The sequence below is a fragment of the Chelonoidis abingdonii genome, chromosome 8 (assembly GCF_003597395.2).
Source record: "Chelonoidis abingdonii isolate Lonesome George chromosome 8, CheloAbing_2.0, whole genome shotgun sequence".
In the NCBI taxonomy this organism is placed as follows: domain Eukaryota; kingdom Metazoa; phylum Chordata; order Testudines; family Testudinidae; genus Chelonoidis; species Chelonoidis abingdonii.
Genome location: NC_133776.1, coordinates 56,267,699 through 56,411,238, shown reverse-complemented (window position 1 = coordinate 56,411,238; position 143,540 = coordinate 56,267,699). Strand labels below are relative to the sequence as shown.

Genomic DNA, 143,540 nt, shown 5'->3' with positions numbered 1-143,540 from the left:
AAATTAAGGACCCATGCCACTGTGAGCGTCCTCAAAAAAACCTAAACCAAAAAACATTGGATGTTAGTTTCTCTGAGGAATGGGGTTTAATCCACCAAATACCTTTCTACTATAGTTCACAGCACAAGAGAGAGTAGTATGTTATGGATATATTTATTATATTTTCCTTCCTTTAAGGTTCCCTGGAGTTTTGACATCTTGTCTCTTCAGATCTCCAACTCAGTGAGTTCAGCTGCCTTTCTTCATCAGTTTCTGGCCAATGGCTACTTTCAACTTGCTTAAAATCATGAAAATAAATTGGGGAGATTAAATGGCAGTTTACTGATCACTGGAGGAATATGCAAGTGTATAGAAATTAATCACCCAGTAGTTAAAGTACAGTTGGGCCAGGGGATGGAGTAGAAGGAAAAGGCAGTTGACAACTGAAATCCCTCACCTCCCTCCCTGTCCAACAGCTGGGCTCTTTTTAAAATTGTTATTTGCCTAAAAATGAACTGGGAGCAAGCTGCAGGCTCCCAGTTCAGCTTACATTATGCTAAAAATCTAGTGTGGAGCATCATTGCCAGACTGGATAAGAGGCAGATTTTCTTTTCATACCTCCATCACTAAAAAGCATGGATGGCTTCTTTTCAAAGTATAATTGTTGCTTCCCTGCCAAACCAGACTGCTTGAGAGGTGGGTGGGCAGCTTTTAACATAACAAAGCTGAATTAAAAGCTGGTTCAGGACTCCGAATTCAGATTTTTAATGCAAGGTGGCCAGTATAAGAGATAGTCCCACTCCTTGCAACTGAGCGAAAAGAGAAAATAAAAAGGCGCTTTTATGGCTTTTGGTTGCCTTGCAGCTAAAGTCAAAATTTAATTAAGAATGGGGTTTGGAAACAGAAGTTTCCCTCCATCCATTCAATGTAAAGTGTGTACAGAATTATTTAGGGAAATCATAACAGTGAATGATGTCAAAAAGGACCAACTATCCAATCAGAAAATGGCTTTGAACAATCAGTATCCCCTCACCCCCACCAACCAAACAAAAACAATTTCACACAAGAGTTAGTGGAACTGCCAAGGCCCCCATTCTCATGTACATAAAGGGACATCAGGGGACAGCCACAGAAACTTGCAGCCTTAATCAATTTAGTGGACAAGGAATAACCCATGGACAAATGCTAGATACTAAGTCTTGGTGTTCTTAAACCTCAAATTCTTCAGACATTCACCAGTTGGGAAGGTGCAAACAGATTCATGCACACAAGTGTTAGAGTTAATCATTTCAATTAGCCCTTGGAAGCCCAGGAAAGCATTTAGAACTAAATGATACAGACTTCCACTACACCTCTCCCTACACAGCCACGTCTGAATTGTGTATTTTGTGGTTCAGAGGAGCCTTCATTTTAGAAGCACCATTTTCCCTTCACCCACAACCACCAGTGCACTCCCTTTCTCTCTGATTGTTGCAGTTCTCTTTCTCAGGTCAGTATAGTGGAGGAATAGTCTCCTTTGAGAACAACGTGGCAATGATCAGTTATCATTTTAGAGAGTCTCAACATGTCACCTCCGATGTGACTCAACTACTGGACAGGGAATGGAGAGCAGAACTCAAAAAGTGGTAGCACTGAGTGCTTTTAGTCAAATCATCCATTTATAAAGCATTATATAAATATACTTATAAATATTTATACACCTGTATAATAACTCTCAGTTTTAAGGGCAAAGGACAGTTAGCTTGCAAAGACCCATAAGGAATAAACTGGGTCATCGCCATGATTTCCCATGTAACATCCTTTAATGTAGGAATGCAGCCTGGAGTGAAATTAAAGGCAAAGTATCTTGAAAAGTTTTATCCCACATTATATTCCTAGCCATCCACTTGGAAATAGTTATTGCCAGCATTAATTCCTTTCTTCGACACTGATGCCAGGAGATAAGATTTCCTAACACAATGAAGCCCACTGACATTGGGTGGGGGGGTCACTAATCTTTCACACTATACAAACTGCCAGTTTTGTCAGATTCTCAAGTTAACCCTGTATTTTTATGTCCAACGTGAAGCAACTTGTTTTCCTCCATAAATGCAGAATATGCTAACAAACTATCAGTTACAAAAGAACATCCTGAATCAGTACTAGTGTCTGTAAAAGGATGAGTTAGCAATTAAATGCTTTTGCCTCACTGCAGTCTTCTGTAAATCTTGAACACGGTTGTGCTCAGATTCAGGTAAAGTATCTAGAGACACAGGAGAGTACATAGTGCAAGAAACTACTTGGCTGCACTGCACATTGCATTGTATATTTGGTTAACTGATTCCTTAGTCATGATGTATGTATGGCTTACACTGACAGTTTTTATAGCTTTGAGATATATAAAGCCCAAATCATATTGACACAAGTTAGTTACTGTTGCTTTACACAACTCATAATACTTTTGTTACAGATACAGAGAGTTCACGTCACCCTGATGATGTGAGCCAATAAAATGACCATTCTAACTTAGTGGAATGTCCATCAATGACAGGTTTTTTATATATAATTTATAATAAAAGGAACCTCAGCACTAGAACCTACTTTTCTTATCTTATAGCCTGACTGCTTTGTGAAACCCTATTGCCCCAAGAAAGTGAAATACCTAGGAAACAAAGAATCAAATTAGTTTTTAAGTTGTATGATGGCAAAAGTTTTACAGAAAGTTTGAGATTCTTACAATACCCCACCACCAATAAAGTCCTGACAACAAAGAGGCCATATTTTGGAACAGGAGAAAAGATTCTGGAGGAGTAAGTTCTAACTATGAAAACGGGAGGTTTCAGCTCCAGACCAAGCATCCAATTCCCATATCAGGCATGCTAAATATGTGCCAAATCCCCTGGCAGGTCAACCCTCACTTAAAACAAGAGGTCACCTCATCAGCAGGAAAACAGGGAAAAATATGCATGTGTAATCTATCAAGCTTCCCCAGCCTGAACTGCTAAACATAGCTCACACCATATCCTTCCAGCACTTCAGTATTCTGCAAAGGACATGACAAGGGATCCTCACAAGGCTGTAAGGTTAATGGAGACCTTTTGTGTAGAAAACCAAAACCAAGAAAAACTACTGCAAATTACAATTTCTCTGTGTAGGAAGACAACTCGGTGCCTAGCCACATGGTATTTCTCAATAAAAATAAAATATATTAACAAAATAGATTTTTTTTTTTTTTTTTAGGGGTAGCAGTGAGAAATATCTGTTTGTTATGGCCATCCCTAACCCCAGCATGTTGGATGCACACACAACCCTTTTATTTTTAGAAAGGGATGTGCAGTTGTAGGAGGCATGTTCCTCCACAATTAGAGCATGATTTTTCCAAGCCCAAAGCTGGGAAAGCTCACATCTTAGCATTTTCGTTTGGTCACAAAACTAGGAGGAAGAGGGAGATGTGGCAAATGCCTGCCTGCCTGATTTCAGCTCTGTGATCCCATGAGCCCAGCTGCATACTTAGTACGTTGGTATCACAGGCAAAGAGGTGGAGGGGAGGGAGGCTGGGAGAGCTCAGGCCATGGTGCTAATTCCTTTCCTGCACAAAGACAGTCTCTTGAGGGCACAGGCCAGCCTCCTGCAATGTGATGTCATAGTCCAGGTGAGAAAGCTTCCTTCGAGGGAAGTTGGTGAGAAGTTCAAAACGTTCATTAGGGTATCCTTTTGACTGGACATGCTTCACGAGAGCCTGAAGAAAAAGGCAGAAAAAAGTATTGATTTGTATCAAGTACAGAGACAACATTTTCTTTGAAATATTAAAAGTTTGAGATCATGGACGAAAGGGCATCGAGTGAGAAGTTAGGTAATAAAGGAGTTGTATTATGTACACATTTCTATAGCTTCCATGACTGCAATACTGGACATTATTAAGCCAAATGGTCCCTAGCTAATGAACACTTTAACAGAAGAGAAATAGATATTACCATATTAATGCAAGCAAACTGAATTTTGGACTACACATTAAGACAAAATGGCACCTGCAAGAGAATCTTAAAATATCCAAAGGTAGAAGCCCCTTAGTTGTTTATTGGTAGTCAATACTAGAAAAAGAGTTAAATGATCCTGTGAACTAAGTGACTTTTCTATGTTACTTGAATAGGACCATATTGAGTTCATCATATTTTACCTACAATTTAATCTTTTTCTTCCTCTCAAAATATATATTTCTTTGTAAACTTCCCTCATTAGCTCCTTTGCTTCTCTCCCCAGAATGGCAACATTGGTTTGTTTGTTTTTTGAGGAGGAAAAGCGGGGAAAAAATGTGTGAGGAAGAAGAGATATCCAGCTCAACCAGTCAAACAGCAACAATGTGTCAGGAAGGGTGGATGAATGCCCATGTCAGGAGAGGAGGGGAAAGGGAACACCGTGTGTAGAACCACCGTGTAGAAAAGTGGACTGTGGAGAGAAAGGAATACAGGGGATAGTTAAAAGGGGTGCAAGAGGGAAGCAACAACATAGCAAACAGAAAAGGGGCAGGGGAAAAGGATAATAGGAAAGCAAATGCCACTTTTCAAGAACAGAAGAGGAAAAAGGGAAATTCTTCTACATCCTCTTATTTAAAAATCAGTTAAGTTTGCTGCTCACATCTCCCTGAACATTTTAAGGCCAGCCCTGTCCGTACACCTCAAGCCACTTGGTAAGCAATAGACATTTTCTAGACAACAAAATCTGACAACCATAGAAAAAAAGCAGTGCTGCGTTCCTGCATAGAACAATGTTACCTGCAGAGTATGAAACTTAGCTATTTATTGTACATTATTGTCCTCAAAACAGGCATCCACAGGAAATGCTACTATGAAACAATGTTAACACAGTTTTCTTTGCCTGTTTGAACCCAAAAGAGTGAAAGAAGGAAAGACATGGAAAATGAGAAGACAAGTATAAGTCAATCCTTTACGTGGAGCCAACACAACATATGCTTCTGGTCCACTCCCCCTGCCCTCCCCAATCTATCTAGGAAAGAGAGAAGTATTGAGAGTGCAAGCATATTCTGTGAACAATGGTGTGTAATGAAGCAATATCCAGACTGGTGAAAAATTAAAGGCTGAATAGTCTGAGTTTTCAATACATTCAATGTTAGTGTAATGGCAACTGCCATTAATTACTGTCTCCATTTTAACTTCAAAATGCAATTTTTCCTCATAAACAATTCTTATGACTGTTTTGGACAACACTAACAAACCACGGAGGGTAAAAAACAATTCAGCATGGAAATAGCCATCATGGAGAACTGTCTTTGGAACTTGGCTCTGATTTGACTGAAAGCGCTTGACAACTGCATAAGGATCAGCACATTTTGCAGTACATACTAAGTGTGCCACTACGTAAGGCTGCCCATGTGCACAGCCAACTGTATAGTAAAACGTACTGAACTGGGGGAGGGGGGGGTAAGTGCTGAACTCAGGCTAGAGGAATTTCTAGCCTATGAAAGCAATATCTGGGGTTTTAAGCTTCAAGCAAGTGCAGCTTGCCCCGTAAGAGCCTGCAACTGGCTTAAAATATTAATTTAGCGTAAGGATTCACTACTTCTTTAGTACACTAAGCTTAGATTGTGTTTTTGTTTATTTGCTAGGTAATCTGCTTTGATCTGTTTGGTATCCCATATAATCACTTAAAATCTATCTTTCTGTAGTTAACAAATGTGGTTTGTGATAAAGCAAAAACTGTGTGGGAGTTATAACTTGGAGAAGAAAGCTGTTGTACATTTCCTCTCCACACTTAGGGAGGGGGCGACTTTCATGAGCTTATGCTGTACAGATCTCTGGCCAGCGCAAGGCAGTATAATTTTGGGTTTACACTCCAAAGGGTGGTGTGCTTTTGAGCAGCTGGGCAGTTCCTTAGCTGTAACCTCCCCATGCAGAGCTGATCACAGCAGCCTGCAAGTACTGCAGCTGCGTGTGTCCCTACCTATGTATATGCTGGTGAAAGAGCAAGCTTGGAGAGCTTGGCAACTTATCACAGCAGCACAGTGTGATAGAAAGCCCAGGGTGATGGGTCGGGGGGCTCAGTGGTACCTCAATTGGAGGGGGAATGCGCCACAGGTGTAAGTGACAATAGCCTTCAGAAAGTTCAAAGGACCTTAGCCAAGGTGGTAGAATTTGTTTTGTAACTATATATTTTATTCTAATCAGGGAAAGTTAGTCTGTGATGAATACCGGAATTCATATGCACAAAAGGTATATTTAAGGCCGTACATGCAAAAGAAGGTTCCTTACCTGTACTGTAACTGTCCTTTGAGATGTGGATGCAGACATATATTGCACTCCCTTCGGCCCAGTCACCTTCCTATGCCTATATAAGGGTGGCACCAACCTCACCCTCATCAGATCTCTCCCACTGGAATCCAAGGCTAAAGACTCCAATGCAGAAAGGATGGACAGTAGGTCGTGGAATACACATCTGTACTCACATCTCAACAAACAACCGTTACAAAACAGGTAAGTAGCTGTTTTTTATTTCTTTGAGTGGTTGCAAATGTGTATTCGACTCAGGTGATTTACAAGCAGTAACTGAAGGAGTTGGGGCTCAGCATCTACCTAAACAATGACAACAGGACTGCCTTTCCAAAGTTTGCATCTGATCTAGACGCAGTCATAATAGCTGCACTGAAGACCAGGTAGCTGCTCTGCACACGTCCAATGTAGAAATGCTGAGGAATGTGACTGAAGCCGCTTGGGCCCTTGTCAAATGAGCTACCAGTTTTTGTGGAGGAATAGACTGAGCTGCTCCATATGCTGCCGTAATGTAAGAAGTAATCCATCTGCAGATTGTCTGCAAAGAAACCACCTGACCCTTCACCCAATCCGCATAAGACATAAAGAGCCAAGGTGAACAGTGAAATGGTTTAGTTCTTTCCAAACAGAATGCCAAACAATCTCACATCCAATGTACCAAGGTGCTGTTCTTCTGTATTCAAGAGCTGTTTAGGAAAGACTACAGGCCAGTACGTAGTTTGTTAAGGTGAAATTGAAATCACTTTAGACAAAACATTTCTTACATGTCCTTAGGGCCAACTTATTCTTGAAAAACTGTATGTACAGAGGTCCTGACATGAGAAAACCTGTCTTTTGTCAAAGTAGGGACAGAGAACAGGTTGCCAAGAGCTCAGATGGACGTCCTGTGAGGTCAGCCAGCACCAAAATTATGGTCTCACAATAGTGCTGTTTATCAAGAAGGAAGAGATCACCACCACCACCACTTAAAAAAAAAAAAAAATTAAAAAAAAATCTAGCCACAAGGCAGTTATCCAAAGGAAGTCAATTTTGTCTTGTCAGGTGGAACACCGAGATAGCCACTAAGTGGACCCCTGAATGAATTTAGACAGACCTGAAGACTTAAAATGCAACAGATAATCCAAGGAGTCATGAATGAGTGCTGGTCTTGGCCAGATTCCTTGAGCTAGAGACCAAATTGTAAAACCCTTCTACTTGGCCAAATATGTACTCCTAGCAGAGAGCTTTCTACTGCACTGCTTCTGAGCATTATTCTTCCTCCTCGTCTATGTGTTATGCAATGGGATGTAGGTGGTCCAGCCTAGTAGTCATAGCATGAGTCATGGTTAGTGGGCGGAGCAGATGTCCAGGGTGGGGAATGAAGCCAAGGGTCAGCACCAGAGTCAACTTCCAATAATCAGAGCCAAGAGGCAAGCCAGAGTCAATGTCACAAGTCAGAGGCTGGGGTTGGAGCAAGGACTGGTAACTGATTGGAAGCGAGGCAGGAACTGGAGAAGACACAAGGATCAAGCACAGAACAGGAGCATGGTGGGAACAGATTTGAAGAGAGAGGTAGGAGCCGGGAGCAGAGCAGGAATCAGGAACAGGGTTAGGTGAAAGAGACTGGCACAAGCAGGGTCCAACACAGGCATAACAGGAAATCACCTTATTGCTCAGACAGACTTCCTGTGCCTCCTTTGGCCTGAAATAGTGTGGTTGGACCAACTGGTGGAGCTGGGTGATCCTCCAATTAGGGCTCCCATGAGTAGTGTCTTGTCTGAGGCTATAGTCCTACTAGCTTCTCGGATCACCAGGTTTTGACAAACATTGGGTGGAGGCCAGGATGCAGCAGTCATCTTGGTTCAAGATCTGGGACACCACACATGCAGCATACATGCCAAGAGATGCAGACTGATCAGCACTGGATGCCAAATCTGTCTGACTGGGATATTGTGTTAGAAGGTTTGGGGAGGAGGTGAAAAGGTCTGGAAGGTTGAACAGAAAAAAAGGTCCAAGAACCAACACTCATCACACCAGTTTGGCTAAGACAGTATCAATGTGACATAATCCAACTTCAGTTTGAAGATAAACTGGGAAATTAGCAGGAATAGGGGGAAAGCATACATCATCTCCAGTCCCCAACCCACATGGAAGGCATTGGTTAAAGAGCTCAGACTGAGCCCTGCTCCAGACCAAAACTGACTGCATTTCTTTTCGTCTTTTGTTGCAAAACAGGTCAATTGCTAAATACCACAATCTCTGAACACCTTGTTCTTCAGAGACCATTCATGATTGTTGAAGAAAACTCTGCTGAGGTCATTGGCTAACTGATTCTGAGCATGGGGTAAGTGTGCCACTGTGGGGTTAATCATAGAATATTAGGGTTGGAAGGGACCTCATGTCACGGAGTCCCCGGGCGATGCTCTGGAACTGCTCCCCACTAAGCCAGTCAGGACTTTGGGGAGCCTCCTCTCCCTTGGAGCAGACTTGTTCAGGGCAAGAAGCTCACACGTCTTCACCTCCTGGGTCTCTCCTTGGAGCATTCAGCATCCTCTGCCCCTGGGCCTTCCCACAGCGAGGGGCCCCCACCCCCCCCAAGGCGGGGGCCTGGGGAAGCCACAGGGTTCTGCACCCCCACTTTGCATCAGACGTGACTCTTAGCAGCAAAACGAGATTTATCGATGGACAGGACAGGGTCTAAAACAAGAGTTGTAGATCCAGCGAAACCAGACCCCTCGGCTGAGGTCCATCTGGCGGGCAGTGCAGCCAGACCTAGGGTGGTCTGCACTTCACTCTCGTTCCCTAAGCAGCTCCAGACTAACCCTCCCTCCAGGCCCCTCCCTCTGCTCAGACTCCTGTTCCCGGGCCAGGTCACCTGATCCCTGTCTCCAACACCTTCAAGTTGGCACCTTTGCAGAGGAGGGGCCAGGCCATCGTTGCTAGAGACAGGTGCCAGGCATTTGGAGCACTGGCCCTTTTGCTCTGCAGCAATCACACACCCATCCACCACCTAGATACTTAAGAACTTGCCTAGGGGACACTGATGGCACCAACACAGTATTCAGAGCACATTAAGACAGTCCCAGTTCATCACCTCTCTCCCCCCTTTCGAGACCGAAATGAGCCAGGTCACTTCAGCCAGTGGACCTGGGGAAGTTCGAACCACCAACGTTCCCAGGGATCCCACAGCATCTCTCCGATTCCTCGGGTGTGAGTTATTACCAGGCCCTTCCAGTTTTGTTGCCCTCTCTTTTGTTGATGTGCGCTTTGATGAGCACTTGTAGGCCGACATTGTGGGAGGTTTATGCGGCCTTGTACCCTTTTTGCCCCCAATCTCCTGGGGTTTAACTGGGACAGAGGTCTTCTCCAGCGCTTCTGGGCTGCGCTTCGGGCTCTCTGTGGTTAAGAGCCCCATCTTGCTCATAGAAGGCAATTAGTTTAGTCAGGCATAACTTGCCCTTGGTGAATCCATGCTGACTGTTCCTGATCACTTTCCTTCCCTCTAAGTGCTTCAGAATTGATTCCTTGTGGACCTGCTCCATGATTTTTCCAGGGACTGAGGTGAGGCTCACTGGCCTATAGTTCCCCAGATCCTCCTCCTTCCCTTTTTTAAAAAGATGGGCACTACCATTAGCCTTTTTCCAGTCATCCGGGACCTCCCCCAAATCGCCATGAGTTTTCAAAGATAGTGGCCTACGGCTGTGCAATAACAGCTGCCAACTCCTTTAGCGCCCTCAGATGCAGCACATTCGGCCCCATGGATTTGTGCTCATCCAGCTTTTCTAAATACTCCCAAACCACTTCTTTCTCCACAGAGGGCTGGTCACCTCCTCTCCATGCTGTGCCGCCGAGCGCAGTAGTCTGGGAGCTGACCTTGTTCGTGAAGACAGAGGCAAAAAAAGCATCGAGTACATTAGCTTTTTCCACATCCTGTGTCACTAGATTGCCTCCCTCATTTCCCTTGACTTTCTTCTTGTTGCTAACATACCTGAAGAAACCCTTCTTATTACTCGTAAGATTTCTTGCTAGCTGCAACTCCAAGTGTTATTTGGCCTTATGGATTTCACTCTTGCATGCCTGAGCAATTTTTATATACTGCTCCCTGGTCATTTGTCCAATCTTCCACTTCTTGTAAGCTTCTTTTTTGGTGTTTAAGGTCAGCAAGGATTTCACTGTTAAGCCAAGCTGGTCGCCTGCCATATTTACAATTCTTTCTACACATTGAGATGGTTTGTTCCTGCAACCTCAATAAGAATTCTTTGAAATACAGCCAGCTCTCCTGGACTCCTTTCCTCCTCATGTTATTCTCCCAGGGGATCCTGCCCATCAGTTCTCTGAGGGAATCAAAATCTGCTTTTCTTAAGTCCAGAATCCGTATTCTGCTGCTCTCCTTTCTTCCTTGTGTCAGGTTCCTGAACTCGACCATCTCATGGTCACTGCTTCCCAGGTTCCCATCCACTTTTGCTTCCCCTACTAATTCTTCATGGTTTGTGAGCAGCAGGTCAAGGAAAGTTCTGCTCCTAATTGGTTCCTCCAGCACTTGCACCAGGAAATTGTCCCCTACACTTAACAAAAGCTTCCTGGATTGTCTGTGCACCACTGTATTGCTCTCCCGGCAGATATCAGGGTGATTAAAGTCTCCCATGAGAACCAGGGCCTGTAATCTAGTAACTTCTGTTAGTTGCTGGAAGCAAGTCTTGTCCACCTCATCCCCCTGGTCTGGTGGTCTATAGGAGACTCCCACCACAACAACATCACCGTTGTTGCTCACCACTTCTAAACTTAATCCAGAGACTCAAGTTTTTCTGCAGTTTCATAATCGGAGCTCTGAGCAGTCATACTGCTCTCTTACATACAATGCAACTCCCCCACCTTTTCTGCCCTGCCTGTCCTTCCTGAACAGTTTATATCCATCCATGACAGTACTCCAGTCATGTGAGTTATCCCACCAGGTCTCTGTTATTCCAATCACATCATAGTTCCTTGACTGTGCCAGGACTTCCAGTTCTCCCTGCTTGTTTCCCACGCTTAAGATAACTCGCTAATCATCCCGCATTCTCAGTATGAGACAGGTGTCCTCTATTCTCGTGCTCTCCTGCTCCTGCTTCCTCCTGGTATTCCATTTCCTCACTTACCTCAGAGCTTTGGTCTCCTTCCCCAGTGAACCTAGTTTAAAGCCCTCCTCACTAGGTTAGCCAGCCGGCTTGCGAAGATGCTCTTCTCTCTCTTCGTTAGGTGGAGCCCGTCTGTGCCTAGCACTCCTTCTGCTTGGAACACCATCCCATGGTCAAAGAATCCAAAGCCTTCTCTCCAACACCAGCTGCGTAGCCATTCGTTGACTTTCACGATTCGACGGTCTCTATCCAGGCCTTTTCCTTGCACAGGGAAGATGGACCAAACCACCACTTGCGCCTCAAACTCCTTTACCCTTCTTTCCAGAGCCACGTAGTCTGCAGTGATCCGCTCCAGGTCATTCTCGGCAGTATCATTGGTGTCCACATGGAAAAGCAGGAAAGGGTAATGCTCCAAAGGCATGATGAGTCTCGGCAGTCTCTGTCACATCTTGAATCCTAGCTCCTGACAAGCAGCAGACCCTTCAGTTTTCCCTCCTTGATGAAAGGTGGCAAAAAGAATTCACTTCCTGGCAAAGCTGGTTGAAGTGAGTTTCCCCTGCTTGTTCACATAATACATAGTGGTAGTATTACTGGTAAGTATGTGAACAGCTGTGCACGTGATCTCAGTCCGAAAGACCTGGCATTCACTTTAAATGGCTCAAAGTTCCAAAACGTTGATATGAAGAGAAGCTTCCTGTTTGGGCCCCAAACCCTAAACTTTTAATGTCCCTAGATGTGCTCCCCAACCCATTGTGGATACATCAGTGACTGTAGTCCTGGTTGGAGAAGGGTGGGCGAAAGGAACACCCTGGCAAACATTGATCTGATTTCTCCACAACTCTAGGGAGTCCAGGATCTTTGGTAGCATCCTTACGAAGCTGTCAACTGACAATTCAGGAGATATCCTTTTCAAGCCTGGTTGAAATTAGTCTGACAATGCAATTTCGTGTGCTGAACTATGGAAGTTCACACTGCCATATAGCCTAGCAATCTCAGGCATACGCGGATTCTAGCTGACGGGTGAGGCTGGAGGCACAGATGGATGACAAGTTATCTGAAATCTCTCAATCATCAGGAAAGCCTTCAAACTCGTACAGTCAAGCAAGGCCTCAATAAACTCTATTGTTTGTGCTGACATTAATGTTGACTTCCCTTTGTTCAAAATCAGACCTAGCTGATCAAAAAGATGATGGGTGAACTGGACATGGCAGAGGAGTCATGTGTTGGCCTATCCTCAAGCCTCAAAGGAAGCACTGTGAATTGATGATGACGACCTGCCAGTACAAATCTCAAAACTTCCTATGGGCTGGGAAAATTGTCACATGGAAGCAGGCAGCCTGAAGATTGGATATCAATTACCTGGTATATTGCTCTCAATGTAGGAAGGGATTGTAGCTAGGGTTACCATGCAGAATCTCATTAGTTTGTTGAGACTTGGAAGATTGAATCGATCTCACCCCTCCCTTGGATCTGAGGATCAGGAAATAGAATTCCTCCTGCCGATGCTGAAGGAGGAACTTCCTCTATAGCTCCCAAAGCACACAAAGTCTGGACTTTGAGTGATGTCCCTGAAAAGGGATGGGGTAGGGAGGTAGGAATGGGAAATGAACATAAGTTGGATGGCATAACCTGATCCCCCAGTGTGTAGGACTCAGTAGTTGTTTCCCAAGGACTGCAGAAGTGAGACAGCCTGTCCCTGAATTCAAGGGATATGGTGAGACTGTTATAACTGGAATGCCACTCTCGATATGCAAGTCCAATAGGCTCCTTGCCTGAAACTAGCAGAGAGCGGGCTGACTGATTAAAATTGGACCCAGTGGGTTTTGTCCTCTGTGATTTATGTCCCTTTCTGGTGTCAAGTATCAGAGGGGTAGCCGTGTTAGTCTGGATCTGCAAAAAGCAACAAAGTCCTGTGGCACCTTTAAGACTAACAGATGTATTGGAACATAAGCTTTCATGGGTGAATATCCACTTTGTCAGATGCACATCTGACGAAGTGGGTATTGACCCACAAAAGCTTATGCTCCAATACATCTGTTAGTCTTAAAGGTGCCACAGGACTCTCTCTTGCTTTTTACATCCCTTTCTAGGGAACTCTTGCTGCCTAAGTTCTGGGGAATTGTTGGAGGCATTGCTATGAATGATATTGCTGGTGACTTCCATAATGACATTTCTTTGTGGCCAGGGTACAAATCTCCCAATGACTGCAAAGTAGCACAAGAATCCTTAAATGAATGTAAAGTCTTACCAGTTTGAGAAAATGGACCTCTATGCTGTGTTGGACATCAGGAGCTATACCATAATTTTGCAGCCATGAGGTATCATTACAGCTGAGGCCAAAGCCTGGACAAAGGGTCTACTACATTCAGTGCCAACTGCAAAGAAGTCTTTGCCACCAAACAGCCTTGGGCAATGAATGCCTTCAATTCTTCCGTGGAGGATTCTGGCAACTCCTCTCTAAACTTGGACATAGTGTTGCAATTTTCTAAGTCATATCCTGTAATGAAGTTGAATACATTTTTTCTCCCCATCACATCTAACCTTTTATAGACTGTCATCTTTTGGTGTGGATTTATACCTCCTCTGACGCAGTCTTTCGTTTACCACCATCACAACAATGGAATTACGGGCTGGATATGAGGGAAAAAAACCACTCAAAACCCTACCTGGGGGGACATACCACCTTTTACCAGTACACTTCACAGTAGATGTTAAGGATGCTGAGGTAGTCCACAGACTTTGTAGGTTCCAAGACTGACTCTTCCTATAAATGAAACATTCTTCCTGGAGCTGAGGAATGAATATCCACTGACTTATGCGTTTTCACCTTAAACTCAGTCTGAATATCTGTCAAAGCCATTTGTCTCAATAGATCTTGATAGGATTTAAAATCCTCAGGAACTGGAGATGAAGAATCTGGCACTGCAATGTCATCTGATAACAAGCAAGAGGACACTAGCAGAACCAGTGAAATCTCTATGGCAGCACGTGTCTGTAACAAGGGCTCAAGCTGAATCAACTCAGAGGGAGCCTCTCAGTCAGTGACTGTTTCACAAACAGCTCAGACAGGGAGATTACCAGGGGACAGGCAACCCTGTCCTGGACTGAGCCGTGGATCAGAACCTCACAGACTGAGGAACCTCCCAAGGGTTCCAAGGAGGCCACTGTGGATTGGGGTATGGCATTGGTGGCCATTAGAAACTAGGCCAAGAGCCTTTATCCATAGTGCAGGAGAGGTACCCTAGGATGTCTCATCAAGCTTTGAGAGCAGCAATACGAAGGTGAAGGAGAGGGAGACGTCTCCAAACTTGATCTTGAAGAACTTTCCAAGTAGTCTGAAGGTAATGGAGGAGCAATTCTAGGCGGAGCCAGTCACATCCAAAGCCCAATATACAGGCATCATTGGAACCAATAACAGCACATAAGCCGGCACTTCCAAGTAGTGATGGGGGATTGCACTCATACTCAGTGCATAAACAGATGTTGGTGCTGAAGTCAAAGCTGGTACCGGACCTCCAGATATAGACAGCACTGTAATCGTTGTCAGTACCAAAGACAGTATGGGTGCCAGTTAACCCCTCTGTACTGAGAAGGAAGCAGACAAACTCTGCCCTTGGGATATGATGGGGAATGGACAATGGTACAGGCAACAATGAGAAGTCTGCAGCCAGTCTGGGTGATGCTCAAGACACCGAAAAGGAAGCTATCATAGTTGACTGTTCCTGAGTAAGGGGAGAGTCAGGAACAGAAAGGCACAGCAAGTCCACAGCTGCCTAATAAGTCGCCAGCGTGGAAACGGTCTGTGCCAACACCACTGTCCTCAGTAATGGTTTTTATGGCAGCTGTGACTGTGGCTGAAGAGACCCAATCAAGAGAATGTTTGCTGCATCTGACACATTTAAAGGTGGTGTTTCAACCCTTTGGGCTCTGCTTTCTGCGAGCTCTTTTCTCCTCTGCTAAGTCGAACTGCTTTTTCTCATAGCTTTGGAGACCTTTGTTAAGCTTGTTTCTAAAGGCTGCAGTCACGAGCGTGATCTTCGCAGTTATCCACAGTCATGTCCATTTCTTTGAGGCTTCGCTTGTACACATCGTTGAAATGCAATTTTGGGCTTCCTTTGGGTCTTTTTCCAGCTGCCAGTTTGCTGTAGAGATTATCCTTTGGAATGCGCCCATCATTCATTTGGCACATATGCCCAAGCCAGCAACGGTGTCTCTGTTTGAAGAGTGTTTGCAGGCTGGGGGTATACTGGCCCACTTGAGCACTTCAATGTTGGTGACTCTGTCCCTCCAGGAAATTCCAAAAATTCAATGAAGGCAACATACATGAAAACTGTTGAGCCTCTTTTCCTGATGAGAGTATAAGGTCCATGCCTTGCTCCCATACTAAAAAAAAAGTGTACCAGCTAAATGATGCATGATAAATAGCAATCTTCCTTCAATTCTTCCTAGAGTTGAGCAAACACTCTGAAGTTTTGTACTTTTACAAAAAAAAAAAAAATCAGAGAATTCCAGAAAGGGCTTTTATATCCACTCAGTTTGCAGGGTCACTGCTGGTCATACCCCACTTCATGAGCAAGCCTGGTTGCTAGTAGTATAATAGTGCTTTTAACATAATAAGCCTTCAAACTTGGGAGAGTTATGCTATTGCTACCAGATGAACGCTTCCTACTATAGTAAACAGTTCAGAGGAACAGTGCAGAAAAGCATCAGGAACTGTTGACAAAAAATTCCCATGTTAGGGGGGGATCTCACTATGGGGAAAGTTCTATTATCTATGTCCAGAGGGGAGCTGTGGAAATATGGACTCAAAATTAGAGAAGAGGACCCAAGAATCAGGAGTTTTGTATTTTATTCTTGTCTATCACAAAGGGCAAGTCACTTAATTTCTCTCAACTTCTCTCAGGTTTGCTCATTATAAAATAAAGAATACCTAAAACGCTGGAATGAGATGAGACAAAGTTTGTAAAATGCTTAAGTTGCTAAGATGAAAAGGTATTTAATTAGAAAGGGTTACCATATAAAAGAAGCAGGCAGCATTAGGACCAGGGAAAACCCTGGGGAGCTTATATAGGGACTGGAAGTGGCTGTGAGAACGAAGAACCACCAGCAGTGTCTGCATGTGGTACTTCTAGAGGGATTCTGCACTACTGTGCATGCGCAAAATGTATGTCCCCCACAGATTTCTTTGCTTCCCCACAGAAAAATGACTTTGCCAGGGAAGCCACAACAGTGGTCCTGCAGTATGTTTCAAGGGGCTCAGCTAGCTGCCAGAGAGGTAAGTCACTGTGGGGCAAGAGGCAGTACTGTGGAAGACCCGGCTGGTGGCTCCTACTCTCTGCCGGGCTCAACTACTAACTCCGGCTGGGCTGGGGAGGACTGGACTTCTTCATCCCTTGCATGACATCTGGGGACAGGTCAGACCCACCCCCAGATTGATCCCACAGCTGGAAGAAAGCTCTGCAAACTCCCTCGCCCCCTTTCTTCCTGCAACCATCGCTCCTCTGCTGCAGGGATCCCTGTAGAAGATGCTGCTTCCCCAACCCCTGTGTATCCAGTTGCCCTCATATGCAGACCCTCCAGCCAAACCTCACCCCTCCATCCACTCAGAACTCCCTCACCCCCGATGAGCCCCATTCCCCCTGCACCTGGACCACCCAGACAAGTCACCCACACCTAGATCCCCACCCCACCAAGCCCCAACCAGCTGCATCTGGACCCCCTACTGAGCCCCCCTAAGACCCAGCGCCGCCTCCAACACCCATACCCCCCTGCTGAGCTCTATGCCCCCTGAGCCCCAACCACTTTCACCTGGACATCCCTGCAGAGCCCCATTACCATTGCACCAAGAATCCCTCAACAAGCCCCTGTGCATCCAGATGCCCCTTGCACCCAGACCCCCACTGAGCTGCCTGCACTCAGATTGCCCCACACAGAACCCTCTTAACCCACACCTGGATCCCCCCACCCCACCCCACCCAGCCCCTCCATACTTGGATCCTCTCTTGTTGAGCTTGCCTGCCCACACCTGGTGAACCTGTCACAGAGGGGCAGGACTCTGGGGTGTTTCTGGGGCACACCCGGTCTTTACACTATGTCAGGGTTGGGTGCAGCCTCACTGCTAAGTCCATGTCCCAAGGGGAGCCGCACAGTGATCTCCCACCTCTGTACTGCCAGTGCCCTGTGCTCCCCAATACCATGCTGGAGCCACCACATTTATTTTTTTATCAAATTGCAGAACTTTAAAATATCGTGCACATAATTTTTTCTGGCACAGAATGCCCTCAGGAGTAATGTGGGAAGATAGTTATATAGCAAGCAAGAAGCCTCATAGTCTGACAGAACAAGCCCCTGCATGGTAATACATTTTGAAGCATCAGAACAAATCCAGCCTAATGAAATACCTTTAAAGTTCCTAAGCTAATTATCACAAAACCGCATTGACTACACATAGAAGCTATTTGACACATGCAAAAGCTGAGTATATGAAACACAAAAGTCACAAGGGAGAGACTTCAAATTAAAAAAACAGGGGTCCAGTTTTTATTAAAATGTTCAGTTTGCTTCTGTCTAATGTTCACATTTAATATTTTTGTATCAATTGCCACACTATCTCTTGGGGAGATAGCTCAGTGGTTTTAGATTTGGAGATTGGTCCTGCTTTGAGCAGGGGGTTGGACTAGATGATCTCCTGAGGTCCCTTCCAACCCTAATAATCCATGATTCTATATGTATAGCAATTACTTTCATATTTGGTTAAATCTAACTTCATAGTGCCATCACAAAAAAGTATTACCTAGTTTCAGCTCTCTTCCATTCAAACAATGATCTCCAATTAGCTTCACTTACCAGAAGTTTAGCTTGTTCAGGCAGTGAAATTTGTTCCCTCTTTCCATCTGGATACCTTAGCATCAGCTGTGCCTTTGGTCCTAGTGTAAAGTAAGTTGTTACAGGTTAACAACAGGGCATCTGAATCGAGCTTTTTTGTATATTTAAATGGTGTACTTCACTCTATGGGAGAAGAGGATTAGTGTGGAAATTAACACACACCAAAAAAAAAGTCTTAAAGGTGAGCTGCAAAGCTTGGTCCATGAAAACGAACTTCTGTTGCATGTATTTTTTTTAATCAAAATCCCTGTTTTCATTTTTTTTTTAAAAAAAAAAAGTTAAAACCAGTGACTGATATCGTCCTTCCCTACCATCTCCACAGAGAAACCACAGCAAAGGGAATTAAGGTGCAGCTCTCTGCTGACATCTTTGCTATTTGCATGCCAAACCGATGTGAATACCGTTCCCCTCTCTTTAGTGCACTCTCTACTTGTACGCTGCTGCACCGTCTCGTGGAAAATGCTGCACTCCTACTGCCAACCAGCAGAGAATGCTGGGGGGGGTGGAGGAACTTTTGAGGTCCATCTACACAAGGAAAATGTGCACCAATACAACCACAGGAGTGCAGATTTGCTGCATAACTGCAAAATGGACTTACATTTGTGCAGCATACCTCACTGGTGCGAGCCTCACTACACACATCTACATTACCCAGATGCCAATTTCTCTAATACAGATGGGCCCGCAGAACAATAGAAATTCAGATTACAGTTCAGTGATTAACAGGTTCTTGGGGTTTGCAACCTCATTTCATGCTGCTGAAAGTAGAGGGATGTATCCAAATGGTAAACTTTAAGTAAGGATAAAGACAGAAAAGATGTTCTTAAAATTAGGACTTAAACATGCTTGATAATATAAAAAGGCTGTTGCAAAGCTTTTTAAAAAAAATTAAGTTACGATTAAAGGGGAAAAGCTCACCATTCACATCCAATCCCTCCACTGCACTGTCAGGCTTGTCAGCTGATTCTTCCAATATCCCAGCATCAATGCAGGACACTACTCGATGGTTTGATGTTATTCCAGGCTCAGTCCTTGTGGGGGGCTCAGGTGGAGGCCTACGGCTCTCCTCTTTCCTACACCCTAAGTCCTTGTGTGGAGACTTTCTAGACTTGGCAGGATTCTCGGAATCATCATCATCATCAGAGCCACAAACAGAAATAAATTCCTCACTTCCAGAGAAAAGCTCAGATTCAGACTCCTCATCTGATCGGCTGTCCTGTTTGACCTGGGAAGAATCAAAATGCGTCTCCTGCAGGGATGCCCTGATGGCAGCTTCCATCTGACTATCCTCACTAGCATCAATGAGGCTCTCCTGTGTGATATAGCCATAACACAGAAAAACAAAATAAAAATAAAAATAATAAAACACTAAGCAAAAATATTTAAAACAGGAATTACAGGACTTTAACAAATGGTTCTCAGGTGACACTTGACAGGCATGTAATGATTAAATGGTGTGGCCACCAGCTGTTCTACAATTTTAAAGCCCGTAAGTATTTCTTCTTTTTGAGAAATACGTAAATTCTCCACAGTTGACATCTCCCCCTTCTCCACTCCACTATATTCTCTGAAGCAATGCTGATCATGGAGTACTGTCTATTTCAATCATTTCCAAACCTTTATAATTTGGAGGATCACCTGCACTCTTTCAACTGTCCAGTCTTGATTTCCATATGGCAGCTACAGTATTTGTCTGCATGGAAAAGTACTAAAAGGTCTATAATAAAGAGGCAAGTTGTAATAAGCTCCCTTTAATATGGTGGTTCCAAACTTTTCATGTAGCACTCTCCCTTATCCCTGCTACCTCCCACCCTGCAGGAGGCACAGTTGGGAGCTGCGGCCAGGGCTCCAGAGGAGAGAGAGGTGGGGCAGTAAGGGGGCCGAGGATGGGGCCAGAGCTGCAGCTGGGCTGGCAAGCAGTGGCTGGTGGCCCAGGGTGGGTCTGCAGTTGCACACAGGGTTGCAGCCAGGGGGCAGGTATTGCTCCCTCCCCAGCTCCTGTGGAGGCTGACCGAACGTGCCCCCTCCCAAGAACATTCCTCTGCACCCCTTAAGGAGCTGTGCCCCACAGTGTGGGGACCACGCTTTTAATGTGATCTGCGCAGCTGCTGGATGAACCTCTCCCAGGGCACAGCAGTTGACAGTTCTAGTCCCAAATTTTCTTTAGTTGATGACCTAGTCTTTCCAGATCACTCAGTAATTTGGTTCTGTCCTCTGTTTGCAACCTCTTCAATTTGTTTTTTTGCAAACTTTATCACGGCTTAGTTTATATTGAAGAATCACTCAAAAGACACATACAAAGCTACTGCACAAGTTACAGCAAGGTGCTTGGGTTTTAGTTTAGTTGCTCACAAAAAAGACTTCTGGAAACTGTAAGAATCCAGGTCTGGGGTACAATTAGCAGGAAAAACAATTGCGTAAAGAGCGACAGAAGTGTCATCGTTTTGAAAGAGGCAATTCTATTGAGATTAATCTAAATAGGAAATTATGCATTGTACACTTTTCATGGATTAACTCCAGTACTGAAATTTGTAGTAGTTTACTCAAAGTCATTTTGCATGACATTAAAATCACAATGAGTATTTTTAAACAGCTTCTTTTTAGGATTATTGTATTCTAGAAACCTGTACAAGTGAACCAGGTGGCGGGAGAACAAGCACTAGTGCCAAGTACCTGTACTATCCTCTCACCTTTATTTTGAGTCCGGCCTTCCAAGACACCAATCCTACCACTTAGTTCTTATTGTATTTGATTTGGAGGTGTGGGGTCGAGAGATTAAGGATACCACAGATGGTTGAAAACCCAACTACAGAGAAGAATTCCCCACCACCATAACAACAAACAAACATTTAAGTATAGTGCACCCTTTCTAATATTTACACCTCATAATTCACATCCAACAAACTTCTCATTTCTACCCAGTAATTTTAACAGCAAACTGCTGTAGTGAAAGCTCACATTACTATGGCCATTACATTTGTAACAAATACTACAGATTATGTAGTAGCAAAAAAACTAAACAAAACTATTGATCAAAAAGGAGAGAAAGTACTTTCTCTGATGCATTATCTGCATGTTTTGTGCTTTTACACACTTGTTAGTTCACACACATCTATTTGTATTTCCCATGCAGTGAGATGAGAGGTTCTACTGGACCAGACACAAATGTGCTGAGTTTTCCTCTTTCCCTCCCCCTACCCACAAGGCCTTATACTCACAGAGCGGGAACATTTTTGGGGAGGGCTGGTAGAATGTCCATCCAGTTGACCATGCTCACCAAGGAAACCAGTCACTTGGTCCAAAAAAGAAGTTACATCCAGTTGGTGCCACTCCACTAATTTCTGGCCTATGAAACACATAGGAACATTGGACCTCATTTCACTAAGGGCCCTCTCAAGAGACTTTTGCTTAGCTATTAGGAGCATAAAACAAATTTAACTTAAAAGCACATAATGCTTATTAGATTTTATAAAGGTCCATTTTTGTTTTGCAAAACTGATGAGGTGGTGAGGAGGCAAGGGTGGATTAATGTTCATGATTTGGCCACAAAGTATTACCAATTTTGTTTTCCAAATGGACAGATAAAGCTAGCAAGCTAAACTGAAATCAAGTGTCACTACACAAAATTTGTGCCGAACTTGGATTTTTATTTATTTAGTTCTTTTGTTAGATTCTTAGTCCACATAATCTTTAACGGCTTCAGTGCCTCTCAAAAAATGTTGCAAAGTAATTTACATGTTTTAACCCATATTAACTAGCACTGCCAAAAACAAGCAGAACTCAACATTCTAGATTACAATCAGCAGTCTGTCTGAAGATCATATGTATTATCCTTTATTTTACCTGTCCTGGGGTCCAGAATGGAGACATAAGGGAAATCTGCCAGTTTATAGAACTGTATGTATCTCTGTCCTTCCTCACTGTCATGGTATACCTACAGAACACCACATTTGAAAAAAAAGTTAATACCTCAAAACTGAACAAAATGTGTCTATTTTACCATACACTCTACACTTTGTATGTACACAATTCCCATTAACTTGTCCAAACATTAGTACGTGGATTTTGTTAGTGTAAAAAGGTCATAGACCCAAAAAGGCTAGTTTTGAACACATGGCTTTTAAAATTGTTTTAATATACACTCATTTCGGTAATCTGAGATTAAATCCACAATTCAATCTTTCTTGGCAGTTCTTAGAGAGCACTAGGTTTTGTTTTGTTTATAAACTACAAGAGACTTGTTTTTGTTGCCCCACTCCCATCAATTTCTATCTTCAACTTATCTCTATTAGCCTCTCACCTGCCAAAAAATGAAATGCTCCCGGATAATGTTCTTCACAGCCTCGTTGCTCCAGACGTCACGGTTGAGACACTGACATGCGAAATCCTGCACATTCTGGATGTTAATCATGAGCCATTTATTCTGCATCTGACCACACTCTTTGGCCTTCAATCAGAAAGAAAGAATACATTATTTAAAAACAAAAGGCTAGACAGAAACAACGCCAGCAATGATGGGTTCAACATGTGCACCAGGCTTCACCAAAACCTCTTTACAGTAGAAAGGATGATCAGAACTAGCAAAAGTCATCCTCAAACACCTGACAAACAGAGAGCAGGGCTAGAAGACCTACTTAAACTGCAGTTCAAGTTGCCTAAATGTATTATTTAAAAAAATAAAAAATTAAAAAAAAACAAAAAAATTACACTTTGGTTAACTGAGTTCAACAAGCCAAGCCCAGGAGGATAGGGAGAGGAAGCAGCTTGAGAAGCAAAAGACTGAAAATGGAAGAAAAAAATCTGAATTAACCATTTGTTTAGAGAAAACAGAGTGAAGTGAGTCACATCTGATAGCAGAGGAAAGACCTGGTTACTCAAAAGGAAAACTTGTGGACCCTTTTTCTGTGTAAGTAGGCTAAAGTTACTGACTGGGGACTTGTATTTATACAACAGCCCTTTTTCCCCCACTATTCATTTTTTCTAGATTTTATGTTGTTAAACTTAATTTTGGTGTGACTGCCAAATCAGGAGTCATTTTCTGATGCTCATTCAGACTGCAAGTGGCGGGGGGAGAAGAGGGGGGGGGGAACGGGAGGGTTTGAAGTTGCAGGAAGAGATCTTACTGGTTTGAGTCACAAAGCTGGCATTGTCTGATTGGTTGGTTGCAAGTTAATGGTAGGAGTTTGATCAAGAATGTAATTCTGATCGCTGAATTGCCAAACCTGTTGAAAAAGAGAGGGCTTTATCAAAAGTAGGAATGCTCTTATCTCCAGGATAGATTGGAAATAGTGATGAACTTTCCTAAAAAAAATAAAAATAAAAAAAATTTACTTACATGAGTTTGCACTAACTGCATTACTCACGGGGGGGGGGGGGGGGGAACGACACAGCAAATTCAAAGGTTTAGGGTATTTCACCAGATTTTACTGTCTTCTTCAGAACCTAAGCTTAACTTTTAGAATGAAGTTTGTCTTGTCTACCCACTCATGTCAGTGAATTGTAAATTTAAAACCTCAGTATTACCATTCCAATGCTAATACTTCATTTAATTGGCAATTCAGTTATGGCCTGTATGTGTCAAGCAAAGCTGGTTCAAGTTTACTTACTGTACACAGGACCTCACATTAAACACCTAGGTAATAAGATTTCTGCATGGCCAGATGACAGACCAATTGCGGCCTAATTTTCCATTCACTTGATAGGACATCATACAGGAATTAGGTGCACATAGGATATGCCAGTACTCTTGCATATTCGCATAAGCAGCACTTCAGTACTTATCTTTAAAGTGCTTCTCATTCATTAGTTAATCCTTACAACACTCCTTGGGCACCTATTTAACAGAAGGGGAATCCAAGTAAGTGGCCTGATTTTTCAATATGCTCACCAGCTCCAAAGGAGGCAAGCCTTTTATTTAAGTACCTAAATATAGATCTAGATGTCTAATTTTTGGAATAATGACTTGCCCAAGGCTCAGGAGGAAATCTATATCAGAATGTATATTTAGACCCGAGAGCCCTGGTCCAGTCCTGTGCTCTGACCCCCAACTCTACTGGATTACAGGGACACTGACTAAGAATTCCATTCTGTCTGCACAGTTTCTCTCCTACTCTTGTTACACATGCCTAAATTACTATTTAAAAAAAAAAGACTCAGAGTGGAAAAAGTCTTATTTTTCTACTTTTATATGTATTTGCCAGTATTTTGTCTAGTCAGTTTCGCTCCCCTTCCACCCAAATAGAGTCACATACCCCTTTAAAGTTTCTGAACAAGAAAAACCCATACAATATATTGACAAAAACAAGTCCACAGAGATTGATTGGGGGGTAGGTGGGGAAGAGGGGGAGTGCTTCAGGGCAGGTGTAATGCCAGAATTACTTTAAACTCATTTTTAGAGCTGATCAGATTTCATACTGTGTCCTTTCAAGTAGTAAGACTCTTTCCACTACCTTTATTTATAATAAAAATTGAGTTTACAGCATTAAACAAACACTGGACTCCCAGAAATGACTTGCAGTACCTGAATTTTCTACAAAAATGTGACTTGGTTCAATAGCAGTCACAATTTACTTTGATAAGATGACGAATATTTCTGAATGACTCCTTTTGTATTACTGAACTAACTAGAACTAATATCCAGTTTATTTATTGGAACCCCACTGTGCCAGGTGCTATATAAACACACAGACTGTCTGTTTCAAAGAGCTTGCAGTTTAGACACACAAGGGAAAGGAAATAGAGGCACAGACTTGTCCAAGCTCACAGCAAGTCAGTGGTAGAGCCAGAAACAGAATCCCCAGTCCCTGATCCCTGTCTGGGGATCTATCTACTGGACCATGCTGCCTGTCCAATATATGAGAAAATGTGACACAAAAAACAAACAAACTTTGCACATTTTAAAAGACAGCATCTTCTCAGAGTTCACTTGCTCGTATGTGGTAGAATAAAACAGCAGTCTGCACTGGTTGGTCCAAACAGCTGGTCATATTTGGTGTTCCATTTATACCACACAGCCCTATAGCTGTATATTTTTTGGTGTTAGAAACAGAAATTCATAAGTATTTTACTAATTAAGTTACACCAATACAAACTCACTGACTAATAGGATTGTACAAGATTAAAGGACAGCCTAATTTGGCCATCAAAACCTTTGTTACATGTGAGGATAAACAAACCCAAACTTGATTTAAAGCAAAACTGATACTTGGAAGACATCTTTTTAACCTGAAAACTAACAGTATTTGTTATGGACACAGAGACAACATTGAGCTCTACAACATAATTTTTATTACGCTTTTCAAAGAAGCAGCACACTCTTAAGGTTCAAATAAACGTTTTACTCGTTAAAAGTTTAGAACCAGGTGCCACATGGCTAGTTACTTACAATGGACCTGAATCCTGACTACCAAATTCCATGCTATGCAAGCTTGATGTGTATCCCGAGTAGATACTGCTAATTACACCTACAATGCTTGCAGGTGTGGTGAAGAGGACAGGCCTGTGACATACAAAAGTGTTCTTTTGGGAGTAGGATGAAACCAAGTGTTCACTTATAATCTTCTCAAGAGCTATCCAGCAAGAACTTAACACTCCTTTTAACCATGACTAAGCCCTCCTCTTATTATTTCCAATCCACTGATCTATCCCTGAATCGCATCCCAATTCCCATCTTCACACTCTTCATGCATATTTCCCTCGTATTCAAGTACTCTACAGTAACTCCTATCATAAAGTGCCTCATTTCACCTCTCCTCTATTTCATTACCCTAATCAGATCTATGTACAAAGACACTATTTAGTATCGCAGTGGTTTAGTGCATGGGCTCAACTCCATTTTAACTTTTTGTTCCATACTGAAGTCTACATTAAGGAAAATGATTAGTTGCAAGGCTGAATATGGTAGAGAATGTATGAGCCAATGCCAGTGAGAATGTAGGAGCAATCTCAGTTCTGCCTCCTTGTGCATATGGCATGCAATGACAGACTAATTACTTGCTCACATACTGTTTCTCAAAACAACACACTTTCTACAGTTTCAGAGACACTTTAGTGTTTAAACATGCAATCTTAATGCTTTCCACACAGGCTTATGGTGTGTGTGGAATTTCCTAGTTATTTAAAAAGAAAGGTGGGGGTAGTTTCAAGCTGTTTAAGACTAACATATCGTTGTTAGTAGTACCTTCTGTGCCATGGACCTCTGGAGATCTGCAAGAATGAATCCCCCTCCCGTTTACTGAGGAGCTCTTTTCCACAAACATGAGGAGCTGCAGAGAGCCCTCTCCTGCAAACCTTTAGGTGTTAGTGTGCAGCAGCTCCCCCTATTACTTTGTCTACAACAATCGTTCTCACCTTTCCAGACTACTTTTCAGGAATCTGATTGGTCTTGCATACCCCAAGTTTCACCTCACTTAAAAACGACTTCCTTACAAAAGCAGACTAAAATACAGAAGTGTCACAGCACACTATTGTTGAAAAATTGTTTACCTTCTCATTTTTATATAATTATAAAATAAATCAATTGGAATATAAATATTGTACTTCATTTTAGTGTACAGCATACAGAGCAGTATGAACAAGTTATTGTGTGTATGAAATTTTAGTTTGCACTAACTTCTCTAGTGCTTTTTATGTAGGCTGTGGTAAAACTAAGCAAAAATCTAGATGAGTTAATTACCCCCTGGAAGACCTCTGCATACCCCCAGAGGTATGCATACCACTGACTGAGAACCATTGGTCTACAGGACTAAATCAGGGCTCTTACAGAATCCTTGCCTCAACCTGTGTACACTTTCACAGTACAGCCAAGTTAGCCACATGCAGATAGCAATAAACCCTACGTAAAGCGTACTGATCACAAGAAGAATGGGTCATAACTTGACCAAAGACAAATCAATACTCACTGGAACATTCAAGGGCATTTTTCCCTCAACAAAAGCTACTGCCAATGCCAAAATTGAATTTTCTATCCATAACCGTTTAGATCACGGGTGGGGGAATGGCTGCTGCAAAAAGTTGCAAATTTTTAAATTGTATTTATTTATTTTTAATAGTTGGAAAAGCTTACTCCCCCCACACCCCGTTTAAAAATGACAACTGGTCATGACAGAAAACCTCAAAAAAAACACATTAAGAAGAACATAAGTTAACTTAAGTTGCAGATGAAAACTAGAAAATTTCAGCCCAAAGAGATGAGCTACAAAAATCTGAATGATTGAAAATAAGGGATTGAACAGAAATGCTCATGCAACCTTAACTAGAATGGATACTGCCACTCCTGCCATCGTGTGTGTAAATATCACAGATGTGAGTAGCCCTATCTACAAAATAAGCTGTAGCCCCTCCCCTGAGGAATTTAGAATCTAATACAGGAACAAATGATCTAAATATTTATTTAAATAAAATAATACCAAGATATGAGGGAATAAGCAGTCTGAAACATTTGTTCTTAGATATTTCTGGAGGCAAAAACTTTAGCTTATGACCATTAGAACTGTCACACTAGGTTTACTAAATTTCATAAATGTATCATCTAGTTAGGTACACAGAGGGGGGTTAGCTAGTTGTGCCTGAGTTGTAGTTAGCTAGAAGTGAGTTTTGAGGATGGTCTAGAAAACTGTGTGGTTACCAGGTATACAAGAGGGAGGAGGCTGTCCCAGGCATAGGAGTAGCATAAAAGAGCAAAGATGACAAAAGAACATGGAATGAGGATAGCAGTTAACTGATGGACAGGAGAGTGTTTTGGGGATGGTGGGAAAATAAATTCCTCTAGGAGCCCTAGTCATGGATCAGCTGTACAAACAGAACAAAAAAAAGATGGTCCCTGCCCCAATAAGCTTACCATCTAGTCTTTGCCACACTACAATTAAGTTGTTAGGACATCAGGGGGAGATGCCAGATGCAGTCACAATTGTAAAACTGAACAAAGAGGCAGAGGTCACAAGTGAGTGGACATGTAGACTTGGAAGCAGTTAGAGACCTGTCCTTGTGCTACCTCATCCCCTCTCAAGGGTTCAGTGCATCCAGGGAGAAGAGAAGAGCACTGAGGAACATTGGTGATCAAATAGTGATCTGTGAGACAGGCGAACCAGACAATTACAATGCTCTGGAATTCCTCACAGAGGGAATAGCAAGGACAATATTGATGATGATCATACTACTTGATCTGTGGAATAATATTGCCCTCACCACCATGCTTCTTTGCAGAAAGATCGTGCTTCTGCACAGAAATCCTGTACCCAGAGCACCTGTACAGAAAATCTTTAGCCACAGCACCTTTCCTGAATTTAAATAACTAGGATTCTTCCATCCTAGTTAGCTTCACTCATGCACTGAAATCTTTCACCAGTGACATCTGCTCAACTTCACATTTGAAAAAGAAAAAGAAAAAAAAAAGGGGGGGGGGGAAGAGTGGGCCAGGGAAGAGAACAGTGGATAACAAGCCCACCCTTTTTAGAAATCAGTCACTATTTGCTAAGATCAGTCCTATACAACACATAAAATTACTACCTCATGCAAGCGCTAGTCTGCTTCTAAATATTGGCAGCTATTTGTTTTCTTGTAATTTATTGTACGATCACGCTATAAATCAATTTGGACATGCATGCTGATGTAGGGCTTACAAGCTATGCTCAGTTAACACATAGGTAGTCTTACTGAAAGACAGAAACCTACCGTTTCAAAGCTGCCTTTGTGCATCAGATCAATGGGAGGCCTGAAGAGGTCTGCAAGAGTAGTGAGTTTCTTATCTATTGCACCTCCATTCCGCAGCTCCTGCTCCTGTCGAACTATACAGCCCCGGGAGGAACAGGAGTTGAATTAGACAAAATACTCACAACAGTGCATTGTGCAGTCTTCATCTCTATTCCCTACATACAAATTCACCTGGTTGAAATCATTCTACAAAGGTTACAAAGTGCACAGGCCATGATTTATTTTGAAGACAAGATCCTAAAGTCGAGGTTCTAAACCCGTAACAAGGCAACTAAGTGCTCTGATTTTCTGAAGTGCTGAACACTGAACTCTCATTTAAATATATTTGTAAAATGTACACATTAGTGGGATCTGATTGTGAAAAAAAAAAAAAAAAAAAAAAAAATCAGGCAACTTATTCAGATGCCCAAATATGGATTTAGTAGTCTAAACTTAGGCTCCTGTTTTTCAAATATTGACCTACATCCAAAAATATTTCTAGTTTGATCTTTCACTTGTTCCCTCACCTTCACAAACATCAAAGGCCCCCTTTGACAGAATCAGGTATTTCTTCACATCCCCTTCATAGATAGACTTAGTTATTGCAACCTCTCATAGGTCAGAGGTTCTCAAACTCTTTCTATAGTCTATACCACACCTTGAAAAACAGTGTCCTGCGGATACCACCTCTCCCATTCATGGCCATGAGGCCACCTTGAATGCCCATCTGTGATCATATGAAACCTTTGGGGGGGAATTACAGCAACTGCTTACCTAAAATACTCTGTGCATTTGCTTTTTTATGCAGTTTAGCAGTTGGAAATGAGGAGCCAGGGCCATGGGGTCCGCCAACTCTCCACTGGACACAAGCAAGTGTGCAGTGGACCAGAGTATAGAAGCCTCCTGTACCTGTAAATATCACTATTTTGCAGCCCCTGGAAACATGTCTGCAAACATTAAAGGCCAGATTAGTGTCAGACTTTAACTATTAAGTTTCCAGCTTTCATTTAGGTGAAAAAAGCTTTTGGTGTATTTGTATATTTTTACTGAATGTTATTAAGTTAGACGAGAGATGAATGTGTAACTGGATCATATACTTTCAAGAGCTACAGCTGACATGGTGGAATGCTTCCAGATTGTCAGACATTTAGTACAGTGATATGAAAGAATTAAACAATGCCTGCAATATTAATCACTTTTAATAACACACACCATAGTAACAGACAAAAGGTCACATGTTCCATCTATCTGACCCATGCTGGTGATCATGGAGCTGTAGAGTTCACTTTTTATGCACCAATGTGGGCCATTCCACTTTGGATTGCTGTAAGGGTGTGTCAAAAAACAGTCTGGAATGTCTTCCTTTGTGGAAACAGAGTAAACAGAGTAATGGAACCCTAAATTCTACTGTATTGTTTAAATTACCACTTCCTAGTACATTACTAAACTTTAACAGACTCCTCAGTCTGTATGTCTTTTGTTCAAATAATTTAAAGCACGCTGTCTGAGCCCATGCGTTGGAATCAAAAAATGTGGTTGTGCAGTAGAGTATAGGTTATTCACAGAGAAGCCAATGACACTACCTTTAAATAGGTTGATTATTACTGAAGAGTCTGACTGGGACTCTGAGTGATGCCAGTAGAAGATTGTCAGCTTTTGTTCAGTGTTTGTACAGTGCCTTGCACAAAGGGGTCCTGGTCCATGACTAGGGCTCTTAGGCACTACGGTAATACAAATGATTAACAATAAAAAAGTTAAGGCTGCATTTGTCCCACCTGCCAAAGGAGTCATTTTTTGAAATTTTATGATTTAGAAGAGTTTCTCTATTACTTTTGTCATTTGTAGATTTTGCACATGGGTGGGCAGATGTAATGGTAAATGGCTAAACAAATTCACTGAGAACTTTCTGTGCTGCCAAGCAAAACCCAGGACTAATGTGAAGACTAACAAGAGCACACGCACAGCAACAGTGGCCACACAAAAGGCCAGATTAGTGAATGAGAGCTTTAATCCCCCCAGGATTCTTGGGTTCTCTCCCCACCACCAAGGGAAAAACATCCTTCTGAAGAATTAAACTGGGTTATCAAAGTCCATTCTGGTATGGCAAGTACTTTACTCATGTGTCCAGTACTGCCACAGAGAACACACAAGTTTGTGTGTTTTATTTTGTTTTATAAGATTGGAAGTATGCATCAGGGTCACAACAAGATCCAATAGTATCTGCCAAGATTCATATTTCCATGACTTGGCATTTTCGTCATAATCACCTCACAGCTATTTAAAACTGCCATGATTATAAAAGCAGTCCTCACTGTGAAACTAGTATCTGTGGGGAGACAGCTGTAGTTAATAGACAGACATCTTTAATTATAAAAGTAGTAATGGCACCACTACAATTAAAGATTAATAAAGCAGTTTTAGAATAGAATATTGCCTACTGCATAGGAAGTTCCAATCTCATTTAACGTTAAAAACTGTTTGATGACTGCAGCCAATGATCATGGCCAATAGTAGATAACTCTGTTCATTCCACACCACAAAGTTACACAACAAACTAGAAACCCTACCATAATGAACCACAGATACTTACTGGTTTCTGTTTGAAAATCCCGAAAACCATCAAATATTGAACGGGCAGGTCTGCGTCGTTTAGGAGCTTTAAAAAAATTAAAATAAAAAGATCTCAGATGTAATTTAAAAGCTATATTGTCAAAGAATTACTTTTGAATGATGGCATACCACAAAGTTGTGATGCAGAAAGACTGAAGACCCAAAGCATACATATAAAGAGGAGTAAGGTCACTGGGTAAGGGTGGGGGGAAATCAGAACAGACCCAAAGTAGCACCACATTTTACTTTAGGATATCCCCCCCAAGAACAAGTCTTTCCTCAAAGCAAATCCAGGTTACTGATGAAAGCAGGTAAAATACTAGGCCTCCCATCTCTGATATGCTTGTACATACCCATGTTGATTGCTTTTCTGCCATGCTGCCCAATATAGTATTCAGATTAAATAAGTCTTACCACACTGAACCCAAAACATAAAACAGGGACCCACTTTAGAAAATAACTATATGTCCTAGAGAAGTAATAATGGAAAATCCTCTAGGAAGGCAGCTACTCCCAGAGTTCTCCAATTTAGTTCTGTCAGGCCTCTCACTCACATCATCTTCTCGGCTGTTGGGCAGGGTGGGCAGTACTTGGACTCAAAAGGAGGAATCTTGCTATCACCCTATCCCCAGGTAAACCCAGCCTCAAGGAGCTCTATGCAGTTGCCTCTGAGCACAAAAGGAGGGGGAAGAGATACCGTTCCAATTCTCTGCTGGGCAATTAACTCTCAAAGACCTCTGTAATACCAGGATAAAGGGCTGGGCTGAAGTCACCTGGCATTACTATCTGTAGCTGCAGCTCCAAAGTACTCCTGATGGGGCCGAAAGACAAGACACCATAGAGCAATTTATTACAAATCTTTGTCTGCCTAGGAATGGTCATTTTTAAACAATTAAGACAGTATTTTCAAAATAATTCAGTTACAGGAGATGTTCAAAACACAAAGTACATGGAAAGAGGCCACCATACACCATAAAACCTGATTTTAAAAAAATCAATTTGCAGGGGGACTGACTGGTTGAATTAATGGGCATTGCCTACTCCTGAGGGAATTCTGCACCAAAAAATTAAAATTCTGCAAAATTCTGCATATTTTGTCAATAAACAAACATGACTGTTCCAGTATGGCAGTGGGGAGCACAGGCCACTGGCTGCATAGAGGTGCGAGATCACCCTGCAGCTCCCCCCACCCCCCACAAGAACTCGGCAGTGAAGCTGCACCTGACCCTGACACACCACGAGGGCCAGGCCTGCCCCAGAAACACCCTGGGGCCCTAACCTTCCACACCAATGCACCAAGACAGTAAGTGAGAGGGATAGAGTCTCACACACCCAGCCCTAGCCCTCAGTCTAGGTGTGGGGCAAGCAGGCTCAGCTTAGCAGGATCCAAGAATAGAGGTTCTTAGTGTGGAGGGATCCACATGTTGGGTGAGAGGGTTCTGTGTGGTGCAATCTGGGTGCAGGTATCTTCGGGGGGGGCAGGAAGGTGAGATTTTGAATGCTCAGGGGCTAGTTGGGGGGTTCCAGGTGCAAGGGAATGGGACTCTGCAAGGGGTTCAGGTGCAGACGACTGGGGCATGGGGGGGTCTAGATTTGGGAAGGATGGGGCTTGGCTGGGGGGGGCTAGGTGCTCGGGGGCTTGATGAGGTGGAGGTCCAGGTGCAGCTGGCTGGGGCTCAGTGGAGTGCAGGTCTAGGTGTGGGGGCTTCTCGGGGTGGTCCAGGTTAAAGGGGCCTCAGTAGAGGTTAGTCTAAGTACGGGGTGGGGGTCCGAATGCAGGGGGGAGGTTCTTGGTGAGGGACTAGGTGGCTGGGGGCTCTGAATGAATGGGGGAAAGGCATGGTGGGGTGGGGGTTCAGGTGTGGAGGGTGGTCTAGGTGCAGGGGAGAAGGGCTTGGTGGAGATCTGGATGCATGGGGTTGGGCAAGGTGTGGAGGAGCAGTTCCCCATACAGTGACCCCCTCGCCCTGTGGCTGAGGAGCAATGGGGGAGGAAGCAGGGTGGGCCTGGGAGAGTGCAGAGCTCCCCAGAGCCTGGGAGGTTTCTAGGGGTGGGTCTGATCTGGACCAGGCCACTCCATGCAGGGAAAAAGGTCCCATCATCCTCCCCCACACCCACCCAGGACGAGCAGCTAAGACTGGCGCAGGGTAAGAGCCACTGGCTGTGGAGTCTCTTCCACAGTGATTTACCTCTCTGCTGGCTGCTCCGGGCGCTCGAAACGATGTGCCCGCACTGCTGGGAAGAGGCGCATGACAGCTCGTGTGGCTTCCCTTTGCTTCCCCGTCATTTTCTGCGGGGAAGCAAAGAAATCTGCAGGGGACGTGAATTCTGCACACATGCAGTAGCGCACAATTCCCCCAGGAGTAATTTCCATCTCTAATAACTATGAAAAAAGGTATAATATTTTTGACCTCAAGTGATCTACTTTGTACATTATAATAAAAAATTTTCAGACTTAAGAGTTAAGTACTGAGCACCTATAAATCTCACACAAATCAACAGGTGCTACAAGTTCTCAGCATTTGTGAAAATCACCTGCCTGTAATTAGGTATTTATGTGTGGCTTTAGGAACCTGAAATTAAGCATGCAAGTCTGAAAACACTGTCCTATATTTTTGTGTTTCTTTGGAATGTAATTTAATAGTTGGCTATGAACTGGTGTTATCTTCCGTTTCAGATAATTTAAGTATCTCATTCTCAAGGCAGTTCCATGCAAAAAAAAACAAAACAAAAACAAAACAAAAAAAAAAACTAGACAACATTCAAATCCAAATATCCGTATACCTAGACTGAGTTCTCTAGGGCAAAGACTGTCCTGTAGAGTGCCTAGCGCAATAGGACCCTGAACCTTTATTGGGGTTGCCAGGGATGATCATAAATAGCCACCTCTTCTTAGAAGATCAATATTTTAATTAGCAGGAAAGTCATCTTCTCATTAGCCCTTCACTTCAAAATAAAGGGGGGGCGGAGGCAACATTTCAAAAGCAAAAAGATAATAAAGCAATCTTATATTTAAAGCAAACAGAAAATAAAAACTACAAAGTGCATTTCAAAACTTCAGTTTATTCTCCAAAGAGAGAAAATGAGAGTAAACTACAAACTGCAACAACAAATGGGAAAAGCTACTATTACCATCTAAAACAACTTCACACGGTATCCTTTGCACTGTGCCAACTGTCCAATTACTAGGGTTTTAGTGTATTACACAGCAATGCCCATTGCATATTGACTGCAGAACGCCCAGGAACCATCCCCGTTCTCAGAAGCCTCCTACTTTCTAAGCTTCCTCAATAATATTTCTTCAGCAGGTAGGTAGGTTCAGATGATTCAAGAAATTCAACACAAAGCAGAACTAAAATAATCAAATATTTTTCTTTAACATTTCATTAATAGTTTGTCTTTACCCTTCATATACTTCTGACTTCATTTCTAATCTTCCTATCTCCTTTGTAGCTCTAGCTCTCTTGAAGCTTCACCCATTCTTCTTCCCTTCATCACTAATCACTCTGTCCTGCAATACCAGCACTTTGAGCATCTCTAATGTGGGAGAAGTATCTTCAAGTTCTGTTCCTGGACCACTGTACTCAGCCAGAAAACAGAAGTATTTTAGCATAGCTTATGAGGCAGCACCCACTTTAAATGAAGCAAACTGCACTCCCAGTGGTGCATGATTTACTACCTATGTCTCATTTGAGAAACTGTACTTCCAACTGCATAGAGGTATTTCAAAGTGTGCAATCGCATCCTACGGCTACAGAGTTATATCAGAGTACAGCAGAAAGAAGTAGTGATGGGATTCAATTTCTCAGGCTTGGTTTAAACTCCAGACTTATGTTGGTATAACTACACCGCTCAGGGGTATAGAAAATCCACATCCTCTGAGCAATGCATTTATACTGACCGAACTCCTGGTATAAATGGCGCTGCGCTGACTGGGGATCGGGGGAGAGCTTCTCACATCAACATAGCCACTGCCTCTCCAGGAGGTGGAGTACCTAGAGTGGTGCAGCTGCACCATGTAGGCATGTGTAGACAACCCCTCAGTCAGTTACAATTTTTCTTTCGTCACTCACCCAGGCCAGTAGCAACATAAAACAAAACCACAAACAAATCTTACCTCCAAACAAGGGCTCCGGCTCTACCAAAATTTCCTGCTTTTGTGGAATTGGTGCTCGTACTTCATCCCTACCAGAGTAAGGGAAAAAAAAATCTGTTATTTACTGAGGGATGTGCTGGGCACTCTATAAACAAAGAATACCAGTTCCTGCCCAAGGATCTTGCAGTTTAAATGATACAGACAAAAGTACAGATGCATAATATCTAGGTGAAGTAAGGATGTTGTACAAATTTTTAATTATTTCATCATTTCAGGTGGCTCAAAGGGTCCATGCAGGAAGCAAATGTTTAAAAGATCTGAATTGAGAGAGGTTCTTTGACTCATACAGGTTCCGTGCATAAAGAGTGGCACAGAAGGGGTCACAGACTAGAGCCTACAACCCTACATAACGCAGAGAGAAATGCTTATTTGTTTTACCCAGTCTCTTCACAGTCTTCTAGGCACTGCGTCTGAAGTTTAGGAGATGGACTGGTTATCTCCTGAATGGAGCCAAGGTATCAAATTTATTCCAATAAAAACACTTACTGGGTTTAACTTATAGTGGTATAAAAGTCACTGATTCACAAAGAATCTGCACAGAAACAAGGCCTCCATACTGACAAATATAGATGTTTAGCTTCAGTACCTGTCAAAGGCAAATGGCAGAAAGGTACAGAATTTAGCATCCGCTAGGACTATTGGCACCATTCCAGCTGTTTTAACCTCAAGTACACCCTTTTCTGGCACTTTCACCTTTATAATTAACCTGAATTTAGACAGAAAGTTTAGTAAGACTGTTTCCAGGGTCAAAGTTATCTATTTATCCACAGAACAGGTAGAGCAAAGGAAGCAGAACTCCAAACTTCCCTACAATGCCCAAATGCAACTCACTCATGCCTTTCAGTGACCAACTCTACATATGAGCGGGAAATATGCTCCTCATAATTATTCACACCCTGGCCTTTCATGCACAACATGGGTGCCAATAAATGCCAAATGTTGCTGTGGATTTTATGGTAGGACACAAGCCCCCTAGGAACCAGACAGAGACCAAAACCCACTTCTTGAAGACCAAAGACCTAATTATCTTTTAGCCACAACTAATCCAATTTAGACCAAGTTCAAAGCAGTGACGGGGAGGTGAAAGTAACTGTCATTGCCACCACATACACATCTACCATGCAAGACGCAGCTTCTGTGTCCCCTGAAAGCAGCATTTAGCTAGCATGGCTTGTAACCAATATCCTGTTAGGTATGCAAATGTTATCCAAAACGTACAAATGACGAAATTGAGTCATAGTACAATTTTCAGGCCAGGGGACCATCTGTTTGCTATATGTTTGTACAACACCAACAAGGTGTTGGCCTCTAGGCACTATTTTAACACCAGCAGTGAGAACAGGTAATATTCCCAAGTCAAAACAAGAAACAAATCCCAAGTCTCTTAAAACTTAAGTGCAAGAGTATAATAAGAAAAGCCAAAGAGGAGTTTGAAGAACGGCTAGTCAAAAACTCCAAAGGTAATAACAAAATGTTTTTTAAAGTACATCAGAAGCAGGAAGCATGCTAAACAACCAGTGGGGCCCCTTGATGATCGAAATACAAAAGTAGCGCTTAAGGACAATAAAGTCCTTGCGGAGAAACTAAATGGATTCTTTGCTTCAGTCTTCACGGCTGAGGATGTTAGGGAGATTACCAAACCTGAGCTGACTTTTGTAGGTGACAAATCTGAGGAACTGTCACAGATTGAAGTGTCACTAGAGGAGGTTTTGGAAATAATTGATAAACTCAACATAATAGTCACGTGGACCAAGGGCATTCACCCAAAGTTCTGAAAGAACTGAATGTGAAGTTGCAGAACTATTAACTAAGTTTGTAACCAGTCCTTTAAATCGGCTTTGGTACCAATGACTGAAGCTAGCTAATGTAATTGCCAATATTAAAAGGGCTCAGAGGTGATCCGGCAATTACAGACGGTAAGTCTAACGTAACCGGGCAAATTAGTCGAAACATAGTTAAGAAGAAAATTGTCAGACACATAGAAAACAACTGTTGAGCAAAGCTCAACATGGTTTCTGTAAAGGGAAATCGTGTCTTACTCATCTATTAGAGTTTTGAAGGGTCAACAACATGTGGACAAGGGGATCCCGTGACATAGTGTACTTAGATTTCCGAAAGCCTTTGAAAAGGTCTCTCACCAAAGGCTCTTACGTAAATTAAGCTGTCATGGATAAAAGGGAAGCGCTCCTTTCATGGACTGAGAATGAAGAAGAACAGAGGAACAAAGGTAGAAATTAATGGTAAATTCTCAAATGGAGAGGGGTAACTAGTGGTGTTCCAGGGTCTCACTAGGACGCAATCCACTATCTAAATTATTCATAAATGATCTAGGAGAAAGGGGTAAACAGTGAGTGGCAAAGTTTGCAGATGATACTAAACTACTCAGATAGTTAAGACAAAGCAAGTCTTTGAAGAACTTCAAAGATCAACTAAAACTAAGTGATGGGCAACAAAGCAAATGAAATTAAATGTGGATAAATGTAAAGTAATGCACATTGGAAAAAATAACCCAACTATACAGGGGGCTAATTTACTACAACGAGTCGAAAAAGATCTTGGAGTCATCATGGATAGTTCTCTGAAGATGTCCACACAGTGTGCAGAGGCGGTCAAGAAAAGCAACAGTTGTTAGGAATCATTAAAAAAGAGGATAGAAAATAAGACTGAGAATATATTATTGCCCTTATATAAATCCATGGTACGCCACATCTTGAATACTGTGACAGATGTGGTGTCCTTACCTCAAAAAGATGTTCTAGCACTGAGAAATGTTCGAAAAGGGAAACTAAAATGATTAGGGGTTGAGAGGGTCCCATATAAGGAAAGATTAAAGAGGCTAGGTCTCTCAGCTTGGAAAAGAGGAGCTAAGGGGGATATGAAAAGAGGTAAATAAAACATGAGTGAGTGGAGAAAGTGGAAGGAAAAGTTATTTACTTACCATAATACAAGACTAGGGGTCACCAAATGACATTAATAGCAGCAGGTTAAAAAATAAAAGGAAGTCTCTCTTCACCAGCGACAGTGAAACTATGGGAACTCCTTACTAGGAGGTTGTGAAGGCGAGGACTATAACAGTGTTAAAAGGAATGGATAGTTCATGGTGGTTAAGTCATAAATGGCTATAGACAGGAATGGGTACAGAACGGTGTTCTAGCCTCTGTCATCAGAGGATGGAGATGGATGGCAGGAAGAGAGATCACACTGATCACTAGCTGTGATAAGTGATCACTAGCTCCATCTGGAGGCACTGGGATTGGCCACTGTCGGTAGACAGGATACTGGGCTAGATGGACCTTTAGTCTGACCTGGTACAGCCGTTCTTATGTTAAAACTCAGTCCTGTGTTTTAGCCACAAGACCATTACTACCAGATAAAAGTTGCTAGAATGGCCCTACCAGAGGAGGGAAAAGTGGACAAGATCATTAAACGACTACATAGTAACAGTGAAGTGACAGTAGGTTATGAGAGAAATGAACAATGCTACAGCAAAATGCCTTGATACCATAACTTTCCCACCTTTCCATTCTACCATTATTCAACACACGTTATTCATTCATATGGATACATTCACACAGGCACATACTCTGTATCTGGTCGGACAGTTGACACCGCTGCTGAACTGGTGCTGGGCTCCTCTGCTATGCCTCCACTATCCAGAAACATAGTGACAGCCATCTCTAGATTATTGTTGCATGCTTCAAGCATATGTTTCCCCACACTTTCACTGGCACCTATAATGTGAAAGACAAAAAAAGTCTCAGAAAATAGTATCAAGACTCTGATCAAAGAGGTCCTGGGAATAGCTGACAGACAAGATTGTTCTTTCAAAGAATTAGTAATTAGTAAGAATGCACAACATATATGGCTGTCACCTGCTTTGCACTTATAGTTTAGAAACCATTAGAAGAAACACTAATATACACATCTTGCCTAGGAGGGGGGAAAAAGGAGACGGAAATGTAGCTCTCCTTCAATCCTATCTGCTTCCTTAAAAAAGAAAAAAGTTCAGCAGTAGGTATTTAATTTTTTTTTTTTTTTTAAAACAGTTCTCAGACTTTTGCCCAGCACAAAATTCATAACATGAAGAAGATGCAATGATCCAGAAAGATGTTGGGTTATACACAAAATTAACTACCAACTTCTCGTCACTATGAAAAACTCAATATTAAATCAGCAATGAGTATAAATCGAGTCCACCCTGCGTTAATCATGGATTTCTATATAAAAGTGCATTCTTTGGTTGTTATAACCTTAAAACATATTCTTCACAACTCATAGATAGATGTGTACCTTCTAAAAATGAAACCTACACTACACATTTTTAAAGTGATTTCTTTTGAAAACTTTTCAGATTAGTTTTACAGTTATACCAGAAAATGAATGCTTGTTTGGTTATGTCATTTACCAAAGATAATTGAAGCAGACATTTATGAAGTCATTGGGAAGTGAACTATCTCCAATTCAACAGTAATCATTAATATTTGAAGGATTTTCTTGCCATGCTGTATTAGAAGGAGAACATCACCAGGCAGACATTTACATTGTTTTATTAAACTAAAATAACGTTATGTATTCTGGATTTTTTCTTCAACAGCAAATATGTAATATTTTAACAAAACAAGCATATGAATTTTTGAATGTAGTTAAACATTGAAGTTTTTTAAAGTCAGGTTTGTTTTTGTTAAAATTGTTTTTAACTAAAATAGTTAAATGAAATTTAAAAAAAATTAAATCAACTATGTCAGCCAGCTCAACATGAGAAACTTAAAATATTGGCTTCTGCAGCAAACTCAGTCGTCTTCATCTTCGTTTTTCTGTTTCTTCATAATCTGGAAATGAAAAACAAGCTTTCCGGCTTTTTCAAGTCCCAAACAATTTATCAATTTGGAATGAATTAGTTCAAAGGAAGAAAATATTCTCCTACACCAGCAGGAGCAGCTAATGCTGATAAAGGTGAGATTATCACTTCAACAGTCTCTGAATCCAAGTGCTTAAGTGAATTCCACCAGTTCACATCATCAGCAAACATATATTTCTTGAATGGTTCACCCTTAGTTCTGAAGTTTATGGTAGTTGTACATCCAACAATCATCCCTCCACAATGCCATGTCTTAGCCAACTCCTCTTCTTTAACAGTTAAGGCTTGACCCTGGTACCGAGTACTGAGAATATCTGCAAGAAAATGAGCTGTAGATAGTGCTTGTCCCATTCATTTTTTTAAGGCTTGTGATTTAACTTTGTCATTGCATATTTCTCTTTAAGATCTCACTCAGTTCTTTCCAAATTTCAACAGCATCAGCAATAGAACAGCTATTTCCCTGCATTTTGTTGAAGGCCACAAAAATAGACTTCAGGGTACTCAGCACGTGTTCAACATTTCTCTTAAGCCAATGTTGAGAACTTTGGTTGCGACCGTGCCACCTAACTTTTCATGATTTTATTCGCAAACTGTCATCAGATTAGGCCAGTTCTTGATATAGTGGCTCAAAACAGTCCACTACTGAGTTCCATCCCACATCTTGTGGGAGAGTTAACTTGGTTCCTCCCACTTTTTTCAGAGCAGCTGCTGCAAAGTGGTTGTTACGGAAGTATTTTGCAATTTCAACATTAGCCTTTATTTCTGGAACACTGAAGTCTTTGGCTAGGAGGTGCAACAAATGAGCACTGCTACCATATGTTATTAGATTGGGACTCTCTTCACTCTCTTCTAAATAATTTCTCCTCATCTTAGATACATTTGCAGCATTGTCCGTGACCAAGCTGCGTACTAGACATTTGAATTTTTTTTCTACAGTTTGTTATAGCTCTTACTGCTACTTCTAGTAAGTATTCTTCTGTATGTATATTTCCTGATGTATCAATAGTTTCTGTAAGGAAGACATTCCCTTCTTCTGTTGTCACACAAGCACACACAACAGGATCACCGTGGACATTGCTCCACCCATCAAGATTCAGGCTAACAATTTCACCCTCTAGACCTTTTGCACACTGCTCAATATTTTTCTCGTACACTTTATCCAGCACTTTGCCTGCAACATCTGCTCTGTTGGGTGGACTCTATCCTGGTCTTAATGACTGAACCACGTTAATGAAATGTGGATTCTCAATCATACAGAAAGGAGAGTTTGTTGCATAAACAAACCAGGCAAGGTTTTCATCAATTACCTTTTTTTGTAATCTGCTGGTTCTTATCACAAACTTATGTATGGTTGTTTCTCGATGATGGAAAAAAAAATTTCTTCTTTGCTACAGGTGATATACTGTGGCTATGTGACATACATGGTGTGACTGAAACGCTATCATTGGCAGATCACCATTATTTTCTATAGTTTCAGAGTTATCTTGAAGGTGGATAGTCTTCAGAATCCTGTATGTTGAGGATGGATTCTCCTAAAGAAAATAAGTCAATGAAGTTATTTAATTATTACCAGACTGCTAATTTAGTATTACTCATTGTATTCACTGACACTTAATATTACTTTAAAGGTGAAATTGTAAAAGGAAGATCTGTTTATTTCAGCTGTTTATTTTTTTAATCACAACTGCATCTAAAATGATAGTACCACAGTTGTTACTCTATATTTTTGCTCAAACATGAAAATTCAATAGTTCAGAAGGAAGACAGGCAGTCCTTAAGAAAGAAGTATGAAATAAAAAAGTTGACCAACCTGAAGATCCTGCATATTCAGACATGCTCCTTTCATCATCTTCAACGCAGCTTCCTCCTGAGAAGGAGCACTTCTCATGATGTTGTTTCATTCGCGCAACCAGGCCTTGCATTTCTTTGTTGCACTGTTTGCATTTTGCACACATGACAGTCTTACCCACAGGTACAGGAACTTCATTAAAATATTCCCAAACTGGGTCTCTTTTATGGCCTGCTGCCATTAGAGGTTTTCCCTACTAGTGAGAGAATGGTATGGTAGATCTCAAATCAATGAAGGCTACGCTCAGAAAGACCTCAAGACTTCTGGAATATGCTGCTCAGACAGTTTCACTTTTGTTTCTACTGACTGTTCTTCCTTCCTCACATTTACCTCCAGACTTCTTCTCCTTGTCCAGATCTATTCTGCCCCCCAATAATTTTCTATTCATTGAACTTTTTGAAATTTTGCACTTTTAGACAGACGTAAGGGATTGACTGTGTACACAAATTTGTAGAGGGACAATAGGGCTGAGGTCTGTTATTTCTCACCTCTATTTATTTATTTTAAAATATTTTTGCTGTTAACAAGCATGTTATCTCTGGAGACACAAATCCAGTTTGAGAACCGCAAAACTAAGCATCGCTTAGTATGTAGTAGTCTCTTCTAGACTGAGCACTGAGTCCCATTGGGTAGATAGAAAGATTAACCTAAATAATCTATACAGAAGCCCTTGGAACCTCATAAGATTGGGTCCCTAATCCATGAACTATTGGAACTCAATTACAAAACTTCTTAAACATTACATGAATCTATTGTCTCATACTATAAAATTAGAATTTATAATCCCTATTCTATGATGAGATATCTTTGAGTTATAATGTATCTATCTTTAGATCGGATTTTTCCTCAAAAAGCATTTTATCAAAAAAATACGATTTTTTTGGATTTAAAAAGAAAAAATTATTGATTTTTATCCACCCAGGGGTATAACAGTTTCAGCCACTGTATGATGGATATTTAGAGCAGAAAAATAAAGTAGGGAACTTGGCCTATCAACTGACCAAGACACAGAGTGAGCAAAAGAGAACTAGCAGATGCTCATTCCAGAGAAGACGAGCATAACAACTGGCAGAAAGAAGGAAGGTTTGTTTACATGTTGATACATGTCCATCTATTAAAACAGTTCCCAGTTTCAGTGTCTTACCGTATCCATTACTGTTCATGGATACGAGTAACAACATTGACTCGCAGTACCACCTTCTTCCCTACATCAAAAGACCTTTCCCCTCCAGGACGAGTAACCCAAAGTTAGTCATGCCATAGAGACACTCTCAACTGAGGAATTTATTTTCCCTAACAGTCTATCAGAGCACAAGTGTGAGTTCTCCATCCCACACAGGGACCGTGTTGTCATAGTCATGTTAGTCCTAGGATATTAGACAGATAAACTGAGTGAAGTAGTAGCTTTTATTGGACCAACTTCTGTTGGTGAAAGAGAAGTTTTCAAGATTACACAGAGCTCTTCTTCAGGTCACAGTAGATGAAGGCAGTTAGTGAGTTACAGAGGCAGAAATTCAGTGGAGTTAGCGTTGGAGGTAGCTTTTGTACTCATGATAAGTTTAATTTTCATTAGTTTAAGTGTCTAAATACCATAGCAATGAGGAAAACAAGATTATATTGTATAAAGTTAGAGTTGTAGTAAATTAAGCCACCTTGGCTTAAACCCATTTTATCTTAGTCACTCAACTTGTATTTGGCAACACTAGATTTCCCGGGAAGCTCTAGTCAGAACAGCCCAGCCAGCAAATGAAACACTGCAAGGGCTGGAAAATCTCTGGATAAAGCAGGGGTTCTCAGACTGGAGCTTGGGACCTCTCAGGGGGTCACGAGCTTATTACATGGGAGGTCACGAATTGTCAGCCTCCAGCCCAAACCCTGCTTTGCTTCTAGTATTTATAATGGTGTTAAATGTATTTTGAAAGTGTTTTAAATTTATAAAGGAGGTGCACTCAGAGGTCTGCTGTGTGAAAGGGTCACCAATACAAAAGTTTGAGAACCACTGGGATAAAGTGACTTTGAATGACCTATGCTATTATATTAAGTCACAAACAATGTCAGCTTGTCTGACAGAGTAACTTTCCAAAGACAATTTGCCAAGAGAAGTAGCAATAATCTTAATAGAAGTCAACTCTATTTTGAGGTCTTAATTAAAATGGTAAATAAATACAAAAGCAAACTAGTTATCAGAGATAACAAGGTAAAAGTATGGAAACAACATCTAATTTCTTTAAACTGTAATCACAATTTGTTATAAAAATGCCCACTACACTTTACTGCCATTATATCAGCAATGCTCAAACATTTTTACACTTTGAAATGACCACATCACCCTACAAATCCCATATAGAGTTATGTGCAAAGACATTGCCATTTTCAGGTCTCTGCTATTCAAAACCTATCACTGCTTGTAGAAGACAAAAGTTGTCTAGAACAGCATTTCTCAAGTGTGGCCACCGTAGATGCACGAGGCCACCAGGGGCTTTTCTTGCGGTCACAGCCTCCCCGGCTGTGATCAGGGGGGAAGAGGCAAAGTAGCAGCCCCTTCCCTCTCCTTGTTGCTCCTGGATGCATCGCCTTGGTGTTGGTTGCTGGGGGCCGGCTGCCAGCAGCGTTGGGCCCTCACCCTTCTGGAGACACCTGGGTAACAAGGTGGGAGGATCAGGCAGCCGGTGAGTTCCCCACCTTCCCAGGGGCGAATGGCTCAGGCTTCAGCCCCGGGGTGGTGGGGCAGCAGGCTCCAGCCGAGGGGCTTCAGGCTCCATCCGCAGGCTCCAGCTGTGCGGTGGCAAGCCCCTGACTCTGGTCGCGGGGCTTCAGGCTCTGGCCACGGGGCTTCAGGCTCCAGCCCAACACAGACTCCCCTGATCCCACATCCAGGGATTAATTTGTCCCTAGGCTTGGAAGGGCTAAATAAGGCTGCTGTGAAAAGTGATACTTGTATGTTTGTTAATATCACTTTTCACAGCAGACTTACTAGCTAGCAATAAATAAATTACAATGATTTGGACAAATAAATATGTACATATACATGTTTTTCCTAAAGACAGTTAAGTATTTTAAGAAAATGCGTGAGAGTGGCCAACAGCAAGAGTTGGTGGCCGCACTTTGATGCCACTAAAAAATTTGTCCTGAGAACCTCTGGTCTAGAACCAGTGTGTCTTATTAATTGTAGAACATTAGTGCAATGCTCTAAAACCAGCTTTACTTTCTTTACAAAATATTTAAGGTTGCATCTGCCTTTAAATGAGCACTGCAAACACTGAAATGTGAACCAAAACTCATCTAGTTTCACTGTAGCTCTTGTGTGTATTTTTTCCAGTTTCTTACAGCCACTCTTCTTGGTGAGCAACAACAAAAAGTCAGTCCCCTGTTTCCTACAGCAGAAATATACTAAATGACTTTCTCCTCATTCTTCATTAGTGGGGCCCAGCAGAGCCATAAAATATTGTACTCTCTCTGAGAGCATTAAAAATGATTGTTTGTGATTCACAAAGAACTGACTTACTAAGAATTTCCCAGGGTACAGGCGAACCTGTATCCCTGTCAGTTTACTAGCTACTTAACATCTCCAGTATTGTTAACCCAGATTTTGAGCCAATCACACCTGACTATTAAAAGTGATATAAGCTTGAATTTAATTAGCTATAACAAGAAACTTGGTGAGTGGAATAAACAGAACTAATAAATCGATTTTTGTAGTTTGACAGTCATATTTTCCTATCTTTTAAAACCCTTCCCTCCTCTGTTGTGGTGTGAAGACACACAAATAGAGGAAGCTATAATGAAATCGATTATGCACAAATTGTATCAAGTGCTCAAGATAAACCAAACAAAGAATTTTCATTGGGAGCAATCCAATGCCATTTGTAAGAACAGTGGGGAAATATATGCCGACAAACCCGATCATCATTTCAATGCACTAACAGATTACTTCCACAGATCATATTACACCAAATCTGCCCACTAATTACTCAAGCAAACAGAACTTCAGTTACACTGGTGGAAGCAGGAGGAGGAAGACTGATGCATCTTGTGGTCTCTGTTGAGTGCAAGGAGCACCTGTCCTGGCGATGAAGGAAAGAGAAGAGCATCTGACAGCACTGGAGCGTCACCCGTACAGCAGACAGTGATTCTCTGCCAGACCCCCAGCTCCTTGGCAGCCTGTTCCCTCACGCATGTTCGCCCGCCCACCGGCTCTGGGGCTCTGTACCGCAGACACAGGCCGGGCGGCTGCTCGGCTGTCCTATGGGATGCCTGAGCCCCCTTTCCTGGGCCCGGGACTTTGCCGGGTGAGCAGGGCCGGGGCCGTACCCCGAAGGTCACAGAGAACGGGGCAGCGCCTGGCCTAGCCTGCCTGGGGGAGGAGGGGGAACCCCACATCCCCTCAGCCGGGAGCCTCCGTGCCGCACCGATCCGCCGGGCACAGCGCGCGCGCCCCGGCCGGAAGCCGCCGCTGCCCCAGGCCGGTTCTGCCCGGAGCTGGACCAGAGCTGCGGGGCCCAGCCCACCGGTGCTGCCCCTGTACCGGCCCCCGATATTAGGGCTACAGGATGTGCACAGCCGCCCGCGGGGCCCCCGGCTTCCGTGCGTCTCACCCGTGATGGCGGTGAATTGCTGAATTAACCCTTTGAGCACCGAGGAGGCCGCAGAGCCCCCGTGCGCCGCCATCTTCCCGCCGCCACCACCGAACAACAACACACCAGCCACCTGCCCGGCTGCTGTGCGCAGGCGCATAGCCAGCCGCCCGCGCGAGCGCCCCTTCCCCTAGCTCGCCACCAGGGAGGCGCTTTCAATTTCAATGTCAAGCTTTATTGGGTGGCCGCTGCTGCTCCGCCCACTTCCCCGCCCCCCTCAAGGGCGGGACGCTACTGTCCCCTTCCCCCAGCGCTGGGCGGTGCCCAGGGCTAAAGTGAGGGCCCTAGCTCCGCCCCTTCCACCAAGGGCCGGGAACTGACAGCCCCTGCTGCTGCCATGTGCCTCTTTGGACCAGGCACTGAAAACTGCGGAGTTAGGCTGCTGCCCACATAAGATTAGCTAGAATATCAGGTGGTTTTTTTTAAAGAAATAAGATCTGGTTCTTTAAGTGTGCTAACAGGGGCTAAGCCCCTAGGGGCGTCTAGCTGGTGCAGGCATGTTCTTTGTGCAACCAGGCAGGCTAGAAAGTGCCTTTTTTTTTTTTGTCTCTTCTATTCACATGACTCCAAGAGCTGGGGCTTTATGAAAACCAGCATGTATCATGTGTCACACTGTATATTACTGAGAAGTGGTGGCATGGTTGCTGTAGGCTGGCCAGCTACACTAGAGCAACCCATGGGGGAGTCCATCATTATCCTTCTGTGAGCAGGTCGCTCACGCCATGCCCACGTTGAGTCTGTTGCTAGGAAGGCAGCAGTTGGGCTTCTACCACCCCCTTCTACCCCTCCCAGCTGCAGTGACAGCGGCAGGAGTCCAATGCCAGTGAGCATTCTATCAACACACCAGGCAGATGAATGGGGTAATTCAGACTTCTCAGATGCTTCTTGTAGCTGCAAGTAGATGTCACAGAGACCGCACTGTAATTAAATTTTAGCATCGCTGGAGGGGAAAAAATACCAAAGAAACCTACACCAGTAGCATTTTTTACCTTCAAAGAGAGGAACTACACAAAAATGAGGAAGCTAGTTAAACGGAAATTAAAAGGAACAGGCACAAGAATGAAATGCCTGCAAGCTGCGTGGAACAGACTTAAATGCCACAGTGGAGGTTTAAACTAATCGTATACTCCAAATAATAATAATAAAAAATAGGACCAAAAAAATTGCTCCCTGGCTAATCAGCAGACTAAAGAGGTAGTTAAAGGCAAACAGGTATCCTTTAAAAATTGGAAGTCAAATCCTGCTGTGGAAATTAGAAAGGAGCATAAACTTTGGCAAGTGTAAAAGAATAATTAGGCAGGTCAAAAAAGAATGTGAAGAGCAAATAGCAAAAGACACGAAAAAACAGCAACAAATAAAATAATTATCAAGTACATCAAAAGTGGGGAAGCCTACCAACTAATCTGGGTCCAGTGGATGATCAAGGTACTCAAGGACCACTCAAGGAAGACAATACAGTTGCAGAGAAGCTAAATGAATTCTTTGCATGAGTCTTCACTGCAGAGGATGTAAGGGAGATTCCCACACCTAAGTCATTCTTTTTAGGTGACAAATCTGAGGAACTGTCTTAGATTGAGGTGTCAATAGAGGAGATTTTGTAACAAATTGAGAAAAAGCAGGCCCACATGGTATTCACCCAAGAGTTCTGAAGGAACTCAAAAATGAAATTGCAGAACTACTCACTATAGTATGTAACCTATTGCTTAAATCAGCCTCTGTACGAGATGAGTCAAGGATAGCTAACGTAACACTGATTTTTAAAGAAGGTTCCAGAGACAATCCTGGCAGTGACAGGCCAGTAAACCTTAATTCAGTACCAGGCAAACTGGTTTAAGCTATAGTAAAGAACAGAATTATCAGACACATAGATGAACATAATATTATAGAGACGGATGGAAGAGACCTCAAGAGGTCATCTAGTACATGTCCCTGCGATGAGGAAGGACCAAGTTTACCTAGACCATCCCTGACAGATGTTTGTCTAACTTGTTCTTAAAAATTTCAAAGGATGGGGATTCCACAATTTTCCTAGCGCTGATGAGGAAGAGTCAACATGGGTTTTGTAAAGGGAAATTATACCTCACCAATCTATTAGAATTCTTTGAGGGGGTCAACAAGCATGTAGACAAAGGTGATCCAGTTGATATAGTGTACTTGGACTTTCAGAAAGCCTTTGTCATGATCACATACCAAAGGTTCTTAAGCAAAGTAAGTAGTCATGGGATAAGAGGGAAGGTCCCCTCATGACTCAGTAATTGGTTAAACGATAGGGAAACAAAAGATAGAAATTAAATGGTCAGTTTTACACAGTGAAAAGTAAATATGGGTTTCCCAGGATTTGTAGTTGGAACCTGTGCTGTTCAACATATTTCAAAATTATCGTAAAAGGGAATAAGCACTGAGGTGGCAAAGTTTGCAGATGATAAAATATTCAAGATAGTAAAGTCCAAAGCTGACTGCAATGAGTTACAAGGGATTTCCCAAAATGGGGTGAGTAAGCAAAAAATGGCGAGGAGCTTAAATGTTGATAAATGCAATGTAACACATATGAAAACATAATCCCAATATACAAGCAAAATGATGGATCAAAATTAGCTATAACACTCAAGAAAAGATCTTGGAGTCATTATGGATAGTTCTCTGAAAACATTCCACTCAAATGTGCAGCAGCTGTCAAAAAAAGCTACACATGTTAGCCATTAGGGAAACAGATACATATAATGCACCATATAAATCCATAGTACATCCACACGTTCTGCTTGCCTCATCTCAAAAAGATATTAGAATTGGAAAGTGCAGAAGGCACAAATGATAGGGATTAGAACAGCTTTCATATGAAGAGAGATTTAAAAGATAGATTGATATCTAGAAATGAAATATTAAGGGAGGATATGGTAGAGGTCTATAAATCATGAATGGGTGAGAAGTGAATAAGGGAGTGTTATCTAATTCTTCGCATAACACAAGAGGCCCCAGGATACCATGAAATTTAATGGCAGCAGGTTTAAAACAAACAATAAGGAGTACTTCTATACACAATGCACAGTCAACCTGTGGAACGCATTGTCAGGGGAGATTCTAGATTTGATTTTGAGATAGGAAGAACTGGTTGAGAATTGAAAGTAGAGCAACTTGGGTGAAGTGATTATGAAATGGTCGGTTCATGATTCTAAGAAATGGTCGGAGAGGACAGCACAATAAAGACAATGGTTTCAAGAGCAGACTTTGCAACTCAGGATGGTAGGTAAATCCATAGGAAGCAAGTCTAAGGGGAAAAAAACACTTGAGACCGTTGGCGTTTTCAAAGAAACATTTTAAGGGCACAAGAGCAAACTATCCACATAAGAACAGCCATACTGGCTCAGACCAAAGGTCCATCCAGCCCAGTATCCTGTCTACCGGCAGTGACCAATGTCAGGTGCCCAGAGGGAGTGAACTGAACAGGTAATTTTCAAGTGATTCTTCTCTGCCATCCCTCTCCACCCTCTGACAAAGGCTAGGGTCACCATTCCTTATCTATCCTGGCTAACAGCCATTAATGGACTTAACCTCCATTAATTTATCTAGTTCTCTCTTAAACCCTGTTATATCCTAGCCTTCACAACCTCTTCAGGCAGGTAGTTCCAAGGTGCTGAATGCTGTGTGAAATGACTTCTTTTTTGTTTTTAACCTGCTGCCCATTAATTTCTTTGGTGGCCCCAAGTTCTTAATTATTGAAACAAGTAAATAACTTTTCCTTATTCACTTTCTCCACACCATCATGATTTTATATTACCTCTATCATATCTCCCTTGGTCTCCTCTTTCCAAGCTGAAAAGGCCTATTAATCTTCTCATATGGGACCCGTTCCAAACCCCTAATCATTTTTAGTTGTCCTTCTCTGCACTATTACAATGCCAATGCATTTTTTTGTGAGGGACCAATCTGTACACAATATTCAAGATATGCCGTGTACCATGGATTTATATAACGGCAATAAGATATTCTCCGTTTTATTCTTCTGTCCCTTTTTAATGATCCTACAATCTGTTTGCTTTTTTGACTGCCGCTGCACACTGCTTGAACGTCTTCAGAGAACAATGACTCCAAGATCTCTTTCTGATGTTGTAGCTAAGTTAGCCATCATTATTGTTATGTATGTTGGGTTATTTTTTCCAATGTGCATTTCTTTACATTATCACATTAAATTTCATTTGCCATTTTGTTGCCAACACTTAGTTTGTGAGATGCTTTTTGAGTTCTTCAAAGACTGCTTTGAGGTCTTAACTATTCTTGACAGGTTAGTATACTCTGCAACTTTGCCACCTCACTGGTTTACCCTTCTCCAACATTTATGGATAGTTGAATAGGATTGGTCCTAGGATGACCCTTGGAACCACTGTTACCCCCTACCTATCTGAAAATTACCATTTTATTCTGTACCGTTTGATCTCTGTCTTTACCAGTTTCTCAGATTTATAAAAGGATCTTCCCCTTATCCCATGCAGTTTAATTAAGTAAGAGCCTTTGTGTGGGACTTTTGTCAAAGGCTTTCTGGAAATCTAAGTACACTATGTTCCCACGGGATCCCCCTTGTCCAATGTTTGTGACCCTTCAAAGGACTCTAATAGTGAGTTAGACACCGATTTCCTTTATAGACACCATGTTGACTATTGCTCAGTTTGTTTTTCTATGTGTCTGACAATATTTTATCTTAACTATTGTTTCAATACATTTGAATGGTACTGATGTTAAACTTAATGGTCTGTAATTGCCAGGATCACCTCTAGAGTCCTTTTTAAATCTTGGTGTTACATAGCTAACTTCCAGTCATTGGGTACAGAAGCTGATTTAAAGACAAGTTACAACCAATGTTTCACATTGGAGTTCTTTCACATCTGAGTGGAATGCCATCTGCGTCCCGGTGACTATTACTGTTAGTTATAATTGATTCCAAACTTCATTCTGGTGACACTTCAATCTGTGACATTCCTCAGATTTGTCACTACAAAGAGGCTCAGGTTTGGGAATCTCCCATACTCCTCCGCTGTGAAGATATGAAGCAGAGATTCTTTAGTTTCTCCGCATTACTTTATCATCTTTAAGTGCTTCTTTTGTATCTCGATCTTCCTCCCACCCCGCACGACTGTTCTGTCCTTCTGTATATTTTGTACACCGGAATGATTGTGTCCATTGATTGTCCCCACTCCACAGGTTTCTGTTGCCCTATTATATCAATATCCTCCCTTTAACATGAGCACTCTAGTTCACCCATTATTATATAGACTTCTAGCATTTGTGTACAAGCGCTTTAAAAACTTCTACTGTTTTGTCTGCCCTTTTCTGATGTGTCAGATTTCTTGTTTATGTGATGTTTCTTATCTGATCTTGCCTATACTTTATCCTCTTCCATCCTCTCCTCTTGACTAAACCTAGAAATTCTCTATCAATAGACTCTCCTCTAAGAAAGTCTCTGTCCGATCCATGTGCCTCTTGCAGCAATCGGCCTTCCCCCATCTCTTAGTTTAAAAACTGCTCTGCAACCTTTTTAAGGTTAAGTGCCAGCAGTCTGGATCCACTTTGGTTTAGGTGGAGCCCATCCTTTCTGTATAGGCTCCCCTTATCCCAAAAGTTTCCCCAGTTCCTAATAAATCTAAACCCCTCCTCTCTACACCATCGTCTCATCTACGCATTGAGATTGGGATGGGTTGCAAGTGTTTTGGAGGATAGGATTAAAATTCAAAATGATCTGAACAAACTGGAGAAACTGTCCTGAAGTAAATAGGATGAAATTCAATAAGGACAAATGCAAAGTACTCCATTTAGGAAGGAACAATCAATTGCATACATACAAAATGGGAAATGACTGCCTAGGAAGGAGTATTGCAGAAAGGGTTGTCGGGGTCATAGTGGATCACAAGCTAAATATGAGTCAACAGCGTAAGTCTGTTGCAAAAAAAAAAAAAGCAAACATTATGGGATGTGTTAGCAGGAGTATTGTAAGCGAGACACAAGTAGTAATTATTGTGCTCTACTCTGCGCTAATTAGGCCTCAGCTGGAGTATTTTGTCCAGTTCTGGGTGTCACATTTCAGGAAAGATGAGGACAAACTGCAGAAAATCCAGAGAAGAGCAACAAAAATTATTAAAGGTCTAGAAAATACGACCTATGAGGGAAGATTGAAAAAAGTTGGGTTTGTTTAGTCTGGAGAAGAGAAAACTGAAAGGGGACATGCCAGTTTTCAAATACATAAAAGGTTGTTACAAGGAGGGAGAAAAATTGTTGTTCTTAACCTCTGAGGATAGATAAGAAGCAATGGGCTTAAATTGCAGCAAGGGCGGGTTTAGGTTGGACATTAGGAAAAACTTCCTGTCAGAGTGGTTAAGCACTGGAATAAATTGCCTAGGGAGGTTATGGAATCTCCATCACTGGAGATTTTTAAGAGCAGGTTAGACAAACACCTGTCATGGATTGTCTAGATCAGACGTGGGCAAACTACGGTTCGCAGGACTGTCCTGCCTGGCCCCTGAGCTCCCAGGCAGGGAGCCTAGTCCCAAGCCCCTTCCCCGCTGTCCCCTTTCCCCTACAGCCACACCGCCGCACGGGCCACACTCTGGCCTGCCGCTCCTTCTGGGCAGTGTGGGGAGCGCAGTTGGCTTTGTCCGGGTGTCATGGTTGCCAGCTCCTTCTGCTGGTAAGGGGGTGAGGAGCACGGGTCCTGGGGGGCAGTTAGGGAGGAGGGGGTGGTTGGATGCAGTGGAGGTTCAGGGGTGGTGGTCAGGGAATGGGGAACAGGGAGGATTGGGGGGCCTGTCAGGGGGTGGGGATGTGGATAGAGGTTGGAAGGGCAGTCAGGGGACAGGGAGGGTTGGATAAGGGGGTGGGATCCTGGGGGGCAGTTAGAAGCAGGGGGTCTCAGGAGGGGATGGTCAGGGGATGAGGAACAGACGACGGTTGGATAGGGGGCAGGAGTCCCGGGGGGGCTGTCAGCGGGTGGGGGTGTGGATAGGGGTTTGGGCAGTCAGGGAACAGGGGGGTTGGATAGGCAGCGGGGGTCCCAGGATGGGGCGGCCAGGGACTAGGAGCACAGGGCAGTGGACAGGTTGGATGTTCTGAGAGGGGCAGTCGGGGGTAGGAAATGGGAGGAGGCAGATAGAGGACGGGGGCCAGGCTCTTTGGGGAGGCACAGTCTTCCCTAACTGGCCCTCCGTACAGTTGTGCAACTTCGATGTGGCCCTTGGGCCAAAAAGTTTGCCTGCACCAGTCTAGATAATACTTAGTCTTGCCTTGAGTGCAGGGGACTGGACTAGATGACCTCTCAAGGTCCCTTTCAGTTCTATGATTCTATGTTGTGAAGGCATAAAGTATAACTGGGTTCAAAAAAAGAATTAGATAACGTTAATGGAGGATAGGTCCATCAATGGCTATTAGCCAAGATGGTCAGGGGTGCAACCAGATACACTGAGTGTCTCTAAACCTTTGATTGACAGAAGCTGGGAGTGGATGACAATGGATGGATCACCTGATAGCTGCTGTGTTCTGTTCATTCCCTCTGAAACATGTGACATCAGCCATAATACTTAGTCCTACCTTGAATGCAGGGGACTGGACTAGATGACCTCTCGAGGTCCCTTCCAATTCTATGATAGTTGGAAGACAGCAGATTAGGCTTTATGAACCATTGGTCTGGCCCAGTACGGCCATTCTTATGTTGGTTACTCTCAAAACAGTTCACACCTCAGACCAGTTGCTCAAGGCTGCCTACAGACTCAGGCACACAGCATTACATACAGGATGTCCAGGTCATGGTTTGAAGTGTTTAAAATATTTTTTTAAACAACCATGAAATCTAAACCCATTATTAAGTTAAGCACTGGAATAAATTGCCTAGGGAGGTTGTGGAATCTCCATCATTGGAGATTTTTAAGAGCAGGTTAGACAAACACTTATCAGGAATGGTCTAGATAATCCTTAGTCCTGCCATGAGTGCAGGGGACTGGACTAAATGACCTCCTGAGGTCCCTTCCAGTCCTATGAGTCTATGATTTTTTTTTAAAATTAAACTTGAGATTCTATAATTAATCCGGTGATGAATCATAGAATATCAGGGTTGGAAGGGACCTCAGAAAATCATTTAGTCCAAACCCCTGCTCGAAGCAGGGCCAGTCCCCAACTAAATCATCCCAGCCAGGGCTTTATCAAGCCTAACCGTAAAAACTTCTAAAGGAGGAGATTCCACCACCTCCCTAGTAACCCATTCCAGTGCTTCACCACCCTCCTACTGAAAAAGTTTTTCCTAATCTCCAATCTAAACCTCTCCCATTGCAACTTGAGACCATTACTCCTTGTTCTGTCATCTGCTACCACTGAGAACAATCTAGATCCATCCTCTTTGGAACCCCCTTTCAGGTAGTTGAAAGCAGCTATCAAATTCCCCGTCATTCTTCTCTTCGGCAGACTAAACAATCCCAGCTCCCTTGGCCTCTCCTTATAAATCATGTGCTTCAGACCCCTAATCATTTTCAAAAAGAACAGAAGTACTTGTGGCACCTTAGAGACTAACAAATTTATTTGAGCATAAGCTTTCGTGGGCCACTTCTTTGGATGCATGGAATGGAACATGTATTGAGGAGATATATATACACATACAGAGAGCATGAATAGGTGGGAGTTGTGAGAGGCCAATTAAGTAAGGAAAAAACACTTTTGAAGTGATAATCAAGATAGCCCAGTACAGACAGTTTGATAAGAAGTGTCAGAATACTTACAAGGAGAGATAGATTCAATGTTTGTAATGGCTCAGCCATTCCCAGTCCCTATTTAAACCTAAGTTGATTGTATCAAGTTTGTATATCAATTCCAGCTCAGCAGTTTCTCGTTGGAGTCTGTTTTTGAAGCTTTTCTGTTGCAAAATTGCCACCCCGCGCAGTCTGTATTTTAGATGACGCCTTCGCTGGACTCTTTACCAATTTATCCAAATACCTTCTTGTAGTGTGAGGCGCCCAAAACTGAACACAGTACTCCAATGATGCGCTCCTACCAATGTAGAACGAGGAATATATCCTTCCCCGATCTGGCTGGCAATGTCCCTACTTATTTACAGTCCAGAATACCATTAGCTCTCTTGGCAACTTAGGCATACTTGACTCATATCTCAGGCTTCTCATCCACGTGTCGACCCTAGGTCTTTCTCTGGCAGAACTGCTCCTAGCTCATCTCAGTCCTAGTCTGAGCCGGTGATGATTCTTCCATCTAAGACTACAGAGTCAGGGACTCTGCACTTGTCTTTGTGTTGAACCTATAGATTCGCCGATTCCAGAATTTGTGCACTAAAAGGTCCTCTATTGTAGTCCCATATCTCCTACATCCAGCATACTACCAGCTCCTCTCATCCACTCTGCAAAACTTAGCTGGAGGGTGCAGTCCATGCCATCCATCCTCTAGAAAGATCGAAGAAGACTCCGAACAACAACTGGCCCAGACCAACCTTGGGCATCCGATTAACAGGCTGCAACTAGACATGAGGCCATTGAACTACCCGGAGCCTGATGATCTAGCCAAGCTTTCTATCCACCTTATAGTCCATTCTCGCCAAGCCCAATACTTAACTTGCAGCAAGAATACGTGGGAGACGTAATCAATAAGCTTCAGACTAAAATTCAGAATACAACACATCCACGGCTTTCCCTCATCCACAGGGCAGTTATCTCATTATAGAAGGCAATTAGGTTATTCAGGCATGACTTGCCCTTGGTGAATCCATGCTGACGGTTCTGATCATTTCCTCTCCTCTAAGTGCTTCAAAATTGATTCTTGGACCTGCTCCAGATATTTTACCAGGGACTGAGTTGAGGCTCACTGGCGCTAGTTGCCAATCTCCCTCCTCAACCCTTTTTTTAAAGATGGGCACACAATGAGCCTTTTCCACATCTGGGACCCCCATCCAATCACCATGAGTTTCAAAGATAATGCCAACTGGCTCTGGCAAACACAATCCACCAACTCCTTTAGCACTCTCAGATGCTGCCAGCACTGGCGCCATGACTGGGCTTGTCCAGCTTTCTCAAATAGTCCTGAATCATTCTTTCTCCACAGAGGGGTGGTACCCACTTCCCCATGCCGTACTGCCCAGTGCAGTATCTGGAGCTGACCTTGTTCCGGAAGACAGACAAAAAAGCATTGAGTCCATTAGCTTTTTCCACAGTCTCCATCACTCCAATTGCCTCCCTCACTCAGTATAAGGGCCCACACTATTCCTTGACCTTCTTCCATTGATAACATACTGAAGAAACCCTTCTGTACTTGTAACATGTTTGGTAGCTGCAACTCAAGTGTGATTTGGCCTTACTGATTTCACTCCTGCACGCACTGAGCAATATTTTATACTCTCCTCCGATCATTTGTCCAATCTTCCACTTCTTGTAACATTTTTTTGTGTTTAAGATCACTAGGATGCACTGTTAAGCCAAGCTGTCACCTGCCATATTTACTATTCTTTTCCACATTGGAAGTTATTCCGGCAACCTCAATAAAGGATTCTTTAAATAGAAGTCAGGAGAGCTGGCTGTTCTCCCTCTGTTATTCTCCCAGAGGCATGCCGCATCATTCCTGGACGGAGTCAAAGTCTGCTTTTCTGAAGTCCAGGCTGTATCTCTGCTGCTCTCCTTTCTTCCTCGTGTCAGGATCCTGAATCGACATCTCACTGCGCACTGCTCGTACCGGTTCCATCACACTTTTGCGCTTCCCCTACAATTCTTCCCTGGTTATGACAAGCAGCTCAAAGACCTGGCCCAAGTGTCCTTCCACACCACCAGGAAATTGTGCCCTATACTTAAAAAGTTCCTGGATTGTCTGTGCACCACTGTATTGCTCTCCCAGCAGATATTGGGGTGATTGAAGTCTCCCATGAGAACCAGGGCCTGTGATCTAGTAACTTCTGTTAGTTGCTGGAAGAAAGTCTCATCCACCCCATCCCTCTGGTCTGGTGGTCTATAGCAGACTCCTACCACAACATCACCATTGTTGCTCACACTTCTAAACTTAATCCAGAGACACTCAGGTTTTTCTGCAGTTTCATACCAGAGCTCTGAGCAGCCATACTGCTCTTACATACAATGCAACTCCTCCATCTTTTCTGCCCTGCCTGTCCTTTCTAAACAATTTATATCCATCCATGACAGTACTCCAGTCATGTGATTTATCCCACCACGTCTCTATTATTCCAATCACATCGTAATTCCTTGACTGTGCCAGGACTTCTAGTTCTCCCTGCTTGTTTCCCAGGATTCTTGAATTTGTGTATAGGCACTTAAGATAACTTGCTGATCATCCCTCTTTCTCAGTATGAGGCAGGAGTCCTCCCCTCTTGTGCTCTCCTGCTCATGCTTCCTCCCAGCATCCCGCTTCCCCACTTACTTCAGGGCTTTGGTTTCCTTCCCCGGTGAACCTAGTTTAAAGATCTCCTCACTAGGTTAGCCAGCCTGCCTGCGAAGATGCTCTTCTCTCTCTTCATTAGATGGGGCCTGTCTCTGCCTAGCACTCCTTCTTGGAACACCATCCCACGGTCAAAGAATCCAAAGCCTTCTCTCCAACACCACCTGCATAGCCATTCGTTGACATCCACGATTCAATGGTCTCTACCCAGGCCTTTTCCTTCCACAGGGACGATGGACGAGACCACCACTTGCGCCTCAAACTCCTTTATTTTTCTTCCTAGAGCCATGTAGTCTGCAGGTCATTCTTGGCAGTATCATTGGTGCCCACGTGGAGAAGCAGGAAGGGGTAATGATCCAAGGGCTTGATGCGTCTTGGCAGTCTCTCTGTCACATCGTGAATCCTAGCTCCTAGCAAGGAGCACACTTCTCAGTTTTCCTGGTCAGGATGGCAGATAGATGACTTAGGAGGGAGTACCCGACCACCACCACCTGCCTCCTTCTCTTGGAAGCAGTGGTTGTGGGACCCCCATCCTTAGGACATTGCATCTCATGCCTTCCAATCGGTGGAGTCTTCTTTTGCTCCCTTCCCTCAGAGGTATCATCTAGTCCACTATCTGCATTAGTACCTGTGGAGAGAACATGAAAATGGTTGCTCACCTGTATCTGCATTGCTGGCACATGGATGCTCCTTTTTCTTCTTCTGGAGGTCACATGCTGCCAAATTTCTTCACCGTCCTTGTGTCCCTGCTGCGCAGCCTGCGCTGATTCAGGATTCCAGGAACTAGGGCTTTAGGCAGGTACCTAGTGTGCTATGCTTCAGTGCAGATCTTGGAGGCCCCAGGCACACTAAAGGCCTCAAGCATACACCTGCCTCACCACATGTATCAATGGTGAGACTTGGGCTTTAGGGGGATATGCTCAGGACTTCCACACCTCAGCAGGCCTACACATTATAGTCAGGGCTACAAGGCACAGGCATTATGAATGCACTGTGTGCTGTAGGTGGCATAGGTGCTGAGAGGTACTGAGTTGGGAAGTGTTATGGGGCAGCAAGTGGTGCAGATGTTGTGGGTGAGGCAGGAGGTACCTGTGTGTGGGCCAAGCGATGCCATGAGTCAGAAGGAACTGAAACAAAACACTGCAGAAGGTATTAAGGCATACGTAGTTGGCCTTCAAATGGAGCTGAACTACCAGTGCTTCAAAGATATTTTAGAAGCTAGAGAAATTACGGCTGGTTCATGCTAGGGAGAGCAAGAATCCAGTCAACATTTTGTTTTTAGAGAAACATTTTAATGTAGGAAAGAGTTAACAGCTTTGGGCAAAGGTAAGATTAGTAAGAGTAAATACATATCTAATAGGTATAAAAATTGAAAGGAAAAATTAAGGGCTGGACTGGGATAGAATATAAATTAGGGTATTTGATAAAGAAAAATATAGTGAGTGAAAGCTTCTGCACAACGGTTGAGAAAGCAATAACCTGGGCAAAGTGGAGAAAGGTTTTGTTTTGGGTCTGGTGTTTTTTTGTTTTTAAATGTATCATCTCACTTATTGTCTTTGTTAGACTGAAAAGCTCTTCTGGGAAAGTACCATTTATTCATGTAATGCTCATACCATGCTGCTATTATTGTCATAAACATCAGAAGACAAAAAGTCATGCACAGGTTTTTGGCTTGTCCCACTGCTTATGCTTTCCAAAAATTATTTTAAAATGCTGTTTACACCGGGGGTTGTTTTTCAACCAGGGGTCCGGGGCCCCCTGGGGGGGGGGGTGCTGTGATCAGGTTTCAGGGGACCACCAGGCAGGGCCAGTGTTAGATTTGCTGGGACCCAGGGCAGAAAGCAGAAGTCCTACTATGTAAGGCTGAAGCCCAGAGCCCCCAGACCTGCCACCTGGGGCTGAAGCGTGAGCAACTTAATTTTGTGGGGGGACTCCTGCGGTATGGGGCCCCAGGGAACTGCCCTGGTTGCTACCCCCTAATGCTGGTCCTGGCTTTTATATGCAGAAAAACAGTTGTGGCACTGGCAGGCCATGGAGTTTTTGTAGCATGTTGGGGGTGCCTCAGAAAGAAGGCTGAGAACCCCTGGTTTACACCCAAAATTTAAACACAAGTATTTTTAGTCTTCTCTAGGGAAAAAATGGCCAAATAATTAATTCAAGTTATATAGTGATGAAAGCCATTTTAATTGATAGGGATAAATATTAGGGAGGGAGAGGAATTATTTAAGCTTAGTACCAATGTGGACACAAGAACAAAGGGATATAAACTGGACACTAGGAAGTTTAGAGTTGAAATATAGACGAGGGTTTCTAACCATTAGAGGAGTGAAATTCTGGAACAGACTTTCAAGAGGAGTAGTGGGGGCAAAAGACATATCTGGCTTTAAGACTAAGCTTGATAAGTTTGTGGAGGGGATGATATGATGGGATAGCCTAATTTTGGCAATTAATTTGGCAAATGATCTTTGATTATCAGCAGGTAAGTATGCCTAGTGATCTGTGATGGGATGTTATATGGGGTGGGATCTGAGTTACTACAGAGAATTTTTTCCTAGGTACTGGCTGGTGAGTCTTGCCCACATGCTCAGGGTTTAACTGATCGCCATATCTGGGGTCAGGAAGGAATTTTCCTCCAGGGCAGGCTGGCAGAAGCCCTGGAGGTTTTTCGCCTTCCTCTGCAGCATGGGGCATGGGTCACTTGCTGGAGGATTCTCTGCAGCTTGAGGTCTTCAAACCACAACTTGGGTACTTCAGTAACTCAGACATAGGTTAGGGGTTTGTTACAGGAGTGGGTGAGTGAGATTCTGTGGCCTGCATTGTACAGGAGGTCAGACTAGATGATCATAATGGTCTCTTCTGACCTTAAATTCTATGAGTCTATGATAGAAAGTCAGAAGAAACAGCAGCTGTATTGTGGCTTGGGAACGTCTCGCACTTAAACCATGAAAAGTGCTTGACCTTAAAGACTAAACTCAGAGCCAAAAACACACAGTTTTCAGTTTTTGTTTTGGAATTTTTCATTCTAAGTACACCCAAACTAACTGTTCAAACAATTGTACAGATCAAAATAGGATCCAAACATTTATTGTAATACTCATTTACTAAGAATGTGAATATACACAGAACAGCTTCATCAGTATTACTTTTACATTTAGGTTAACATTCGGCAAATCCAAACGAAACAAAATTGTTGATTTTTGTTTCCTCACAATGCAAACAAATAGTAAATGGAGTTTCAGAGAAGTAACGAGGAGGCAGCAATGTGGGCAAATGAGAACCCTTCATCTATCATTTGTAGCCTGCAATAACTTCTCCTCACAGGCCTGAGGTTTCTCGCATTCTAGACAAACAGCAATTCAGATTAATTATAAAGCTCTGATATTATTTGCTTATTTGAACAAAAATGTTTAACGTGTATCAAAAAAGCAAAGCAGGAGGAAAATGGTTACTGACATAAAGGGATGATATCCTACAAAGATGACAAAAAGAAAGGGTAGTCTTATAACCAGATAAATAAACTAACTCAGAACTGGGAATAAACCTAGTCCTTATTCACACTTGTTGATTCATTCATTATAATTTACTCCAAATTATAGTCTGTTTATCTTGACTTTTCCTCCCCCACTGCACCCTTTCTGGCCTGGTGATTTTGTATATTATATACTTTTAATGAAATTCAACATGTAGAAAAAGAAGTAATGCTAATTTAGCCAATATTTTCTACAGGAATCTAATTACAGAACTGAGAGAGGAAAAAAGTACAATAGACATGGTTAACTGTCATATCTTCACCAGCCAACACAAATCAAGCATGGTGAGGTTTGAGTCCAACCCTTCAACATAATGCACAGCAGCTGTGCTGATGGAAGCCTGTAGTGCTGTAGTCCTGCAGTGAGCAAATAATTAAAGATACAGATTCATTCTATATTTAGTTAACTAGATATTGACTAGAATTAACTAGAACTGATAAGGTCTGGGGGAAAGGAAGGCATTAGAGACTCCTTGGCTCAACAGCACTGTATAATTTTGAGTGCATCCATGCTCTAAAATGATCCTCCTTTAATACAATCAACTTAAAACTAGCTGTTTACAAGAAGCTTTATCTGATACAGGGAAAGATACTGCTTTATTTCCCATCCACCCCACTGTGCCTTCATAGTTCTATTGATCTTTTACTTTGAAACAGACCTCTTAAACATCTGAAGGATTGTCTTTTGCGTATTCTTGGTCAACAGTGATTGGATATCCTTTGAGTCACAGCTGTTGACACAGTTCAACACTTTTCCTCCTCTGACACTGGGCGATTTCATCTGGAGCTTGCTGGGAGGCTGCCAGTTCTCATTGTGGGAGCTTCTTCGTGGTTTCCGATGACTCATTTCAGCTCGGCTCTTGGGAGATGTCAAGTCACTTGCCATCTTATTACTACCTCTCCCAGTTGGAGATTCCTCCAGATATGGAGATGCTTTAGGACGCAGAAGGTACTCATCTGGAGAGCCTTTCTTTCGGTTTAATGTCTTTTGCTCCCTGTTTATCTCTCTCTGAAGTTGCAGAGCCAGGAGCCTGTCTTGCTCCTCTTGCTTACGCCTCTCATAAAGCTGCTTCTCCAAATCTATATGCATTTGCACACTAAGATCATTTACCTTCTCCTCTTGGTCTTCATAAGTTTCTGGAAAAGTTTTCCTCCTTTTATCTATCAAGCATGAATCAACTGCTGATTCAGTTGGAGATTCCTGAGATTTTCTTTTTGGTGTCTCCTTACTGTTCTGTAAGGCATTTTGTTTCTTTCCTTCAACTGAGCAGTTTGCAACCACTTCCATGAGATTATGGGATGCATCTCTGTTCTCTAATTTGCCAGACATCACAGAATCAACTGCTTCCCGAAGAGAAGAGCTAGTTTCTGCACATTTTTCAGAATCAATGTTTTCTGTACATGTAGAGTTATCGTTTTCAAAGGCACTTCTGGCTACCTCTCCACTGGAAGAAGAAAGTCCAGTATCAGGCCTTTCCTGTTTTGTGACATTGCAAAGTGCATTTGTAATTTTATCTACCTGATAGTTTGCTCCTGACAGACCTTCCCACTCAATGGGATGAGACCCCACTACAGGAGAGGTATTTAAATAAGTCAGACATGATTCTAAAAATGAATCCTTAACATTTCTGTCTTGAACAGTGGAGAGAGTTTGTGGAGACAGCGTTGGCATTTCCTCTCTATCCTTCTCTTGCCACATTAAGATGTCATCTTCAGTGCTATTATTTTCCTACAAAAAAGATAAGGCAACACTGAAAACAAACCGATCAAATACAGCTTGGCGAAAAGTTAATATTCCATAAACTTTTACTTCTGTTCAGAAATGTTTATTGTCCTCTGATAAGTTTTTTATATAAATAGAAAATTTGATAAAATAAAAAGCAAGTTTCATTTCTGTTGGCCGCATTAGCTCTGAAAACTAGAGGGTATTAAGTTGGATTCTTTTCTGGCCTGTGCACCAACAGAACTATTAACCAAGTCACTACTGTATAATCCTTGTTGGGGATGATGCACAAATCAAAAAGAATAGAAGCTTGCCTTCCAGATGCCACGTTGAGTTTGCAGTTAGAATATTTTTTTTGGTCAGAAAAGTAAATGTCTCATATATAACGAGAAATTACTCCTGCTTACCAGACCTTAACAGTGAATCTTCTGGCTCCAATACTTGGTATCAGAGGATCAGAACACATATTCAGATCTTGCAATTTTTCACAGAGTAACAAAAATATATTTTGCCTAGTCAGTGATACAGATTGGATGAAATGCTTTCTAAGGCCATTTCTAAAATTCTATTTAAATACAACCTTTACCTTTTTAAGATGCCAGTGTGTTCATTTTTATGGTTATATATGTACTTCCAGTCTATATACCCTCAACAAAAAGAAAAGAACCTGCAGTTACTAATAAATAGTGCCATATATAACTTCAATATGGAGACATGGATTACCATAGAAAAGGAGTTATTCCTGCGTTTCTCTGCTTTTTTAGAGAGCGAAATTGGTACTGAAGCACAAAGCGGCTTTGGAGATAGATACCTTAAGGGGGGGAAAAAAGCACATATTAAGACAAAACTTTAAGCATCAAATTAAAGTTTGAGAGTCCTCCACATTTCTCTGAACCTTCAGATCAGTGTAGGTGAGTGTCCCACTATTATCTTCCACATTCTCCTGGGATGAAATACTCTAACATTCAGTAGCTTTCAGTTACCATAGATAACTAAAAAAAAAAAAAAAAAAAAATGGTATGCCAAAAAAGTAATGCAGTTCACCACTCGAATCTAAAGACTAAATGATAGCTTATTTTACAAATAAAAAATCATTTACCTATAGTCATTTTGAAGGTGATTTATTGCATCAACAAGAAACAAATGTTTAGCATTATACTTTCCAAGCCTCCTTGAAGCCATGAGAAATAGTTCATATTTACTTTAAAAGGCAACAGTGATTATGCAGTGTGGCTACCAGCCACAGCTGGAGGACCATAAAGGATCAAGTTCTCTGATCCTAAGTGGAAGACTGGATGGCATACAAGTCTATAACGACTGAATAACACTCCTCTGAAAAAGTGAACTTAAAAAAGAAAAAACGGTAACAGAAACTGATCTGCCAGGAACAGAACTAAAGTTGAGTAACAAAAGGGCCACAGTGATAAAATTTAAAGAATATATCAACATAGAATAAATTCAGATTAAGTAGGCCAATGAGACTACAACAGGATATCGAGGCAGAGCACAGTGATCTTAAAGTGAGGTTACAGTCGAAAGAGTCAACTATGCAAAGGCAGCCCTTGTTATTCAACAGATCTACCTGAATGTGTCAGACCTGATCTGTTTACTGACATTTTCACTATTTGCATTGCAGTTACAGGAGAACAAGAATGATTCTATTCTTGGCCATACATCAATAGAATTACTAACTGAGCTCCAACTGCAGAATCTCTATTACTATGTCATCTCAGAGGAAAAACACAGCTTGACTTTCAGATTCAAGGTTGAATTTGCTCTCCTGACAATTACAAAATCCATCTTTTAATCTGTTACCTGAGCAAGTCTGATAAGGAAGTAGTTGACAGAATCAACACAGAATGCCAGTGTGCCCTTTTACAGTGGTACTTTTCGAAGTTTAGAGTTTAGCCACACTTAGTTCTTTCCAAACTACAAACCATATTTCTCCTTTCACATGCTGTGTATTTTGTCGAAGTGCACCAACAAATCTTGGACAGAAAGCTGGATTACTTACTTTTGGATGTCTCCAGAGTTGCTTGATTTGTTTTTTGTCTTGGATGAACTAATTGGAGATGGGCCAGATGTGTGACTGTTTGCAAGTAAAGGAGTGCTGAACATGTGTTCATCGGTAGACTTGTTCTTTAATGAGAGGAAACATATAGAAATTAGAAAAAATTGAAAATAAGCGTGCTTCTGTACACAGGATTAGTTATTTGCATGAATTTTTTGGAGCGAACAATAAGTATACATAGGGAACTGCACTCAGCATGCATTAAATTTATCTGGAGGCAATGGTATCAGGAGAAGAGTTTTTCATTAGTATTACCACAAAATGGCAGGTTATATCAAATACAAGTGAGCTATATACATCCCACATCTATATATTTTTCAATGGTTAGGATTCTTCTAAGTTACTCTCTCTCAAACATTGCCATTGCATTTTCCACTCCTAAGCACAGGCTACAGACATTAACCCTCCTCCAAAAAAGCATTTTTTAAATAATGGGAGAAGAGAGGAGCTCCTGGTATTCAAGAAGGTGGTTACTATGGAGGAGATTTTAAATCAACTACTGGTAAACACTCCAAGTGTATTTTAAAAGTGGAAATTTTTATTCTCTCCTCTTTTTTGTTGGATTTTAAAACTTAATGCTCAATAAGTTATTTAAGCACTGAATATTTAATGTTGGGTTCCAATCTAAAATCTGAAGAATTTTTTTTGAAATTCTTCATGTAACCCCCAAGGAGATTACATAGATTCCTGGAGCTCTGTCTGCTGGCCACTCAGGGAGGAGGAGCCAAGGCAAACTCAGAGTCTGCCCGGCAACCAATAGGGAGTGAGAAGTCCCACACAGGGAATTGAGGAGAGAGGAGAAGCCATTTTGAAGAGGCGGGAGCCAGTGAGGGCCAGGGCAGGACTGGCTGTGTGGGGAGCGGGGGAGTCCCAGGCCTGCAAGCAGAGTTTCCTCTGCGAACTGACCTCTAGGGAACTGACTGCAGATCCCTCAGCTGGGTTTTCCTTCCCCACTGGTGATTCCCAATTGGTAGCGTTTGCTGAGAAATTTCCCCAGCCCGGCTGGATTCACCTCCAGCTCCCCTGGTGAGACCAGTCACCACATGGTCAGCGCTGCTAGTCCAGGGAAGCTGCCTGCTGAGTATGTGACTGGAGGCTGGGCTAGGAGGCTACAGTTTGGATGTTAGGGTAGTTGTATAACCTACACCTTGAGCCCTGCGCCCCTTTGTGATGAGGGGAGATTCTGGTACCAACACAGCCTGAATCCTGCCTGAGGAGGATCCCTGACAGCAGACAGCAGCCCCTCTGCAGAGGCTGAGTCGCCCAGCATCATCTTCAAACCTGAAGATCATTCACGGAGTTCGTGAGTGCACTGTCTTTAGTTAGTCAATCAGGGAATTTGTTTTGGGGACCCTCTAGTTCCTGAACTGTGTCCTCAAGCCAGGGAGTGAGGGTTTGAGGATTTTATAACCTACTGCTTATTACACCTGTGGAGGGATTCACCACCTCCTCCCACTTGTGGGTCCTTTGGGCTGTACTGAACCCAGTCAGCCACACTGCTAAACCACTGCAGAGAATTTTATAGGTCATCAAGGGCCCCAGCAAAGTACGTGTACCAACAGGACACTAATTTTACACTTGTTACATCAAGTCACAGGTATTTTAAGTGTGGGCACCGGTGACCCTAAAAATAGTGTTTCACCCTGTTATGTTGATTTGTTGCCTGTTTAATATAATTGTTGTGTTGAATATATTTTTGTGTGTTGTGTAATTTCTTGGAAGTCTCCAACTATCTGGCAAGTAAGTGGGGATTCCTGTGTAGTTCGAATTTTCCGCCCAAGCTGCTCTGGTGACCCTGCCAGGAAGGAGCGAGGGGGGTGGAGGCACTGCCAAATAATTTCATAACAAAAAAGAAAAAAAAAGATTCATCCTGCTGAATGGGTGGCGGGATCCAAAAGAACCCAGACCTGTCCGTCAGAACCTGTAAGCGGATTGCCATTAAAGGAGGTAATCAGGTGGAGAGGGGCACAACATTCATAAGGATTTTTGCATATGCTCTGGAATATATAAAGATCACTCACTCTGAGAAACACACTGCTCTAATGCCCCCTGGAGCCAAACTCACCAGATTGGTACTCAGCTGCCATGCCAGCTCTTCATCTTGTTTAAGCTGTTCCTCCATCTCTCTTTGCCTTTCTTCTGCCAGCCTGTGCACTTCTTCTTCCTCTGCTAACAGCCTTTGAATGTACTCCTCACTTGCTTTGCTCTCCTCTTGTTCATGTGCCCACCTCTCTGCCTTCACCTATAAGAGAAGTTTTTAAAAGATCTCAAAGTTCAAGTGAACCTGCAGACAACACATTATTATACTAGAACCTCTCTATCTTGCACTTCATTAATATGAACGTCCCATAATTCACAAAAAGGCATTCTTCATGTTTCTCAGCAAAAATTTAATAGCAGAGTGCGATGAAACTTCACTGTTAAGACTTCACTAATTTTAGCATATATACAGGATGCAATCTAGGATACTATTAAGTATTAAAGCTTCAGTAATCAAAAGAATCAAGTACACTAATGAGCTACCTTTTGGTTCTTACAAAATTGCATTTGTAAACTTGCTAATTTGCAAGATTCAGTGACTTGCAAAGGGTCTCTCAGTCATTGTGAAAAGGTTACTTATCTGCAGCTAGAATTCTCCAACTACGTGTATCTACAGAAAACCTTGAGAAAAACATGCGCCCTTGATACAACAGACTGGAACCATCCATATTGCAATGACTGCTGAAGCTGTTAATTCTCTCATACAGCTAATCAATTAATGCAGGGATATGGAAGACGGAATAGCACTCATCTCTTTCAATTCCTTTCTAACCCTTTAGAGCACCAAAAAACTCTTAACATAGTAGAGTGGGTGAGTATGGCTCTCTTGATGCAATATACTGAGAACTCCAGTTACGGGTTAAAATCTTTTCTTCCTTTAGGAATTACCTCTCCAGACTCTTTCCTGGGAGATCAGCCAGCAGAAACCACCCCAGTCAGACTAAAGGCACTGTGTTTGTTCTGCATTACTGTGACTACAGACTGGAAAAGCTTGAACTATAGAGTGGAGGTGTAGAAGTGGCCCAGGGAAGAATATTTTAAGGTGCTCTTGAGTGTCTGACCCTGGCAAACCCTCATAGGGCTCTGAGCCGAAGACCGGTGGAGTGGGAGGGCCCAGGCTCCCCTACCACCCTCTAACCGCTAGGCAGCATCTCTTTCAAGTGCCAGCCATTACAATCCTTCTCCATTCTTCCATTAATGCCAGCCTTGACATCCCTATAATCTCCTTCCACACATGCTCTAAGAGGAAGGTTGCACGTGATCACTGGGCTCACTCAACTTCCTTGTTGCCGTAATGAAAAACAACGCAGCCATCAGGAAAAGGTGCTACAAGAGCATTCAGACATTGGTGCAAATTAGAAAAAATCTATAAGCATTATTAGTACCATGTTTAATTCCATTTAGAAGGGTCCTAAAGTTGAGAGTAAAAAAGAAGCAAGTGATCAAATAATTCCTGCACTGAGCCCAACAATTTGTGGTTGAACAAGAATATCTCTTTAGAGAAACATCCAATCTTTATTGAAAGATAAAGATTGAGAATTAGTCACATTCTTTGGTAAACTATTCCAACGGTCACCTACACTAACTTAAAATTGTACACCTTATTTCTTGTTTGAATTTGTATAGCTTTGACTTCCAGACATTTGATATTGTTATGCCCTTGTGTGGTAGATTAAAGAGCCCAGCAGTATCAAATGTCCCCTCCCTGGGTAGCTTCTTGTACATCATGATCAAGTCACCTCCTAACCTTCTCTTTAATACGAAAAACTGAACTCAAGTCTCTCACTGTAAGGTGTGTTACCAAACCTCAATCCATTCTTGTAGCTCTTTCCTCCTCAATTTTCCATTACAGCACTAAACCTACTTTCTATTTTAAAAGAAAGAGGAAAAAGTTATTCTAATTAAATAGTCAAATACTGGAGTCATTCTATACATACAAGATTCAAATAAATCCATACTTAAGGCAGTTACTACTTTAAACAGGATTTTCTAGACTTACCTTGCTAATCTCTGCCTCATATTCCTGTCTCAGTTCCCCAGGCTTGCTTAGCTGATGCAGTGGCTGGGATATACAAACTATTCCACAGAAAAAAAGAAGGTGAGTGTGGGGAAAACAAAATGATCACTTTAAATAGCTCAGATTTTTATAGATTCTTTTCATACCACAGCCCATTACAATTTCATATTATCCTAGTTTAACTTAAACCTAAAACATGCAGAACACAACCATATCCAATACTGCACCTTAGCTTGATTGTGTCCACCTAGTGGGAACATACAGAATGTTCCAATTCGTTGAGAAAGCAAATGCATCTCTCAATCACTTCCAGCTTCCCTCACCCTCTATGAGGAAAATGACCAGGCTTCCTTACACTGTAGGATAGTGCCACAAGAAATGTAAAGATCTTAAAAGCTGACCTTCAAAGGAAAAAAAAAGAAAGTCTGTGCTCTCTTTTGTTCTTTATAGTACACCTCTACCTCGATATAACGTGACTTCAGATATAACGCGGTAAAGCAGTGCTCCAGGGTGGGCTGCGCACTCCGGTGGATCAAAGCAAGTTTGCTATAACGTGGTTTCACCTATAATGTGGTAAGATTTTTTGGCTCCCGAGGACAGCGTTATATCGAGGTAGAGGTGTATATAAAGACAGCCTGAAATGCGTGTTGCTCTGTTGCTTTGAAGCTATTTAACAGGATTCTCACTCTTGGGTGTAAAAATTTTTGACAGAATAGAACTCTCAAAGCTAATGTGTTGCAGGGCTTCACGCTCACATATCAGATGGAACATTCCCATCCTGGACTGGCAGTGATACAGTTCACTGGTGTCCTCAAATGTCAGTTTCTTTTTCAAACAAATGGAAGAAATGTATCAATTCACAGCTATACAAATAAAGCCACTCAAACTCTGATGGCAGTGAATGGAAAGTGAGATTCCTGTAAGAATATTATTTTCAAAGAAGCAAAATTAAGCATGTCTTGATGAAGGATATGATGCCCTGATTACTTGTTTGAAACTTCTGGGATATCAGGATCTGAAGGTTCTCAGAGCACTCAGAACTGTCCTTATTTTGCAAACAATAATGTGCAGGTTTTATCAGTGGAGCAAGTTTATAGCATGTGCCTATAATTTTATTACTGCTTGATCTAGTGTGTATTGTTACCTTTTTTTTTTTTTTTTTAATTAAATGGGACATTTCTTGAGCTACTTACTATCCAAAAGTAAGAGTCCTGTAATTTCCTTTTTTAAAGATACCATTATTATTATTATTATTTAAAGCTACCACTCTTGATTAAGTAACTTAAGAGATGTTCCATGTAATAAAAAATTCTCAGTAGATCAAACAGTGATAACATTATAGACTCCTGCTCAAACAAACCAATTTGATCTTTTTAAATAAAGAAAGAGAAACCAGGCCCTTTCAACCGTGTAAGGTAAATACAAATGTTTCAAGGATACTCTACCACAGGGGTAGGCAACCTATGGCATGTGTGCCAAAGGCGGCACACGAGCTGATTTTCAGTGGCACTCACGTTGCCTGGGTCCTGGCCGCCAGTCCTAGGGGCTCTGCATTTTAATTTAATTTTAAATGAAGCTTCTTAAACATTTTAAAAACCTTATTTACTTTACATACAACAATAGTTTAGTTATATATTATAGACTTATAGAAAGAGACCTTCTAAAAACATTACTATATTACTGGCATGCAAAACCTTAAATTAGAGTGAATAAATGAAGACTTGGCACACTGCTTCTGAAAGGTTGCCGACCCCTGCTCTACTATCACAACATATTTTCAAATTTGAATCTTTCTACACTAATACTTTTATTCGCAAAACTTTTGTCAGGCAAGAGTGTGAAAAAAAGAAAAAAACACACACAACACTCCTGACCAACATAAGTGTCAGTGTGAACAGAGCTATGTCAGTGAGAGAGCATCTCCTGCTGACAGCTACCGCCGCTTGTTTGGGATGGTTTAATTATGCCAGCATACAGCAGCTACACAGGAGACCTTACTACTGTGTTGCTATAAGATCTATAGTGTAGACACGGCCTTTGGCTCAGCTAGAGAAAAGAGACAGAGTGGGATATGACAATATCAAAATTACAAACTATATGTTGTAATAGAATCCTGCTGTACTGCATTCCAGACAGCTGCCCTAATTTGGGAAAGGTGTATAATATCTTGTTGAAAGACCATCACTAAGAGCAATCTGGGGCCACTGACTCAGAATAAACACTATGGAACAATGGTCTCTGCACAAAGGGAGGGGCCCAAACATGAGAGTCAGATCTGGAGTTTCTGAATTTGAGCACATGGCACAGAGACAGAGGCCTTATTGAAGAGCTGGGTTCTGCTCCGTACAAGGGGCTGACAACACATAAGGAGGACTTACAGGAGAAGTGGCAGGAGGGACTCTGCCCAGCCTGAAATGCTGATGAACCATGGATTCACAAGAAGGGGTAAACTCAGACTAGGGGCAAGTGCATCTCATTACTTTTGTTATTTTCAAAGATATGTAATGCTCAAGTGTTTTAAGACTAAAAGTTACTGTGGCTAAGAAATTCCTTTGCTAAGCTTGTTTCCTGTCATGTTGTCTTTGAAGGAGTGAAACTGGAAGCTCAGAATACCCACAGTCACGGACTGTGTGTAAACAACTGGGGGCACAAGCAGTGCTTGATTACAGGAGGGCTTTGGGGAGGGCAGTCCCCCTTACTACCTTTTGAGGCTATCCCACTTCTGATTTATTCAAAGGCAGCAGGGCAGCTGTGTTTTGCCCCCTGACTTCTCCCTGAGTGGCCTGTAGCAGGGCTAGGAATGGCAGGGAGAGCAACAGCAGCAGGTGCTGCTACCTATGGCAGGAAGAGGGCATTGCAAGGAGAGGAGACAGTCTGCAGAGAGAATGCTGCTGGGAGAATGGGCCCCAGCACTGGCACTCATGGGAACACCGTGAATGTCCCCCGACCGCAGCTGGTCCCACTTGCCCAGGCTCAGCGCTTCACTGGCAGATCCCAGGCTCTGATGCCCTGCTCTGCAGAAGCCCTTTCACCCTGCTAGGAAGCACAAGGCACTGCCCAGTGTCCTGGACAGCTACTTGGAAGAGATTGGCTCAAGCCTGCTGGGTCCTGTCTTGACCACTCTTCCTCTGGCAACAGGCTGGGGGGGAAAGATGGGAAAGAGAGTTGGGGGACTGGGTGAGCCCAGGGGGAGAGGGGACCATCCCCTTCTAGGAGCTCTAAATTGGGGAGAGGGCCCGTGGGATGGGAGGGGAGTCACAGTGGAAGAAGGGACAGAGATGGGAGACAGAGCCAAGAGTGGAATAAGAAAGCTAGGGGGTGTTGGCTGGGACAATTTAGTTGGTGGTGGGCCTGCTTTGAGCAGGGGGTTGGACTACATGACCTTCTGAGGTCTCTTCCAATTCTGATATTCTATGATTCTATGAAAAAGGTGGGAGGATGCAGGTTAAAGGCGGGGCAAAAGGCAGATGGGGGTATAATGGTCAGTGGCAGGTAGAAGAGATGCTGTGATGGGTGCAGAAGGGAGTTATTAGTGGGGGTGGGGATCGGGCAGATGCAGGTGGGTAACAGAGGAGATGGGGAGTTAGGGGTAGGACAGGAGGGGGAATTAGGATTAGGGGAGGCAGGTGCAGAAGTTAGAGGGTAGTTAGGGTAGGGAAGAGGCAGTTAGAAAGGGGAGGAGGCAGGGCAGAAGGCGGGTGCTAAAGGCAGAGGGGAGAAGACAGTTTTGCTGCAGCAGTAGTTTAGGTAAGACAATATGCCTATAGGCCTTTTCTTATTTTAACATTTTCACTCTGTTTACTTTGTTCCTTTGGATAAACATTCTGTTTTGAAGAAGCTGATTTGAATCGCTCCATTTACCTATTTGTCACTAGTCTTGAAGAGAAGTCTTTAGCAGCAGTGAAAACCTAGATGACCCTGCTAGAGCAGCATAGTTCGTAAACAGGGATGCTCTGACCTGGAGACCTGGTTTAACAATGGAATGACTTGCATGCAAGATTCCAGCCTAAGAGCAAGCCTCTCACTTGGAAGGGTTGCCCATGGAAACTCAGTGAGGGGGGCCAAAGGTACAGTTCACCCTGAACTATGACAAGTATCCCATACCCTAAGCTGAAACAAATTTGTTTCATATATCTCTGATTCAGAGATCACTTACATAAGGCTACCAGATTAGGATATATATCTGCAGATCCTCTTGTGGCAAAAAACCCTTTGATATCAGAGTATGACAACCAGAAAATTCCACAGGGTTCTCTCCAGAGAGTTGTGATAGTCATGATGTTTTCACATGAATAAAAAAATCTGTATAAAACAGTCACACATAGCCAGGAAACCCAATTTAATACCAAGAGACAATTGGTGTTCCTATTGCAGGCTTTACTTGGGGCCAGCAGGCCTAGTGGGTAGGCTGCAGTTCAACAGTTTTGGGATTCCCTTGTCAGGCAGTCTGAGGGCCTGGTTGTCAAGTTACAGTCCATCATCCCCCTGTGCTTCCTGGGTTCTCTCAGTCAGCCAGTAGAGGAGGGAAGGGGTACCAAGGCCCTCCCTTTCCAGTGGAAAAGTGGTGAGGAGGGAGTCTCAGACCCTCTTAGTTAATACACTAGACCAGCATCCACTGAGCCACTTCCTACATCTCCTGTTCTCTCTTTGGCACGGATGCAATCACCACACACTGCTTCCCTCTCAAAGGGTTGTTCTCACAGTCTCAACAATTCAGATAATCTCCTACTTTGAGCAGAGGATTGGACTAGATGACCTCCTGAGGTCTCTTCCAACCCTAATCTTCTGGGGCTTCCCAGTTCACTGTCAGTGTCCAGTTGTTTCCTCTTCTTGGAGTGAGAGAGAAGGAAGTGAGGCCCCTGCCCTCTTAGTCAGCTCTTACTCCAGTCCAGACCTTTCCCCTGTAGATCGCTTTGTGTCAGAAGCTACAGGACCTTACCCCTGGGGGAATTCTGCGCCACTGCGCAAGCAGAGTTTTGCAGAAATTAATGTTGTGTGTCCAGAATTTCCTTTCACCCGCAAAAATCGTCTGCAGTGCAGCTGGCTGCCACTGGGGTCCACTGGACCTGGCAGAGCCCAGCTTGCACACAGAAGATACTGCCCATCACAATCCCCTGAGCAACAAGTCTGTCTGCTGATATTTAAATACAGAAGAGCAAAGATACTGAAATAATTCATTGAAAATCCTGAGGAAACCTCAGGAGTAAATAAAATCAACTGATGTCACTGAAAGCGTGCAGCCCTCCAAAACTATTTGGTTGGAACTTCTAAAGTGAATATGAAGTTGGAGGGTTAAGATCCAAGGCTGAGAATCCTGATGGTGTCTAAAGAATTTTTTTCATCTTGTTTTACCTTAGAAATATCAGGAATGTCAAGTTTGGTCTTCCCTGGTTTGACTAAAGAATTCATCATGGTTCTCCAACACATATTGATTATAATAGAAAGGATTGGTGTGGACGGAGGAGAGTTAAATCATTGATATTAACCTTTTCTCCTAAATATTTTACTTAATTAGGCGTCAAAACAACTAAGTTTTAAACAGTCTAAGGGCAAGTCTGCACTTAAAATGCTGCAACAGTGCAGCTGTGCTCCTGTAGTGCTAAAGTGAAGATGCTCCTACACTGACAAGAGAGCTCCCCAAGGGGAGGTAGCTATGTTGACCGGAGAAGCTCTCATCTACATGGGGGTTGAGTTCGATATACCTAAGTTGCTCAGGGGCCATGGATTTTTCACACCCCTGAGCGACATAGTTATTCCGCTATAGGTCTGTAGTGTAGACCTGGCCTAAATAAAAATCACTAACTCTCAGTTAACCATTTTTCACTTCCTTGTGATTGTGAGGTCAATCCTAGTAGTTGTCAGAACCCTGGGCTCGAACTGATACACACTGTTTTTGGGAAGCAGTCTAGGCCATCATGCTACACTGACACATTAGATTACATGGGAATTCACAGACTTGGTGGGCCAGCTTCCAGGGTTCCAAGACCTGCTTCCTGACTGGCCACAGGATCTTGACCCTGATTGGTTGGTGACTATATATAAACTTACTGCTTCCCTTTTGGCCTTGTCTGAGCAAGAAGCCATTGCCTGCTAGTTGCTACTCAGACCCCTCTGATCTTGCCTTGCCCCACCTGACCTCATCTGGCTGTCTCACCCTGACCCCAGCACCCTCCTCACTATACCTTCCCATTGGATTAGATCTTCCAGTAATCCCTTGTGTTAACTCTGACCACCACTTGGGACTGCCCATTGACCTGTCCAACTCCCCGCCATGACAGTAGTCTATTCAGCAGTCTCCCAGGCTGTGCCAGTCTAAGAAGACTGGAACCTGGGGCAGTAAAATGTAGACAGGACTTCGGTATTTTTAACTATGTCATTCACAATACACTGGTGATCAAATAAAAAGACCTAACTGTCACTTACAGCTTCCTCTATTACCATTACTGGTAATTTTCCTTGCATAGACAAGAGGCCCATTTTTTGTGTAAAACACAAAACAGAAAAACAAATGTGCACTTTTGAAAAAACAAACATACATGTAGCTTGCCTTCTTTATATTACATAAAAAAGGGCACAAGCACATTTATTTCCTTTGCAAATTACCTTTAATTTCCCAGATGATTCAATAATTTAGCTGCGCCAGCAATTACTTTATGATCTCACTTCATGACATCCAAGCTCACTAAAACCAATTACTTTCCTGCGGCACAAACAGATACAAGACAAATGACTTTTTACTTACTGTCCTCTTCCAGATCCTGTCCATTAACTCTGCGCTGGCATTCTTCCGGGTAATTCTTTTGAATCCTTTCCCACAGTTCCCAATTGATAAGAGTATTTTTGCGGGCATTATATCGTGCCCAAGAAGAGACCCACCGGCGGCAAAAAGGACAGTACAGACTTGCCTTCTCTACTGTCAACTGGAAACAAGAGTTACAGAGTGTGTGGTTGCATGGCAGGGTCACTGGCTCCACAAAAATGTCCATGCAGATTTGGCAAAGACAATCAGTCAAGGAAAGAGGAGCCTCAGATTTCTTTGACATTTTGATTCCAAGCAAAAGAAGGAGGTTAATGCAACATCAGTACCTGCAGTCAAAACAAACACCACATTTCTTACTTGGTACTATCAAAAATACAATTTAAAACAGAGTTTAAAATGTTTGCTGAATAATGTAGAAAAAGGCTTGAGCTATCAAAATGTGTGCTTAATCAGCTATTTCTGTTCATCATCGCCAACATTCCAGGTTTGCAGAGTAAACTAGAAATCCTTCTCAATGGCATTTACCATCCTGAAGTGACTAAGACTACATCAGCAATCCATGTTACACAAAATGCTTGGAAACGAACTGCAAAGTTTTGAACAAATCCTGAATGCTCTATTATAAAATTCCAAAATAGTGGGGAAAAAAAAGTGTATGCAGGGCTTGAAATTTTACATGCATCCACTAGCTGGGATGAAAAATACCTTTCCCAACACATCCCTTTTCCCCTACAAAGATATGCCCCTTGCAACACCACTTGTGAGATAGGGAGTATGCTTAAGACGCAGGCGAGAAGCCAAGCCCATTGGCCCTATTTCCCCAGCCGTTAGTTCAAGGACAGGGAAGGTATTGGGATTTCTACCAGAGTGATTCCTTAAATTAAATGGCAGATGAAATTCAATGTTGATAAATGCAAAAGTAAGGCATAGTGGAAAACAATCCCAACTACATATACAAAATGACGGGATCTAAATTAGCTATTACTAGGGCCCAATCAAATTTATAGCTGAGAAAAATGATTAACGGACTGTGAAATATGATCTCCCCTGTGAAATATGGACCCTAGCCAGCAGCTCCTATCTTGCACAGGGCTTCAGATGCTAGTCCCCACCAGGGATTGAAACAACTTCTTCCCCTGCAGGGCTGCTCCCAAGGAAGGTCAGACGCACCTCTGGGATTCTCCCCAGCTGCAGGAAACTCCACAGCTCCAGCTGTTACACCCTCCTCCCTGCTCCAGAGGCTCTTTGCTGCTTTTACACATACACAGTATAACTTTTAAACAATGTAATATTGTACACAGCAATGATGATTGTGAAGCTTGGTTGAGGTGATCAAGTCAGAGGGTGGGATATTTCCCAGGGAATATCTTACTAGTAAATGATGAACTAGCACGTGGCTGAGCCTTCAAGGGTTAACACACTTGTTAATGTAGCCTCACACCCTACAAGGCAGCACGAATGGAGGGAGGGGAGACAGCACGGCAGAGAGAGACAGAGACACACAGACCTTGTGTGAGAGAGAGATACGCATTGCCCCTTTAAGTATGCTGACCCCCACTCTAAGTACACTACCTTTTTAAGCAGATAAGGAAGTTGAGACAGCAACTGCAGCCAGCAAGCTCCCTTGGTCCTGAGCCCAGTCATGTCCCTCCCCTGTTCTGTGAAGATAGAGTAAAGGAGCAGGGGGCAGAAGACTGATGGGGGGGACACCCTGATATTAGCACCCCTCTCCGCTCCCTCCTCCGCACAGCAAGCAGGAAGCTCTTGGGGGCAGCGGGCAGGCAGGAGCAGCACACAGCAGCGGGGGGAGGGACAGCTGAACTGCCTGGCAATTGATAGTCTGCTGGGTGGCTGCTGCACAGGGAACTTAGGGGAATGGGGCTGCCAGTCCACCCTGGTTCCAAGCCCCCAGCACCTAGTTCCAAAGGGCTGCTCTTCTTGCAAGCAGTGGACAAAGCTGGTGGCTGCCAAACAACGTTCTAAGGGACAAAGAGTCCTGTGGCACCTTATAGACTAACAGAAGTATTGGAGCATAAGCTCACCCACGAAAGCTTATGCTCCAATGCTTCTGTTAGTCTATGAGGTGCCACAGGACTCTGTAGCTTTTTACAAATCCAGACTAACATGGCTACCTCTCTGATACTTAATGTTAAGTAAAGCCTTTCCAGTTTACCTGAAACACATTTTTCAAAGTACGTTTTACAAGTACATAATCAAAATTAAGCTAATATTGCTCATGGCACCTTCAACATTTGAGTATTTGCTAACAGAATATTTCTTTTTGAATCTGTATCCTCACATTATAATTGTGTACACAGTTGGCAAAAGTATCACAATTGTTGCTTTGTGTTCACAAACTTGTGTCTTCCATTAGTCAAGGTTTCAAAGCATTGCATCCACATGTCCTTTAAAAGTTGCTACTAGTGCAGTAACTCCTCACTTAACGTTGTAGGTATGTTCCTGAAAAATGCGACTTTAAAGCAAAACGATGTTAAGTGAATCCAATTTCCCCATAAGAATTAATATAAATGGGGGGGTTAGGTTCCAAGGAAATTTTCTTCACCAGACAAAAGACTACATATAAATACATACATATTGTGACAAAGTTCCTCTACCTTGGTGGGTCCTGCGCTTATTAGTGGATTTGCTCGCCTCAGAGATTCACCGTGTTGGTCAGGAAACAGCCCAGAGACCTTCCACTCTGGTAGAAGTCACAGTCTAGGTTAATTTCTCCTGTGTCTGATCAGAAGTTGGGAGGTTTGTGGGGAACCTGGGCCTGACCTCTACTCCGGGTTCCAGCCCAGGGCCCTGTGGACTGCAGCTGTCTAGGATGCCTCCTGGTACAGCTACAACTCCTTGGGCTACTTCCCCATGGCCTCCTCCCAACACCTTCTTTATCCTCACCACAAGACCTTTCTCCTGGTGTCTGATAATGATTGTACTCCTCAGTCTTCCAGCAATATGTATTCTCACTCTCAGCTCCCACTGCCTCTTGCTCCCAGCTCCTCGCATGCACACTATAAACTGAGGTGATGTCCTTTTTAACTCAGGTGCCCTGATTAGCCAGCCTGTCCTAACTGATTCTAGCAGTTTCTTCTTAATTGGCTCCAGGTGTCCTAATTAGCCTGCCTGTGTTAGTTGGTTCCAGCTTGTTCTGGAACTGCCCGTTACCTTACCCAGGAAAAAGGGATCTACTTAATCTGGGACTAATATATCTGCCTGCTAACACTTTCCTGTAGTTGTGCTCCACACTCTTCACTACCTCACCCTTGCATCCTACCCCATTACAAAGTGGTGGGACCTCCTGCCACCTCTCGAGGGTGAGAGGCCCCGGTGGGCCAGCTTACTCTGCCCTGGTCCTGAGGCCCGCCGGGGATGACAGTTGGCGGCTCCTTCACGGGGCTGTGAGCACGGGCGTGTACTTGGCGCGGTTTGCCCCTGTCCCCAACACCTGCCCCTTTTGCAGCATGACGGAAACCCTGGTGCACGTTTATTTAGAGTGCGCCACGTTGCAGCCCCTGTTCCGGTTCCTCTCGGATCTCTTATTGCGTTTTTGGTTGCACTTTTCCCCTCACCTGTTTATCTAGGCACTCCCCATCCGTGACCCCACAAAGTCGCAGGATCTCCTTATCAATCTCCTCTTGGCCCTGGCCAAACTAGCCATCTACAAAACCAGGGAAAGGAGGTTGGCCGACGGGATTTCCTGCGACTGTAGGGCCTATTTCTGCTCATCCGTCCATTCACGCATCCGGGCAGAGTTCCTCTGGGAGGAGTCCACTGGCTCCCTTGAAGCCTTTGAGGAGCAGTGGGCGTTGTCTGGAGTTCTCTGCTCGGTGTCCCCATCAGGTTCCCTTCATTTAGCCCTATGACCTCACTCCCGATCCTGTTTTTTTCATTGGTTGTCCCCCATAATTAGTTGGTATCACAGACCTGTGGATCCTCCCCTTAGGCTGGGGGGAGGTCCTTTAGCAGTGGGCAGGCTTCGCCCACGCACTTCCTGGATGCCAATAGGAACACTCTCCTGTAGCCATCTGGCCTGACCCTGTCACTCACTCACCACTCTAAGTTTTAAACAAACAATTGATGATTGTGAAGCTTGGTTGAGGTGGAGGAGTCAGAGGGTGGAATATTTCCCAGGGAATGCCTTAGTGCTGAATGATGAACTAGCACTCGGCTGAGCCCTCAAAGGTTAATACGTTGTTAATGTAGCCTCACACTCTATAAGGCAGCACAAATGGTGGAAGGGGAGACAGCATAGCAGACAGAGACAGAGAGACACACCTTGTGTACGTGAGAGAGATGTGCATTGCCCCTTTAAGTATGCTGACCTCACTCTAAGTACATTGCCTTTTTAAATAGGTCATAGAATCATAGACTTTAAGGTCAGAAGGGACCATTATGATCATCTAGTCTGACCTCCCGCACAATGCAGGCCACAGAATCTCACCCACTCACTCCTGTATCAAACCTGTGTCTGAGCCACTGAAGTACTCAAATCATGGTTTAAAGACTTCAGGGTACAGAGAACCTTCCAGCAAGTGACCCATGCCCTGCGCTGCAGAGGAAGGCAAACAAACCCCGGGGCTTCTGCCAATCTGCCCTGGAGGAAAATTCCTTCCCGACCCCAAATATGGCGATCAGCTTAACTCTGAGCATGTGGGCAAGACTCACCAGCCAGACACCCAGGAAAGAATTCTCTGTAGTAACTCAGATCCCACCCCATCTAACATCCCATCACAAGCCACTGGGCATATTTACCGCTAGTAGTCAAAGACAAATTAATTGACAAAATTAGACTATCCATTACACCATCGCGCCTTCATAAACTTATCAAGGTTAGTCTTGAAGCCAGATATGTCTTTTGCCATCACTATTCCCCTTGGAAGGCTGTTCCAGAACTTCACTCCTCTTGACAGTTAGAAAACTTCATCTAATTTCAAGTCTAAACTTCCTGATGGTCAGTTTCTATCTATTTGTTCTTGTGTCCACATTGGTACTGAGCTTAGCAAACTGAGACAGCAGCTGCTGCTGCTAGCAAGCTCCCTCTGTCTTGAGCCCTATCATGTCCCCCCTGCCTCATTCTCCCCCCAACTCTATGGAGATGGGGTAAGCGGAGGGTAGGAGCAGGGGGGCATTCTGACATTAGCACTCTTCTTCCCCCCTGCACAGCAAGCAGGAGGCTCCCTGGAGCAGCTCCAAGGCAGGGGGCAGGAGCAGCACATGGCAGTGGGGGGAGGGACAGCTGAACTGCCAGCAATTGATAGCCTGCTGGGTGACTACTGCACAGAGAACTTAGGGGAGTGGGGAGCTGATGTCCACATTGTTCCAAGCCCCCACCAGCCAGCTGCGACAGGCTGCTCTTTCTGCAAGCGGTGGACAAAGCAGGCCGCTGCCAAACAATGTTATAAGGGAGCACTACACAACTTTAAACAAGCATGTTCTCTAACTGATCAGCAACGTAACAACGAAACAATGTTAGCCTGGACAACTTTAAGTGAGGAGTTACTGTACAGGACCTCACTTTTATTATCACCTAAAGTTAACCTTCAGTATTGTTCTGTGGATCAACAATGGTTCTTGCTCAAAAGGATAGTTTACTTGCATTCATCTGGTTGACTACCTAGGGCTAAAAAGCTGAAATGAAGTAATCAAAACTGAAAAGCCTGAAAAAGGTGAAATGATATGCTGCATACCTTTTGTTGTCCAATATGATTTGTGATACTTTTATGGACCATCCCATACCTTCCTCACCGCATTTTCTGTTTGCTGTAGTAGTACTGTGGAACATAATACACATTTCATAGGCCCTTATTTAAAAAACCAAAAAAAAAACAAAACATATAGATCACTGATACTCAGATTAAGGCTCAGGAGCACAAGCAGCTCTCCTTCCCCTCTTTGCAGCACATGATATCAAAGCACCATGTGATTTAATTATTAACCAATCAGGATGCACTTTTACTATGTTATTAACCAACTGCAGTTGATAAAATAATAATACTTAGTCATTTAGTTGTGAGAAAATATATCTATATATTAAAAATAGTAAATGAAACAATGAATTCACACTACGGTGGCTCTTTTTGGGTAATGCTGATTGCTAATTTGGCTCCTGAACCATGGAGGTCAGAGTATCACTGATACAGATCAGAGCAGAACAAGTGACAATATATAATAATGAATAAGTGTTTTGTAAATGCTCCAAGTTACAAAAGCTTAAGTTTAAGAAACCTCTCCCAACGATCATCTCAGAACTACAGGGAACATTTATACAGGTAATAGTTAATCCATTCATCTTGGATCCAGGACACTCTGGCAACTAAAGAGGAGCACATACAGACTGTTGGAATATCCAGTACAATAACCAAGCTTTGGACATTCTAGGATGCATGCTATGAAATGCAGCACTCACTTTCAGAAAACATTATTTCAAAGACATGGAATGGACAATGATGGAAGAGACTACCAATCACCTGACCAGGATGGTGATAGTGACTGCAAAATGCTCAGGGAGATTAGAGAGGCTATAAAAATAAAAAACTCAACATTAATAGGGGATTTTAACTGTCCCCATATTGACTGGGTACATGTCACCTCAGGAGGGGATACAGATATAAAGTTTCTTGACATCTAAAATGACACCTTTCTTGGAGCAGTCCTGGAACCCACAAGATGAGAGGCAATTCTTGATTTAGTCCTAAGGGGAGCACAAGATCTGAACAGCTTGGCTAAAAGTGCCACCAGGGTTATAAAAAACAAAAACAAAACAAAACAAACAAAAAAAAACAAAAACCAGTGAGAGGCAAAAAGGCATCCTTTAAAAAGTGGAAGTTAAATCCTCTTGAGGAAAATAGAAAGGAGCATAAACTGTGGCAAGTGAAGTGTAAAAATAATTAGGAAGGCCCAAAAGAATTTGAAGACCAGCCAGTCAAAGATTCAAAAAGTAAGAGCAAAAAAATATGTTAGTATATCAGAAGCAGAAAGCCTGCTAAATAATCAGTGGGGCTACTGGACGATCAAGATGCTACAGGAGCACTCACGTAAGATAAGGCCATTGCAGAGAAACTAAATGAAATCTTTGCATTGATCTTCATGGCTGAGGATGGTGAGGGAGATTTCCAAACCTAAGCCATTCTTTTTAGGTGACAGATCTGAGGAACTGTCCCAGATTGAGGTGTCATTAATGGAGGTTTTGGAACAAACTGTTTAATTTAACAGTAATAAAGTCACCAAGACCAGATGGTATTCACTCAAGAATTCTGAAGGAACTCAAATACAAAATTGCAGAAGTAACAACTGTGATATGTAACCTATCATTTAAATGAGCTTTTGTATCAGATGACTGGAGGATAGCTGATGTGACACCAATTTTTTAAAAAGGCTCTAGAGGTGATCCCAGCAATTACAGGCCAGTAAGCTAACTTTAGTCCCAGGTAAATTGGCTGACACTATATTAAAGAACAGAATTCTCAGATTTCAGAGTAGCAGCCGTGTTAGTGTGTATCCGCAAAAAGAACAGGAGTACTTGTTGCACCTTAGAGACTAACAAATTTATGTGAGCATAAGCTTTCGTGGGCTACAGCCCACTTTGTCAAATACATAGATGAACATAATTTGTTTGGGAAGAGTCAACATGTTTTTTGTAAAGAGAACTCATGCCTCACCAATCTATTTGAATTCTTTGAGGGGGTCAACAAGCATGTGGACAAAGGTGATGCAGTGGATATAGAGTACTTAGATTTTCAGAAAGCCTTTGACAAGGTCCCTCAGCAAAGGCTCTTAAGCAAAGTAAGCTGTCATGGCATAAGTGGGAAAGTCCTTTCATGGATCAGTAACTGGTTAAAAAATAGGAAACAAAGGGTAGGAATAAATAGTCAGTTTTCAGAATGGAGAAAGGCAAATAGTGATGTCCCACAGAGGTCTGTACTGTGGCCAATACTGTTCAACATATTCATAAATGATCTAGGAAAAGGGGAAAACAGTGAGGTGGCAAAATTTGCTGATGATACAAGATTACTCAAGATACTTAAGCCCAAAGCAAACTGTGAAGAGCTACAAAAGGCTCTCTCAAAACTGGGCGACTTGGCAACAAAATGGCAGATGAAAGTCAATTAAATTCAATGTTGATAAAGGCAAAGTAATGCACACTGAAAACATAATCCCAACTATACATATAAAATGATGGGGTCTAAATTAGCTATTACCATTCAAGAAACTGATATGTATCAAAAACAGACAGTCTCCCACAGTATTCTTGCCAGCAAGTTAAGAAAGTATGAATTGGATGAATGGACTATAAGGTGGATAGAAAGCTGGCTAAATCATCAGGCTCAAAGGGAGTGATCAACAGCTCGATGTCTAATTAGCAGCTGGTATCAAGTGGAGTGCTCCAGGCATCAGCATCTTCATTAATGATCCGGATGATGGGATGAATTGCACCCTCAGCAAGTTTGCAGATGACACTAAGCTGGGGGGAGAGGTGGATAGGGTTCAGAATAACTAGACAAATTGGAAGATTGGGCCAAAAGAAATCTGATGAGGATAAGTGTAGAGTCCTGCACTTAGAATGGAAGAATCCCATGAACTGCTACAGTCTGGAGACCAACTGGCTAAGCAGCAGCTCTGCAGAAAAAACAGTGTGCCCCTGTTGCCAGGAAGGCTAATAGTATGTTGGGCTGCATTAGTAAAAGTGTTGCCAGCAGATCGAGGGAAGTGATTATTCCCCTCTATTTGGCACTGGTGAGGCTACATAGAATCAATCACAGAATATCAGGGCTGGAAAGGACCTCAGGAGGTCATCTAGTCCAACCCCCTATTCAAAACAGGAACAATCTCCAAATAAATCATCTGGATTACTGCATCCAGTTTTGGACCCCCCGCTATAGAAAGGATGTGGTCAAATTGGAGAGAGTCCAGAGGAGGGCAAGAAAAATGATTAGTGGGCTGGGCCACAGGACTTACAAGGAGAGGCTGAGGGAAATGGGGTGATTTAATCTGCAGAAGAGAAGAGTGAGGGGGATTTGATAGCAGCCTTCAACTACTGGAAGTGGGGTTCCAAAGAGGATGGAACTAGGCTGTTCTTAATGGTGACATCACAGAACAAGGCACAATAGTCTCAAATTGCAGTAGGGGAGGTCTAGGTTGGATATTAGGAACAACTATTTCACTAGGAGGTGGTGAAGCACTGGAATGGGTTACCTAGGGAGGTGGTGCTATCTCCATCTTTAGAGGTTTTTAAGGCCTGGCTTGACAAAGCCCTGACTGGGATGATTTAGTTGGGGTTGATCCTGCTTTGAGCAGGGGGTTGGACTAGATAACCTCCTAAGGTCTCTTCCAACCCTAATCTTCTATGATCTTGGAATCATTGTGAGTAGTTCTCTGAAAACATCCACTCTATGTGCAGCAGCAGTCAAGAAAGCTAACAGAGTTGAGAATCATTAGGAAAGGGATAGATAATAAGACAGAAAATATCACATTGCCTCCATATAAATCCATGGCACACCCGTATTTTGAATATTGCATGTAGATCTGGTCGCCCCATCTCAAAACAGATTTGGAATTGGAAAAGGTTCAGAAAAGGGTAACAAAAATTATTAGGGATATGGAATGGCTTCCATATGAGTAGAGATTAATAAGACTGGGACTTTTCAGCTTGGAAAAGAAACTAAGAGTGATATAATAGAGGTTTATAAAATCATGACTGGTGTGGAGAGAGTAAATAAGGAATTGTTATTTACTCCTCATAACACAAGAACTAGGCATCAACAAATGAAATCAATGGGCAGCAGGTGTAAACAAACGAAGGAAGTGTTTCTTCACAAAACAGTCAACCTGTGGAACTCTTTGCCGAAGGATGTTGTGAAGGCTAAGACTATTACAGGGTTAAAAAAAGCTAGATAAATTCATGGAGAACAGGTGCATCAATGGCAATAAGCCAAGATGGGCAGGGATGCAAACCATGCTCTGAAGTGTCCCTAACCTGTTTGCCACAAGCTGGGAATGGGCGACAGGGGATGGATCACTTGATGATTACATGTTCTGTTCATTTCATCTGAAGCACCTGGCATTGGCCAATGTTGGAAGACAGGATACTGGGCTAGACGGACCATTTGTCTGATCCAATATGGCCGTCCCTACATTCTTAAGTGTAGAAGATAATCTGCCAGATCTGCTGGGCCTCTTTTCATTCTATGATATTCAAGGAGAATATAAGATATATAAGAACCTGAAGCATCCTTACACTACCATTAGAATAGCATTGGAAAGCGCCTAGAACAGTGGTCCTCAAACTTTTGCACTGGTGACCCCTTTCACACAGCAAGCCTCTGAGTGTGACCCCCTTCACACAGCAAGCCTCTGAGTGTGACTCCTTTTATAAATTAAAAACACTTTTTTATATTGAACATTATTATAAATGCTGGAGGCAAAGCGGGGTATGGTGGTGGAGGCTGACAGTTCGCGACCCCCTGAGGGGTCACAACCCCCGTTTGAGAACTCCTGGCTTAGAAAGTCCATAGGTCTTTCTGCGGTACTCTCAGATATTTCACTTTTGTATACACCGACAGAAGCAATGTATTGTGAGCCTCAAAGCTTCACATGATAGTAAATGTGAATTGTTACAATTGACTTAAGCCTCTTCAAGCTGGAGAAAGAAGCTTATACCAGTGAGCAAGGACACTGTCTCCTATCATTTGATTCTCTCTTTGTTAAAAGAAACAGATTTTGTATATTTTTTTGTAACAAACAGGGCTGCATCCAAGTTACCTGGCTCCATCATCAATTCCTCCTCCTATCTGTAACAACCTGCAAGACCCCAAATCTTTGACTAACTGCTCAAGTCAAAAGGACTAACAGAATGCTCAAAAAATGATGAGAAGAAAGGAAAAAAGGTAGGAAGGTTGTGCAAAACCTTTCCTGATATGATGCCAGTGCACTTGGCACTGCACAAAGAATGCAACCCTGGCTCCATAAATTATAATCTAAATCAGACAAATAAGTCAGCTTTGGCACTGATTAAAAATCCAAAAGTAGAATAACCAATGGAAGGCTTCAAAGAAGACATTTTAAGGAAGAATCAGAAAACAAAGGGAAGTAGCTTGGCACATAAGGAGAGAGGAAGAGTCTTCTGAGTAAATGGAAGCTTAAAAGAGAGAGAATACAAGGAAAAGAAAGTTGCTGTGCTGGGACTTGAAGAAAATAAGCTTGAACTTGATGTAGAATGTAAGAAAAGGACAGCGAACAGGGAAGTGACACAATCAGAGCAATGAAAGAAGTGTAATTTTCACAGCAGCATTTTATACAGACTGGAGGTGAACAAGGTGAAGTCTGGTGAGGAGTCTGTAGCAGATAATGCAAGGGATAACCAACAAACAGACAAGGTCTCTAACAGCGGGTGTTAAAGGATTTTAGAGATGCTTTAAAGCTTAGCTTTAAGGATACAGTTCCAAATATTGTGGGCACTGTTCATTTTTTTTTTTTAACAGGATAAATAACTTTTATTTGATCTTTTAAGTGCAACCTGTATTTTATGTTCACGCTTCAATAGTTGAGCAGATTTATTGGTAACTATTCAACTGATTCATTTACAGAAGACAGGCTTTAAGAGGAGTCCATGCACATGTTGCCATTACAGTGACTAAACTATTCAGTGCCAAGACACCGGAATAAATGGACTCTCTTTTCATGACTATTTAAATGGGCAAAGCAGGATAAACACATTAGATTTAAAAGACTTTCTAGTTTTGGATTTATAAGGATTTTTCTGTAAAAAGCATAGATGTGTATCCAGTATGATGTTCAGATTTATAGGTGTAAGGCACAGAGTGCTGTGGTGTAAGGGCCCCTGAGGGCTGCACTGGCATCTCACCAGCAGCCAGGGGTTTGCTCCCCATTCGCATTTTTCAGATGCAAGCACTTGCCTGTATTTTTGACCACGTGAGTAAGAATGGGGTTTCAGCAGTTACCCCTCCCCCCCACTACTCCTCTTGGCCCCCCTCCCATGCAGGGCCTCCTTCCCCCAACCTGTCCCTCACCTCCCAGTGAAGTAGGGTTGCCACCTTTCTAACTGCACACATTTGAACACCCTTGTCCTGCCCCTGTGCCCCACCCTTCTCCGAGGCCCTGCCCCCAACTCATTCCATCTCCTCCTCCCTCCCCCACTCATTTTCACTGAGCTGGGGCAGGGGATTGGGGTGTGGGAGGGGGCGAGGGCTCTGGTTGGGGGTGCAGGCTCCAGGCTAGGGCCAGAAATGAGGGGTTCAGAGTGCAGGAGGGGGCTCTGGGCTGGGGCAGGGTGGTGGGACCAGGGTTGCGAGGTTTGGGGTTCAGAAGGGGGCTCCACGCCAGGGACAAGGGCTGGGGCAAAGGTGCAGAAGGGGGCACAGGCTCAAGGAGGGAATTTGGGTGTGAGAGGGGGCTCTGGGCTGAAGTGCGGGAGGGGGTGTGGGATGCAGGTTCCAGGAGGGATTCTGGGTGTGGGAGAGGGCTCAGGGCTGGGGTGTGGGAGGGGATTCAGGATATGGGCATGGGAGGAGGTTCAGGGGTGGGGCATGGGAGGAGGCTCAGGCTCTAGGGCAGGGCAGGGCGTTAGCATATAGGCTGTGGGCTCTCGAAGGGAGTTTGGGTGCATGAGGGGGCTCAGGGCTGGGGCAGGGGTTTGGGATGCAGTAGGGGGTTCAAGGTGCAGGCTCTGGGCAGGCAGCACTTACCTTAAGAGGCTCCCTGGAAGCAGCAACATGTTCCTTGGCTCCTGGGCGTAAGGGCAGCCAGGGAGCTCTGCGTGGTGCGCGCTGCCGCCACCTGCAGGCAGCACTCCTGCAGCTCCCATTGGCCATGGTTCCCAGCCAATGGGAGCTGTAAAGCCAGCGCTCAGGCCACGGCTGTCCCTCCACCTAGGAACCAACTGGATATGTTGCCACTTCTGGGAGCTGCGCGGAGCCAGGCCGGGACCCTGCCAGCCAGGCCCATTCCTACCAATTATGGTGCCCTACACAGTCCAAGCACTTAATTCTCCCCCACCACTACCCTAGGGTCTGGCCTACACTCAAGACTTGCAGGGCTAGAGAGGCAGGAGCTGTGGGGGGCCACTCTGGGGGACTCCACAAACTTAGAATGACCCAGGGATTAGCAGGGGGCCTAGCATGGGCAGCAGGAAACAGAACAATCTGGCCACAGCCTGTTCTGCTCCCCCCCACCCCAGCCGTGTCACTTGGGAGAGGGGGGAAGGACAACCCCCCACACTCACTGGCAGCAAGAAATGGAGCAACATATCTGGGAGCTGGTGGAGTGGAGAGCAGGGGCTGGGTTGCTCTACTTTCTGCCGCTACTGGTGAGTATGGGTTGATGGGGAAAGAGGTGGAATGGGGGCAGGCCAGGGGCAGAACGGGGTGTGTGTGACTAAGAGGCAGGGTGGAGGGAGTTGTTCTGGGCCCCACACCTCCCTAGGGACAGCCTTGTCCCTTGCACTGGGTGCAGCCCAGGAGGGTAGGGGGCAGCAGGGGGATAGGGCTGACTGCTGGAACTTCTGCTGCCACATACGCAGCACGCAGCTACCTAGGGCACCATGAAATTTGGGGCAATTTGGTGCCCTAGACAACTGCGTATTCTGCATATACCGAGAGATGGCCCTGCTGCGAGCCCTGCACCAATGCGACTTTTAATGGCCGAGTCAGCAGTACTGACCAGAACCACCAGCGTCTCTTCTCAGCTGGGCTTTCTGGTCAAAAACCAGACCCCTGGCAACCCCCTGGGACCCCCAGTGCCGGGGCCCAGGGATCCCCCCGTCCCCAGTGCAGGGGCCCAGAGACCTGTTACTCCCAGGAAGCAACATAAGCTGGGTCTGAAGCCTCCACTACCCGCCGCCTCAGCGCTACAGCCCGATACTCACCGCCCGCCTGAGCCCGCACCCGCGCTCACTCCTAACGCTTTCTCGGGGTCAGCCAACCGACGTCATCACGTCAGGCGCGCGCGTCCCGCGCTTCCAGGTCCCGGCGCCACCCGTCTTCCTCTGGCGCGCCGGAGGGCGGGAGCCGCGGCCTTGTTTCCAGAAGTGCCTCCCCGCTGGGACTCCGCGGCCCCTCCCCGCTCGGGAGAGGGGAAGGAAGGAGAGGCCAGGCCAGGCCTACCGAGGGGAAGGGCCAGGCCGGGCCCTATGCTTCCTGGCTTCGGACGCTCAGTCCCGTTATGGAGCTTGGCGCGGCCGGCCGTGCTGTCCTCTCGGCGACCAGCAGAGACCTGTCATTTCAGGCGAGGCGGGCCCAGGAAAGGGAACGCGGGGCTGACCCCCGGCCGCCGTGCCTGCTGTTGGGAGAGACCAGGGCTGCGCTGGGAGCTACCTGCTGGGGAGGCACGTTCAAACACGGCTGCTCATTGGCGGGGATTCCCCTTCCTACACCCAGTCTGGGCCCTTAGCCTGCTCTGACACTGCTGGCCGGGGGGAGCGGGGGCCAGGCTATAGCTTGATTTTAGTCAGGCTTTTGGCGCAATCTCACATGACATAATTAACTGACCGGGAAAACGGTGGACTAGGTGAAATTACTATAAAATGGGTGTATAACTGCTTGAAAGACCCTAATCGAAGTTCAGTCATCACTGGTATGTTAACCTCATTAACTCTAACTACAAGGAAACTCTTAAATGCACCCTCCTCCCCCATCAACAGCCACTTAAAGTATCATCTTTAGCTGGAATTAGAAACTTTTTAACATTTGAGGTACTAGGGTATTATGATAATAATGCAAATTTTTAGACCCCCATGTGGAAAAACCCTGGCAGATTAAATTATTTTTCTGGTAATTGGCAAATCTTTAGAAAACCTGGCCAGGACTGTCAAATACTGGCCAGATGGTAACCCTACCTGTAGGGGTCAGGCCAGGATCCAATACTATTCAATATTTTCCTTAATGACTTGGATAGTGAAGTGGAGAGTATGCTAATGAAGTCTGCAGTTGAGACAAAGCTGAGGGGTTGCAATCACTTTGGAGGATGCTCTTAGAATTCAAAATGAACTTGCCAAATAGGTAATTGATCTGAACTGGGACCAGTGCTATTCAACATATTAACTAATGATCTGTAAAAAGAGGAGAACAGGGCCATGGTCATGTTTTCAAATGACACACGTTTTCAAGAATTTTAAGTCCAAAGCTTACTGTAAAGAGTTACATGGGGAACTAACAAAACTGAGTGACTGGGCAACAGAATGACAATCAAGCTTCAGCAATGACAAGTGCAAATAATCTCAATCTCTCTCTTTATATTAAAGTGATGGCTTCTAAATTAGCTGTTACCACTCCAGAAAGAGATGTTGGTGTTACTATCGATAGCTCTCTGAAAACTTCAGCTGTGTGCAGCAGTGGTCAAAAGGGCTTACAGAATGTTAGGTGCTATTAGGAAAGGAATAGAAAAGAAGACATAATACTATAGCACCAATATTTAAATCCATGGTGCATCCACACCTTGAATACTGTATCTAGTTCTTCTTTCCATATCTCAAAAGAGATATAGTGGAACTGGAAAAGGTTCAGAGAAGGGCAACAAAGATGATCAAAGCTATAGAATGGCTTCTATATCAGTAGAGCCTAAAATGATTAGGGCTGTTAAGACTAGAAAAGAGATGATGAAGGGGACATATGACAGAACTCTATAAAATAATGAACAGTGTGGAAAAAGTGAATAGAGACATGTTACCCTTTCCCACAATACAAAAACCAGGGGGTAGGCAATGAAATTAATAGGCAGCAGGCTTAATACAAACATAAGGAAGTACTTTTTCACATAACACACTGTCAACCTGTAGAACTCGTTGCATGGGATGTTGTGATGGCTAAAAGTATAACTGGATTCAAAAAAGAACTAGATAAGCTCATGAAGGATATGTCCAGCAATTAGCCAAGAGGGTCAGGGATATAACTTCATGCTCAGTGTGACCCTAAACCTCTGAATGCCAGAAGGTGACGACATGGGTGGATCTCTCCAAAATTGCCAGTCAGAGTCAGGATACTGTGCTATATGGACCATTGGTCTGATCCAGTATGGCAGTTCTTATGAAATCAACAAAATGACATTCAGTAAAGACAAGTGTAAAGTACTACCCTAAGGAAGGAAAAATCAAATGCACAACTACAAAATGGAATAATTGGCCAGGGTTAGTGCTGCTGAAGAGGATCTAAGGGTTATAGCAGCAAAGAGTCCTGGGGCCCCTTATAGACTAACAGACATATTGGAGCATGAGCTTTTGTGGGTGAATACCCACTTCCTCAGATGCTTTTACAGATCCAGACTAACACGGCTACCCCTCTGAGGGTTATAGTGGATCATAAATTGAATATGAGTCAAAAGTGTGATGAAGTTGCAAAAAGGACTAATATCAGTCTGGAGTCTATTAACAGGAGTATCATATATGAAACATAGGAGGTAATTGTCCTATTCTAGTCACCACTGGTGAAGCCTCAGCTGGAGTAGTGTATCCAGTTCTGAGTGTTACTTCATAAAAGATAGGGATAAACTGGTGTGAGTCCAGAGGTGAGCCACAAAAATAAGAAGTTTTGAAAACCTGACCTATGAGGAAAGGTTAAAAAAACTCCACAAGTGTAGTCTTGAGAAAAGACTGCGGGGGACCTGGTAAATCTTTAACTACATTAAGTGCTGTTGTAAAGAGGATGGTGATCAATTGTTCTGCATCTTTGCTGAGGGTAGGACAAGAACTAATAGGCTTAATCTGCAGCAAAGGAGATTTTAAATTAGATAGTAGGAAAAACTTTCTAGAATAGTTCAATTCTGGAATAGGCTTTTAAGGGAGATTGTGGAATCCCCATCATTGGAGGGTAAGTACAGGTTGGACAGACACCTGTCAGGGATGATCTAAAGTAGGTTTAGTCCTGCCTCAGGATGGTGGACTGGTCTTGATGACTTCATGAGATCCCTTCCAGTTCTATATTCCTAGAATTCTGTGAAAATACTGATTGTCCGCCGAGCAGTACATACATTAAATGGTAAACCAAGGAGTTTTATTATAAGAAATTAGTGTTTGTTTCATACTACAGTTTACAGCTTTCATAGACATGCAATGAGAATACAAAGTAGAGCAAAGCAGATTTTATGCTGGAAAATGTTGGCATTTGAACTCTTCAGCATTATGCAAGTGTCAAAATATTTTAGCTAAGAGACAGAAGAATCTTTCTGTCCCTCCCAGCAGCCTCTGGCTACACATTTGCATGTACATACTGAGCTTGTATATGATGGTGATGACTGCTGTATTGATTCTGGGAATCTGCCTGGCTTTTCAGACTCATGATACACATTGGTGTGTCATGGTTCAGAGCGTTTGTACATACGGATCTGTGTTTTGTTATACACATGCATGAGTATGTAATTGCATGTTTATATAGGAACCAGTTTACGTTGTAAGCTTGTTTATCCTAAGTGGGTAAGGGAGTTTAAGAAATCTGCCACAGGTTATTTTTGGACATGGGTTGCTATCTTTTTTGGATCCATCTGTGCTCTGCGAGTCTCTACTACCTGGACAGCACACAGCAGGCTCTGTTGAAGGATCTGGTTCTTCACCACCTTGGTTATCATCATGCTAATATCACTGGTGTACTTTTGCCTCTGGTTAGCTGGGTAATACCGTGCTTCAGAGCAATGTATGATGAAAAAGGTGCATAGAGCTGAGACATCTCCTTCTTGCATCCCCAGCATCTCCAGCACTGCTTCCCACACCAGTCTAATTCTCTGGTTCTTGCCTTTGCACCTCATGACAGAGGCTAAGGTGGGGAGGCCTCCCGCCAGATCTGGCAGCTTCGCTCTGACACAAGAATGCAAGCAGCAAAGGATTTCACTGACATAGCTGTAGAAAAGATTTATCTCCACTGAAGTGAACCTGCCACAGAGATGGAAACAGGAATCACTTCTCAGACAAAAATACTTCCCATATACTTCAGTTCATTCCCATTTAGTTAATAAGTGGAGAATTCTGGTGGTCTGTAACCCCAGCAATCCCTGGTAATGCAACCATCACATCACAGTAAACCTTCTACTTAAAAGGCAAACACACAGTTGTCATTTTCGTGTCTGATGGGGTGTTGTCAGATTTCTTATAATGTAGATGAGCTTGAATTTGAATGAAAAAGTGGGTAGTATTTCCATTTCCTTGAAGTCATTGTTAAGGTCAATTTCAGGGATTACTAGTTCATTTTTCCCAGTGTACTTTTTATAGCCTTTTACAGTTTGACTAAGAATCCTATTGCATCTAAGAAAAGAAAGAAAGAAAGCAAGCAAGCTCCTGACCTGAGTTTAATTATTCAGTTGAGTCTAAGAATTAGTTGGTTGAAGGCAGCCTTTTGAAACAGATTCTGCTGCTGCAGCTGAGCTCTGACCAGATCAGTAACCACAATAAATGTCAGGTTTCAAAGTAGCAGCCGTGTTAGTCTGCATTTGCAAAACAAACAGAAGTACTTGTGGCACCTTAGGCCACGTCTATACGACGCGCCATTTCGGCGCGTTAAAATCGAAAGCTCTGGGTTCGATATATCGCGTCTCGTCTAGACAGGGATATATCGAACCCAGAGCGCGCTTACATCGATTCCGGAACTCCACCAAAACAAACGGAGTTCCGGATTCGACTTTGCGAGCCGCGCACATCGATTCGGCGCGGTGAAGACGGGTGAGTAACTCGATTTTAGATATTCGATTTCAGCTACGCTATTCCCGTAGCTGAAATTGCGTATCTAAAATCGAATTTCACGCGTCATGTAGATGGGGCCCTAGAGACTAACATTTATTTCAGCATAAGCTTTCGTGTTCCACTCTATGCATCCGAAGAAGTGAGCTGTAGCCCAGAAAAGCTTATGCTGAAATAAATCTGTTAGTCTCTAAGGTGCCACAAGTACTCCTGTTCTTTTTGCACAATAAATGTGTATACCTTAGATGTTTAGTGTACCTTTTCTAGTGTATACCTTAGACAATTTCCCTCTAGGCTTCCTGGAGGAAAAATACAAAACAGAGTTTAAAAAGAAATAAAAGATTGTTTTGCACTTGTGCAATAACACTGATCTGAACAAGTGTTTTCATAGAATCATAGGACTGGAAGGGACCTCGAGAGGTCATCTAGTCCAGTCCCCTGCACTCATGGCAGGACTAAGTATTCTAGACCATCCCTGACAGGTGTTTGTCTAACCTGTTCTTAAAAATCTCCAATGATGGAGATTCCACAACCTCCTTAGGCAATTTATTCCAGCGTTTAGCCACCCTGAGAGACAGGGAGTTTTTCCTAATGTCTACTCTAAACCTCCCTTGATGCAATTTAAGCCCATTGCTTCTTAACCTCTGAGGATAGGACAAGAACAATTTTTCTCCATTCTCCTTGTAACAACCTTTTATGTACTTGAAAATTCATATCATGTCCCCTCTCAGTCTTCTCTTTTCCAGACTAAACAAACCCATTTTTTTCAATCTTCCCTCATCGGTCATGTTTTCTAGACCTTTAATCATTTTTATTGCTCTTCTTTGGACTTCCTCCAGTTTGTCCACTTCTTTCCTGAAATGTGGCACCCAGAACTGGACAAAGCACTCCAGCTGAGGGGCCATGCAGGGAAGAGGAAGTCCTCCCCCTCCCCAGCCGGCCAGGACTAGCAGCTCCTAGCAGCATGCGGAGATCAGACTCACCTCCACCCGCCAGGAGCCACCTCTGACTACAGGAAGCTCTGTGGCTGCTGCCTTCACAGCCCAGCTTTGCAGAGAGTGCAGAAGTGAAAGTGGTAATTCCGCCACCTCCCTACAACAGCTTTGTGGACCCCACAACCCCACTTTGGGTCAGGATCTTTACCACACTGTGAAATTTCATATGTAATCTGAAATTGTGAAGTTGACCAATTTTAAAACTCTGGCTGTGAAACTGACCCAAAATGGGCTGTGAATTTGGTAGGGTCCTACATATGTTCTATTAAACTTAATACCACAACACCTAGAAGAAAAGAAAAAACATAGTATTTTGGGGACTATTCTGGTTTTGTTTGGGTTTTTAGTTGATGTTCAGCTCCTAGAGTAGTACATACTTTTATTTAGGTTTCTGCAGTATCAGAATCATACACCCAGTTTATTGATGGATAAACTGAGGCGCAGAGAGGTTAAATGACTTGCCAAGGTCACACAACAAACCAATGGCTGTCCAGTGTTCTCACTCAGCTCCAGTTCCTGTTCTAACTAAAGGCACCAACTCAGAGGGAGAAGCTTAAGGGACACTCCTCCTAAAGGGAGAGGAAAGTTCTGAAAAGGATGTAGAAGCTAATATTTTTTGTTGTACTTGATTTTTCTCCACTGGAGCTATCCTGTTTCAACTAAAATCATTAGGTTCAAGTATGTGTTTTATGAAGTGCTATTTCTTTTTGTTGCAATTATTGATATTAATGTGATATGCCTCCATCTAAGCAATTTGCATTCATTTTTGAATGCAAATAATTTATTTAGGCCAAAATTTTCAAAAGTGAGGGGCCCAAATGTGAGCTCTGAAATCCATATTTAGACCCCAATTCTGCAGAGGCTTAAGCATGAGTGTAATTTTACTCAAAAAGTAGTCCCACTGAGTTCAGTGAGACTACTTATGTGCCTATAGTTACACACCTGTAAGTTTTTATAGGATCAGGTCAGAGGTACCTACATAGCCTGTTTTTCAAAGCACTGTGCACTTACAGCTGCCACTGCTTTCCATGGGAACTGTGAGTAGTTCAGGATCTTTAAAAAATAGCCTGTTATTCAGATGTCTAAATATGGTTAGGGGACCCTAACTTCAGGCACCAAAATGTGAAAGATTCGGCCTTATTTGCTAGCAGAACAAATCCAGGGCATTAATAAGATTCTGATTTGTACTGCTTATAGTAGGACACAGTTATCTGAAAGCTTTTGAAAGAGCATTTGGTGTGTCTGGTTTTCTTAGAAATAGTGTGGGGTTTTTAAAGATATAATAATATTTAGTTCATATTTAAAATTTCTTTAGAAGTTTTTTCACTTGGAATGGAATTTGCCTTGCATTTGCTGAGATCAACAAACTGTATTCTCTTGTGGTAAAAGGCAATTCAAAGCCACATCCCTGGATATAGAAGGAAAGTTGTATTCTTTTCACTCAGTGTAACCTAAACCCATTCATCTTCACCTGCACATATAGAATGTTACACAAGTTTCTCAGTTCTCTAGTCTCCCAGCTGATGCGTGGAGGGGAAACTGAGCTGTTTTTTTCTTCTGTCGCTCACCTGTCCTCCAGCAAGGATATCCACATCTCATCCTCGCCCACCAGCTTCTCCAGAGTTTTATCCTGAAACTGCAGCTTCTGTGTCAGTTTCTCCATGGCAGAGTTTAGCTCTTTGAACTCTCTCTCCACGTTCTGCAGCTTGTTTTCCACCCTGTGGAATATAAGAACCAGAATCGTCATTAGAATCAGCATATCTGAACTTCTGCACTGAAAGAGGGCTCCACTTCTGCTACATTATGGCTAACTTCAGATCCAGTTTAAGATTCCTCCATTTTACTTGGAAGTCATTCTGACTCCTTTTGAAGGTGTTTTCCAGTTGAGCTTCAGTTGCTTGATGTAGTCTGGGTACCTTTAGAAGTAGTCATCACATAGTCTTCTTCAAGGTTATCTGAATTAATGTATCAGACACCCTCATTCTTATCATAAGAGATTAAATGTCTACTAATAGTGACCTATCAAGCTCAGTCTAATCTCACTGAGGGTTTCATTTTAGCACCCAAATTGATCCTACGTAACACTTAAATCAGCCCTATATAAAACCTACCACAAAAATATAATAATAGCTAATACTTCAATACTACTATAATTAAAACCAGCCTTTTTCTTGCCTCCCTCAGTACCATGGCTGGTGACTTCCTAGTTCCTACTAACTCTCCCTACATAGGTGCTAGAACTAGGGGTGCTATTACACCCCCTGGCTTAAAATGGTTTCCATCATATACATGGTTTATAAGGTGCGTCTATGGCTGTCAGCACTCCTGTCTCCCTATTGCAATGTTTTCCTTTTATAGGAACTTTTTTCCCAGCATGCTTTTCTAGAGATGGCTCTTTAAATATGACAGACCCAAGTAGCTGCAGCACAAAAAAGGCTATTTTGTAATTGGTAGCTGTATTAGTCTCTCTTCCAGCTAGTAAGTACTTATTAAGTTTTTCCTTCTGATTTCTAAAAAAGTGCTATATTTTCATATTTCCTATGAATAATATAACTAAATGAGATATCTTGATTTTGAAGTTTCTCCATGTGCTCTCTATCAGAAAGTTTATATTATGAGGTGCTATTGTGTTGAACTTATGTCAAAACATGAAGAGGCAGGGAGCATGCTTTATACTCATTCGCTGCTGTTCTATAGATGTAAAGGAGTGGAATATGCTGGTTACCGCCCATTTTGATAGTGTTCCTCAAGAATAATTTAGGGTAATTTAGCTTAACTAAGATCCCAATTAAATTGTTCTCCTGATGGGCAACTTTTGGGTCTTTCTAGGATCTTGAAGCTGTTGAAACACTTTAGACTGAAAGTTTTTTTGCCTAGGTTTCATACAGATAACAAGGGATCCTGCAATTGGCCCAGTATTAATTCATTAGAAGTTCAGTTAACCCTGATTTATTTTTTTTAATGGAATGAACTTCAGGCTATCTTGAAAAACTGTCTATGGCAACTAACAGCTATTGAATTGCAAGACTCTGTTCCACAGCAGTGTGGTCCCAGGGTATTCTTACTTCTGTTTTATTTATTTTGCGATAATGCTGAGGAGCCCAAGTCATGGACCAGGACCCTGTTATGTGAGGCACTGTATAAACACAGAATGAAAAGACCGGACCTGCTCCAAAGAGTTTGAGATCTGTTGCATTTGGTGAGCTCCCTAGACTAAAAGTATAATTCTTTGCCTTACAAATATTACATTTCCTGGTCTATTTTTTCAACTTTGTCTGATGTTTTAGAAATGCCAAAATATCCAGTAGTTTTCAGGTCATAGGATAATCTGTCTCTTTTCACTTTAGATTGTAGGAACAGTGGATACTCAAACCTATTAATAGCTGATTTCCACCTCCTTTTTTTTCCTGTAATATATAATGAGAATTTTTTTGGCAACTAACTTCAAATAACATTTCGCATTAACCATGCTTACATCTCATTTTACTCCTTTGGGAATATTCATAAAAGTGTAAACACTTTCATATAGATGTTTGCCAAAAGGGAATTTTAGGCCAGTAACAAGATTTGTTTAATCACAAAGAAAATTTATTTAGTGAGAAAATGAAATTCATGTTGGGCAGAAATAGAATTAGTTTACAAAGGTCAGTGTAACTCATTTCAGTACCGTGGATCTTTGTCTCCTTCTAGTGGCTGGTTATCACACTTATTTCTTAATGTAATGGTCAGTACATCAGCTCCAGTAGTATAGGCCCATGCTATTAGCAGTGAAGTTTCAAGAGTTCAAACCCTACTATTTATATGAAGGTATCAGAGAACAGGAACAATACTATGATTTAAGTGACTAATCACACAGCTCACAGATTGGATACTCAAAGGAATATATGTCAGCAAACACTTTGTGTCACAGAGTCACCGGGTCAATGCTCTGGAACTACTCCATATAAAGCCAGTCAGGACTCTGGGAGAGCCTCCTCTTTTTGAACATAATGTCTCCAGGGCAAGAAGCGTACAAGCTTCGACCTTCCTGGGTCTGACCTTGGAGCATTCAGCGAGTCTGCCCCGGCGGGGCTCCTGGAGAAGCCAGAGGGCCCTACATCCCAGCTCCGCAATCAGACGTGACTCTCAGCCAGCCAGTAAAACAGGTTTATTAGGTGCCAGGAACACAGCGTAGGACAGAACTTGTTAGAACAGAAATCAGAGACTTTCAGCCAAGTGCATCTTGGGGGGGAAGGAAACCCAGAGCAAGGGCTCTGGTCCTCCCCCTGAATCCCAAGCCAGCCGAGACTGACTCACTTCCAGCTATCTGGCCCCTGCCCTTCCCATTGCTCCTCCTTCAGCATTTGTCTTGCTTCCTGGGCCAAGCGTCACCTGGTTGCATCCCCCTCCTGGGTCTCAGGTTATGAACGGTGGCTATAGCATCAGTGCAGGCAGCTGGAGCAGCCTCCGCAAGTCACACCCCTTTATTCCCACCACCTAGACATTGGTGCAATACATAGGGAAACTGAGGTACACACAGCATTCATGCAAAACAGTAAGACTCACATAGGCTCACATAGAACATAACAAAGGAAAATCCCCACTTCGTCACACTTTGTCAACAGTCTACAGCCTGAAACTTATTTAGGTAACATTTGTTGGAAAACATGAGCAAACAGATTTGTAAGAGTCAGTTTGTGGACAAGTCAGAGATAAAAGGCTGAGTGAATTATGCATTACAGATTGTAATGGCTCATTGATCAAGTTGGGTGAATGAAGATTCATTGTTTCTGTTTTCACAAACTTTCTTCTATATAAATGGTGAAAATGGCCAATAGATTTCATTATTGATGAAAATGGGTCACCACTGATGCAATAATTTCTCTGTTGCCTTTAATATCTAATAATGTTGCTTTCATATTCCTTGGCTTTTCCAGCCATTTTTGTTCTTGGGAGAAACAGCTCCCAGCCTTTAAGCTATTTATAGATGTATTAAACCACCTTCAAGCCAAAATTGAAACATTCACAAGTGTCTGCTCTGAAAATGCCAATTCACACTGCAGTGACCACTTGAAATTATGAAGTTGTTTCACAATGTTATGATACATGGAAATGACCATTCATTAATAAGAGCAAACCACAAGAAAATTTTGCATCTTGAGTCTTTGGGGAATAGATCAGTTCTCACATTGCCCCAATATTCACTTTGCCAATGAAAATGTATTCCCCACTCATCAAAGAATGATGGTAGGTTATCTGACTTTTTAAATAGCTCACATTTCTTTGGGTTCCATTTAAAAAATAAGCATTATTACACTTACACAAACTGATGCACTTACAAATGTAGGCAAACATCAGGATGGCATCCACAGAGCAAACAGGAGAGAAGTCCATTAGTGGCTATTAGAATGGGTAAGGAATGGTGTCCCTAGCCTCTGTTTGTCAGAGAGTGGAGATGGATGTCAGGAGAGAGATCACTTGATCATTACCTGTTAGGTTCACTCCCTCTGGGACACCTGGCATTGGTTACTGTCGGTAGACATGATACTGGGCTGGGTAGACCCAGTATGGCCATTCTTCTGTTCTTAATGTAGGGCAGGATGGTCCTGTGTTTAAGACACAGGGCTGGCACTCAGGAAAACTTGATTTTGTTACCAGATGTGCCACTGAACCTCTGTGATTTTGGGCAAATAAATTAACTTTGTGCCTGTTTTTAATGTAAAATGGGAGTAGTTGTATTTCCTAATTTCACTGGGGTCTTATGTGAATGTATTAATAATAGCAAGGCACTCAGATTATAGACTGATGAATTTCTTTACTTTTTAAAAGTGGTAACCAATGAGGTTACTACTAAATTAATACCACCTCATGTCAATCTTGTTCTGTACAAGCACAAAACAAATCCTGATCCTTTACAAGTTTTTAAAACCTTTCTGCTGCTCTTCCTGTAAATATACAGCACTGCACTTAGAACACATCCAGTAAAAACAGAGCTCACATTCTTATGAAGGTTATTGAACACTATGTAGAAAAAAGAGGCTTTTTAAAAATACGTTATTTAATGCTCATGGCTTTTCTTTCCCTGAGTTTAGATCCTTTCCAGGAAAGCAGACACCTTAATTTTCATTACTTTAAGAGCTAAGCTATTAAATGTTCATATTCCAGGTCATCACTGTCACAAACTCATGTATAACACTGTGTCCCACACACCACCTCCTTATCCTATTTTCATGACATCAACCATACACTTATATCTTTCCTTTGCTTGCTCCTCACTCAAGACCTCAATTCTCCACAGGCTTCTAATCACCTGTCACTTTTACTGTAATGGATAATGTTATTCACAGAACCATGGAACGTCGGAATTTCCATACCAATCAGACCTATAGTCCAGTGTCTTGTCTCCAGTAGTGATTGGTACCATGTTTCAGAAGAAGAGCAAAATTCCCCATAATGAACAGTGGCAGAATACCCCACTCTAAGGAAAAGTTTCTTACCAACCCTTTCTTACCAAAGGCTTGTTCACAAAACAGATGGTTGGTTGTTTTCAGAGATAAAGGAGAAACAAGGAGACTCCCTGTGATCTGAGACCCATCAGCCTCTAAGTTCATGTTTATACCCCCTCTATTTCCCATAAAGAATTAAGAAACAAGTACAGGCTCATCTAACGTACAGACCTGTCACTCCAGTAGTTGTTAGTTTCTTCCCTTGCCCCATCCCAGCACAATGGAGCCTTGCCTTGTTCCTCCTTGTAGTACTAACATACATAGTCCTTTGTGACCTGTTTAATGTCTCATTCAGGGAGTGCAAAGATATGGCCTCTTTGGTCATCCTCATAGGGAACAAGAAGAGAAGAAAGGCAATTTTAATAGGCTTGAATCTTCTCTCGTGGGCAGTCAGCAACAGCACGGACAGGAGATCTGACTTCTGCTAAAGGTCACTTTGCACTGAGGGCTTTTTATAGCCAGTACATCCAAATATAGTTCAGAACACACAAACATATGTCCACAAACATGTTACTTAATGAATTATGAATTTGGTGCAGCTCCTCAAACACAAACACCCCACTTGTCTTTCTTTGTATATGAATTACTCTTATTTAAAGGTGATCTGAAAAGGGGCTTGTGCCCTGTTCAGCTTCTTCCTGATATATTATTTGTATTACTGTAGCATTTGTGGACGAGAACTCCATTGTGCTAGCTGGTGTACAAACGGAACAAAAATACCTGACTTTTATATAGACAAGGTGGGTGAGGTAATGTCTTTTATTGGACCAGCTTCTGTTGGCAAAGAGATAAGCTTGTCTTTTCCCAATAGAAGTTGATCCAATAATAGATATTACCTCACCCACCTTGTCTCTCCAATATCCTGGGACATAGCTACAACACCACTGCAAATTGCTTTTATATAGTGCTTTGCAAATATAGCTCTGTAAGTCCTTTACAAAGGTGGTGTGATCAACATCAGTTACACATGGGGGAACTGAGGCACAGAACAATGTCCCCAAGGTCACCTAGCAGGCCAGTAGCAGTGCCAGGAATAGCACTCAGGTTCCTGGGGTCACAGTCCAGTGCTGTATCCACTAGACCACACTGCCCCAAAGAGCTTACAATCTATGTATCAGACAAGACACAACAAATAGGGAAATACGAGACAGTATAGGTCAGCATAATAGGCGGAATCTCAACATATCAGCAGTCTAACTGCTGTCACATTTTCTGTAGGCTCCATGACAAAAGGGAGTCTGACACAGATTTGGAGGATGAGAGATTTGTAGATGTTTACAGGGAGCTTCTCCCAAGTGTGAGGCATAGCATAGGAGAAAACGAGACAGGTGGACAACAGAGGCTGGCATCATTGGGCAGTGGGGATGGGCGTATAAAGAAGGCCTGAAATGTATTTACAAAACAAAGTGTGGCGTTATATCAAAAATGCACATACTATCTAGCTTGGAAAACTGACAACTGGATATCTAGTGAAATTTGACATCACAAGAATCAAAGGTTTATTACTGCACTAGTTTAACGTGAGTTGATTGCCAATCAACTTGTTAGCTAACATGTTTGTCCATGCTACTCTGGACACTACAAACATTTAAGTGCTAGCAGACTAGCATCACTATATCTGAAAAGAGAAAAAAAAGTGACTTTTTATAATTTTTGATTAATCTCTGGCTTTCCTTTTCATCCTCAAACTGGAGGCTGGGCCCTACCATACCTGAACTGTAGTAGTGCAGAGAGATAGGAGGAGCCAGCATGGGTCTGGGCAAGTAAAGAGCCAGAAATGAACACAAATTGCTAGCCCTAACATTGTGCACCATTTCTTGCTCTTTTTCCTTCTCTCCTACCTGACTTTCATTACAATGTCATTTTCTTTCAGTTTTTCTCCCTTTTATTTAGTTACCTCGTCTCTCCTCATACCACTTTCCTGCTCCCCACCTTATTTCTTGTTCCCCTTATTCCCAGAGCTTCCTGCACTGCCATGAGGGACTTTAACTCTATTTTTTGAAGTGGTGAGACACTTCCTAATTGTTAAAAAGTTAATTCCAGAAGTGTGTTGACTGACTTTTTGCTCAGAATACGAGGATCACAAAGATGAGAGCAGCACAAAGATTGCCACTGCCATAGAGATGATACCCTTATACCGTGAAATGCACATCTGACAATAGGTATTACTTTATTGTCACCATGGAAATGTTTGAGTGCTAAATATTCAAAAGCAGAGGATAAAAAAAGATAAAACATATACAATTGTAAGGAATCTTTTAATCTTTACTAATGGATAAGATGTGACGGGTTCAGTCACAGAGATCCCTTTGAGACTGTCACCTGATGTGCTGAAACTATCTCTGAGCCCATTTTCCCTGCCAGCTTGGGACTCCAGAACCCTGCCTTGTTGAGCCAGACATGCTAGCCTGCTGCAACACAGACCCAGGTCTGAACCATGTCCCCCTAAAGCTGCAGACTTGAACCAAAACTGCTCAGCAGGTTTCCTATCTCCAGCAGCCAGACTCCCAGCGGAATCCAAACCCCCAAGTAAATCCGTTTTACTCTGTATAGAACTTACGCAGGATAAACTCATACATTTTCCACCCTCTATACCACTGATAGAGAGATATGCACAGCTGTTTGCTTCCCCAGGTATTAATCACTTGCACTTAATAAAATCACTTTTGTTTATGAGTAAGCAGAAAACATAGGATTTAAGTGGTTTCAAGCAATAACAGACAGAACAAAATAACAGGTTTCAGAGTAGCAGCCGTGTTAGTCTGTATCCACAAAAAGAACAGGAGTATTTGTGGCACCTTAGAGACTAATAAATTTATTTGAGCATAAGCTTTTGTGGGCTACAGCTTACTTCTTACCAAGCAAAATAAAGCAAAACATGCAAGTCTAAGCCATTACATTAAGAAATTGAATACAGGTAGTATCTCACCCTCAGAGATGTTCCAATAAGCTTCTTTCACAGACTAGACTCCTTCCTAGTCTGGGGCCAATCCTTTCCCCGGTACAATTCTTGTTAGGCCTTGGCTACACTGGCGCTTTACAGCGCTGCAACTTTCGTGCTCAGGGGTGTGAAAAAAACACCCCCCCGAGTGCTGCAAGATACAGCACTGTAAAGCCTCAGTGTAAACAGTGCCGCAGCGCTGGGAGCGTGTCTCCCAGTGCTGCAAGCTAAACCCCAAGAGGATGTGGAGTACACGCAGCGCTGGGACAGCTCTCTCCTAGTGCTGGCGCTGCGACCACACTCGCACTTCGAAGTGCCGCCGCGGCAGCGCTTTGAAGTTTCAAGTGTAGCCAAGCCCTTTGTTCCAGCTCAAGTGGTAACAAAGGGGATTTCTCATGACTGCAGCCCCCTTTTATGGCTTTGGCACCAGGTGGGAATTTTTTGTCTCTCTGGGTCTCCACCCTTCCTTCTCAATGGAAAAGCACCAGGTTTAAGATGGATTCCAGTACCAGGTGACATGGTCACATGTCCTGTGAGACCCCAAGTCTCCATTCTTTCCGGCCTGACTCTCAGGAATACAGGAAGGCTTACTAGTAAACAGCCATTTACAAGTGATTGATTCTGAAGCACCCTTAATGGTTTCCACTTAACATGTTTACATCAGTAACACAAGTTTATATCTTATTCTCCTAACTCAAGACACAGAAATGATACATTCATACAAATAGGATGAACATACTCAGTAGATAAGCTTTGCAGTGACCTTACAAGAGACCTTTTGCATAAAGCATATTCCAGTTACATTATATTCACACTCAGCATATTTTCATAAAGCATATGGAATGCAACGTCACCGATGTATAGTGGATTGTTTTGGTAGCCAGAGGGGAATGTCTCCTAAGTATTTTAGTTACAGTTTGGCTCTTTTCTTACGATAAAAGGACGATCCATCTCTCCCATTATCTTACTGGTTGCCACCAAAAAAGCTTCTAATTGACAAACACAAATTAACTTTATTTTAGTAATGTCAGATTTAATACTTCAAAGTTCAGTGTTTTTGGCAAAGATCGCTCCTTTACATGTATAAACAATGAGAAGGAAATAATTTAATTAGTCAGATTAGTTTCCAAACTGTACAGTAGTATACTTTTAGCACATTAGTGATAGAGGACATCCTGGGAAAATAAACTTTCTGAATTATTTGCACATCCCATAAAAGCCAAGAGTTTATTAAATAACTTCAAAGGCACAGAATTCACATTTGGTCACTTCCCCACGACATTTGTAAGCTAACAATCCACCTAGGGCAAGAGCCTGCTTTCCCTATTCATGCAAGAAGCCCTTGAAATTAGTAATACTATGTGTGTAAGGAAGACAGCAGCATTTGGCCCTCTGTATTTTTATTATACTCTGCATTTAAGTTATAAAATGCTCAACTTCACATTTTTCACAGCATATAGGGTTACATAGGATAGTCATACAAGAGCTAGCAGGAGCACAAGTAGCACAGTGATAGAGAAAACTTTTACTGAAACAGATTTAAAAGATTTTCTTCTTCTCGAACATGAAATCAGAGGACAAGCCAAGTTAATAGCTGTTAACATTTCCCCCCACCCCCTAATGTTGTTCCAGTCTGAAAGTCTCACTTAATGATGAAGTTTAAATCAATTTAGCTATTTAACCCCTTCAGTAGTTATTCTTAACTATATTAAATTAAAAATAGTTCAAACATGCTTGCAACCCACAGTTCAGTTGCTGCAGCTCAGATAATGAGAGTATATGTCTAATTCAGGCCTAAATTGCCAGAGATGTTGAAATAGGGAAAGCAAAGAACTAAAGAGGTAAGGAGGCAAAGCAGGAAAATCAGTAGTTTTGTTATTGTGCAGGGGTTTTGGAGGACTCCAGTCAATTACACCTTCAGCAAAGCTTACCACAGCCATTGATTTAGTTTTTACAGAAAAGGCCACCATTTTTCTCCCAAACTGAATACCTTCTTTCTTACAATGGTTGCAGACTGAAACATAAAATGTTACAATCTGCCACATGAGGCTGCCTCAGTGTCTGCTCATTTTTGAGCCTGCAATTCCTCTCAACCCATTTCAAACAAAGTCACACATATATTCAAGATGCACCATCTTCTGACCCCACAAGAAAATATTTACAGTGAAGATATGCCACTATTGAAAAAGATAAAAGTATTGTTACTTATGTGCATAATGTGCCACAGCAAATTCCTGGCCACTTCTACACATGCATGAGAGCTGGGAATTATTTAAGCTACAGGAAGTTTACTCTCCATGGTAAAAAAAGAGGAGAGTGCTCTGTAGAGAACCAGGTAGGCCAGCTCACAACAGCCCAAAAAACTAGCTACTTGCCAAGATTTCCTTAAACAATGTGTGTCTAAGTTTCAATCAGAGGATATACAGATATACAGCTGCTCTGATCGGCAACTAATACCTTCCTGAAGCCTTTGATCTCTGCATATGAAATCCAGTTCACCTTCTCTCCATGTTCTATGCTTAGTTTTGGTAAAATTCTGGCATGTTCATTTGCAACCATTGCTTTGGGCTCTCCATCTCTCTTAGTGGAAGCTGGTGTTCTGGCCTTCCTCCTGTGGATGGATTTCACAGGACTCTTCAGTTGCTTCCCAGCTTCATTGCTGACATCCCACAGTAACACCTTTCCATCATTTCCCCCAGAAAGCAGCCAATATACTTCTGGTAGAAAGAGGACCTGTGACACCCCCAGTGTGTGACCCTTAAATCCCAACTCCTGTTCAAACTTGACACCTGTTATCCTGAAGATCCGGATTTTACCGTCTTCACCTCCACAACCAAAGACATTGCCACATGCTGCAACAGACAGAGAATGGGCTAGGGGAGGATTAAAGAACTGGCCAGCTGATTGCTGCTCCACTCCTTCTGCTTCGTTCTCCTGCAGGGTCATGGTCCACAGTGGGCGAGCTTTCTGTAGGTTCCACAGCATAACCTTCAAATCAAACCATAAAAAATGATTTAGCGCTACAGCTGCTGAAACAGCCTTCCTTTGGATAGTTGAGACTCAACCCTTGAGAAGGTGGAAGTGGTGAAGAAACCACTCTGAATGCTTTCAGAGGCATCTGAGCAGCAGTAGCCATGACACACTGACAGTTTTAACTATGTAACTGAAAAAGGAACACACCAGGGTAATGGGGAATGAGAACAGAACAGACGCTTTCTCTGCCACCTTTGGTGACCCATTTTCTTTTCTTTTCTGTAAATAGGGAGAACACCTACTTCATAGCAGGGTTGATGACTTCTGTAGATAATGCTGAACGTATTTAAAACATTATATAGGAACTAACCAATTTTTATAACAACATACTAACAGTTCAGGGGAATCCAAGCCTCTGTGCTCTAGACCCCCAGGGTGTTTCAGGTTCCTGGAGCCTGAATGGAGTCCAGCCACTGCCCCAAATCTTTGAGTCCCTTGACCCTCAGGGGGCCAGACCTTCTATCTGTCACCTCCTTCTGAGTGTTGGTACCTATTGTCCAGCTGCCTAAGGCCCTCTAGGTGCAGCACTGATCCTTCAGACCCCCTGATACTTAAACACACCTCTCCGGAACTTGACCCAAAGTGTGAAGCTTCTGATTATATTTGAACTCTTCCAGGGGCAAAATTGTGAATGCTTAACATATACTGGTAGACAGGCTTTTCACTGATTCTAGAACAATTGCTCTTTAACAGACAAAGAACAGGAGGCCACAGATCACACAAACATACATATGAAATGGGAAGATCTCTCACTTTCTAGCTTGCCCTTTCTTTGGGGTACAGTCAGGGTCCAGGAAGGCATGGTGTTGCAGGGTGAGCGCTCTCTCCCTCAGACTGCAGTAAACGGCCTCCAACCCCAGCTGAGCACACCATCCTCTGCACTTCTCAAAACTTCAGCCTCCCCCATTAGGTAACACCCTTGCCAGCTTCCCCACATGAGGGCAAACGCCTGTCAAGTGACTTTGTTGTCATGACTTCCCCCGCTAAGCAGCTCTTCTGGGCTAGGACCAGTCTTCTGGGCTAGGATCAGTGAACAGTTTTCCTGTTATTGGGTAGTCCTAAGTAGTCAACTACCTTGTACTGTTGTTCTGCCTCCACATTTGGAATTTTTAACCCAACATGGAAGCAAGTACACCATAGAGAAGTCAAAAGGCTGCATGTCCAAAATGGAGTTTGCAGCCTGACAGACAGATAGGGTTTGTAATTTCACACACAATCCATGAATTATACAGATATAATCCCAATTTATCACACCACAGTATTTGCTACCCTCAGTGTAGCATTGCGCTGGCGCATGAGAAATGAAACTGACTGGAGACAGCCATTAGCCAGGCTGAGTAAAATATAAAAACGAAACACTAACAATTTTAACAGGTAGTGGCCCTTCAACAGTAACCTCCTAAACTTCCAAAACAGCACACAGGGATTTACCTGCCTGGGTTCCCATTATCAGCTGGGGGGAGGGGACCACAACTCAAATTCCATACTCACCTCACTGAATATTTGAGTTCACTTATCTGAAGAGACAATACAATGTATCATAATCTGGTGAGAACACATCTCCAGATGATAAAATTTAGTAAGACTCTACCACCTTCAGAATCCCCATATTGCAATAAATATGCTTCCAAATGGGGCATTATTTGACTTCCAGTACTGCAAGTCAGAATTATGGATGAGCCACCAACAGGATTAGTGTGCGCGTTAGGTGGTAATTCAAACAAATGATGTTACTGAGCTACAGGAGCACAAGGAAGCTTCAGAAACTGCAAAACATCTGTTCTCTTCCTCCACCCTACTCCCAGCATGTGACGAAAAAGTCACATAAAAGGACAAGATTCCGGCCAAAATTTTCAAACTTGGTGTGTAAAGTTAATTGGCCTGATTTTTAAAAGTGCTGAGTGCCTACACCTCCCATTAACTTCAACTGATTTTTTGGGTACTCATCACTTCTGAAAATTATTTCTCAAAAGTACCTACATATAGATTTAGGAACTTTAGGCAACCAGGTTTCCAAATCTTAACGATTATATAAAAGGCCTTGGCTACACTGGCGCTTTACAGCGCTGCAACTTTCGCGCTCAGGGGTGTGAAAAAAAACACACCCCTGAGCGCTGCAAGATATAGTGCTGTAAAGCGCCAGTGTTAACAGTGCCGCAGCGCTGGGAGCTAAACCCCATCAGGATGTGGAGTACGTGCAGCGCTGGGAGAGCTCTCTCCCAGCGCTGGCACTGCAACCACACTCGCACTTCAAAGCGCTGCCGTGGCAGCGCTTTGAAGTTTCAAGTGCAGCCATACCCAAAAAGTCAACCCTTACTGAATTACAGCTACATTATGAATTCTAAAACTGAGATTTATAAAGAACACTACCACCTCAACTAGAACATGACAAATGTGAAGTGCTAGTGGAAATAACTATATATGCAGCTAAAGTCATATGAGGAACAATAAAAGCTGTTTTTTTTCCTCTCAAAACTTAGAGGCAAATAAATAAAATAGCAGTGACCTGTAGAGATGGCTATGCCCATCCCAAGTGTATTCCATCCCTCAGGATATCCTGGAAATAGGCATCCAGTATCAGGGTTTGAACCTGAAAGCCCTTATATACAAAAGTAGTCCTTTAACATCAAGGGGTCTACTTGCATGAGTGAGTCTTTGCAGGACTACACCCTAATAAGCTATCAAAACCTGGGTATTGCAATGTTTGGAATATTGTTTGCATTAAGTTTGTATCAGTCCCCAGTGGATTATGCCTTCAAGAAAGAAAAACAGACCCCAGCATGTCTATGCTCAAAGAATAACCTGAGTCATGTTTTACCATTAGAGGATTAGTATACCCCCAAACTGACTTTCCCCCAATCTTTTTGCAAAGTCCTTGTGATTCAGTAACATTTAAATATTTTTTGTTAAAAAAAAAATCTAGTCCTAAATAGTAAACTAAAAATAAAAGTTGGAATTTGAAGTGAGGTAGAGGAAGGACAAATTAAAAAAAGTAATTGATTTCATTTAAGCTTTCAAGAGGTTATTCAAACAAAGAAATAACACATGGAATTTTAAACAAACCCCTTGTTATCACTGTACGTACCAGTCATGTGTTTAACTAATCTGTACTAAATGTCAGAACAGTAGTATCAAAAGTTAGCACTTTTCACAAACCACTCTCAAAGTTCTGCTTGCAATATTTAATTGGTCCCCTGGGAAAAGTCAGTATGCATAAAGAAAAACAATACTAGTTGATGTGGTGCTAGCTCTCTACAGCCACCCTGTCATGATTTATCCCCTTTCTCCACACCAGACAGACCCTCTGAGTCTTGGCTAATTTAGGCTTTGGGTGATTTGACCTGTGGTCTGTTTGCTGACAATAGACTGAAGTTCTCAGCCACAACTATCCAAGGGCTGTCCCGCTCTGTCTTAGGCTAGTTGCTTCTTTTAGCTCTGCTGCCACTTCTCACACCACCCCCTTGACAGAATACTTTTAATTCAGTGACACACAGACCTCAGTGGTTCAGGAACCAAATTAGTGATCAATTATGACTCTTGGGTAACATAGTGTGAATCAATTATTTCATTTACTATAATACTATATATTCATATTTAAACAGCATGATGGGAAATATTTTGGGATTTTTTATATATCTAAATAATTATCACAGCAAAATGAGTGACTAAGTATTATTTTATCAACTAAAATTGGTTAATAACATACTAAAAGTGCATCCTGATTCATTAATAATGAAATCATCGTATTTTAATATGTACTGAAAAAAAAGCTGCAGGAGACACATTAAAGAGCCACTTGCTGCTCATGAGCCCCAGTATCACTGCCCTAATTCCTGCTTTCCCAACTCTTTTATAACAAAGGAAGGCAACAATAGAAACAATGTAACTGCTGTGCAGAAAACAGCATTATGAACATCCTTACTACACTGCTGTGACCACATTAGGAGTGTTGGAGAGCCACATTAACTATCCTACAATGAAAGACAAGTACAGCAAATATCTAATTACTTGCATCTGGTTGATATTTAAGTTCTTTAGCCGTCATCCATAATCTACTATAAAAATCACCTTCATGTCCAGTCCACAAGACACAAGGCTTTGAGGGCGCTGAGGTCGAAAGGCAACAGAGGAGCAGATGTTTGAATGCCTCCTCAAGGACCGGCTGACTTTCTTGTTTTCCAAGTTCATAATTTTTATTGCCCCAGAGTCATCTGCAGCGGCCAGGACACTGTCCGTCTCATTCACTGACAGGCAATTGATCTCTTCCTCGTTCACATGAAAGCATTCAATTGGCCCCTTAAAGGATCTGACATCCAACATGCTAATGGTTTCACCATGGGAGGTGTACAGCCTGCTGGGGTAGGTGGGAGAGAACACAACACAGGTGACATCATCTGTCCTTGGGAGCTGTATCTGTCCTAAACGAATCCCCTCTTCATTCCAGATAGTGAGTTCTCCTCTCTCTGCTCCGGAAGCTACCAGCCCTTCTTTGTTTACATTCAAGCACAATACAGAAGAGGAATGTCCAGTAGTCCACTTGACTGCCATGATACTTCAAGGGAGTCTGTGAAGGAAAACAAATTGATGTTAGGGAAGGGTTTTTCCTACTACAGTAAAAAATTAAGAATGCAAGCACGCTTGGCTGACACAGTAACATGCACTGGATGAGATGCTAGTGTCCCTAAGGTAAAACAGACACCTGTATAGGTAAGCACATTAATTGGGACTTGGGCTCAAACAGTATTGACATTTTGCATCATCCCTTTGCTGCTCTATTGTGAGAAGTGCTGTGTCCGGTACATGAACTAAACTAACTCACCTACTGCTAATCTTGAGTAGCTGTCTAGGTGGAAGTTACTTCACCTGCAACCCCTGCAGCAAGGACTGTCTTTTCATTATGTGCATATAGTGCTCAGCACAATGGGGTCCCAGTCTCTGACTGGGGTATCTAGGTTGTATCGCAGCACATAAGTTAAACTTTCTATAGCACTTACTGAAAAGAGTAGGGGGAAAATCTCAGGGCTTGTCTACACTTTCAGAGTAGAAGCAGTGCAGCTGAACCACTGTAGCATTTAGTGAAGATGCTACCTACGCTGACAGGAAAGTTTCTCCCATCTTTGTAGGTACTCCATCTCCTCGAGAGGCAGTGGCTATGTTGATGCGAGAAGGCCTCCCTGTCAACATAGCACTATCTACACCAGGAGTTAGGTCTGTTAACTGTCATCCAGGGGTGTGGTGTTATATTGACATAAGTTCCTAGTGTGACCAAGCCTTAATATCCTAGCTAACACTCCCTTTTCATAAAATAAATTCTTATGTTCCAAGCTGTGTGAAAAGCTACAATTTAGAGCATAACTGCTTCCTCTGAATACACAGTCACTGAACTGCTTTGTAAGTCACACAGATACCTAGAGTAAGAAAAGCTGCTGTGTAAGACAAAGTTCTTTTCTTCCTAAACAATAAGCTTATTTTGATAATGGTGGGGTTTGCATGAAGTAACATCATCACTGTAAGCAGAACAATGAAAATAGCTTAGCTATATACAGCACTGCCCGCATAAGTAGAAAGGAAACATACAAAGATGAGATATGGAAAAACTGAAATGAAAAGTAAAAAGGACTCCACCAGGGTGAAGGCAGAATGATGTAAATTGTCGGAGTTGGGAGGAACTGAATTAATTGAAGGATGAAGTGAACAAGGTTTAAATATAAGATTAGGAGGCGAGGAAGTAACCTGTGGTTCAGAGCATTTGCGAGAGAAAAGGTTGAGGAACTTTCTTTGGTGCTTTGGCTTTTGCTGTTGAATTTTCAGGTAAGAGAGACCAGCATCTAAAACTATAATAATGTGATGTGCAAAAAACTGTGTTCATCATTTTTCTGAAGTTGCAGGAAGCCCCAACAGAGGAGGCATTCACCACTTGTGTAAGCTAAAACTTTTTGCTTGTTTGACCCAACTGATAAGAATTAGGTCCTAAACCATAGATCTCACCAGTTCCCAGCTTCTTCTGTGTGACACCACTGCCCGCAGTCTGCTGGTACACCTGTCCTGGAACCTCACTGCCAAATAATCCCTTCTATAGGGGCAAAGGAAGCCACTTTGCAAAAGTGTGTAGTTTCTTTAAAAAACCCACCTTGCTAGTATTTATAAACCCACACATTTTTTAAAAATGTAGGTCTGTAAAATATTTTACATTTTAGTATAAGTAGGATATAAAGAGAACTATAAAACCACACTGAATTCCTTATACATGGCATTTACTTTACTGTGGAGATCCGTGGCTGGTCCAGACTTCCCAAGGCCTGAACTTCAGTAAATTTCAAGTTAGCTAATGTGCTTGATGACCATGTTTACCCTTATTAGTTGGAGTCATCAGCAAGTATGTCTAGGGCTCTGCTCCTGCAATTGGATCCACCTGGAAGGACTCTGGCACCTATGAGAATCATATTGTAGGCTGGGGCCTAAAATTGTTGAGCCTTTTTAAACAGCTTTACATGTTATGGTTGAAACAACACAATATATTAAATATGTCAGCAATTTGGCATCCCAATCCAAAGTGTGGTAAGAAGCATCACCTCTATTTTAAACCAAACATGATTTGTTCAAATTTTGTGGTGGAGGCAAGGATCAATGCTGTTAAACATATTAATGGTTTTAAATTGTAAACTCTTGGCAGGAGAGATTTTTTTTTAAATTGTACAGCACACAGCACATCTAACAAAGCTCCTTTTGTGCATGCAGAGGTAGGAAATGGCAGGAGTGCATGCTTACAATTGAGGGTGGCAACCATAGGTAAAGCCCTCTGGTGGCAGGGTGGGGAGGATGAGCAAGAGGAAGCTGTATGCAAACCTCTCCCCTCCTCCCCCCATGGGATGGATGAGAGTGCATTTGTGTGGCAGTGGCTGTAGATAAAAGCCAGTGGTGGTGACTGGGGACAGAGGTGGGTGTAGGAAAGGCCCAGGGGGTAAGCAGGAAGAGGGGTGGCTGTATGAAAGGCCCAGGCAGGTATGGCTGAACAGAACACCAGGAAGAGGGGGTGTTTGGGGGTGGCTGTAGGAAGGCCCAGGGGGTGAGAGAGGAGAACAACATAGGGGAGGTTAGCAGGGGGGATGGCAGGGAAGGCCCAGGGGGAGGATTAGCGGGGGGGAAGAGGGGGGTGGCGTGGACAGGGTGGCTGGAGGGAAGATCTGGGCAGGATGACTCGAGGGAAGGCCCAAGCAGGGGTAGGATGAGTAGGGTGGCTGAAAGGAAGGCCCAGATGAGGGGGAGAGGGCTGGAACTAAGGTCTGTGGGGCGGATGGGGAGGGGGCGGGGTGGCTGAAGGGAATAGCTAGCAGAAAGGCCCATGTGGGGGAAGGGAAATAGCTATAAGGAAGGAGCGGACTAGGTGCTCATAAGGAAGGTCCGGGAAGGGGGTCTGAAGGGAAGGCCTGGGAGGGAGTGGGCAGCGGACTAGAGGGAAGGCCGGGGCAGGGGAAAATGAGCGGGAGGATCGGGGGTGGCTGGGGGAAAGAGCAGGGAAGGATGAGCATGGGGGGTGGAAATCTCTAGGGAATGAGCGCAGGATCGTACGCGCAGGGAGGGCCCAGGGGGGAATGAGCCGGGCGTGTGTGTGCGCGGAGGGAAGGCCCGGCGGGGAATGACCCGGGGGGGGGTGGTGCGCGGAGGAAGGGCCCGGCGGGGAATGAGCCGGCGGGTGGGGGGCGGCGCGGAAGGAGGGCCTGGAGGGGAATGAGCCGGCGGGGAGGGAGGGTGCGCGGAGGGAAGGCCCGGTGGGTAACTAGCGGGGGGGAGGGAGACTGGAGGAAAGGCCCCGGGGACAGGCAGCTCCCACCGCGCCGCTCGCTCTCGTCCGTACTGCGGGGTGAGGGGAGGGCGCGTTACCTCTAACCACACCAAGCACCCAGCTTTCCCGTGTGACGCGCCTGTTCCGGCGCAGCATAATTACGTCACCTCAAAGTACTTTGTGTCCTCTGCGGCCAAACTAGCGTACGCTGCGGCGCATGCGCTTCCGAGATCCTATGCCAGCTCTACCTTTAACCAACATGGCGCTCCGGCTGCCAACCTCTCCTCGTACAAAGTAGCAGTGACAGCTGCTGCGGAGAATGCGGGGTGGGTGGTCTGGGCATCGCTTACGGCTCTGTTGCCGGGGTAACCTGCGGCACTCTGGGCTCTCAGCTGTGCCACTCCTGCCCAACCGCAGAGCTCACTTCCGCCCGCACTTGTCCCCAGTCGGGGGAGGGCAAAGAGCTCGCGCCGCCCCGCACTGTACTGCCGGTTCCCGCGAGGCTGGCTAGTGCGGCTGGTGCCGCCTCAGGGGCTGGTACGGCGGCTCGCGCCGCCGGGGGGGTCTCGCGGAGGGGGCGGCGGCGGCTGTTGCCGCCGCCGGCGCCGGGAAGAGGGGCGAGTGGCCGGTGCGCGCCGCCTGGGGGGATGGCGGCGGGCGGCGCGGCGCGGGGGGCAGGCTGGCGGCTGCCCGGGCGGGGTGCTGGAGCTGGTGTTCTCCTATGGAGCTGCGGAGCTGCGCAAGCTGCGCGCTGGTATGCCGGCTGTGGCACCCACGTCCTGCATGGCGACGAGAACAGCGAGGTGGTGGCGCAGCCGAGGGGGGGGGTGGACGCCCGCAGCCTGCGAGGAGGCGCTGGCGCACTGACATCTCTGCAACGTGCCCACCTATCAAGGGCAAAGGTGAGCGGGGCCTGGCCGCAGGCTCCCGGCCGCCGCGGGGGCAAGGGCTGGCCGGCCCGGTGGCTGTGGCGCCGGGGTCACGGACAGGGCCGACGAGCGCCCCGGCCGGCCGGCGCTGTCCGCCCACCCGGGCACTGCAGCGAGGGACCCTCCTGCCGCACCCGCCGTCCCGGCCCCAGCGCTGCCAGAGCCGTTATCTACTCCCTGAAATGACCCTTCACCTTCGCCTTGACAATGGAACTGGCCTGTGGAGAGCAGGTTTTCCCTGACTGCGCCTCCCCCAGTTTTCCATCCCCCTGTTGGAGAATGGCAAGTAGATCTGGTGTTGCTGAATTGTCATCTTGCAAGGAAGGCTTGTCTTAAGCTGCTGCCATTGGTCCTGCCAGCTGTTCAAAGCAAGTATGGTCAGCTGTGATTAAAATACTCTGCACAGCCAGCAGGCTGTCTCCATTGCTGTGCCCTGGGAAGCTGAAATCGGGTTGACTATTTGAAAAATTTCCCTAATATAGACTGGACTTTTAATTGCGTGTCTTACAGGTGCCCTCCACTTCCTACCATTCCCCTCAGTCCTCTCTATTGCTCTCTGGCAGGGGCCCAGATACTCTGGTTCGTTACTCTCTAGGGTCTTCAGCCAGTAAACCCACTATCCTGTGCACAGGTGTTGACTCTGTGGGTGCTCCAGGGCTGGAGCACTGATGAGAAAAAAATAGTGGGTGCTCAGCACTCACTGGTAGCCCCACAGATAAGCTTCCTCCCCTCCCCCACAGCCCTCCTGTCTGCCACAGTCAGCTTTTGGGTGGGGGGGAAGGACTAGGGGCAGGAAGAAGTGGGGGAGAAGGCAGGAAGTGTTGGAAGTGAGAGCTTGGGGGAAGGGGTGGAGCAGGGGGGAGTCGAGCACCCCTTGGGAGCTCAGGAACTTGTCACCTCTGATCCTGCACGTTTTCGCGTTTCTTCTACACTGTGGTTTTTTAAAAGTTGGAAATTTGGTGGGAATGAGGCGTAAGATGTTAACGAATTAATTCATTTTATGATTATTCCCTCCACTCAGAAATCCCATCTCTCTTTCTGTGGTTTTAGGTACGGGCCTTTCAGCATGCTTTTAGCACCAATGACTGCTCCAGGAATGTGTACATCAAGAAAAATGGATTTACATTGCACCGGAACCCCATTGCTCAGAGCACAGATGGGGCAAGGACCAAGATTGGTTTCAGCGAGGGTCGTCATGCTTGGGAAGTTTGGTGGGAGGGGCCTCTTGGCACAGTGGCAGTAATTGGCATTGCCACAAAACGGGCTCCCATGCAGTGTCAGGGCTATGTAGCACTGCTGGGCAGTGATGACCAGAGTTGGGGATGGAATCTGGTGGACAATAATTTGCTACATAATGGAGAAGTGAATGGCAGTTTTCCACAGTGCAATAATGCACCAAAATACCAGGTGAGTAAGACTAAGCACCAGCTAGAGAGGCTCTACACATCTGTAAACAGCTGTCCTTCAGGAATTGTTGGTCAAGAAAAAGACATTTTTATAATAGAAAAGGGACATATTAAAAAACAGTGTTATGGCTTATTAGGCAATGAAGTCTATCTCCTAAACTGGTCTGACATGGCAACATATATAATATGTTTACCTTTTGAGGGGAAGAATTTACCTTATTATCTTCTTTCTAATTTACTGGTTTATTTTAGATTACATCACTGTATGGTGTACAGATTCTGGATCCTACGTTGTCTCCTCCAGTTAGAATTAAATTAATCTTGTACCTTTCTTTTCTCAAATCTTATCTGATATTATCCTGCATTCATACAGTTCATTGAAAGGCAGCAACCTCTTTTCTAAAAGGTACTAGAACATTCTAAATGTTTTAACCAGGGATTTGTTCACTACTAACGGGGCTGTGTTTGATAAGCATTATGTCTTTTTGGTGCATCCCAGGGTTAAGTGGGCTGAGTCTAGTCAGTAATTGGATAGGAATTCTCCAAGGAAGTCCTGAGTGATGCAGAAGTGACGTTTATTCAATAATTGATATTCTTAGAGGGAACATCTTTTGGATAAGACATAATATTGATGTTCAAATAACTTGCCATAATTAAAGTATGTGTGGCACCTTTTCCCCCCAAAATAGTGGTATTTTGCTTTGGCCAAATTCCACTTTCGGGTAATGACATTCTGCTTGCTAGATTTTCTGACAGTACAGCTTCAATTGAATACACTATAATTCCTCACTTACACTGTTATGTAGTGTTGTTCTGTGATGTTCCACTTCAGCTATGGCTGCATTTTAGTGGGTGAACATTGTTTAATGTATATTTATATATAATATTCCTAAGTCCCCACTCTAAGTTAAGTTAGCTGTCTGAATGGTATAGCAAACATGATCTGTATAATGGCACTTAAATTTAAAAAATTGCACTTTTCTCTAAAATGTGTCTGTTTTACTCATAAAAAAAATCATATTATTACTGTAATTTAAAGGTCAGACTTTTTTCTGTAGTTAATTTTGTGCCTTTGATAGCACTATGTATAGTCACTTTACCTATTTACTTTGTGTGGTCCGTTTTCCTTGTTTTGGTCTTTCGCAGCCTAAGAGGAAAAGAGGGTGGGGAAGAACTTAAAACTATAGCAATGGTCATGGAAACTCAAGGATATGGCATAGACAAAACTGCTTTGATCTTAGTTTTTAAATTGACTTGATTTCAAGTTGATGTGTCTTTAAAGAAAGCTTGAATTAAGTAAAGCCTGTGAGATCTTTCTTTTCATAAAATAAATACTAAAAAGTGTACATTATTAAGTGCCCTCTTACAAGTTAGAGGTTAAAGGAGACTACATTTGAGGATGACTTGATTCTTCCACAACATAGAAGCTTGTGTGATATCATGTTACTGCTTGCTGTTGGGAGCTGTGTACTTATTTAAATTTAAAATCATGCTCTAGGTAAATGAACTGACATGCAATATCATGTTTATATGCTGATCTGTGATTCTCTTGGCGCATTCAACGTTTATTACTCTCATATCTTTTTTTCTTTTGGCAAAAACAAATGGGAAAAGTCTACACATAGTTTTGAAATTTCCTGCTCTATCAGTAAATAAGAGCGTAATGCTGATGTTCACAGTGCATGCTTGGCAAAAAAAGTATTTTAGTTCACACGGCACCTACTTTCTTAAAACCAGCACCTAGTTCACATGGCACCTACTTTCTTAAAACCAGTTCTGTGGCTTTAAAATTTCTCTGCAGAGGCTTTACCTATTTATCATAATGAAAGCTATATTCAGAGTCATGGGAAATATAGGGTGGAGGCCATTACAAAATAGCCACATACTGCAGAACACTGAAGTAGATATAATGCAGTGTATTAATTCTTACTGCCAGATCAGTCACATGTGAAGGGTCACATTTGGGGTATTTAGCATTGTGATTATTAACTTGAAATTTTCAGTACAGCTATACAGAATCTTGTGAGCATCAGTGAAACTGACATTCCCACAGAAAAATTAATTAATTTTTTATTGAGAAACAGAAAAATGCCCTTCTCTTAAGGTCTCCTGTTCTACTGTCTATGTGCTAATATTTGTTTTATTTCCCTTTTAATTGGTCTCCCTTTGAATATTGCCTAACTCTTCTTCCTATCTCCATTTGCAGATTGGTGAGAGGATTCGAGTCATCTTGGACATGGAAGACAAGACATTAGCCTTTGAGCGGGGCTATGAGTTCTTGGGAGTTGCATTCAGAGGATTGCCAAAGGCCTGCTTATATCCAGCGGTGTCTGCTGTGTATGGTAACACAGAGGTGACTTTGGTCTACCTGGGAAAACCTCTAGATGGATAACATTGATTGTTTCATTGGGACATCAAGATGTGGAAGATCTGGAGAAGAAATCTGCACGTTGGTTAGAGGGAAAGATGAACTTGAAATAAAGTGTGGGTGCGTGTGCAAGAAACATCCAGGAAAACAAAGAATTGTGATCTGGAGAACCAGCTATACTGCAGGAATTGTTACATTTCCTTTTTCTATCAAGCCAGAAAAATCCTCAGGGTTGGAGTTGGTTGACTGGGCAGTTCACACATGCATGTTGCAACAGATTTCATTGCTAAGATGGCTGTGTGTGATCTCAAATACATAAGGAAAGATTTGATAGATGTGCTTGAGAAAACTAACCTGAGAATTTGTAGGTAGCGTGTTTTGTGAAAGACTCCCATTTTAAAACTGTTCCTTCCGGGCCAGTGTGGCTACCAGAGGGGAGAGAGTTTGGCTGGGTTTTATTTATATTTTTTAACATATTGAGAAGCATGGTCTGCCTGGACTGCACTTCTCTTATACAATGAGATATAAAATTCGTGCAGCTATTTTTAAGTGTATTTTAAAGGTTGTATATACCGAACATGTAAAAAAAAAAAAATCCTGTTAAACAAAGCAAAAGGTTGGCTTCTTTCTAAACTGGGATATAATTTCTTAAAGGAAAAACCACTACATGGCATCAGAACAACCTCTGTTGAGAGCGAGACAACATGCATGCAAGTGTTATAAAGCATCTCGGGATGCTTTTGTGGAAGAAAGTGTTACATAGGCTCATTTGGATGTGGAGAAAGTTTCCATGGCTAGAGCAATTTTCATTTGTTTTCTGTGACAAAAAGAAGCCCCCCATGAGTTTTATTATGCCACAAATCCTGATCCCTATTAACAAGGAACTGCAAACCTATTTTCTGGGTTGATCTTCCTCTTGATGCAGAAAAATTAATTCATCTTTAGGAAGTCATAACGTGTTTAATATTGTAAAATGAGAATTTCAAAGTAATATGAAAAACAATGTTGAACTTCCTGGGTCTAGATTTTATTTTTCTGCCAAAATGTTTTACTGAGGATTCAAGGCTTCCTTTTATTTGACTTAAATTGGGTGTTTAAAAGACAAACAACCCGCCAAATATCCAGGTATGGGCTCTGTCCACCTACAGCCAAGAGCAGTAAAACTCTCACTGTCCTCTGACAGGAGTTCTGGATCAGGTCTACTGTGCCTAGTTTTCACCCATTTCATTTTTCTAAAAACTATTTTTCACAAACTTGTCAGCATTACATTACTCATGGAATCTGATATCACGGCCTTCTCAATCAGTTGTGTCCTAAGGACGTAGATGTAGGTGCTGTAGCAGCTGCTTTCCACAGAGGCTGAAAGCTCAACAGTGGTCTAGGAAACTGCCAGCTTCCACAATGAAAAATGCAAAGAGAGCCTCCAACCTGGCAATAACATCTTAACCTCTAAGCCCTGAGGCCAGCCTTGGTACTAAAACTTTATTTCTTTTTTTGGTTTGTTTCTCCAAGCTACACAGAGCTATCTTAACTTTTTTCAGGATTATTGTTTGAGGGAAGGGGAAGGGAAACATCTGTACAAACCTTTAATTTGTCTGTGTTAGAGAATCTGAATCATGTAATCTCGGGCATATCTTTGAGTTCTCTGTGTATGAACATGAGATGAAATTTTTAAAAGTTATTGGTTTCATTTTTTTTGGTTATCTGATTAAGCCAGGGGAAATGGTACAGGTAACTGTCTGGGGTGCTGTTGAAGAACTAGGTTTGGAATGCTTTTTACATAATATATAACAGGGTTCTGCCCTGGAACACTCTCTGTTGTTGCTACCTGAAGGGTTCTAAAATATTTTTGTTTTATGTGTCGTCTGTTACTTAAAGGGAATATCTGTTGAGGTCAGTTTCTCTTGTTTGTTTTTGAAAACAAAATGCACATTAAGAAATGAAAGACCTTTCAAAACATGGAACTGAAACGTGGAACAGTTGAATGAAATGAGACCTGTAGATGTGATTAACTTTTAGAAAAATCTAATTGTTACAAACATTTACTATTTGTACTAGATTGTAAACTATATATCAATACAGCAGAATATTATGGCATCAATTAAAAAACTGTCCTAAAATGAAAGAAAAACTTCAGTTAGATTAATGTGCTTTTTAAATGAGTCTTAGAATGCGAGGCCTCTGCACTTGTTTATGGAATCCAAGTATATATAGCTAATCCCAAGAACTGTTCAAGATAATTTTGTTCATGAATTAGGTTTCACTTTTTCTTTTTCAAGTAATGTCATGCCCTCTTTCCTCATCAAATTAGAAGTGGTGGAAGCTGAACATTCCTTTCCTTGGAGGGTGGGGAACATCTTGCTTATGTAAACTTGTTATAACTTATTACTGGAGACCAATGCTAGTTGTACAAAATATTAAAATAAACTCTGCTACAACATAAAAGGAAATGTTTGTGTATTGTTATAACAGCACTCAGGGCATGTTGGTGGGGGAGTTGGAGTAGCAATTTTGAGAGTGTTGAATTGGAGAAATTTCATTAAGTTCAACTGCCAAAAAGGTGAGGCTGATAATGATTTGATTTCTGATGTTTGATTTGTAGTATGGGCATTTTAAAAAAAAGAGAGCCCCTGGCCAATGATTGTAAAGAGTTTGTAACTCAATGGTATGTATATGTGCTTGTGTACTCTGAAACACAGGAAGTCTCACAGGTGACTTTGACTCAGTTGGGAGCACTCTCCCTAAGAGCCAGAAAGATCTTGGTTCAAGTTTCCTGCCAGGAGATGAGTTGATATTTATTGCTGAGACTTCACTGCAGTGTGTGCAGTGCTGCACAGAGAGTTCTTGATGTGAAAGTTAAAGGTTGTGGGTATGTTTAAGGAAAGTGAATAAATGTTTTCCCTCTTAATAAGAGGCTCCAGAGCAGGGGTTCTCAAACTTCTTTTGCTGGACCCTCCTTTGAAAATATTTCAGGCTGTGATGACCCCCTAAAGTTACCATATTTCAGGTTCCCAAAGAGAGGATGCTGCTGGAGGCATTGGGATGGGAAGCAGATACAGCAGCCACCGCTCTCTGGCCACCTAACTCTGAAGGCAGCAGTGCTGCGAAAAGCAACACAAAAGTGAATATGGCAATACCATATAATTCCACCCTTACTTCTGCACTATTGCTGGTAGTGGTGCTGCCTTCAGAGCTGGGCACCTGGCCAACAACAAGGCCGTCCCTACCCATAAGCAAAGTACACAGCACTTTAGGGCACCAGGAACTTTGGGGCATCAAATTTCCTGGTGCCTTGCGCAGCTGCGGCTGCTCCAGCCCCTGCTATGCCTCTTCCTCATGGCCCCCACCCCTGCTCCGCCCCTCCCCAAAGTCCCTGCCCTCCTCCCCTCTGCCCCTGCTCCACTCTAGTCCCTCTTCTTCCCACCCCTGCTCTGCCCAGCCCCACCCCCACTCTCCTGAGGACTGCCGCAGGGCCAGGCCTGTACTCACTGGCGGCGGAAAATGCAGGGACCTGGCCCTAGCCAAGCTGCCGGTGAATGCTAGGGGGCGGTTCCCCCTGACCCCTCAAGCCAGTCCCACCCCCCCACAGAGGCCTGCCTCCCACACCCCATGAGGGAGTTGTGTAGGCCCCCAGAATAGCTAGGAATGGTCCTGGCCAGCAGTCGCCGCTCTCTAGCCACCCAGCTCTGAAGGAATGCAGAAATAAAGGTGGCAATACCAAGTAGTGAACATGGGTTCATATTTCAAAAATCTGCCCAGATGGAGATTGGAAGACCAAAAAAGAGGTCATGTCCAGGAAAATCTGGGTGTTCAGTAATCCTACTTTTAGATGACCAATAAAATATGGCAAAAGGGTGGGTCTTGTGACCCCCGCTACAATAGTCTTATGACCTCCTTTTTGGTCTGGACCTCCAGTTGGAGAAATGCTGCTCTAGAGTGAATGGTGATGATGTTTGTTATTTATATTACAACAACTGAATAAAAAAAAAATTGAGGCATTTTTACCACTTTCAACTCATCACTCAAAGTTAGGAAATTCTGTTATCCTTTTATTTTGAGTAGTGTAAATTTGTGGCAAGAACTCATCCATTATTTTATGCAGGAGGAACAATCATCAAGGGGATGTTTGCTCATAGAGATTGATCACCCTGCTGACACTCATTTCCTTTCAGATCTTGCCCTGGACGATTGACACTCTGACAAGTGCATTCATTAGAAAAAGATTTTAGGAGCAATACATTCTCTCACCCATGACTGGTAAGCATTTTGCTATTCAGTATTATACAAACATACTTATTTGTGATGTCTGACGAAGTGAGTATTCACCTATGAAAGCTCATGCTCAATACTTCTGTTAGTCTATAAGGTGCCACAGGACTCTTTGTCGCTTTTTATATACTTATTTGTGGCTTTCTGATTTTTTTTTTTGCTCATCATTCTTAAAATGATACACTTACTAAGTAGTATCACTAGGAATGGAAGATTTAAGGAACTATGCTGTTGCCCCCAAACTAACTTTTCTCTATTATAGATGCTGCTTTTAAAATGGTTTAATGAGGAAACTTGTCCCAAATGAAAAGTTTTATGCTCTTTGGTTCATTACATTAGTGAAATATAATCAGGCACACTAAAGTTGAAAATAAATCTATAATGAAAAGGGGTGATTTGGATTAACAGTTGGTAAGTAATTATGAGACCTCCTTCATCTTTCTTCATGTTTTTGGATTTCAGGGAATATAAAGATATAACAGAAGGTAAGACCTAGTGGTGGTGCTTGTTACTTGAGCTAACTTTTGTTATGAAGGTACATGTTCTGTGGGATTTGTGGCTGCTTTTGGATGCCCACTTTGCAGAAGTACCCAGATTAATTTGCCTTTGCCTTTGGCTAGGGTATTGTTGGCTTCTTTTAGATGTAGATCTTGCCACAGTCATCTGTAGCACCTCTAGCCTGGGTTACACTAATTGGGGCTACACTTGCTGACCCTTTTGATTATTCTTCCAATAGAGAATGCAGTTCCTTGTTTGTTACTGGTGTCTTACTTGTGGTGCATATTACATGGTTTTCCATGGGGCACCCTTACTTCCAGTTTGTAGAGGCAGTTCAAGGTGTATTTGACTCAAGGCTCTTCATTTTCCGGGTCCTGGTTAGGATCAGAGAGATGGTGTAAAGGAAATCTTCCTCAACTGAAATCCAACTTAGGTGAAATAACCTGGTATCTATTTTTGTATAGGTAGTGGCCTCTCAGTTCTTGAGCTCTTCCTTGGTCTGAAAGGGCCAGTATTTGAAGGTCTTTAGGGCAAAGCCTGTCAGTTTACTCAGATTTTCCCCTGAAGAAGCAGTTTAGTGGGGAAGGAGTTCCATTCTATTTTGGAAGAGTAGGAACAGAATTCTTTCAGGATTATGAATATCTTATTAATAGATTTATGACTTCTGGGTACCCATCTGTACCGAGGCAGTGGGATACCCCACAGCCCTGCTGAGGGGCAAGCCTTGCCTAATGCCAATGTGGGCGGAGCCACTGGGTCCTGCGCCAGCCCCTCAGAGGTCACAGCGCAGACTCGGAAGTATAAAAGCTCACCTGCAAAGCTCAGTGGAGGACCAGCCACCGCAGAGACCAGACATCTGCGACTGAACTCCCTCTTGGGAGACAGCAACAGGCCGCAGCCAATATGAACTCGCTACCCCGAGGAGGACTGGCCGAGCCTGCCCCCTGCCAGCTACCCCAAGGAGGAGCCGAGCCTGCCCTTTGCTGTGTACCCCGAGGAACCGATGCTGTTCGAGCCAGCCGAGGACGCTAGCATGACCCAGATACCCTACGAGGGGGAGTGTGGAAGTAGCTCGGGGGCAGCCGACCCCAGTTTGGCTGCAGCACTGCCTGAACCTATGTCAATGTGTTGCGGCCAGGATCCCCACTGACCGTAGCGAGTCTTTGCCGCTGCTAGAGCCCCAGGCTGGGACGCAGTGGAGAGGGAAGGCCTACATCCCCCGCTGCCACCCATTCCTTGGGTGACAGGCTCCCCCTTGTCCTTTTCCTGGCCTGGAGAGGCTAGGACAATTTGGCTATAGAAATATTGACTCAGCCCCTGCTTAAGGGCCTGAGTCCTTGACTGTTTGTCTGCTGCCCCACCCTGAGCTAGGGCCTGGGCCGCTTTTGAATTGCTGACTCAGCCCCTGCCGAAGGGCCTGAGTCTCTGACTGTTTGCGTGTTGGCCCGCCCTCATCCAGGGCCTGGGCTGCTATTTGAGCTAGTGACTCTGTCCCTGCTTAAAGGCCTGAGTCTCGGACTGTTTACTGGCTGCCCCCTCCCTGACCTAGGGCCTGGGCTGCCATCTGACTATTGGCTCAGCCCCTGTTCCAAGGGCCTGAGCCCCTAACCGAGTGTGCGTTATTCCCCATGACCGCAGAGTCGACGGCCGGCAAACTAGAGCAAGGAAGTGGGATACCCCACAGCCCCGCTGAGGGACGAACCATAGCAAAGCTGCACTACACCATCTTGCTCTGTCTATCGGGGGGCTGTGCACGTCTTGTAGCCCCAGTATCAGGCGGCGATGCAGGGATAGCACCAGCGGGCTGGGCCCTGCTGCTCTAGTCCAGCTCCGGGCAGAACCGGCCTAGGCCAGCAGTGGCTTCCAGCCTGGAGGCACGGGCTGCACCCGGCAGATTGGCACTGGCACGGAGGCTCCCGGCTGAAAGGATGCCCTGTTTCTCTGTGACCTTCAGGGGGGCAGCCCCAGCCCTGCTCTCCTGGCAAAGTCCCAGGCCAGGGAAGAGTGCTCGTGCTCAGGTACCCCACCGTCAGGCGAGCCGCCGCCTGGCCTGTGTCTATGGCACAGAGCCCTGGAGCCGGGTGGACATGTGGGAGGGGACAGGCTGCCAGGGAATCACTGTCTGCTGTACGGGTGACACTCCAATGCTATCAGATGCTCTTCTCCTTTTCCTTCTATCACCAGGACAGATGCTCCTTGCACACAACAGAGACCACAAGATATATATATGGAGATATACCTATCTCATAGAGCTGGAAGGGACCCCAAAAGCTCATCTAGTCCAGCCCCTTGCCTTCACTAGCAGGACAAAGTACTGATTTTGCTCCAGATCCCTAAGCAGCCCCCTCAAGGATTGAACTCACAACCCTGGGTTTAGCAGGCCAGTGCTCAAACCACTGAGCTATCTCTCTCCCTTTCTGTAGTTGTGGGAAGGGGCAGGATGCATCAGTCTTCCTCCTCCTGCTTCCCCCAGTGTAACTGAAGTTCTGTTTCCTTGAGTAATTAGTGGGCAGATTCTGGTGTAACATGATCTGTGGAAGTAATCTATTAGTGCATTGAAATGATAATCTGGTTTGTCGGCATATATTTCCCCACCATTCTTACAAATGGCATTGGATTGCTCCCAATGAAAATTCTTTGTTTGGTTTATCTTGAGCACTTGATACAACTTGTGCATAATCTGTTTCATTATAGCTTCCTCTATTTGTGTGCCTTCACACCACAACAGAGCAGGGAAGGGTTTTAAAAGACAGGAAAATATGACTGTCAAATGACAAAAATTGTCAAAGTGACTTAAGTGGAATAAGTGGAACTACTAAGTTTCTTGCTATAACTAATTTAAATTCCAGCTTATATCCCTTTTAATAGTCAGGTATGATCGGCTCAAAATCTGGGTTAACAATACTGGAGATGTTAAGTAGCTAGTAAACTGACAGGGATACAGGTTAGCCTGTACCCTGGGGAATTCTTAGTAAGTCAGTTCTTTGTAAATCACAAATAGTCACTTTTAATCCTCTCAGAGAGAGTACAATATCTTATGGTTCTGCTGGGCCCCACTAACGAAGAATGAGGAGAAAGTCATCTAGTATATTTCTGCTGTAGGAAACAAAGAACTGACTTTTTGTTGTTGCTCACTGTAACAGAGTGCTGGCTCAGAGAAACAAGCCAGGCTCCTATTAGCCCTGTTCCAGAGGAAGAAGGGTATTAGTTGGGCTGGCTGAGGGGGGCATGCCCTAATTACCAGAACGGATCCACCTCCAGGCCTGGGTAGCCAGCCTGCCCTATAAAGCTGGCTGGGAGACAGGAAAGGGAGGAATGTGGGCTCTAGGTCCCTGCTGTCTGGGAAGTTAGTAGTCTCCCAGAGTGTTGGTCTCTGTAAATATCTGTAAATAATAGGTGGTAGGAACGGACACAAACAATAAAAGGACACGGGTGCTGCGCTTCAGTTGATCTCTGACTGTGTTTGTGAAGGGGCCGGGAGCAGGAACGACTACATTCACCAAGAAGAGTGGCTGTAAGAAATTGGAAAGAATACACAAGAGCTACAATGAAACTAGATGAATTTTTGGGTCACATTTCAATGTTTGCAGTGCTCATTTAAAGGCAGATGCAACCTTAAATATTTTGTAAAGAAAGTAAAGCTGGTTTTAGAGCATTTATTAATTGTAGAACATTAGTGCAGACACACTGGTTCTAGACCAGAGGTTCTCAGGACAAATTTTTTGGTGGCATCAGAGTGCAGCCACCAACTCTTGCTGTTGGCCACTCACACTTTTTCTTAAAAAACTTAACTATCTCTAGGAAAAAACAAATAAATATGCACATATACAGGTCCAAATCATTGTAATTTATTTATTGCTAGCTAGTAAGTCTAGTGATATTAACAAACATACAAGTATCACTTTTCACAGCAGTCTTACTTAGCCCTCCCAAGCCTAGGGACAAATTAATCTCTGGATGGGAGATCGGGGGAGTCAGAGGGTGGCTGGAGCCTGAAGCCCTGTGGCCAGAGCCCGAAGCCCCGCATCCGGAGTCTGGGGCCTGCCACCGTACAGCTGGAGCCTGCAGCTGGAGCCTGAAGCCCCTTGGCTGGAGCCTGCCGCCCTGTCACCCCAGGGCTGAAGCCCAGATCCTGAGCCCCATCCCCCCTGGGGAGCTGGGGAACTCATCAGCTGCCTGGTCCTCCCGCATTGTGACCCAGGTGTCTCCAGAAGGGTCAGGACCCAACCCTGCTGGCAACTAACACCAAGGCAGTGCATCTAACAGGGAGGTGGAAGAGGCTGCTACTTTGCCTCCTCCCCCACAATCGTAGCCCAGGAGGCTGTGACCGCAAGAAAAGCCCCTGGTGGCCTCGTGCAGCTACTGTGGCTGAATTTGAGAAATGCTGTTCTAGACAATTTTTGTCTTCTACAAGCAGTGATAGGTTTTGAATAGCAGAGACCTGAAAATGGCAACGTCCTTGCAGCTGTGAATAACTGCACATAACTCTATATGGGAGTTGTAGGGTGATGTGGTCATTTCAAAGTGTAGAAGTGTTTGAGCATTGCTGATATAACAGCAATAAAATGTAATGGGCATTTTTATAATAAATTGTGATTACAGTTTAAAGAAATTAGATGTCGTTTCCATACTTTTATCTGATAACTAGTTTGCTTTTGTATTTATTCACCATTTTAATTAAGACCTCAAAATAGAGTTGACTTCTATTAAGATTGTTGCTACTTCTTTTGGCAAATTGTCTTTGGAAAGTTGCTCTGTCAGACAAGCTGATGTTGTCTGTGACTTAATGTAATAGCATAGGTCATTCAAAGTCACTTTATCCCAGTGGTTCTCAACCTTTTGTATTGGTGACCCTTTCACATAGCAAACCTCTGAGCATGCCCCCGTTATAAATTTAAAACACTTTTAAAATACATTTAACACCATTATAAATACTGGAAGCAAAGCAGGGTTTGGACTGGAGGCTGACAGCTCGTGATCTCCCATGTAATAAACTCGTGACCCCCTGAGGGGTCCCAAGCTCCAGTCTGAGAACCCCTGCTTTATCCAGACATTTTCCAGCCCTTGAAGTGTTTCATTTGCTGGCTGGGCTGTTCTGACTAGAGCTTCCCGGGAAATTTAGTATTGCCAAATATAGGTTGAGTGACTAAGATAAAATGGGTTTAAGCCAAGGTGGCTTAATTTACTACAACTCTAACTTTATACAATATAATCTTGTTTTCCTCATTGTTGTGGCATTTGGACACTTAAACTAATGATAAGTTTAATTTTCATGAGTACAAAAGCTACCCCCAAGGCTAACTCCATTGAATAGTGCCTTCACCTATTGTGACCTGAAGAAGAGCTCTGTGTAATCTTGAAAGCTTCTCTCTTTCACCAACAGAAGTTGGTCCAATAAAAGCTACTAATTCACTCAGTTTATCTGTCTAATATCCTGGGACTAACATGACTATGACAACACGGTCCCTGTGTGAGATGGAGAACTCACACTTGTGCTCTGATAGACTGTTAGGGAAAATAAATTCCTCAGTTGAGAGTGCCTCTATGGCATGACTAACTTTGGGCTGCTCGTCCTGGAGGGGAAAGGTCTTTTGATGTAGAGAAGGAGGTGGTACTGCGAGTCAATGTTGTTACTTGTATCCATGAACAGTAATGGATACGGTAAGACGCTGAGACTGGGAACTGTTTTAATAGATGGACATGTATCAACATGTAAACAAACCTTCCTCCTTTCTGCCAGTTGTTATGCTCGTCTTCTCTGGAATGAGCATCTGCTAGTTCTCTTTTGCTCACTCTGTATCTTGGTCAGTTGATAAATAAAGTAGGGAACTTGGCCTTTCTGCTCTAAATATCCATCATACACTGGCTGAAACTGTTATACCCCTGGGTGGATAAAAGTCAATGATTTTTTCTTTTTAAGTACAAAAAAATCATATTTTTTGATGTTTTTTTAGGAAAAATCCGATCTAAAGTTAGGTACATTATAGCTCAAAGATATCTCATCTTAGAATAGGGATTATAAATTCTAATTCTATAGTATGAAACAATAGATTCATGTAATGTTTAAGAAGTTTTGTAATTGAGTTCCAATAGTTCATGGATTAGGGACCCAATCTTATGAGGTTCCAAGGGCTTTTGTATAGATTATTTAAGTTGATCTTTCTATCTATCCAATGGGACTCAGTGCTCAGTGTAGAAGATACCATCAGAGATGCTTAGTTTTGCGGTTCTCAAACTGTGGATTTGTGTCTCCAGAAATAACATGCTTGTTAACAGCAAAAATGTTTTAAAATAAATAAATAGAGGTGAGAAATAACAAACCTCAACCCTATTGTCCCTCTGCAAATTTGCATACACAGAGTCAATCCCTTACCTCTCTCTAAAAGTGCAAAATTTCAAAAAGTTCAATGAATAGAAAATTATTGGGGGGCGGAATAGATCTGGACAAGGAGAAGAAGTCTGGAGATAAATGTGAGGAAGGAGGGACAGTCAGTAGAAACAAAAGTGAAACTGTCTTGAGCAGCATATTCCAGAAGTCTTGAGGTCTTTCTGAGTGTAGCCTTCATTGATTTGAGATCTACCATACCATTCTCTCACTAGAAGGGAAAACTTATAATGGCAGCAGGCCATAAAAGAGACCCAGTTTGGGAATATTTTAATGAAGTTCCTGTACCTGTGGGTAAGACAGGCATGTGTGCAAAATGCAAACAGTGCAACAAAGAAATGCAAGGCCTGGTTGCCCGAATGAAACAACATCACAAGTAGTGTTCCTTCTCAGGAGGAAGCTGCATTGAAGAGGATGAAAGAAACATATCTGAACATGCAGGATCTTCAGGTTGGTCAACATATTTGTCCCCATACTTCTCTCTTAAGGACTGCCTGTCTTCCTTCAGGACTATTCTTGAATTCTCATGTTTGAGCAAAAAATATAGTTGTTACTCTATGGTACGATCATTTTAGATGCAGTTGTGATTAAAAAAAACATAGCTGAAATAGGCAGATCTTCCTTTTACAATTTCACCTATAAAGTAGTACTGAGTGTCAGTGAATGCAATGACTAATACTAATTGAGCAGTCTGGTAATAATTAAATAACTTCATTGACTTATTTTGTTTAGGAGAATCCATCCTCAACATACAGAATTCTGAGGACTATTTATCCAGCAATTATCCCTCCATAGTGCCAACCATAATAAACTTCAGAGCGAAGGGTGAACCATTCAAGAAATACATATTTGCTGATGATGTGAACTGGTGGAAGTCACTTAAGCACTTGGATTCAGAGACTGTTGAAGTGATAATCTCACTTTTAACAGCAGTAGCTTCTTCTGCCGGTGTAGAAAGAATATTTTCTTCCTTTGAACTAATTCATTCCAAATTGAGAAATCCGTGTGAGACCTGAAAAAGCAAGAAAGCTTGTTTTTTCTTTTCCAGATTATGAACAAACAGGAAAATGAAGATGACTGAGTTAGCTGCACAAGCCAATATTTTAAGTTTCTTATGTTGAGCTGGCTGACACAGTCGATTTATTTAAAAAAAAAAACAAAAAACACATTTCATTTAACTATTTTAGTTAAAAACAATTTTAACAAAAATAAACCTGATTTTAAAAAACTTCAATGTTTAACTACATACAAAAATTCATATGCTTGTTTTGTTAAAAATATTATATATTTGCTGTTGAAGAAAAAATCCAGAATACATAACATTGTTTTAGTTAAATAAAACAATGTAAATGTCTGCCTGGTGATGTTCTCCTCCTAATACAGCATGGCAAGAAAATCCTCCAAATATTAATGATTAACCTGTTGAACTGGAGATAGTTCACCTCCCAATGACTTCATAAATATCTGCTTCCATTACCTTCGGTAAATGAAATAACCAAACAATCATTTATTTTCTGATTAGCTGTAAATCTAATCTGAAAAGTTTTCAAAATAAATCACTTTTTAAAAATCTATAGTGGGTACCTTCTAAAAATGAAACCTACATCTATCTCTGAGTTGTAAAGAATGTGTATTAATTCATGATTAAATCGAGTCTTCCTGACTAGTGATTTAAATCACGATTTAAATCAATTTGTTTTAAATCAAATCCGCCCTTCTTGTAACTTGTAGTTTAAATAATAATCTTGGGACTTTGTGTTGTCTCCATGCTCATAGAGTCAGAAGGGTCATCTAGTTTACCCCATGCCAAGATGCAGCAATTGTTGTGTCTAAAGCTGACTAACCAGCCTCCTTTTGAAAACCACCAGTGAAGGAGCTTTCATGACCCTAGGCAATCTTGATGCTGTCTGGTTATATTCTCTTTGGAACTTCTTCTGCAAAGTAACTTTGTTCTGTGAATCCATTAGCAAAACTACTATTCTCTTCTTGAAATCTGCTTTGATGTGTTTTAAATCTCAGGCTCAAGCTTTTTAAAAGTGAGAACCTAAAGTTAGGCTTCTACATCTATATTTAGGCTCCTAAACATACAGCCTGATTTTTCAGAAGTGTGCTGTGCACCCAGCAGCTCCCATTAAAATCAGTTGGTATAATTAAAAATGGATTGGGGCGGGGGGGGGGGGGAATTAATACAACACCAATATTTTGAGTTGCATGAGAGTCATTTTTTTCCTATAGCAATGTTGAATTTGCTACTTCGTCTGCTCATATTGTGTGTAGCATTGTATGATCATGCAGTAGGATAATTTCTTGTTACCACCTATCCCCAAAAGTGCAAAGTTAATGTTGCTACGGGAACCTTTGCTCTGAATTTCCTGAATTTTGTGCAGCTAATCATTCTTAACCTGGCATTCTCTTTATGCAGTATTTTTATAGTTAATTTCCTCCTTTTAAAAAAATGCATTTATCTGAGTTGATTAAAAATAGGAAAATAATTTTTACACGTTTATTTGAATGAATGTTCCTGAAGCTTGTTGAGTAGGATTTATTTCACTTAAACAAGCCCCTTTTTGCTGACATGTATTAATTGAGACTAAAAGAAAATGTTCAAAAAACAAAATTTTCCATGACTGTAAAGGGGAGAGTTTGGTCAAATGAAATACAACTTCTGCCTTACTGTCACAGTTGCTAGGATAGCTGCACCTCTATTTGCTTTCTGGCTTCTTTCTTGGACCTCTTGCCCCTAGTTGTCTCAGGGTACATCTACACTACCTGCTGGATCAGTGGGTAGCGATCGATCTATCAGGGATCACTCTCCCATCGACTGCTGAACTCTAGCTCAGCGAGAGGCAGAAGCAAAGTCGACGGGGAAGCAGTGGCCGGCAATCCCGTGCTGCGAGGACACAGTAAGTGATTCTAAGTCGGTCTAAGATACGTCGACTTCAGTTATGCTATTCTTGTAGCTGAAGTTGCATATCTGAGATCAACTTCTCCCACCCATGCCCCCAGTGTAGACCAGGCCTTAAGAGTGAAATCACATGATTCTTCTACTCTAGACTAAGATCTGGCAACAGTGTACTGTATGTACTGTTTATCACCCTGCAGATCTGACTGGGTTTCGGTCACCTGCATTTCCTCCCAGTGAGAACTCTGACCAGTGGTAGTGATCAACAGCCTTCTTAAAGCAAAGTGTTTTCATTTAGCAGTTGGCAGAAAGCATTAGAGAAAAAAGGATTTTAAAACAACGAACAGCTGACATGTATATATGGTCTCATCTTATCTTGTGCTTTGCAACAAATCAAAGACTTTATCAATAGGAAAAGGTGTTTCTTCATCATGCTGCATGGGATCACTGTGGAAGATTCACTGGTATTGCTGTGGGAGGGTCTGGAAAGGTCTATGATGCAAAGATATTTAGAAACTCATGCCTGGAATGAGCAAGGAAATGTTTGCTCCTTAGAACCCTGTGGACATTAACAAAGTTAAGATTCCTCATTTCATTCTGGGAGACTCAGTTTACCCTCTGTTCCTTGGCTTCTGATGTCTTACGCTGGATGCTTGGACAAGAGAAAGGAGAGATTTAACTCTGAGTAGTTTCAGAATGTCGGGGAAGTGTGCTTTTGGAAGGCTGAATGAGAAATGGTGGTGCTTTATGAAAAGCCTGGATATTTCTCATCATTATGTACTTTGTGTGGTAAGTGCCTATTGCAGGGGTCGGCAACCTTTCAGAAGTGGTGTGCTGAGTCTTCATTTATTCACTCTAATTTAAGGTTTCGCGTGCCAGTAATACATTTTAACGTTTTTAGAAGGTTGCTTTTTATAAGTCTATAATATATAACTAAGCTATTGTTGTATGTAAAGTAAACAAGGTTTTTAAATGTTTAAGAAGTTTCATTTAAAATTAAATTTAAAATGCAGAGCCCATTGGACCGGTGGCCAGGACCCAGACAGTGTGAGTGCCACTGAAAATCAGCTCGTGTGCCGCCTTCGGGGCCATAGATTGCCTACCCCTGGCCTATTGTATTTTGTACATCTGTGAGATAAAGTGAGAAAACCTGGATGGTGGATGAGAGCAGGAACTCAAAGTTATGGGCAGCTAGAGAGGCTGTGCCTTCAAAATGGTCCGAGTGGTCAAGGGACAGAGTCAGAGATGACTTGTGCTCCTACTAGGAGGCCAGGGAGTAATTGTGCGTAATGCACACACTGTAATCCAAGAACTTGTGTTTTACTCTGATTTTTGTTGTTCATTGCCTGGCATGGTTACACCATGTATGGGTTGAGCAATACCTGAGTTTAGTTTTCAAGACAAGTTTTTAGAAATTGGATTTATTGAGTTTATAAAGAAAAAAAATGCAACAATACTTCTTCAGTGAAAATAAACAATTAAACTGAGAACAGAGTGCATACTTAAGAACACTGGAATTCAGGCATTGCCACAATGAGTGCTCAAACTCTTGAAGGTGGTTATGATTTTGTTTTGTTGGCATTCTACAGTTTGGTAAAGACTGGACAGCCATAGATCTGGATTTATATCTAAATTAGTAACAATGTGAAATGAACTTCCTGATGTCATCTGAGTTGGTAATGAATATTTTTCCCACCAATATTTCTACTCAAACCACTGTCCCATGGATTTGTAGGCTGAAGTTTAAAGAAGTCATTCTTGACTGTTTAAAATATCCTAACCTCTGTTAGTTACAGTTATGCTCTCAGAGTTGTGAGGCATCTCACCACCACCTGCCCTTGTCATGAGGAAAGCTTGTCTGTGGCTTCTGTGGATCAGTTCCCTGAAACTACCAGCCTCTGGCAGCACAAGCACTGCCTTCCAGGCCTCTGTCTCTGCACAGGTTAGTGAAAGACACAAACCAACCCCTAAATCCTTGTAGTGTTACCCACAGAACACTCATAGAATTACCAGGCCTGCTGTTCGCAAAGGAAAGGTGCACATCAGCTAGGAAACTGAACTCAGGATCACCGCTTTGCTGAACTCCATAGCACTTAGGTAACAAGTGAAAACAAGAATTCGTTTATCATCAAAGAACAGAGATTCAAGTGATGTTGAGTAAGAATACAGAAAACAAATGGTTACATATAAAACAAAATCACAACCTGCTTTCTAGAGGCTAACCTTCACTAACAAATCATACTCTTCTCTAAAGAAACTTCTCATCCAATTTTCTCTCCAGTATTTTCAGCAAAGCCAGGTGAGACCCTTCTTTCATGAAGTAAACTCACTGTCTGTTTACTTCCCATGTGGAGGATGACAGGGTGTCTTTGTCCCCCAAATATGCTTGAGCCAACCTTTGATGTGTCCCCATCCTCTTGCTTGCTTTTCCTGTTACTTTTTTCTCTCTGAGGTTTTCACAGTCCTTCATTAGCATTCAGTTCAGACTGGTGAGAGTGAGACCCTTTTGTGAACTATACAATACTTAATTTTCTTGTAAACAACCATCTATCTAGACATTTGTTGTGTGCCAAAAAACCTGTTTTTCATCTTTCCTGGTGACAAATCCCTAAACACAGACATTAAACCATAATTTTCAGTGTATATGCATAACTCCTTGTGCATCATCCATACATGCGTTTTGCAATTACAGTATGTTGATGATCAGTGTGACCACTAGCTTTTATCTGAGACCTCACTTGACGTTTTTGGTGTGCTAGAATGTATGTACACGACCTAGGAAATCCCTGTAACCCCTCTGTTCCCATTGCCAATTGGTACTAAGAGATTCCTGAGGCACAGTAGTTGATTGCTCCCAAAATTAATTGGTGAGGCTTATTTATGCAAAATAAAACCTGCTTAGTGACATAGGGAGCAAAGATTTATTTTGGACCAGAATGGGAGAGCACATATATTTCACTTCCCAAAAAAACATCAGGCATCTTGAGAGCAGAGTTGGCTATTTGCTGGAGTTGGTGGTGAACTAAGTTCCCTCTAAGCCGCGTGGCTATGCAGCAGCCTATTAAGCGCTGCGCACGCACTCAGGCAGGCGAGATGCCTCTCCCCACTGGCCCCAGACCAGCCACAACTGAGGGAGAGGCACCCCAACCCAGCCCAGCAGAGGCGCCCCTCCCCGAGCCCCAACCTAGCCCTGCTTAGACCTGCTGCGGCGGGGGAAAGACTCCTGTTCCGTGGCCCCAGGCCCAGAGCTGCTGCGGCAGGGACAGCTGCCTCCCCCACCTCCCAGCCCAGGTGCTGCTGGAGGGAGTCCTTTCTTCCTTCTGTAGCCCTGGGGCAGCCTGCACCTCAAACCCCTCATCCCTGGCTCCACCCCAGAGCCCACACCCCCAGTCAGAGCCCTCACCTCAGCCCTCTGCTTCAGCCCTGAGCCCCTCATCCCTGAACCCACCCGAGAGCCTGCACCCTAGCCAGACCCCTCACCCCCCCATACCTAGCCATGAGCCCCCTCCCACCACATGAATTTTGTTATGTGCACCAATATGGAGGTGATGTGGACACGTCACCTCCATATTGATGCACATAAAATTCATTCCACACGTGTGGGAAAAATTAGAGGGAACACTGGTGGTGAAATGAGTGAAATCAGGCTTTGCTCTCCAGAGTGAATGTGGCTTCTGTCTGGTACCCATTTGTTCATGTCACTGCTTACAGCTTCTGCTGAGAGACACGCAAATGAACTCAAATATTAGGGAGTTCGTAGGTCTGCATTATCAGTTACAAGTGAAGAAAATTTCCTATTGCCTGGTCAGACCTGCCTGACTGAAGTAAATGGCATATGGCTGCTTGTGAAACAAAGGCTTAAAGATCTACTCCCTTCAAAAAGTTGCTGTATCTGATTTTTCATCTTTTTAAAAAAGCTCTAGATAAATATGTATATGCTAAAATTAATATCGGCTAGGATGTTTTTTGTATTGTGGACTGAATGCTGTGCTGATCACACCCATTTTCAGTTTAGTCTAGTTCCAACAGCAGAGGGCAGCAAGTTACCAAACAGATTAGAGGAGGCTAAGAAGCTGGAGCTGTGGGGAGAAGGGGAAGAAACCATGTAGCATTTACCAAAACCAACCTCAAAGCTTAACCAGTGTAATGTGGCATGTACCACTACACTCGTTCCTTCTCCACAATGATTTTTTTTTCTTCCGTTTACACTCCGGGTTGCAGAGAATGGTAACTTCACATTCACCTAGAAGTGTTTGACACCAGTCATAATGTCGCATCAGAGTGGAGCTTAGAGCTAAATTATGGTGCTTTGTAGTCCGCTAAATTAGATTTCTTGTGGTTGAGGATTTCATTTTGTTTTACACTAGAAAAAAATATTTAAAAGCAATAATTCCCAACGTAGAGCCAGATGAACTACTGACTAGAGAGAAACAGGGTAGTGTGAAATCTGAGAGTGATTCGCTGTTAAATGTAAAGCAATGCTACATCCCGGTCCTTGCTTTGCCTTCAATTCTGAACATAATCTAGCCAGATCTTACAGCGTTCCTGGGATGTGATGTCTATTGACTGAGAGATCAGGTTGCCGCTCTTCTCTGAGCACTATCTAGCAGATCACGTCATCTCATTTTGGACATATTTTTGATCAGTGTGGCTGTTTGAGCTCTCTACTTTTTCTTCTGCTATTTGCATATGTTAACTATTCAGTACTCTATGGGTAAGTGAAAAATAGACACTGGAACCCAAACAATTAACAGCTTTGTTTTGATCTTCTTTCAGGTATGACATCAGTGGCTGGCTCTCCAAGACACTACAGGGGCCATGTCATACTGCTTTAAAAAAAGAAGAGGGGAAAATTGCAGAAGTTCACAGGGTGACTGGTATTCCTGGCCATTTTTGTTATGATAAAGAGTGCGTCAAATAAAATATGGTGTCTCAAGTTCATCCTTTTAAAAAATAGTAGATTGGCTTATCTTGACTCCGTGGAAATTGATTTCAAAGCAGCATGTGAGAGGGTGTGACACTGACTGCCAGAGATGGAGGTGCTGGGGCAAAGGAGGGCTTTACAGAGTGAGCACATCTAACTTACTTTCTCAACCTATTTTAATAACTTGATTTTTAATCCACCATAAAATCCTATTTGTCTGACTCAATGTGGCCATCTTGGCCAAAGTGGATAGGTTGCTTGGGATGTATATAGGTCTGTGGGAGGACTTGCTATAATACTTTCACTTCCCTTAGCATTAATGACTCTCTTCTCCTAAAGAGAAGTGAGAACTAAGGGCTGGTGTTTATGGGAAGATGACCAGAACAAACTATTCTGCTTCGTGAATTAAGCAAAACGGGAAAAAGGCACTCTTATTTTGGAATAAGAGCATCCACACAGGGAGCTATTCTGCAATAGCTATTCTAGTCAGTTTCCCCAGGCAGACAAGCTCCAAGTGCAGGAAAAGGGTATATGTGACTCTGCAGATTGGAATTGCTATTTTGCCACATGTGCATTGCTGAATGATGTCAGCAACACTGACTTGTCATTACATTTTTAATATTCAGAGCATTGCAAATTTTACATTAGAAAAATTAACAATGTGTTCCTGCACTAGCATAAACGGGGTTCAGGAGTTGTTACTATTGTTGTGAAAAGCTGCGTTGAGCAGTTTGAGATCACAGTGGTAAAAATGCCTGAACTCTGTCTATACTAGCACTTTCACCACTGCTGGAAAATTGATCAAAAATTTTCTAGTGTAGATGCATGCAATCAGAGACCAAAATATACGATGCAGCAGATTTCCTCTGAATTTTTCCTCAACTCTGGGTAGACCAGGGAAGAGAGAGTGTATTATTTTCTGTCCTGTACCTTTAAAAACTAATGTATTATATAAAAATGAATTACTAACAGCTGTCTAGATTAGACCATCTAAACTTCCAGTACACCTTACTTTGGTTCACAAGTTATAAGAAAGTGCAAATACTTACATTCCTATATTAACGGAAAGCTAAGGCATGGTTAATACATTTATTGTTTGAAAATCTGGGCTATCTAGTCCTGTTACATGCACTAATCTAGCAAATGGGCAGGAAATTCATCTCAATTTGTCACATTCTTATGTTAAGGTAATGGGATTTGCCTTTCTGAGAAAAGTAGGAGCTTCATCTGATAGAACCAGGGGATTCCCTTGTGCCTCTACACTGATTGGGATGATTTAGTTGGGGTTGGTCCTGCTTTGAGATGGGGGTTGGACTAGATGACCTCCTGAGGTCCCTTCCAACCCTAATCTTCTATGATTCTATGATTGCTGACCACTCTTCCTCCTTCCAGCCTGTGGCTGGACTGATAGGGGCTACTCTGTTGATGGCTGGCCCTACAGCTCCCGCTGCCAACAGTGTGATGAGGAAAGGATGAGTAAGTGAACACTAGCAGAGGCAGCATTATCTAACTTGGAAAAGTTCCACATGGGTCGGGTATATTTATGGGGAAGGAAATGATGTCAACTCTGTGGATATCTCCTCCCTGACCCACTTCCTCCTCATTTACATTTAAATTTGTGTTCTTGGAAAAAGGAAGGAAAGATGCCACTGAGGTAGCACTGCCCTCTTCTGAGTCTCTCAGGCACGGAGGCATCTACTGAGTCGCTGGACCCTGCAAAGTGATATACCTAGCCTTTTCACATGAGTCGGTAAAGCAGATGTGGCTAAGCCACTGACCAGCACACACCCGAATGCTGCTGTGGTCCTTGAAGCTTGGTTTTGCTTTCTACTAAGACCTAAATCTGACTTCCTTCTGATTTCCTTGTGGAACTCTTGCTGCTTTTATATGGGAAGACTTGAAGGGTTAAAGAGTGAATCTAGTCTGAGCCGTGACTGTAAAAATGGTATTGTGGGGCTCTGTCTGTCTCTGTGATCCCAGATCAAGTTTGCTCTGATATGGATATGACTGGTTCAGTCAGAGACCCACTTGGGACTGTCACTGATGTGCTGAAATTACTTCTAAGCCCATTTTCCCTGCCAGCTTGGCCTCCAGAACCTTGTCTTGTTGAGCCAGACACGCTAGCCTGCCGCAACACAGACCCAGGTCTGAGCTATGCCCCCAAAGCTGCAGGCTTTAACTGGAAATAGCTCAGCAGGTTTCCTGTCTCCAGCACCCAGACACCCAGCTCCCAATGGGATCCAAACCCTAAATTAAATTTGTTTTACTCTGTATAAAGCTTATACGTGATAAATCCATAAATTGTCCGTCCTCTATAACACTGATAGAGAGATATGCGCAGTTGTTTGCTCCCCAGGTATTAATCACTTACTCTGGGTTTATTAATAAACAAAAGTGATTTTATTAAGTATAAAAGTAGGATTTAAGTGGTTTCAAGTAATAACAGACAGAACAAAGTAAGTCACCAAGCAAAATAAAATGAAACATGCAAGTCTAAGCCTAATACATTAAAAAACTGAATACAGGTAATATCTCACCCTCAGAGATGTTCCAATAAGCTTCTTTCACAGACTAGAGTCTTTCCTAGTCTAGACCCAATCCTTTCCCCGGTACAGTCCTTGTTAGTTCCAGCAGACATCTCAGGTGGTAAGCAGGGTTTTTCTCATGACTTCTCCCCCTTTGTCCTGCTCCACCCCCTTTATAGCTTTGTCACAAGGCAGAAGTCTTTTGTATCTCTGCGTCCCCACTTTGATGTTGCACTCTATAAATAGATGCTAATAAGTGAATATAATGTAACTGGAATATGCTTCATGCAAAAGGTCTCTTGTAAGGTATCATTACAAAGCTTATAATCTACTGAGTGTGGTCATCCTATTTGTATAAATGTATCACTCTTGTATCTGAAACTAGAAATATGAAATATAACTCTGAGAGAGATGCTGAAAACCTTAATGGACCAGCATCAACAGGACTGGGACAGTATTTACCCACCTGCTGTTTTGCATATAGGAAGTGCCCCAGGAACTCCACATGCATTCCCCATTCTGAGTTCTTGTAACGGGAGGAAGTGAGGACCCCTGGACCTTGATGAAGGCTCCATCTTTTTGACGCTAAAGTTCCGTCAGAGTGGGGAAATAATACCCATGACCCCCTTGTATGGTGTCAGATGAAAGTTGTTATCTACTAAATGTATTCATTCCATTTGTTTGATGTATTATTTCTATATCTGGAGTTTAGGAGAATAAGATATAAAACTTGTAACAGTGATGTAACAATTAAAGACTCGAGGCCATAAGGTGACTCCAGAAACAATCATTTTGTAAATGGCTCCTTAGTTACTTGAAAGCCCTCCTGTGTACCGTCGTGGAGCCAGCCCTA

General features: G+C 43.0%; 5 protein-coding genes across 14 annotated transcripts; 1 reads left to right on the top strand and 4 right to left on the bottom strand.

Annotated features, from left to right (window-relative positions):
* Window positions 1-1,603: 1,603 nt before the first annotated feature.
* Window positions 1,604-47,214, bottom strand: UBXN7 (UBX domain protein 7). 5 transcript variants are annotated; one of them, XR_004377247.2, is made up of 12 exons: window positions 46,978-47,185; window positions 39,259-39,406; window positions 35,637-35,704; window positions 31,500-31,565; window positions 28,892-29,004; window positions 22,521-22,667; window positions 22,064-22,154; window positions 21,439-21,566; window positions 19,139-19,532; window positions 18,182-18,261; window positions 7,887-8,206; window positions 1,604-3,697 (listed from the first exon to the last, which is right to left on the bottom strand). XR_004377247.2 is itself a non-coding variant. In XM_075068636.1 (12 exons), exons 3-12 carry the CDS (start codon window positions 39,378-39,380, stop codon window positions 3,536-3,538), a joined length of 1,371 nt encoding a protein of 456 aa, XP_074924737.1. In that variant the 5' UTR covers window positions 39,381-39,406; window positions 41,841-42,065; window positions 42,344-46,710; the 3' UTR covers window positions 1,604-3,535. The 5 variants fall into 5 exon arrangements, 3 of the variants coding, with proteins under 3 accessions (XP_074924737.1, XP_032661991.1, XP_074924736.1); XM_075068636.1 differs by lacking the exons at window positions 7,887-8,206; window positions 46,978-47,185 and adding exons at window positions 41,841-42,065; window positions 42,344-46,710; XR_012656395.1 differs by having other exon boundaries at window positions 3,612-3,697; window positions 7,887-8,090.
* A 14,282-nt stretch (window positions 47,215-61,496) lies between these two features.
* On the bottom strand, window positions 61,497-93,337 carry RNF168 (ring finger protein 168). 3 transcript variants are annotated; one of them, XM_032806050.2, is made up of 8 exons: window positions 90,454-93,333; window positions 82,262-82,345; window positions 76,551-76,894; window positions 69,791-69,867; window positions 67,817-67,993; window positions 65,695-65,819; window positions 64,404-64,491; window positions 61,497-63,686 (listed from the first exon to the last, which is right to left on the bottom strand). In XM_032806050.2, exons 3-8 carry the CDS (start codon window positions 76,849-76,851, stop codon window positions 62,601-62,603), a joined length of 1,854 nt encoding a protein of 617 aa, XP_032661941.1. In that variant the 5' UTR covers window positions 76,852-76,894; window positions 82,262-82,345; window positions 90,454-93,333; the 3' UTR covers window positions 61,497-62,600. The 3 variants fall into 3 exon arrangements, with proteins under 3 accessions (XP_032661941.1, XP_032661948.1, XP_074924734.1); XM_032806057.2 differs by having other exon boundaries at window positions 90,374-90,462; XM_075068633.1 differs by lacking the exon at window positions 69,791-69,867 and having other exon boundaries at window positions 90,454-93,337.
* Window positions 93,338-93,389: 52 nt separating this feature from the next.
* SMCO1 (single-pass membrane protein with coiled-coil domains 1) lies at window positions 93,390-103,436 on the bottom strand. The gene is made up of 3 exons (XM_032806077.2): window positions 103,000-103,436; window positions 97,808-97,957; window positions 93,390-94,443 (listed from the first exon to the last, which is right to left on the bottom strand). The coding sequence occupies exons 1-3, from the start codon at window positions 103,053-103,055 to the stop codon at window positions 94,020-94,022; spliced, it is 630 nt and encodes a 209-aa protein (XP_032661968.1). The 5' UTR covers window positions 103,056-103,436; the 3' UTR covers window positions 93,390-94,019.
* Window positions 103,437-105,512: 2,076 nt separating this feature from the next.
* WDR53 (WD repeat domain 53) lies at window positions 105,513-118,100 on the bottom strand. 4 transcript variants are annotated; one of them, XM_032806023.2, is made up of 3 exons: window positions 117,605-118,100; window positions 112,767-113,262; window positions 105,513-108,653 (listed from the first exon to the last, which is right to left on the bottom strand). In XM_032806023.2, the coding sequence occupies exons 2-3, from the start codon at window positions 113,244-113,246 to the stop codon at window positions 108,066-108,068; spliced, it is 1,068 nt and encodes a 355-aa protein (XP_032661914.1). In that variant the 5' UTR covers window positions 113,247-113,262; window positions 117,605-118,100; the 3' UTR covers window positions 105,513-108,065. The 4 variants fall into 4 exon arrangements, with proteins under 4 accessions (XP_032661914.1, XP_032661882.1, XP_074924725.1 ...); XM_032805991.2 differs by lacking the exon at window positions 117,605-118,100 and adding an exon at window positions 116,580-116,951; XM_075068624.1 differs by lacking the exon at window positions 117,605-118,100 and adding an exon at window positions 116,530-116,551.
* FBXO45 (F-box protein 45) lies at window positions 117,129-123,634 on the top strand. The gene is given in 7 exon segments (XM_075068625.1): window positions 117,129-117,179; window positions 117,181-117,203; window positions 117,205-117,253; window positions 117,255-117,287; window positions 117,289-117,387; window positions 118,461-118,817; window positions 121,023-123,634. Coding segments are annotated over 7 exon segments (798 nt in total). The 3' UTR covers window positions 121,209-123,634.
* The last annotated feature ends 19,906 nt before the right edge of the window (window positions 123,635-143,540 follow it).

Excerpts from the sequence above, each read along its gene's own strand:
- WDR53 (XM_032806023.2), bottom strand. The coding sequence starts at position 113,246 with ATGGCAGTCAAGTGGACTACTGGACATTCCTCTTCTGTATTGTGCTTG. Across the intron at positions 108,654-112,766 it reads CTTGTGGACTGGACATGAAG|GTTATGCTGTGGAACCTACA; the intron begins GTGATTTTTATA and ends TTTGATTTGAAG.
- UBXN7 (XM_032806100.2), bottom strand. The coding sequence starts at position 47,116 with ATGCGCCTGCGCACAGCAGCCGGGCAGGTGGCTGGTGTGTTGTTGTTC. Across the intron at positions 35,705-39,258 it reads ACTGTCCGACCAGATACAGA|GGATGAAGTACGAGCACCAA; the intron begins GTATGTGCCTGT and ends TTACTCTGGTAG. Across the intron at positions 22,668-28,891 it reads ACAAAGGCAGCTTTGAAACG|GCCAAAGAGTGTGGTCAGAT; the intron begins GTAGGTTTCTGT and ends TTCTGATTGAAG.
- SMCO1 (XM_032806077.2), bottom strand. The coding sequence starts at position 103,055 with ATGAGGATGACCAAAGAGGCCATATCTTTGCACTCCCTGAATGAGACA. Across the intron at positions 97,958-102,999 it reads CTGAATGAGACATTAAACAG|GGTGGAAAACAAGCTGCAGA; the intron begins GTCACAAAGGAC and ends TATATTCCACAG. Across the intron at positions 94,444-97,807 it reads ATATCCTTGCTGGAGGACAG|GTTCACTTCAGTGGAGATAA; the intron begins GTGAGCGACAGA and ends TCTCTGTGGCAG.
- RNF168 (XM_032806050.2), bottom strand. The coding sequence starts at position 76,851 with ATGTCAAAGAAATCTGAGGCTCCTCTTTCCTTGACTGATTGTCTTTGC. Across the intron at positions 69,868-76,550 it reads ACAGGATCTGGAAGAGGACA|TTTGTATATCCCAGCCACTG; the intron begins GTAAGTAAAAAG and ends TCTGTGGAATAG. Across the intron at positions 63,687-64,403 it reads GGAATAACTCCTTTTCTATG|GAAAATAATAGCACTGAAGA; the intron begins GTAATCCATGTC and ends TCTTTTTTGTAG.